The sequence below is a fragment of the Carettochelys insculpta genome, chromosome 8 (genome assembly GCF_033958435.1).
Source record: "Carettochelys insculpta isolate YL-2023 chromosome 8, ASM3395843v1, whole genome shotgun sequence".
NCBI lineage: Eukaryota > Metazoa > Chordata > Testudines > Carettochelyidae > Carettochelys > Carettochelys insculpta.
The window spans coordinates 49,631,196-49,740,545 of record NC_134144.1 but is presented as its reverse complement, the minus strand read 5'-3'; the positions used below and the strand labels follow the sequence as shown (position 1 = coordinate 49,740,545).

Here is a 109,350-nt window from a genome sequence, read left to right as displayed (position 1 = left end):
CTTTTCAAGCTGGCCAAGTACATGTAAAATGAAATAAATAAGTTCCAAGAGAAGGAAATGGATGAACCTTCAAAAGACAGTGAAGAGCAACCAGGCAGTTGTAACGTTATTAATTTGTTGTTTATAATGTACAATTAAAACAGGAAATGAACTGTAAAATTAGAAGGAAGATGATATTGTAACAGGACAGGTATCCAGTTACCATCAGTAAACAGAAGGTGCTGCTGTAATGTAAAATGATTTTTGTTTGTATGTCTGGTTTTAATAGCAACTCAAGGCTGCTACGCATGACTGCTGTGTATGTATGTAACAGAGATTTCTGCTGGTAGTAGCCAAAGCCTCTAAGATGTTTGATTTGTGTAGGTCTATTGGCAGCTGAAATGGCCCTCAGGATAATGTGAAGCTGTGTAAGGCTGCTCCAGGATTGGCCAGAGAGCTGTGTGCTCTGGTCCCAGTGCTTCCTGCCCATGTATGTTCCCTATAACTTATATCATGGTTTCCCAAACTGGGAGGTGTACCAAAATTTCGGGGGGGGGGGCATGAGGCAGCCCAGCCCCTCCCCCATCATTCCCTCCACCCAAAGAAAAAAACTGGCCTTTGCTTCTGGTTTTCAGCCCCCTCCATTTTATGTGGGTAGCCTGGTGCCTCTGCTATAAAAAAGCAGGCAGCTGGGGGAGACCCATGTGGAGCTAGCTGCTTCCTGCAAAGGTGAATGAGTGTGGGTTGGGGGAGAGGAGGAGGATGGGGTTAGCTGGGGGAATGGGGGTGCCTGGCTCCGAGGAGGAGATGGGGGTGAGAGTGGGAGGCTGATGGTGCCTGGCTTAGGAGGAGGGGAGTTGCTCGGGCAGCGGGGCTCAAGGGGCTCAGGCGGGTAGCTTGCAGGGGTTTTGAGGCTTGCATGGCTGGCCCTGGCATCCCGGAGCTCGGGGAGCTCAGGCTGGCGGGCTGGTGGCTGGCCCTGGCGTCACGGGGCATGGGTGGCTGGTGGGAAGGTGGTGGCCCCAGCAGCATGGGGCTTGGGTGGCTGGCCTCGGCAGTGTGGGGCTTGGACTGGCAGGTGGGCGATTAGCCCTGGCAGCATGGGGCTCGGGAGGCTGGCTGGGGTGGCTGGCAGGTGGGCAGCTGGCCCCAGCAGTGTGGGGCTTGGGTGGCTGCTACACGGCTGGTGTGAGTGGCTGGCCCTGGCAATGCAGGGGGAGGTGGGCGGGCAGCTGGCCCTGACAGTGCAGGGCTAAGATGGGAGGCTCTGGCAGCACAGGGCTCAGGCGGGTGGGCAGCTGATGCTGGCAACTCTGGTGGCTGGCACAGGGTTCAGGCAGCTGGACGGCTGGGGCTGCACCAGGCTCCTGCAATGGGCCAAGAAAAACTCTGTACTTATTTTTAATTTTAATTAAAATTTTTATGTCAAGTTTTTGTTTATTTTACATTATGAATTTTATTTTTTGTTAAAAGGTGGGGGGTTGGATGATGGTTAAAAAGAGGTGGGGGTGTAAGGGTTTCTCAAAAATCAAAAGAGGGGCTTGGTTGCAAAAAGTTTGGGAATCACGGCCTTATTGTAATTCGTTGGCAGCTTCTAAGAAGAGTTAGTATTTCTTCCCTATTTAGCACCTAGCTATTTACCCTTAAGCCCCTTAGCATTAGTCAAATGCATCCCCATTAGGTGGAATTTTTGCTAATATTGCTAAAATTCGGGACATCTGGCTTCCATTCTCGGTTCTTCTAGTGGCTGTCTGTACTTCAGTTTCCCCAGCTGAACATAGACATATTTTGTGCATTTTCCAAAGGACCTGGTGATCTCAGGGGTAGGGGGAATGCTATTAGTGTTAAGTCATTTTTATTATGAAAACTCTGAGTTTCATTGCCAAATTCATCTATGATATTTAATAAATTATTTAAGCAGTGTCTTTACCAGCCACAATATCATTATAGCTGCGTCTACACGTGCACGCTACTTCGAAGTAGCGGCACCAACTTCGAAATAGCGCCTGTCGCGTCTACACGCATCGGGCGCTATTTCGAAGTTAACTTCGACGTTAGGCGGCGAGACATCGAAGTTGCTAACCTCATGAGGAGATAGGAATAGCGCCCTACTTCGACGTTCAACGTTGAAGTAGGGACCGTGTAGACGATCCGCGTCCCGCAACATCGAAATTGCTGGGTCCTCCATGGCGGCCATCAGCTGGGGGGTTGAGAGATGCTCTCTCTCCAGCCCCTGCGGGGCTCTATGGTCACCGTGGGCAGCAGCCCTTAGCCCAGGGCTTCTGGCTGCTTCTGCGGCAGCTGGGGATCTATGCTGCAGGCACAGGGTCTGCAACCAGTTGTCAGCTCTGTGTATCTTGTGTTGTTTAGTGCAACTGTGTCTGGGAGGGGCCCTTTAAGGGAGCGGCTTGCTGTTGAGTCCACCCTGTGACCCTGTCTGCAGCTGTGCCTGGCATCCCTATTTCGATGTGTGCTACTTTGACGTGTAGACATTCCCTCGCTGCGCCTATTTCGAAGTCGGGCTGAGCAACGTCGACGTTGAACATCGACGTTGCTGGCCCTGGAGGACGTGTAGACGTTATTCATCGAAATAGACTATTTCGATGTTGCCACATCGAAATAAGCTATTTCGATGTTGGCTGCACGTGTAGACGTAGCCTATGTGTTCTGCTCCAGTCCAATATCAAATTTAAGCAGGTTTGTGATTGGATTGTTCTTTGAAAATCCCTCCAGGAACAACAGTGCTGGTGAGTATCTAGGTAATAACGATGTCTGATGAACTGAAAATTTGCATCAGCCTTTTTGAGAAAATAAAATTAAAAAAATAATAATGTGCACTTCAAGGAGTGGTACATTAAAAATATTTAGAAGTTCCCAAATGAAACACGTTTGCAAAACACATTTTGAAACATTATATTTTAGACAAGCCAATATGAACAATTTTGACATTTACTTTTTTAAACAAAAATATCACAAAATCATGAATTGCTTTGCTTGACTTGAATCTGATTTTTTTTTTTTTTGGTTTTTTGCAAAAAATGGTTTTCAATTTAAAATGTCACCCTTTTCTAGCATGGAACATTTTATCACCCAAGTCAGTACCAAACTAATGTCCCAGACTCTGTCTAGCTTGCCAAGAATTGTCAGCAAAAAATATGCAAATTACTCAATGCATTTGCATATCTCCTGCCAATTGTTGTGTTGGGAGAGGCTTTCCCAATATTTGGCCCACGTACATGGGAGCCAAATGTTGGGACACCGCCCCCCCCCCCCAGCACATCCCTTTTTCCTTGTGCAACAAGGAAGACCGGTATGTTGGCTGAACGCTCCTGATGTGGGAGTTAGTTTAAACATTGCCCCAAGGTGGTGTGACATGGAACTATGATGCTACGCGAAGTCTTTTAGCTGAATTACAAAACAAAGTGCTAATGCTCAAGTTCAGAACCCTATAATACATGCTGTAAAAGTAGTGTTCTAGTCAAATTATAACTTGGATAATTGTAGGCTGCTGAGCTCCATTTCCCCTACGGTTTTAATTGGATAAGAGATATGTCCTCAATCCCTGTCTTAAAATATTGTGTAAAATAGTAGTTGTGCTCTATCTTCAGATTGGAGTATTTCAGTTGTCAGCCTTGGTGACCTTTGCCTATCCCATACTTACTTCAAGATCCTCAGAAGATAGATGCTATACAAATGACCTTGATGGGCAGTTTTTGCTTTAGTAAGCAAAAAATCACTAATTTCTCTGGTCAGAAAGACTGTTTTTGAAATCTGTGTTCAGTTGGTTGAAATGTCTCTAATATGCATCACATTCCTTTTTAAGCAAATATTTTCACTGGCTTCCCTTAAAATTTTGGATAAAATCTGATAGCACAGCTGTGCTTATTTTGCTCTGTTGCAACAGAGAGGTACTGTAGTTTCTTTGCTTAAGAAACTGTCATTTAATACATTCATCAGTTCCATCTTTCTCATAGTCTTGTCTTAAGTGGTTACCAGTTAATACCCTGGAGGATGAAATTACTGCTTATCATAGTCTTGTTATCTTTACTTATCCCTCTCATATCATACCACATTTAATGCTGGCATTTGTAGCCTGATATTTTAAAAAGGCATGTTAGTGTACAATACTAAAAGCCATGAACTCAGAGGAAAATGATGTTAATTAAAAAAAGTTGATGGCTATAATACTTTGTTGTGACAAGCATCTCCCAATAGATGCTTGGGGTGAGGATTTAGGGATATGATGACTAACATTTTTCTAAAAGTATCTACTGTTGGTCAAGATTATTTTTTACTGCATCCTTGAATAGGAAATAAATTTACAGATATTATATGGTCAACAGAAGTGTACTGATTAAAAAAAATCAACATTAATATCTCCTTCCACTCCAGGTTCTCACTGGTTCCCACTGGTGGGGGTCAACATAAGGAAACAAATTTTGAATTTTAAAAAATCTTGAATTTTAAAAGAATTGTTTGGTGAGGCAGGTAGTGAGTGTAGGATAATATAGTAGTCAGAAAATATACACAAGAATGTAAGATAAAATCCTGATTATAGTGGTGGACGTGTTTTAGGGATACAACCATATATTAATAAGAAAAATCTTGAGTCAGAGGACAACATAAGAGGCTCCAGTATAAGGCTGTTGGGGCAGACAGAATAAATTTGGAGATTTCAATGGAGTATGTGACTATGTGTCAGAGAACAATGGGAAGGGAGTGAGGACCTGCAGTTGTTATTGATTGGATGACCCAAACAGTAGGGATGGCTGGATAGCCTGGTCATCACGGAAGCAGAAAGGTTAGGGCATGAGGAAAGGGAAACCTAAATGTGGGGTAGAAAAGTCAAAAGTATTAGTAATATGGGAAAGCATGGCTTAAGGGCAACAACACTTGGATGGAGGAGGATAGCATATTCATGGTATGAGTGAGAGAACCAGATAATTTGTGGTGCTGGAATGGCTGTGGTTAACCTGAATCTCACTTTTAACTCAAATGAACTGAAACTGAAGATACCAGAGTGGTACTGGGTGACATAAGCTTATTGCTGTTATATATCTTAGGTTTACAAAAGCCTGACAAATAACTTACAAATGGCTCTATGTTAAACTTGCTCATGTTCTAATGAGTGATTTGTATTGCAAACACAAAATAACTGGGAGAATTCCATGTACATCAAAGATGAATCATATCACCTGTTTGCCATTAGTATATGCAAACCAGTCACTATGCCTGTGATCTAGAGAATCTCCTTTGGAATTCAGCATCCTAAGGCAAGTAAACTCCCTGCTTCCTTACCTAACTTACAACCCCTCCTGCCATTCTGTATTACAAATCTTTGTTGTATTCATCCAGCAAGAGCTGAGAGATTAGGCTTCTGGAGAAAAGCAACACTTAATAATACAGTTGCAGTAACAGTCTGAGAACTTTAAAGTGTAGCTATCAGTAACCATTGTCCTATATTTGACAGAGAAGATTACAATTAGCTTTTTTAGGTCTTAGTGTTACGAAGAATAGAAAGCATTGGAAGCCAGTTAGGCTAAAGCAACTAATTAAACCCAAACAGAATCAAAAGAAAGCTTTGAAAGTGTCTATTGCTTTATATAGATTAATGAATCCTATGCTTCCCTCTGCATTCAGAAGGGAATGTAATGTATTATGTAGTAAACATAACACTAGGCTTGCGATTTAAGCACTGGACTGGGATCCTGGAGAGCTCTGTTCAGTTCCTGGCTCTGCCACCAATGTTCAGTGAGATATTGGATAAGTGGTTTGGCTATATCTATGCTACAAGCTAGGGGTGTGAATGTTAGTGCTCGTATATGTACTTGCACTAGCTGTCCCCCGAGCAAACTCGGTAAAAATAATAGCGCTGTAGTAGCCTCATGGGCTAGATGCCCTAAGTACAAACCTGCCTGTACTGCATGGGGATGTATTCTGGCTATGGTACTATTGTTAGCATGCTACATCAATGAGAGAGAACACATGTGTACAAGAGCTGGAATTGCACTCATAGCATTGATGTAGCTTTAATCTCTTTGCTTCTCAGGGTATATTAGCACTGGAGCTAGGGGAATAATTTCCAGTTCTAGGAAACCTATGCCCAATAGCACTGATTGAGCTAGTACACTAACAATAGTGAAGTTGTAGTGGAGTGAGCAGCAGGATGGGCTGCCTGCCTAAATACATACCTTGAGTTTCCGATGGGAGCTGAACACTGGTAATGACAAGAAACTGACTCACTTGACTTGCAGGTTGAACAACCCATTCAGACATAAAAGAGGGGGTTAAATACTTTTTTCATTTTTTGGCAAACCAACACAGCAAATACTCTGATAATGAGAAAAATACCCAGCATGTGTGACACAAGAAATCAAATACAATTAGAGGAATTTTCCTGAACAACACCCATTTACTTCATTTACAAGGTTAGGATTAGTCTGTGCATAATGGCTCCCTTTCCTTCACTCTGGCTGATGCCAAGTACCTTTAGCCCCAGGCTCTTTAAAATTCTTCACCAGCTGTCTGACGGTCAAGCAGTGGGGAAGAAACTCACCTGCAGCTTTAAGGACATGCTCAGTTCAGAATTCCCACCCCACCCCCTAACCTCTTTGCCAAACATACAAGTAGGCCCAGGGGTGAGAGAAGCAGAGTTGTCTTTAATGCAGGGCTTTGCAAGCTTGTCTGTGAGGTTCCAATTAGATGTAAAGTTAAAGGAACCCATGGCTCCCTCAGGTTCCACTGGGTGGAGAAAAGCAGGAGTGAACGTCTGCACTTAAGGGAAGATTGACTGGCTGGTGCATGATCTCCTGGGGATCGATTAATGCATCTAGTGGGGATGTCCTAAATCAAACTGTCATGACACTGGCATCAACCTCGATACTCCTGGCAATACCAAGGAGTAAGGGAAGTAGATAAGCTCCCATTGGGTGGACAGCAGCAAAAATTGCTTTTAGATATATCCACTCCAACTACACAATTCTCATAGCTGGATTTGTGCATCTAAAATCAATTTTACCTCCTGGTGAAGACCTGACCTGTGTATAAGTGGGGCAGAAGACATGCGAATGAGGACAAGTGGCCTCTTTGTCTCTTCCTTCCATATCTCTGAGTCCAGAGGGAACACAGACCCATGTTAAGACAGATAAGCAGAGCACCAGAAAGCACATGGGAACATATCTCCTGTGCAGGCCATACTGACACAGGCCAAACAGCAGGTCAGAAATATTTTTGTTAGGAAGTACCAGGTAGCTAGGAAATAACGAAGGAATCAGAAGTCAAACAGCAAACTCTGAGTGTTTAATGAACAAAAATTTAATACATGGGACACAATTCAGCTTCCATTTAAGGCATGAAATGTTGCCAATACATTTTTATACTCTGGCCCTAAGCAGCTAAGTCACTTCTGAAAATGGGATATAAGCTCCTGAGGTCAGTAAAGCCAGATCCTCAAAAGTATTAAGGCCCTTAGCCCCCCACTGAACTCAACAGACATTAGGCTCCCAAATACCTTTGAGGACCTGGACCTTAGGCACAGAAATTCAAAACATGAACATTTTACATATGGTGGATAAACATTGCTACACAACTCTATTGTTTTAATTTGAGAAGCTGTTCAATTAATGTGAGGGGCCTGAGATTTTACTGTTCGCTGGGTCAAGTGCCTGCAAGTGACCATTAGCACAGAATTTCTGTTTCGTGTTTTGCAAGATAACTACGCTTGAAATGCTGTTTCCTCTGGAACTTTTAAATGCACATCAATTACATGAAATTTACTTGACTCTTTCATGTATCTTTTGAAATTTGAGTGAAGAAGAATGTAGCATTAGACACTGAGATTGATAGAGTCCTCGATATACCATAGCAACTCAAAGGCTTTGTGTTTCCTCTTTGGATGTCTTCAATATTCCCATTGTTACTTTAAAGTTGATAAATGCTGAGAGATAAGCAAAAAAATCCAGCTTTCCATTTGCATTATCTGGGGGAAAGATATTGTCTTACATCTTGACAGCTAGACCAAAGCTACTATTTTGATTCATGAATAAAAGTTGAAGAGTGCTACATTAACTGCAAAGAGTATTTATTGGTATATGGCTGTTTTTTAGAAAATAAAATATTTGGGTAGGAGTGGTACCACCTCAGTAGTTTATAACTAGAAATATATGAAATCCCACTCTATAGCATTGAAATGTAACAATGGTTTTATTCATACTGGCCTTGAAGGTCTGAAAATGAGCATGTAAATCGATTGTCCCTTGCTGTTGGAAAAAAAGTCAGGAGTCTCTTCTCTTCTGTATACAGAATGAGATATGGCAAAAAGAAAATTGCTGGAGTATTATTTTGGAGCTACTGAGATAAAAGTCACATCTACTACTGGGCGTAAAGCAAAACAATGAATGTTGGGGTGCTCATAATCTGGTTCCAGAGCTGAATTCTGCAAATTGTGTGTGTGTGTGTGTGTACATATGTTAATGGGCTGAACCAAAACATAGCCCATCTTATCCAGCTAACTGACTTATCAGGCAAATCCATTTTATTTTATTTATAAATAGTCTATTGCCATATTATCTGAGCTTGATGGAATGCTTCTTGGAGTCAGTGGTTAATTTGCCATGGACATCAGTGGTGCAGGATCAGGGCTCAAACTTCAAGATACCACAACCTTGAAACACACACAAACTTTGGTGCAGGATGGCTACTTTTAAATCTGCTACTGAGCGTCAAGGGAGATTGAAATGTTCTACAGGTTTTTGCAGTGCTTTTTTTTCTACACAAGAGGTGGTGGGGGAAGGAAAAGCCCTCGGCTTTTGTATATTACCATTCCTGACATCTGATTTATACCCATTTGTATCCATTTATTCTTTTACAGGGAGTCTGTCCAGTTTGGCCAATGTATATGGCAGAGGAGCATTTCTGGCACAGGATGGCATGTACCATATTAGTACTTCTGCAGGTGAATAAGCCCTTGATGATGTGGTTAGGTCCTATGAGGGTGTCACTGGTGTAGATACGTGGGCAGAGCTGACACCCAGGTTTGTTGCAGGGATTGGTAACTGAGTTAGAGTTACTGTGGTGTGGTGTATAATTGCTGGTGAGAATTCATTTCAGGTTGGTGGGCTGTCTGTAGGTGAGGACTGGCCTGTGTCCCAAGGTCTGTGAGAGTGAAGGATCATTGTCCAGGATGGGTTGTAGAACTGGATCTGAGGGTCCTTTGTGCACGTAAAAAGAGACAATCCAGGTAAAACAGGAGAGGTGTGAGATCAGGCCAGTGGCAGAGCTGAAAGCAAATCGCAGGTCTCTTAATTCCAGTAAACCATACTGCATCTCATGACCCAATCCCACTCTGATTGATGTCAATGCCGTGGGGGTACTGATTTACTAGGAAGTAGGGCTGAGCTATCAGCGGCTGTTAACAGCTGAATGATTGAGTCTGCTAATTGTCCAATGTTCAGGCTTAATCATCTCCAGATTTTTAAAGTATGCCTGATAACATTAATGTCCAAATTCCTGATTGCTGGATGTCCCTAGTGGATGTGGTGGAAGGGTTGCATTCTTCACATACTTGCCAGTGTCTGTCTTGACCCGGACCAAGATACACAACACAGCATAGCAAGATGAGATTGGGGTGTTGCAACAGAACTGGAGTGTCTCTGTAATAATATGTGAACACTGAATACTGGCCTGGTTATTGGGATGTTGGTTTAATTTAATGGTGAACTGTAAAGAATCAAGGACACAGTGCCTCAGGACAGCTCTAGAGAGGGAACAGAGTGGAGTTCACCCAAGTACTGGTGACAGTAGTGCTTGCATGACACGGATGCTACAGAGATGAGGGGCATTTAAGTGCTTGGATTGGTAGATATAGATTTTTACCTGTACTCTCTTGTGTCAGTAAGGAAGCATAAGCAATCTGGGAGCTAATCTGACTCAGCACCATTTGATTAATAGATTTTTTTAACTGTTCAGCCTGAGGTTTTATTTTCAGTTTTGACCAACTTTACCAGATAAACTTTACCAGATAAATGCTTAGAACACAGTTCTTTTTGGCCAGAGCCTCAGCTGCTGCAAATCAGTGTGTTACCCACACAAATTTCTCTATCCTTTCCACGTTTCAGGGATACACACGCCTTTACCCAGTCCCACGGGCTCAAGATGTGATCCTGTTAATTTAAACTCCCACCCTTACCTAAGGCTCAGGGTGTAATTCCCTGCAGCTATGCAGGGTCTGTGCCACTGAAAAAGCCTTACACAGTAATATTCTTATTCTCTATTTATTTACTATTACCAAGAAAGCAGACTACATTGTAAGCACACAGTATCATGCTCACCAAACCTGAAGTCAGGCAGGCAGGCAGGCAGACTTCCCCTGTTGGGATGGACAAAGTCACTCTCTGGATGCTGCTTGCTGTACCTCAGGGTCTTGGGGGGGTGAGTGCTCCTTAAGGTGTTCCTTGTTCCATCCTTCTTCCATTCCTGCCTTTTCCTTCTTAGACCCCAGTTTAAGTTGCGTCCTGTTTAGCTATATGTTGACCAATTATTTTAGTATAATTTTACTAACCAGTCGTAACATACTGTAACAGACTTCCCTAACCAGTCATAACCCACCACCTTAAATGATTTACTCCTAGCGAAATTAGCCATACAGCAGACGGGAGCAATTATAAACCAGAGATTATACAGAAAACAGTGGAAAAGTGAAGACAATCATCATGGAATGGTGATTCCACATCCTCAGCTATTGGTAAGTCATTGCTTGCTAGACAAAATGCTATAAACTAAGTTTTCTTTATCTGGTAACAGTGGGTAGCATTAGGATGTGGTCTTCTTCTTAACAGTTTGATGTGACATATTGTGCTGAAATGTAGACAGGATGTGAGTATGTGACCTGTAGCTTCACAGTGAATGACTGCTGCTCTTTATTCTGGCTGCAGAAGAGTTCGAGGGCTCTAAGTATGGCCATAGAGAAACCATACTGGTTATGCTGTTAAAAGTGGAGCTAAGCAGATTTACACCAGCTATAAATCTGGCCCATTATTTGCATACAATCTAGGACTGTGGTTCTCAACCAGGGTACTTGTACCCCTGGGAGTACACAGAGGTCTTCCAGGGGGTACATCAATTCATCTAGATTGGTGTTTCTCATCCTGGGGTATAAGAATGCATTGGTGGGGGGAGCGGGGGAGGCGGAGTGCAGAGATGGCATTGGGTGTGGCAAGTAGGGCAATTAGAGGTTCCATGTCACAGGGGACCCATCAAAACCAAGTTACATGCTTGTGCCCCAGGCTGTGGGCCTCAGGCTTCAATGTTCATAAGTGAAATGTAAATGCATATATATATATATTCATTCTAATTGATTAGAGTTATAATTTTAGAGTAAATATGAGAGTCAGCATTTTTTCAGTCATAATGGGATGGGACACTTTTGTATTTTTATGTCTGCTGTTGTGAGCAAGTAATTTTTAAGTGAGGTGAAACTAGGAATACACAAGACAAATCCGATTCCTGAAAGGGGAACAGTTGTCTGAAAAGACTGAGAACCACTGCTATACACTGAAATATATGTGCAATAGTTTTCTTCCAAATGAGAAAGTAATAGTATGCGGTGGTACTTTTGTGTTTTTAGGTCCAATTTTTAAGTAGCTTCTAAGAAGGGTGAAAGTTGGGGGTACTCAAGACATATCAAACTCCTGGAAGGGGTACAGTAGTCCGGAAAGGTTGAGAACCACTGATCTAGGAGATTAGTTTTTGTGGAGGGAAGGTTTGGGGTCAAAGTGAAGTTTTAGCAGCACCAGTGACAGAGGCTACCTGAGACACTCTAACCAAACACTTCGGACAGGGAGCAATTGTTCTCTGTGTCCACCAAGGGTGCAACAAGAAGTAATTGGCGTGTAACAATGGAGATTCACGTTAAATGTCAGGAAAAAATTTCCAACTATATGTTAAGCACTTGAATAGGCTCCCATCACTGGAGGTCTTTAAGAACAGGTTGGAGAAAATCTCCCAGGATAATCTAGGCTTACTTGGTTTACTCTTGCTTCTGCACAAGAGGATACTCTAGCAAATCTTCTGAGGTCCCTTCCAAACCTTTCCTTCTGTCATTCTGTGCTTTGGATTGTCAAACCCTTCTCAGGGACTTTTCATAGCTTGATTGTCATAAAGCCCAATGCTGCCCAAGATCACTATTGTACTGTTAGTTTTTTTTCTAATTCCTTTCTTCACAGATCTCTCTACCTTCATTTGCTTTCATACAAAATGACTGAGAGTTTTGGGGTTCAATTCAGACAGTAAGGAGTTTTGTTACCACCTGCCCTGCAACTCTGGATGCCTTAAATATTATGCTGCTGTGGCTTATAGCCCAGAGACCAACAGCAAGCAGACAGCATGCAAGTCACATATTGGCTTCCAGCACCCACTTACTGCTTGCAGGGTGATCCCAGTGTCCCCCAGTCCTGAATTTTGCTCAACCTTAAAAGAGACAGGTACAGCACCTAGTGATTTGGACTGTAGTTAACAGTCACTTCAATTCCATCCAAGCAGAGCAGTGGGTTGGTTTAAATGAAAAGTAAACTGAGATTATTTCATCAAAAAGAGAGAGGTTTTAATGAGTTCAAGTCTAGGGGCTAAAGACTGAGGCCATGGCTACACTGTGTTACATGCTTACACTTCCCTTTTGGAAGGGTCATGTAAATATGGCTGTTTGACAATGCTCACGAGATGCAGATTTCAATATCTCATGCCTCATTAGCATACTCCTGCGGGATCTCGCTTACAAAGTTACAAAAGTAAAAATATGCTTTCTAATGGCTAAGACCTAACATCTCAAGCTACAATCTTTGGTCAAGGTTGTTTCCTCAACAGTCTTCCTTGTCCAGCATCATCTGACTGGTTCTTAGGCAGGGTCCCCTCAGAGTTCATGTCCCTGGTTTTCCTTGTGCCTTCAGCAAAAGAATAGATCAGGAGCTCTCTGCCCCCTCTTTATCCTCCATTAAAACTTTGAAAAGTATCTCTCTCAAAGGTCATTCATCCTGCTTCAAGATGAAAGAAGCCTTCCTAGAGAGTGCAGTCATCATCCCTTGCTGAGATGTTAGGTGATCACTTTTTTCCTCACTGGCTCTCTGGATGGCTTTGTTTGCCTGGCAGGTACTGTGGGTTTTTTTTTGTCTTGGGTCACATCTTCCTCCATTTACACATTTAAGCTGGCAGAACTGCATTCCTTTGTGTGGAACCCTTCTGCTCTAATTTATCAACTCCACTCTACATGCCATGGCTGAAGCATGTTTAAATCAAATTCCAACATATCTATATAATCCTCTATGGGTTGACCACACATAGATCATGCAAGCACATAAATGATGTCATCAGAAAATTAATAAACTCACTATCACAGACACCTTTTAGAGTATATCAATGTGGAGTTGTGGTACCCTGAGCTGGTCCAGCCAGCTGAAGCTCACTTCTGTTTACCAGGAAGACCCTTGGCTTCTGGCACAGTGGGGCTTTTGGGGTCCCAGTGCCATTGGACATTTGCATCCTTGTTACTTTTATGGTTATCTGTGATGCCCAACAGTGTTGCCTCTAATTTTTTTCATCCATAGGCAGAATAAATTTTGTTATGTGCACCAAGGCATGTGTGGATGTGCACCACCAATAGAAATATATGCTGCTAGCAGCTTTGGGGGCTTTGCTAATCAGATGGGCAGCACCTGAATATCTCCTGGATGGCTGCCCAAGTACTCAGCTTTGAGGGAACACAGGTGTCCAAAACAAAACAGTCTTAGTTGTGGTAGCCTGAAATACACAATGCTGCATGTCTTCCATCCACTTCAAGCTGTCCCCAGTCCAGGTTTGACTGCGATAGCCTGTCTAAAAAAACGATTGTTCTCCAGAACCTAGCTCCTTGAACACAAAATATCCAGTTTAATCCTGAGCAGGAAAGCTGAGATAATTTGTCTTTGGCAGGTTGATATTAGCAATTAGTGACATCCAAAGAAGCGTCTGGACTGATTGTGCCTTGCCAGTTTTATAATCTCATGGAACCAATGTTTGGCAAGTGATGTGAACAGTGTCAGGGACAATGGAACAAAGTCTTTCTGGCTTCAGCAAGTTTCCTCCTACACCCTGGTTCTTCCTTTCCCTTTAAATGTCCCAACCAGCTTGGTAGCTGTACCTAGCCTTGGAGACAAGAGGGTCTAGAAATAGGTTTTGAGACATATGTAGGCCCTCTGATGCCTGGTAAACACAGTCAATAAACCTGGTAGGGGTGGGGAAACTCATAATGGTAGAAACACAGGAGGCAGCGAGTTGAGAAATTGCTCCCAGAATGAAAAGGTGACTTTGGTCTTTGGGAAGAGGAACCACCAGGACAAAACATCCTCACACACTGAAAAAATAAACCGCCATGAGATGAATGCTAGAGATTTTAACAACTTGCATCCTACCATCAAGCTCAGCCGTGACTCTTGCACATGAGAAATACATTTCCTGGATAGCACAGTATAAATCACTGATGGCCACATTGACATCACCCTCTACCAGAAACCCACTGACTGCTACACTTACCTACATGCCTCCAGCTTCCATCCAGCTCACACTGCACAATCCATAATTTACTGTCAAGCCTTTAGATACAATCGCATCTGCTCTGATCCTACGGACACAGTAAGAAAACTACAGACCTCTACCAAGCATTGATAAAACTGAATTACCCACCAGGAGGAGTAAAAAAACAAACTGACAGGGCCAGATGAATACCCAGAAGCCAGCTACTTCGAGGTAGGCCCAAGAAGATCAACAATAGAACACCACTTGTCATCACCTATAGCCCCCAATTCAAACCCCTGAAATGCATCATTAAAAATCTACTACCTATTCTGGATCAGGATGCTACACTCCAGAAGTCTCTAGGCGACAGGCCTGTCCTTTCCAACCTCCTAATCTGGGAAATATTCTCACCAGCAATCACAGGCTATACCACAGTAATACGAATCCTGGAACTTTTCCTTGCAACAAACCCCGCTGTCAACTTTGTCCATACATTTATTCTGGGGATACCATCACTGCACCTAACCATGTTAGTTACAAGAGCAAAGGCACATTCTCATGCACTTCCAGCAACATTATATATGCCATTATGTGCCAACAATGCTGTGACACTATGCACATTGGACAGACTGGGCAAAACCTTCCCTAAAGAATAAATGGACACAGAGCAGATATCAAGAAACTCAATACACATAAGCCAGTCAGTGAACACTTCAGTGGAGTGGACCATTCTGTTCAAGACCTGAGAATGTGTGTCCTGGAACACAGAGAATTTAACAACAGATTAGATCGAGAGATCTCTGAGTTAGAGTACATATTCAAATTTGACATATTAACACAGGGTATGAACAGAGACATCAACTACCTCATGGATTACAAGGACTGCTTCCCTTCCTTTAATACTTGTAATTATCTCAGACAGGACAATTAACATCCTCCCACTTCTCACTCCCTTCCTTCTGTCCTATTTGATTTGTTGTTTTTTTATTGCATTTTTTCTCTTTTTTTGTCCTCTGGACTTATAAATGTCAGTCTGTATTGGAAATGAAATTGGTCTGAAGAAGTGGGTCTGTCTCATGAAAGCTCATCACTGAATAAATCATTTTGCTAGTCTTTAAAGTGCTACATTTCTGCTGCTTTGTTTTGTTGGAGTACGGACTAACACAGCTACCTCTCTGTTCCTTTTATTTTGTTGACAATGTTTTGCTATATAAAAGCCTTACAGAATTTGGATAATAAGGGGGATTAGAGAGTAACAGTTCGCATATTACTGCCAAGAGAAGCAAGGCTGCATATTACAGGTGTTTGTTTTATGGATCAGTATCTCTAACTGGAAAACATGTTTGTTTTCTTTAGGACAAAGTAACGCCATCTGAAACTGTGGTGCAGTTTTTGCAAATGGAGCAGTCTATGGGATTCAGGGTACATTGGAAAGTGATCAAATCCTCTGTAACATAGCAAAATTACAGTAATGATGCTTTTCAGTATACAGCATCTTTCTTCTGAAGAGTTAAAAGTTGTTTACACATACTAACTAAGTCTAACGATTCCCCAGTTATGTCCATTTTACAGATGGTTGGGTGTAGGCATTCAAATTAATTTTGCAAGGTCACACCGGCTATGTCTACACTAGTCCAAAACTTCGAAATGGCCATGCAAAGATTGTAACTCTCCTACAGCTTGGGATGTTTGGATCTAGGTTTTTAGCTTAGGCTCACCTCTAGTCACCGTGACTCTGTCTACACTAGTCCAAAACTTCGATTACTAATGATTACTAATGATTAGATTACTAATGAAGCGCTGAAATACATAGTCGGTGCCTCATTAGCACGCGGGCAGCCACGACACCTCAAAATTGCCGTGGTTTACTGCCACACAGCTCATCCAGATGGGGGTCCTTTTTGAAAGGACCCCCACCAACTTCAAAATCCCCCTATTCATATCTGCTCATAGGAATAAGGGGATTTTAAAGTTGGTGGGGTCCTTTCGAAAAGGACCCTTGTCTGGACAAGACGTGGTGGCAAGCCACGGCAATTTTGAAGTGCTGCGGCTGCCCACATGCCAATGAGATGCTGAATATGTATTTCAGTGCTTCATTAGTAATCTTCGAAATGGCCAGTTGCATGGCCATTTCGAAGTTTTGGACTAGTGTAGACAGAGTCACGGTGACTAGAGGTGAGCCTAAGCTAAAAACCTAGATCCAAACATCCCAAGCTGTGGGAGAGTTACCATCTTGATCAAGTCTTTGAGTCTTTGGGCTCAGGTTTAACATGTCAATGGCAGTCAGGAATAGAGAACAGTATCTTGACAGCCAGTACCTGATTTGACCATTAGAAAAGGCTGCTTCATTCAGTACATATGCTATATATGTTTTGGCTAGAAAGTCACAGAGTCAATGGAACAATGCCAATTTGCACCAGCTGAAGATCTGATCCTTTACTTTTCAAGGTATAGGTTTTAATTTTTATGGTCTACTTAACTGTTATTTTATTGGAAAAAATGAATGCAAAAGCAACTAAACCATGATCCTTCTGGATTAACCCCCCTTCTCACAGTGGCCCTCCATAGTACAGTTTGTTTCTTTCATAACTTTATATTGTTTAATGTTATGAACTTAGCACACAGTACTTGTGTATTTCTCTGTGAGCAATTATGGCTTTTGTTTTATATTTAATTTTCCCATTAGAAGGTGATAGCATTTATATTCTCTAGGATATGCTGGTTGTCATCTGTTGTTACTTATGCTGCAGACCTTCTGACCTTTCTGGGTGAGTACACAACTTTTGGCATCAATCCTGTATTCCTTGTGTATAAGGAATAATAAGAGGCTGTCTAATAAGAGGCTGTCTCCCTCTAGTTCTCAGTCCACATACCCTATTAGGCTGTGTGTACACGTGCATTCCTCTTTTGAGACGTATGCAAATGAGGTAAGTCAAAATGCAAATAAGGTGTAGATTTGCATATCTGGCACCTCATTTGCATATGCTTATTTCAAAATAGCTTCTTTTAAAAGACGAAAACCAGTGTAGACACTGCTCTTTTGAAAGCAAACCCCATCTTCAAAAGAATCTTTCTTCCCTTTTTTTATGGGAAGAAGGATTCTTTCGAAGCTAGGGGTTTACTTTTTGAAAGAGCAGTGTCTACACTGGTTTTCTTCTTTGGAAAGAACCTATTTTGAAATAAGAATATGCAAATGAGGGGTCAGATGCAAATCTGCATCTCATTTGCATTTTTGAATTACCTCATTTGCATACCTCTTTCAAAAGAAGACTGCAAAGGTAGACGCAGCCTTAATGAGTCTGCTACAGCAACCAGCTCAGAGTATGGCTACACAGAAAAGTCATTTTGAAATTACAGCCATTATTTCAAAATAATTTTATGAGCATCTACACAATGCAACTGCTATTCTGAAATAATTTTGAAACAGTGGATGGCTTATTTTGATATTGCTAAACCTCATTGTACAAGGAAGAGCGTCTATTCCGAAATAAATATTTAGTAATAGGGGCTGTGTAGACATGGAATAGGGGCTATTTTGAAATAAACTATTCCAGAATAGTTTATTCCGAAATAATTCTGCTGTGCAGATACAGTGTTTCAGTGCTTTCAGGGACTCTACTTTTAAATAGGTTCTATTGTGTGTAGACACACTATTTTGGAATAAGTTTTGCTTATTCTGGGTCTTCCCTGTAGTGTAGATGCATTAGTCTGGAATAGCTTATTTTGGAATAGTAACTCTGAAATAACTTTGCTGTGTAGACATACCCTTAGAGATCTGCTTCCTAATCCAGACAAGTACTTAAGTAGATGTGTAAATGTAAGCCTGTGACTAGTGCCATTGACTTTGGTCCATTTTCTCAAGTATGAGAATGTAAACAGGGACAGAAATCTTTTGGGTATTGTGTTTTTGAACAGTGCCTGGTACATGGCTGACTGACGCCCAGCCTTGTTAACCTGTGTTCTTGTTAATGTACCTTACTTTCCCAATAGCACGAGCTCATTCTGAATTTGGCATTAATGTTTCTTAAATATTGAGTTTGTATGTTACTATACTGTGTGCAGGATCTAACAGCAGTTTAACATAAGAATATAAGAATGGCCATACTGGGTCAGACCAAAGGTCCAGCCAGCCCAGTAGCCTGTCTGCTGACAGTGGCCAGTGCCAGGTGCCCCAGAGGGGGCGGACCGAAGACAACGATTGAGCAATTTGTCTCCTGCCATCCATCTCCAGCCTCTGACAATCAGAGGCCAGGGACACCGTTCCTACCCTTGGCTTCGAGTTTAAACCAGAAAAGTGCTGAAAATAATCTCTAACACAGCCAATGATCGGTATGGTTTGCTGACAGCAGGGCCATTTCTGGTGGGGATAAATTAGTGGAACGGTTTTGGACACTATGGCAAAGAGTATGAAATGAGCTTGAATATACTGGTTTCTTTTGCACTGATGTAATAAATCTTTTCAAACTTTCTGAGGAGATGAGATTTATACCAGTGGTCACTAGAAGGTTAGCAGTATTTCTTTGTGGAACACTGACAATGAGAAGCAGAATAATTCCTAGTGCTTTTACTAATACCATTCATTCAGGGAACAGAAAGCATTCCACATACAATAATTAGCAACTTAATTACCAAACTTTTGCACAGCTCTATGTAAAGGTCCAGATTCCCTTACAGCTACTTTGTACAGCCAGCTGGCTGAAGATTTGCCCAGGAGGTGACCTATTGCATCTCAGTAGCTCTTAGGTCACTTCTCAGCCTAGAGGCCAGGCCTGAAGAAAGTGAATACAGCCAGGGTGTTTCACACATTTGCACTCTCCTGTGGTCAGAAGGCCCATGTGGGACACAGGCAGCTCAGAGTTTAGCTCTTCTTCAGAGAACTGGACCAGTTCCCAGCTGACCCTGCAGTTTGGAATATAACACACTGAGCAACTTGGATATACAGTAAACTCTTTCACATCAGGCATTCTATCATCTGGAATGCTCAAATAACCAGCATTTTAACCATAAGGAAATTTTAGTTACATTTTCCATAAGTACAGTATAATAAAAGTGAATAATAATGTATAATTAAATAATATAATAATAAAATATAATAAAAATAAAACAAATAAATACAGCAAATATAGTAAAAGTTTGCAGTGTACAATGCTATTATTGTTGGTAAATAAAGTACTCTGCATATATTTTTGTTTCTTACTATCTAGTCTTCTCTTTAGTGGTATGCATTGCTAGGTATACCTCTCTATTATTCAGAATATTTGAATATCTGGCAACTTTCTGGTCCTGGAGATGCTGGATATGAAAGAGTTTACTATACCTCACAAGATCATGGCCTTAATGTTTGATGCAGCAGTCTTAGCAGAACCAAAATTCCCACTGAAGAGGGTGTTTTCTGTATGAAAGGGCTATAGGCTACATGCCTTATATACTCTAAAAAAAAACCCTTTTATATTATTTATCCAATTATTGACAAGTCTGATGTAGGTCAACAGCAACAAAGATCTTTTTTTCTGTCACTTTGGTGCATTGCACACATTGTGAAGTGTTGCGTGTGAACCCTGTTGATTAGACTGAGTCATGTTCATGCAGTTTTGTCAGATACGCTATAACATATTTTTTTAAAAAATCCTGAATCATTACATCTCTAACAGACCATTGGAATAGTTTCTGAATAATGAATATACAGTATATATTTTATAACATCTCTGGACAAATTATGTTCCCTGGTTAACGACCTTTATAACTAAGAAATTGATTCCAATGAAATCCGTGGAGCTTTTCTATTTGCGCTGTTTTCTGATTAAAAGCAGGATGACACTTGCTCATGTTTCCTGTCTGGCTTTCTATTTTATGTGCTTAAAAAGGGTGTGGAGTTTGGAACAGTGTATGCTCTCTATGCTGTGTAAAGTTTTGTTTCTGTTCAACTGAAGCAATGACTTACTGCAGCCATTTCCCTATTGCAATAAAACTCACGCTTAAGATTATCAGAGGTTTCCTTCACATGCGCCTTGAAAGCCAAAACTTGTGAGTTCTTTCAGTGACTTGATGACTTTATTCAATCTATATGAAATCACCACTCTCGTAACAATTCAACACCTTTAATGTGGAATGTTGACAGGAAAACTGATTAAAATATGATGCCTTTTTATGTTTCAGAAGAGAGCTGGTTAAGCCACATTGCTTTGATTTTTTTATTTTCTTCGGGTAGGTTCATAACTGAAAACCTAGGTTTCTAGTTTTAGTGTTCAGTTGGCTCCAGAACTGGAAGGTACCAATTTTCCTGTTGTGGTTCAGATGTAGCCAAAATCTTAAAAGGATGCAAGATGCCCAAAATGGAAAATATGTTGTCAGAACAGTTTATCTTCTGAGATGCCCTGTGTCCGTGGGCGAAGATGTAAACCACAAAACTAGCTACCCATAGGTTGTAGGTAATAGACACATCCTGTATAGCTGCCTAAGCAATATGTCAGCAACCAATGAATGATTGTAATAACAATGAATAGCAAGGTAGTAATATTTGGATATGGAGAATTATTCTGTGACATGGTGTGATGCTCTTAAGAAAGGAAGGATTATTGGGGCACAATTCCATGCTCACTGAAGTCAATGAAAGGGCCACACTGACCCAAACATATTGGTAAACGCATGAAGTCATGTGTATTTGCAAATGGATTCTTATATGTAAAAAAAAAAGTATGGCAGATTTCAACAATAACCACAAATTTTGTCTTTCACTGTTCACCCCACCTTGTTCATTTTGACTCTGTTCATGTCCCCTTGCTGTTCTGTTCATGAACCTCTGTGTGAAGGGGATTTGGTTTGTGTAATTGTCTGGGAATGGCTGTTTTTCATTGGAGTACCCTGATCTACATGAGAACATGCTTGAATAAGAATATTCTCTCTGAGCTATTTGTAATGTATTGTTCTGATATTTAAATGTTTCCAGTATCCAGAAAGGGATCAGAAATAGCAATGCCATGTAATATAGTTGACCAATTGAGCACTATGAATAGAAAATAATCACTATGAATATTTTACAAATCATGACAGACTGAAAATTATTATTTTAAGGTATCTGATCAATAGTTTGAAATAATGATTCTATCTGGAGAAATTAGGAGAGGTTAGCAGATGATTCACAAGGAGGAAAAAAAGGACAAAATGCATAACAAATAGTATTCAAAAACACAACAATTTCACCAATTCTATTCCCAGACCATGTCTATTCCCAGGCCAGCCATTCCCAGACCAGTCAAGTCATGCCATGTCTATTCCCAGACCAGACATGTCGTGAGAGATTCCAGCAGTATGAAAGATAGATGCAGATTGTTTATGTAGCTCTATGCATACTGTATCTCTTTGATATGGAGTGGTAGGCCCATTTTGTTCCAACCTAATATATTAGCATAATAACTGTGTTAAATCTGGACTATTCAGCTTTATAATATGAATTACTGAAGACTATCTTCTCTCCTATGAAGTAAAAATTCCGTTTAGCTAATTTAAGAACCATTTAAAGAAGAAAACAAAGATCCAATCTTGGAGTGACATCTCATAATGAGACATTCTCAGCCATTCGAAAGTTTCTCATTAATTTGCACCAAATGCAGATTTTAGACTCACAAAAGGATTTTCTCCCATAGCCCATAATGGTCTCTGCTTTGAGTATACAACATTGTCTCATCCTTTTTGGCATGTTCCCAAAGCAGCTTCATTTGGTAAGCTACAATCAAGAAGAGGAGATATTGTAGGAAGAACAAACTACATTTTTTTCCAGAGGCAATAATGAATCCTCAATGGGATTTCAAAGAAAACCTACACAATCCGCAAATATATTTTTAAACAGCTAAGAATACCAGAGATGTTATGTTGGCATTTTTAATGTCTGAATTTTAAAGATGGTCAAAAGTGTTTTGTTCTTTGTTTTGCCTCTTATCTAAGTAAATTCAGCCCCTTTCATCCCCTACACTAAATATATGGCAACATCACATCAGAGCCCAGGAAAATTGCCAGTGTATTACATTTACTAGCCTGAACAATGACTATATTTCCACTTCAGAAGCATTTTTATCACGTTACCATTCAAGGTCTTCAGATTTTTTTCTCTTATAAGATACTGTAGTATAGAAAGGAGAATGTCAAAAAGAAACTCCATGTTAAAAACAAAGGTGACTTTTTGACAATTTTAAGTATAATAAATGGAAGTCACTTTACAGTAACTGTGTCCACCCAAACAGGAGAGAGACAGAAGAGTGAGCATTTTCTTATAATTAAGTTCCATGCATGAAAGGTGACCAGAAGTATGGCACATCTGATGAAGAGGGAAGTTTACACCTGTTTTAGGACCTGATCTGACATCCACAAAAATCAGTGGGAATAGTTACATTCATTTCAGTAATTTTCTATGGCTATATCTATGTTAGAAGCATCTGTTTACAGATGTTATTGTCTGAAAAGATGTTCCGAGAAAACTTCGGTCAACAGATCACATCTACACATAAAAGTGGACCAATCTTTTAATCCACTCTGTTGACAAAAGGGCTCCCAGAGTGTCTACACAGCTTTTTTGTTGACAGTTTCTGCTGACAAAATGCATTGTGTGTGTAGATGCTGCACAAGTTTTGTTGACAAAACCCCAGTTCTGTCTACAAAATCTCACTAGTGTAGATGTAGCCTTGAAGGGTTAGTCTACACAGCAGCCTTATCCAAAATCAACTATTCTGGAATATCTATTCTGAAATAGCTTAATTTGAAATAATGCTGCTACACACAAAAATGCTATTTTGAAATAGTGTGTCTACACACATAGGCCTCGTCTACACTTGCCCCTGCTTCTGGAAGGAGCATGGTAATGAGCAGATTTGAAGATGCTAATTAGGCATGGATTAAAATATCTCCTTCCTCATCAGCATAACCCCCTGAGATCTCGCTTCAGGAAGCTTCCTTTCCAGAAACAAAGTTACTGCATAGACGGGACTCCTTCAGAAGGACATGGGGTCCTTAGAAAGGAAATTCCCCTTCCAGGAAGAAGACCATTCTGAAGGAAGAAGGATTTCCTTTGGACGGTTCCCCTCTCTTCCGAAGAAGCCCCACCTACACAGCAGCACCTACACTTCCAGAAGTGAGATCTCACGGGGATATGCTAATGAGGCACAGGACATTTTAATCTGTGGCTCATTTGCATCTGCTGATCCACTCATTACCATGCGCGTCCTGGAATGTAGATGCAACCACAAAATAGGGCCATTGGACACTACCCAGGCACTCTGACAAAACACTGTTGCCAGAGGTGCTATTCCTGACTGGGAACAGTGATAATGCTTCTGACTGAACAGCTAAGTTTTATTGACAAACTGTTGACAGAGCGCTTTAGCTGTGTAAACCCTTGGTGAGTTTTGTTGACAAAAGGGCTGTTCTGTTGACAGAAGCTGCCCATGTAGATGTAGCCAGTGAATTTCAGTGTGGGTAGTGTGTCTGAGTGGTCTAAGGCCCTGACTGTAGTTACCAGTCTCTTTGGAGAGATGGGTTCAAATTTCACCATTGCCATACCTAAACAGACCACAAGGTGGATAGAAAGCAGGCCCCAAAGGGGGGTAATCTACAACTCTGCCTGTCTGGTGACTAGTATAGTGGTTAGAACATTGGCTTGCTATACTCAGGGTTGTGAGCCCAATCCTTGGGGAGCCATTTGGGGTAAATAGATGTCAGTGATGGTGCTTGGTACTGCCAAAAGGGTGGGGCACTGGACTAGCTGACTTCACAAGGCTCCTTCCAGTTCTAGGAGATGTGTATCTCCAGCTATTTATATATGTTTTTAATTTTTTAGCATGAAGGGCGTTAAAAAAGTGTAGATTTTCCATTTCAATATTGGCATACATAGCTTTTGATTCTTTATCTTTGCATTCCTGTATCTGTTTACTTGGGACCTGCAACAGTAATCGGAACTGCAGAGCCACAAAAGTCCACACATGCATATGTGTGTTTGTGAGAGAGATAAAGAGCAAGAGCCAAATGAACTAGGATGGCAGTTTTAGCTCCAGGCAAAAAGGGACAAAATTAACGATGAGTTATGCAGGTTATCTTCAACAATAGGAACTTTTAGACCATATCTCACCAACCTGCATTATGTTTATGCCACATGAATCGCAAAGACACAAAAAAAAAGTTCTGATTTTTTTTGCCAGCAAATTTTCAGTTTGTACTGGTAGTATTTGTTGTGCCCTTCCACCTGTACAGTCAGTGGCTACGTCTACACGTGAAGCCAACATCGAAATAGCTTATAGGCTATTTCGATGAGTAACGTCTACACGGCCTCCAGGGCTGGCAACGTCGACGTTCAACATCGACGTTGCACAGCACCACATCGAAATAGGTGTTGCGAGGGAACGTCTACACGCCAAAGTAGCACACATCGAAATAAGGGTGCCAGGCACAGCTGCAGACAGGGTCACAGGGTGGACTCAACAGCAAGCCGCTCCCTTAAAGGGCCCCTCCCAGACACAGTTGCACTAAACAACACGAGATCCACAGAGCCGACAACTGGTTGCAGACCCTGTGCCTGCAGCATGGATCCCCAGCTGCCGCAGCAGCAGCCAGAAGCCCTGGGCTAAGGGCTGCTGCCCACGGTGACCATAGAGCCCCGCAGGGGCTGGAGAGAGAGCATCTCTCAACCCCTCAGCTGATGGCTGCCATGGCGGACCCCGCTATTTCGAAGTTGCAGGACGCGCAACGACTACACGGTCCCTACTTCGACGTTGAACGTTGAAGTAGGGCGCTATTCCTATCCCCTCATGGGGTTAGCGACTTCGACGTCTCGCCGCCTAACGTCGAAGTTAACTTCAAAATAGCGCCCGATGCGTGTAGCCGTGACGGGCGCTATTTCGAAGTTAGTGCCGCTACTTCGAAGAAGCGTGCACGTGCAGACACGGCTAGTGTGTCACAGCTCCCAAGACACTTACCACATGGCATTAAGACAGATGTACTCAGCCGATAGATTGGAACTGATGACATTTTGCTTTCTAAATACCCCTTGTTGTTTCAGCTGTGGTGAAGTGTTTCTATACCTTGGCAAGCTTCTGAAGTGTCCCATAGGTGAGTACATGTGTGTGGTATGGTGAAATGATCCCTCTGTATCCTATAACCACCATTCAGAAGTGTCAGGATCCTTAATTAGTTACAGTTTGTAAAGTGCTTTGACAGTCTCTGAGCAAAGGCACAACAGAAGTTTAAAGTATTATTATTACATTGTCTGTAAAATAATTTTAATGTTGTAACACTACAACATGTCTTAAAGAGGAAAGCTGGGAGAAAGCCTTCTATTATCAGGCTTAAAATCGTTAGGAACTTTCCGATCATGACAAGTGAACACAGCCCTGTATGTTTTCATTTGCACACAGATTCCAGCAAAAGTTCTGTACTCTTGTTGCTCTATCAGGTACAATTCCAGTTTTTCACCAGACTGTAATGAAATGCCACAATGCCTCCAACTAAACTGCTCATTAGTCATCTTATTAGTTTTCACTCTAGTAAACAAACTAATAGTACTACTAGCAGTTAATAATAGGCAGTCAGGCTCTCTTTCATGGCTGTCGTTTTTCCCTTTGCTCTATGCAAGGACTCAACGTGTGGGAAAAGAAAGTAAAAAAACCTCTTTTTATCTGACTAAATATTCTTTTAAATCCTTTACTTCATGGTCAGAATGCTTTTATGGCTGTCATTGATCCAGAAATAAACTTTCTATGAAGCATACTTCTCCCTGCAGGAAGGCTCTCTGACCTGTTTTTTTTTCCCCCCTTTGAAGACGAGTATATGCCTGCAGCATGTTTTTATTGAAATGGAGGTTTCTAGTGACAAAACCTGGGAGCTGAGTAAAATGCATTAGAGGTAGTTTGCTAACATAACACCTCTCATTGGGTATACAGAATACACCAAACCAACTCCTGTCAGAACAGAATGTTCCACCTTGTAAACCAAGCCATGTATTATTAAAACCATATGCAAATGTCTTTAAATAGATGTTGGGTAAGTAACCTTAACAATGGAAAGTGGACCCATAGGCTGCGTCTACACGTGCACGCTACTTCGAAGTAGCAGCGCCAACTTCAAAATAGCGCCCGTCACGGCTACACGTGTTGGGCGCTACTTCGAAGTTGAAATCGACATTAGGCGGCAAGACGTCGAAGTCGCTAACCCCATGAGGGGATGGGAATAGCTCCCTACTTCGAAGTTGAACGTCGAAGTAGGGCACGTGTAGACGATCCGCATCCCACAACATCGAAATAGCGGGGTCCGCCATGGTGGCCATCAGCTGAGGAGTTGAGAGACGCTCTCTCTCCAGCCCCTGCGGGGCTCTATGGTCACCATGTGCAGCAGCCCTTAGCCCAAGGCTTCTGGCTGCTGCTGCTGCAGCTGGGGATCCATGCTGCATGCACAGGGTCTGCAACCAGTTGTCGGCTCTGTGGATCTTATGTTGTTTAGTGCAACTGTGTCTGGGAGGGGCCCTTTAAGGGAGCAGCTTGCTGTTGAGTCCGCCCTGTGACCCTGTCTGCAGCTGTTCCTGGCACTCTTATTTCGATGTGTGCTACTTTGGTGTGTAGACGTTCCCTCGCAGCGCCTATTTCGATGTGGTGCTGCCCAACGTCGAAGTTGAACGTCGACGTTGCCAGCCCTGGAGGACGTGTAGACGTTATTCATCGAAATAGATTATTTCGATGTCGCTACATTGAAATAAGCTATTTCGATGTAGCGTGCAAGTGTAGACATAGCCATAGTTATGCATGCTCTACTGATCAGAGCAGGGACCTGAGAGCTAGAATTCTTGTGTTCTGTTCCTGACTCTATTACATGACCTTGGGCATGTCATTTAGTATCTGTGTGCCTCAATTTACCCCCACGCCCCATAATATTGAGATAATCTTTACCTATAAAGTGTATTGTGAGATATAACTAATCAATGATTTTGAGATTCTTATTATATCATTTAATAAGTACCAACCATTACGAGATTTTTTTTTTGTTTATAAGATTTATATCCTGAGCATCTCAGATTTCTCCCAGAGGAAGACCCAGCACTGGAGAAGGTTGCCAAATAAAAAGTGTATGTTAGACTCAGTGAGGCTGCAAAGTGGAGAGTGAAGGCACTGCTGGCTGTTCGTGGTCAGCAGTTGTTGAATGAGCACTTTTTTGATAGAACATGGATGCCAAAGACTAAAAGGGAGTGTTTTTAATACAAAAAGAGAGACATGGTCCTATTTTCCCCTGGCTCAGTTGTCAGTAATGATTCTTGTTAAGTTTAAATTGAACGGGTTTTGGTTTAGAAACACCCCCATTTTCTATTTAGCACAAGAAAAACCGCATGACAATTTAATTTTTTTTTTTAAAGAAAGATGACTGAACTAAAACTGTGGTATTCTCGAAATAGCTGCTACAGCAGATGGTATATTTATACGTACCTGGACTTAACACATCCATCCACAGGCCCCCTGGGGGAAACTTTTCAATTTTCAAAAGTGCCCTAAATGACTTAGGGAGGGTCCATGCTTAACACGCTGAATTGGTTGTAGCATTTTAATGAAGACATGGCATGCTGATGGGAGATGCTGGAGATGCAGTCCCAACCATAGAGTGCTGTTTACACCAAGGGCTAGGTTGGTATGATTATGTCACTTGGCTATAGATTTTCCACATCCCTAAGAAGTGTAGTTATACAAGAATAACACTGCAGCGTAGAAAAGGTTTTGTCTTCTGAGTCAAACTAAAGCAGTTCACCTTTTAAAAAATGAATATGGGGGAAATTTCCTTTTCCATGTAAAATTTCAGCATTTTTATAACTATTGTTCTGAATTCATCTGGCAACAGACTTTGCGAGGCCCTGGGCAGAGTGGCTCCAGCCACAGAGCGAAGTTATTTCAAATAACTTTGCAAACATCTACCCTACACTACACACATGCTAGTCCTCCAGCTAGCACTTAGCGCTGCCCAGACCGCACAGCCAGAGGCTCCAGCTGCTCCTGTGGTAGCAGCAGTGGCAGCTTAGAGTTCTCGGCCCTTTTAAATTGCTGAGCCCCAGGGCAAAGGTCCCCTTTTTACCCCCTCCCTCTTCAGTCTTCAAAAAGTTGGAATTTTCCTCGCAATACAAATTTGTGGTTTGGCCAACTTGATCTGCTACTTCAAAAATCCCACACTAGGGCAAAGGTGAAAATGTTGGGCATCATTAAGAAGTCTAAGGAATCACATGGCACCTGAGCTGTGGCTTTGAAAATGTTGGTGGCACCTGCCTGGTGGAGCTAGGTACCTAGCTGCCTCTTTAGGCACCTACAAACTCTTTAAAAATCTGTTGATTGGTGCCTTGTCCTCTTTGGCACTTCTGAAAATCTCACAAGGCTCGTTCTTGCATCTTTTGGTTCCTAAATATCTTTGTAATTTTGGCTGTAAAGACTGAGTGTTTTAGAAAATTTTATCCTTTGTCTCTAGCATCTTAGCGCAGCTGGAAGCAAGGGAGAAATTAGTCTCTCACACTGATTTGTTTCTGTGACTTTTTTTCTGGTCTGTAATGTAGTTCAGGTAAATTTTCCTTTATCTTCCAATGTGCTCCTTGGGGCAGATGTGTTTATTTTTGTCTTATGCTGGGCCAAGAACGCTATTTGTGCATAACATATAATAAAGGATTTATATGGTTATGAGTTTTTGTTTTTAGATTGCTTTGAATGTTTCTTACAAGACACTTTTGGAACTATCACATCTGGAAAATACTTGAGAGAACAGAAATACAGCAGATCCCTCACCAATACTGCCAAATTACTCTGATTCCAATATCCAGAGGGGAAAAAAATGGCAGAGACAACACAGCCTATAGGAGATCTGGGGCTCTCCCTATCATCCTATCATACAGCTCCGCACATCTTTTTTTTCACATTCCTCACTTTGTTCCAATTGTTGCTCTACCCCTTGTCTTTGGAATGGTCTCTCCTGCAACCACCATGTTTGTTCTCTTTCAACCCCTGACATAAACTCACTTCTCCTGGGCATTTCTCTTCATTGTATCTTTCCTAAGGTGGTCTGCATCTTACCCTGTGCATGTTGATCTGATCTATCTTAGGCCATGATTGTGAAAACAGATTCACGTGAGTGGATCCGTACTCTTATTGAAGCTAATGTGATCCTGTGTGGTATAAAGAACCTACCTGGAGAACCCTTTCTAGGATGTGAGTCTCAGACCAGGTCTATGCAATTTCAGCTACAACAATACCACCTGGAGGGGTCATTCAATTTTCCAGCCTGGAAGAGCCCTGTGATGTGTTAATTGTTTCCCAAAGTTATTTGTTATGTTAATAATGTCATTTAAAGTCAATGAGCACTTGGGGTGTACAAGGGATATTTGATTAGCTTCTAGGTTTATGATATGACTGCAAAATATTACTAATATTTCCATGCATTCTTTATCCAAAACAATTGAACCTGTATACAATATTTACCTGTAACAGTTTCAGTCCTTTACTCTGGAAGATAATTTCAGGAATTTTCCACTGTTGGTCTTAAATTTCCTCCTGATGTGCTTGCTCAGATTTTTTTAAACATGAATGGTAACAAGATTTCTTAATTTAGCACATGGTGATGGAATCAGGCACTTTAATTCTTTCAGGTTTGTAAGAAACATAGCAGCTGATGGTTGAAGGACATTTTCTTCTATTTTCAGATTTGTCTTTTTATAAAGAGATCTAAAATTCTTGGTCTCCGCACTTCTAAAACACCTTCAAACAATGGGAATTTTGGAAATGTGTTACATGCTATTTAACACATGTTATTTGCATTTCTCTATGTCTGATCTACAGAGGATAAGTCTACTACAGCTTCCAGCTAAAGAACTCAAGGTGACACGTTGGCACCCCGAAAGTCAATGGCAGTCTTGCCATAAACTTCAACAGGTGAGTATTTCATCCTGGTCCTTTTGCACAAGTCATGGAATTTTGTTTTCTTAGAACTGGAGGTCCTGAGGTTCCATTCCTCATAACAAGCCAGGGGATGGTCATCATACATAGAAAGTCAAGATACCCTCAAACACCTTAAATCATCCCTCATCTCTCCACTTGCTGTCTTCTCCAAATCATGACTCAACCGTGCAATCATAATGTTGAGGCTCACCTCTAACTCTGACAAACTCAAGGTTCAAATTCTTCCCAAAAGGTACTGTTGCTCAATATCTGGATCTGAATGTTGAGGTTCTGGCAGATATTTTTATAGTTGGGGCACACATTCAGTAAGAGCTATGCAGATACCTCTGTGTAGAGCTTATCTCCTTTGTCTGACTGACAATAAATTAATTATTTTAATAGAAATTGGGGGTGGGAAAATAATTATCAATATAATCTTTGGGTAGAACCTGTGTTTTTAAATAATCTAGTCATTTGTGCAGATACAGAAGAAGTTGGTCAGACTTTCAGGCTACAACATAAATGCCACTGATTCACAACTGCCTAATATTTGCAGTAGAATACTTGGAAGGAGCAGATTGTTTTACTTAATTAGAGAGGCGAATTATAGTGGATGCTAGAGAAAAGATTTTGGAAGATTTAGAACTGTAAAGAATGTTTCTTCTACTCTCGTCACTATATCTGTGATGTTGATAGAATGGAAAGATTTAGCCCTTGGACTAAAACGTACTTTTATAAACTTTCAATCTGTGGCAGACATAACAAACATTAAAATGACATAAAGGAAAAGGGTTCCATTGATAGATGTTATTCTAAGAGGATTCTGAAATGAGATGCCACTGTGTGGTAAGAGCCAAAAGACACATACAACTATCTTTATAATTTGTACCCAGCCAAATAAATGGCTTTGTTGTGGGGCTCCTACATACTTTGCCACTATAAAGTGAATATTCATGAGTCAGGAGGAGGTCAGTAGCAAATGAGATGGACAAAATGCTTTGAAGTTGAGCATTGAAATAATGGGCAGTGCTGGAAAGGACTTTGAATAGTAGCACATACTGCCCAGAGCCAAACAGAAAACGTTCGTGAAGCCATATGAGAATTGCAGATGAAGTTTGTATTTTTACAAATACAAAGCGGAACTATTTTTGGATCATAAAACACAGATTCGAACCTTTGCTTCTTTTAGGGCTCATCTACACTAGGCCCCTCCTTCGAAGGGGGCATGGAAATGAGCCCAAGCAGTGAACAGCAATGAGGTTCAGTGCTGCAAATGCAGCTCCTCATTAGCATAATTCCTGCCATGCGAACTTCAAGGTTGAAAACTTCCAAGGGCTGGCAAGCCGTGTAGCTGTGGGCACTTCAAAGTACCTGCGTGACTTTTAAGTGTCTTTACTCCCAAACCAGTTTGGGGCATCTACACCAGCAAGCACATTTGAAAGTGTGGTTGAAAGACGGCTGTCTTTTGAAATAACCCGCCGAGCATCTATGCACACTCTGCAATCTTTCAAAAGTAACTTCAAAAGAACGGGGCTGTTCCGTCGATGTTGGCCCTCTGTTCCCGCGCTGGGAGGAGTGCCCTCCCTCAAAAGCTTATTTCGAAAGAGAGCAAGGGTAGATGCTCCGCAGCCCATTATTTCGAAAAAGGGGGTCCTCCCTGGCGTCTTATCAGCTGGCAGGCAGTGGCGCTGCTCACAGGACAAGCAGAGCGCTATGGCTACAGTGTCTGGCTCCCACACAGCGCCAAGCAGGAAGCTGAGAGTGTGCAGGCAGCAGGGATCCCATGCTGCTGCAGAGACTCTTCCCAGATGGAGGGCCCAGCCAGCCTGCCCTGCTCTCTGACACCATGGCCAGCACCCTGGACCCCCAACAATTCCAGGGGCCCCCCAAGGGCACTGCGGAGTCCTCCCAGGAGGGGAGCCAGGCCCCAAAGTGCCAGGCCCATCGTGGACTGAGGCCAAGCTGTGGGACCTCCTCGCCCTCTGGGATGATAAGGAGATCCTGCACCAGCCGGGGATCTGGTGGCGTAACTCCATGGTGTTTGAGGGCCAGTCCAAGGCCTCACTGGCTGGGATCACTCCACCTGCTCCCCGGACCAGGTGAGGTCCAAGGTCAAGGATCTCTGGCAGGGCTACTGCACAGCCCAGGACACTGCTGGGTGGTCAGGGGCAGCACCCACCAACTGCCCCTCCTTTAAGGAACTGGACCGCCTCCTTGTGCCCAAGGAGATAGCACCCCCAGCCATGGGTGCTTGATACAGTGGATCCTGAAACCAAGCTGGAGCTCAAGACAGGGCCCAAGGGGGAGAACTCTCCCAGGCTGGTGGCCAACACCAGGAGCCCACGGAGGCTCCAGGCCATCAGCAATGATGAGGACTCAAGCAAGTAACTTGCCTGAGTTCCTGGAGGGACCCAGAGATACGTGCAATGCATGGTGGTCACTGCGGGGCTGGGGGAGGGGCCACTCAGTCTCACCCTGTGATGACCACAGGCCCCCCCCCACCCCCATGACCATTGGCACCACACGGCTGGGACATCACCGTGGGCTGCCCAGCTGTGGAGGGACCAGGGAGGGCAGAGGGGAGCTCAAGCTTACAGCACCCAGATGGGGAACCCCAGTTTGCAGTCCCCGCAGGGCCCCCGGGACAGGGCCGGAAGGGAGCAGTTCGCAGGGGCCAGCACTTGGCCCGATCCTCTCCCCTCTTCTGTCTCCACAGCTCCAGCAGCTGGCAGCTGGACCAGCCCTGTCACAGTCCCAGAGAGCCCAACCACTGAGAGTGAGGGGGAGTGGCCTGGACCCCAACAGGGGACAGCGTGGGGCCACCACCAGGCTGTCCACCATGGCAGGGAGGAGGAGATGGGGGACACAGCTCACGTGGCAGCTCTGTGGGACCTGACGGGTGTGTTGCGGGAGTGGCTTGCCATAGAGCGGCAGGCCTGGGACCGGGTGGTGACCAATCTGGAAGTCGACCCAGGCCGTGGTCGGCCTCCTGGCCTCAGCAACTGCCCCGTTGCAAGCCACTCCCACACCAGCCCCTCCCACCCTATCCCACTGTACCCCGTGCCCCGTCACCTGCCTGTCTCACCTCCTTCCCCTAACCTCCCCCTGCCCTGATCTCCGTCCCACTCCATCCCCCGAAGCATGCCCCCCACAAGCCCAACCTAACGTCCCTGGTCCCACCCCAATTCCCCACCCCACCCCTCATACAGCTGGCCCACATGTTGCTGGCCAGGACTGGCCAGAAGGAGGCCTCACCCCCCAGCTCCTCCCTGTGCCAACCCCAGCAAGGCCACAGGGACCACTCCTCAGCCAAGCCCCTACCTCCCCATGCTGCTGGCCCCAGCCCAGCCCCAACAGGGCCCCCTGGACATGGGGAGAAGGGGTGGGCGTTGGGATCCCAGCCATCAACCCCCATCACCTGGTACATAGTCACCCCCAGACCCGGTTAGCTGTTCCTCCTCCCTCCTGTAAATAGTTCCCTTGACCATGCAGAGGCAGAAGGTTACATTCAAGTAAACAGTTTATTGTTCGGTTTTTACCCTGTCCCCCCTGTGCATATGTGGGGATGGGGGGGTGGTATGTGGGTGTGCAGGGTGGTGGTGGTGGTGGTGGTGGTGTGTGTGTGTGTGTGTGTGTGTGTGTGTGTGTGTGTGCGTGCGCGCACAGGGTGGGGGTGTCACTGTGACCCCCACTTGAAGGCCTGGTGCAGGGCCTCCCATACCCACAGCATGTCCTGCTGGGCCTGGTGGAATGGGGTGGCAAGGGGACTGTTTGTACCTGTGCCCTGCCTCAGCAGCCCACCCCTGCACAAAGGGCTTGTGCTTCACATCTACCAAGTTGTGCAGGGTGCAGCAGGCCCTGACCACTGCCAGGATGTTGTGGAAGCCCACCTCCAGCCTGGTGTGGAGGCATCTAAAGTGCCCCTTCAGGCAGCCGAATGCCTGTTCAACCGTATTGTGGGCCTGGCTCAGCCGCTCATTAAAATGTCCTGGCTAGGCTGTGTGTGCCCTGTGTATGGCTTCATCAGCCGGACCTGCAGGGGGTAGGCCGTGTCCACCACGATGCAGAGTGGCATTATGGGGTCCCCGCTGGGGAGCTCCCATCAAGGGATGAAGGTCCCCTCAGCCATGTGGCAACCCAGCCCCAACTTCCACAATACTCTAGCATTGTGGGCCCAGCTGGACTAGCCCATGCAGACGTCCTGGAAGTGACCATTGGTATTGACGAGCACCTGCAGACCACGCAGTGGTAGCCCTAGCAGTTTACATAGGCCTCGCTGATGTTTCCTGGGGCCTGGGTGGCGATGTGTGTGCCATCCAGGGCCCTGAAGCAGTTCGGGAAGCCCAACTCCTTGAAGCCCTGGATGGCATCATCCAGGTCCCCGATGTGGATCAGCTGCCTCAGGAGCACTTTGTTGATGGCCCAGATGACCTGCAGGGTGCGGGGGGGATGGGTGCACTCGTGAGTGTGGGATGGGGCGTGGTGTGCCCTCCTGTCCTTGCCCCTTCCCCTGTCCCCTGCAGAGCAGGCCTCCCTGGGGCCCTGCCCCTTGCCCCCTGCATGCCCGCCCATCCCCTCCCCGCCCTGTCCCCAGCAGGGGCTGCCCCCCAAGTCCCCAACAGTGCTTCTTGCATGCTGTGGGGGTGCGACCTGGGCATGGCTTACCTCACTGAGGACAGTCCCGATGGTGGCCCTGCCCACCCCAAACTGGTGGCTGACAGATCAGTGACTGTCTGGAGTGGCCAGTTTCCAAAGGATGATTGCCACCCTTTTCTGGAGTGGAAGCGCCTGCCTCATGCGTGTGTTGTGGTGCTGGAGGACTGGGGCGAGCCAGTGGCACAGCTCCAGGAATGTCCGCTTGGTCATCCTGAAGTTCTGTAGCCACCAGTCATCGTCCCAGTCCTCCAGTGCCAGCTGGTCCCACCAGTTGCTGCTTGTGGGGTTCCAATGCACTATTTCAAGATAGCTCTATGGAATCAGAAATGCTGTTTTGAAATGCATTTTGTGTGCGGTTGTGTTATTTTAAAATAGCCATTGCTGAATATCATTTCCAAATAGGGCTGTCAAGGAGATGTAGCCTAGGAGACACAGCTTTGGGGCAGCAGATGAGTGCCAAAGCCGTGTCTCCTAGAGATCCTCTGCCACCATGGAAACACCATGAGCCTTGGCCCTGGTGCAGTCTGCAAGAACTGGGGAGCTGGTAATTCTAGCTCTGAGGCAGTTTGCCCAGGATCTGGGGAGGCTGAGCTCTCCACAAGAGGCCTTGGAAGAGTATTGAAGTAGAGTGGCAGGGTCACAGAGCTAGGAATGGTTTTCTAATGGAAAACTGAAAATTTTCAGGTAAAACTGTGGATACATTTTGATGACATAAAAAGTGAGTTTTCTGTAAGAAAATTATTTTGACTCAAAATTCCCAACCTCTCCTACTAATTAGTTATTAATATTATTAATATCCAGTCTTAGCAATTTTTTATTTCAGATTGTTGCTTTCACACGCTGTACTGAAGGGGATGTACTCATTCATGTTTGATTCAAGCTGCCTTTCTCCTTAAATATCAGTTTAATTTTTGGTTGCATTTACAAGGCCTTCCAGGGCACTCATTATTTATCTCTCGCCTTCGTGGTAGTGTTGAATGCCACATCTAATTGATTCCAAAATTTTAGGGAATGTTTTAGAAAGAGGAAAAGAAGAGGTGCCCATCTTAATTCTGTGGAGACTCACAATACACTTAAAAATAGTGACACAATGACTGACTTCCTTCCTTGATGGGGTGTGTGTGTGTGTGTGTGTGTGTGTAAGGATGGTGGAGGCTGAAGGGGTTGGGGGAAATATAGGAGATACAGAGTTCCTGCCAGAGGGAGAGGAGGAGGGGAATAATGGAGCATGAGAGGAAAGAACGAATTAGGGCAATGGGAGAAAGGAGGAATGGGGGTTCCCAGAGTCCTCAGAAGGGGATGGGACACATGGGAGACAACTAGAACCTTAAGCATTTGCCATGCAGGGTAGGGTAGGTGCCTGGGGGAGACACACTCAGCCCCTGACACAGAGAAAAGAGTATGGTGGGTGTGGACTGAAAAGGAAATGGGGGGGCACAGAGACCTTGGCATGGGTAGGAGAGGGAAATGGTGACACATAAAAACCCAGGCCACGGGGCCTTGGGTGGTAACCCACATGGCTCACCTGTAAGGCCAGCCCTGCTGGCCCCCAGAGTGACACACTGTGTGACCCTCAGCTCTGTGCAGCCGCTAGCAGTGGGACTGCTTGCAGAGTTGGGTGCCCAGCAAGCAGCTACCTTCCAGCCACCCAACGCTGAAGGCAACATCATCTCATCCATGTTTTCCCCAGGAAATAAGGAAAAAAAGGCCCTGAACGCAGATGTTGATATTTCTGGGTTCAGGATACTTTAGCGTCTAGGTTTTAAAATGAACTCTAAGAGAAAAGCATTTAGATAAAGTTCTCTGCTTGGTTAAGAAAGACTCTCATCCCTGTATTGATTTACAAAGAGCACATGGTGTAAAAGCCTTCAGGAGATGTGTTTGTTACTGGAAAGAAAGCAGATTGTACCTTTGTGAAAGCATCCCTGCTGGATCGGAGACATTAATTTATTCTACTTTAACCTTGAGTTTCTCCATGATTAAACTGACAAATTAGAACCCAAAGGGTTTTGTGATCAGAGAGACCCTTCTAAAAGATGAACTGGGTGAACTCAACGGACATAATATGCCGTGTGCTAAAGGAATATGGAGATGTACTCATGTATCAGATTGTCTAAATCTGAAGAGCATGCTTTATAATTAATACATAGTGTACAGTAAAGCAGAAAACACAGTGTACACATAAAATCTTGTGTATTGCAGTAAAAGAAGTCAGAGCAGCTTATCTTTCAAAGACTGCTTGTTTTCAAGGGCAAAGGTCAGTTAAAATGAAGTAATTTTAGAAGAGCAAAGCACCTCTTTTTATGTTTTTTCAAAATGAACTCTGATATTTTGAGAAATAAATGTATAATTTAAGTAAGATTTTAGTGATGATAAAAATCCAGTTCCCCTTTAGGAATGAAAACACTACAAAGCAGAATTCTACAATGGATTGTCTTGTAGTTTGTCAGAAAAAAGAGCTACGAGTATTTTTACCTCAGTCAAAATATTTCACCTATGTAAAAAAGGTGAGTTACATAAAAACATAGGACAAGAGGTATCTTTCAACAGCCTTGTTAAAACTGCCAGTGAAATACTGAAACATACAATTAGGGCTAACTTGGGTACAAACCACATAAAGAACCTTTGAATATGAGGATTGCGGAGTAAGATTTTAACTCTCAGTTCTTTTGTTTAACTAGATCATTTAAAAAACTGTCCCTTGCCTGACATGGCTTTATATCTACTTACCCCTTCTTTACATGGCACAACAGTTTTTTCTTTTCTCTAACTTAATTTTGTAAATGGGAATTTTTTGGATCTGGTGTAATTTCCCTTTTGGTTGTTTTGCAATTAGAATGACTGTAAAAGTTAATTCAGTATAACATATGTGACTAATAGCTATTTTAATAGAAGTACCGCCCCAACAGGATTTAAAACACACAATTTTTGAAAGAGTGCCAGATTTTAGCCACCGGGCTACAGTAAACGCTTTCATATCCGACATTCTATCATCCATAACTCTCATTAAACCACATTTTAACCATACGTAAATTTTAGTTACATTTTCTGTAAGTACAGTATAGTGAAATTAAATACAAATAAATACAACAAATACAGTATAGGTTTGCAGTGTACAGTTCTACTGTTGTTCCTAAATAAAGTACTCTGCATACATTTTTGTTTGCTTCTTAATAGCTAATCTTGTTTTTCTTTAGTGTCCTGCATTGCTAGGTATCTATTATCCACAAATATTTGAACATCCAGCAATCTCCTGGTCCTGGGGCCTGTCCGATATGAAAGAGTTTAATGTACAAAGTATTTGAGGAGCATCCTGGAGATTTTCAAATATTGCAATGGGTCCCAAAAGACGTCCAAACCTATAAATGCTTCTTTGAAGGGCTATAAAGTTAAGGAAGACATATATGTCCTTTAGTTTAGGGTTTCTTAAACTATGTTCTGCGGATGTTCTGTGGAACACTGGTGTTCTGTGAACAACTTGTGAGCATTTGGAGAAATACACTGGTGATATATATTTTCTGTTATTAAAACCAGCTACAATGTTACTTCTTCAGTACTATGATGCCTCATTAAATTACCTCATTTTCGTTTTGCCCTATATGTTCCTTTTTGTTGTTTTTTGGGGTGTGACAACAATTTTTGGAAGAAAATTTTCATAGATGTTCCACTTAAAACTATTGTTCGGAGTTCCATTGTCTCAGAAAGTTTAAGAAACTCTGCTTCAGTTCATACTGAGAACCCGGGAAAACCAGCTTTCAGGAAAGGGGGGAAGCGAGCTCTCTCCCCTCCATTCTGTCGGCAGAATTCTGCAACTGTTCTCGATCTCCGAGGCTTCATTTCCCAGCCAGCTCGTTCCCTCCGTCCCCGCTTGGCGCTGATCAGTGGTTTCCCTGGCCCGCCCCCTAGGGCTTACATTATGCTACGTTTAGCTCGGCCCGCAGCCGGGGGACCTCTGCGTGGCTCCTGCCGCGCAGTGCCAGAGCGGCAGCGCTCTCCACTTCTTGCGGTAGGGGGCAGCTCGTACTGAGCGTGTGCGAGCACACGGCGCCGCTTTGCTCCCACGGCTGCGGGCGCAGCGGTGCGTGGGACCCAGCAGGCTCCGCCGGACCGTGCTGCCCTGGGCTCGCCTCTAGCCGCACAGGGAAGGGGGCCGCGTGGGGAGCCAGCACGGAAGCGGCTGAAGCAGGAGGCGTGCCGGGGTAAAAGTGGGGCACAGGTGGGGAAATGGGACGCTTGTCCCAGGGATCAGCGAGAACTGCGGTGGCCGGAGGCACCGACGCACAGCTAGCTGGGGGGGCGGGGTCAGGATAGGCTGGGGCTCCGGACACTTGTCTCAGGTTGGAGTAGGGAGATCGGGCGCAGGGTGCTTGGGGCCGCTGTGGGGCGGGGCGGCAGGCTCGTGGCTCGCGGGGGTAATGCTTTGAGATGAGCGGGCTCGGGCAGCTGGGGCGCTTGTCACTGCGGTAAGCGGTTCGGGGAAGGGTTGTTTTAGCTGCAGATTTAGATTGTCTCCTGTTGCGTGCGCGGGGCTCAGCGAGGACAGGGGGTGGCTGGTAGGTTTTCCTTTTGTGCGTGAGGAGGGACTGTTCAGGCCCCGGCGCGCGGAAGGTGGGTGCCCGTCGGAGGGGATGGCAGCCCTACCCCAGGAGCACAGCCAGCTCCTGCAGCTGAGGATGGGCTTGGCAAATGATAAGGACCACGCGGGACTGGCTTTCTGAGCCCCTCCTGCCCGCACAGGCACATGCTAGCCTGGCCAAGCGACTCTATTTCACAGCTGATCGGACAGTCAAGCTAATCGACGAGCCAATTAAAAAGCCCAACTTGTAACTTAGTCGTGCCGTCGGCCTTGTGATTGGCGGAAGGGGCTGGGAGGCTGGTGCCTCGGAAGGCCCCGCGTTCCGAAGCTGGGAGGGCTCTTTCATTGCGCCTAGCCTGAATAGCTACGTTGGGTAGTCGTGGGATGGGGCTGCTGGCTGGAGGGTGGAGTTTGGTGCATTGAGCTGGTGAGTAAAGCTTCTGCCCAGTGTTTAATTGAGCACAAAGGAAAGGAAGTTCAAGTGCAGAGGGTAGGTGCACATGCCGGCTGGGAGGGCCTTGTGGGCATACAGCATCCCAGAGGTTTTCCAAAGCAGCAACAAATACAATCCTTGGGTAATTTATGATCACTTCAGGGTTCGTCTCAGGAGCTGTATTTTTCCTGGGGTGTCTGCTTTTCACACCGCTGTGCAGTAGTGTCAGTGTCATTTGGGAAACTTAAGCGTTGGAAATGTGCCCTCTTCTGTGAAACTTCAGCACCTCTTACAGCTGTTAAAGCACAAATTACTGTAGTTTATGAATATTAGAGCCAAAGAGACTAAATTAATTCCAGTTGAGCATGGATTATGTTGCAAAGATGTCAGTTTGTTTTTTATTTGGTTTTTTTTTTGGCCGGGAGGCTTGAGGAGGGAAGGTATTTTTGCTGCTAAAAACCATGGGTGGCAGATGTGTTGTTGTTAGTCAGCTACAGAAACTATGCACTCTTAAATGTGAGTTTACAATGATTAAGGTAAAAATCCTTTCTAGCTTTAATTCACGTTGCTGTGCAGATTGAACAAAACAAACCATCTGACTTGATACTCACTTTGTGCTTTGTAAACAGATATTGTAGTGAGTGTTTGGTAGAGAAAGCGATGATTTAAAATAGTTGCAGTTCTAAGCTGTTTTCACATGGTCAGCTCTTTAGAAAGCTTATCTTTGGACTCAAGTTGCTGTCTTTGTTCAAAGATGGTTTGTTTGTTTAAATTTAATAAAGCTTTTCAGCCCTCAAGCTCCCCACCCCCTTTTCCTTTTCCAGGAAAGTTCAAACTACACACACGTGTGTGTGTGTGTGTGTGTGTGTGTGTGTATGCATGCATAGATAGGAAATAACTGACAAAACAAACGTGTGGGCTATATGACATCCACACGTTCCTCCACCTACTTTGAACAAATTACCTCTTTTTCCATACAGCCAACTCAAAAAATAGCTAAACTTTGAAATTTTGAATAGAAATGATCCTTAGTGAAAAGCATCTCCACAACAAAATTGGGGGGAAAAAATGGGTTGGCTATTGATAAAGTTAGAATGATTGAAAACTAACTAACTAACGTTTCCCTTAGTCTGAGGGTGAAACCCCTAGCTCTGTTGATTGTCTTTGAAGTCTTACCATTACCACTGACTGCAGTGGAATCAGGATTTATTCCACATGTGTTTATACTTCAGAAGAGACACATTGTGAGTGTTCTTTCAAAAGTGTGCATTTGTCAACATATGTCATAAAGATACAAACTTATGCTCCTTTAAAGACTCTAGGATTAGGTGCCTAAGGCTATCTCTACTCAGTGCCCTGCCCTTGAAATAAGCTATTCAATTTGTGCTATGCAAATTGTGTAGCTTATTTTAGTAGATTTCTAAACAAAGTGCTATTTTCAAGAATCCTTGTACTCCACGGCTACGGTTACACTACAGTGCTCCATTAACAGAAGTCGCCGTTGGGAGAAATTTCCCCACAAAGCTTCTGTCAACAAATTGCGGCCACACAATGAAAGCAGATGGAAACTGCTGTACCCCCATTTGTGGTGAGGTGTACGGGGATGCTGGAATAGCGCATCTGTTATCTTGAAAACGCTTTTAGAGACAATGCATATTGTGTTGCATAGATGTGGGCAGATATTTCAGTATCCTGAAATAGCTCCTGCTGTGTAGACTTAGCCTATGTGCTTTTAGAAAATTCCTATACTTGCCTATTTGGATCTTTTGGTTCCCCACAGTCTTTAAATATCTGTCCCATAGAGGCCCTTTACTACCTTCATGTAGGAAAAAGGCATCTTTTCTTCTTTACAAAATATCAACAGACAGAAATTATATACAGAAATCTTCATTAGTCTGACACTATGATTGCAGTTAAAAAAATTGGTAATGAGCATACTCAAGGAACCTTAACTGTGTCCTTCCTCATTTTCCTGAATATATTATACAGCTTTAAGACTGCATTAATTAGTGAAATTATTTGTATTTAATATATTCCCAGTATGCTGTCTAATGAATGTTTTAGGTAAACACATTTTTTTAAAAAACTCCATTATATTTTGTATTATGTAAATTAAGCAGTTTTCTGGTTGAAATAATAATTTACTCCATATACACTTTGTAGTAGAAATATGTAATTAAAGATCTTTTAAAATTTAATTTACATTATAGTGCAAATGAATCTTTGTGGAATTTGTGTCAAGAACTATTTATGAAAGTCTAAGCAGTTAATTAGTATGTTGGATGCCTATTCAATAAAGAAAACAATGATAGTGGAAACTTTGTATTATGGAGTGCCCTCAGAGACTAGTGATGTGAGTTAATTCTGCAGTGTTAGCAGTGTTTATGGTATTGAATGTGTGAGCTTGAGACCATAATGGTCCTTCATATCTATTTTGATCTGTGCAATAATTGTCGATACAGATGAGTAATTATTGCACAGGATCGAATTGTCGATACAGTTGAGAATATTACAATGATTATTTTTTATTTTAATGGTGTGTTGTGCCAGGATTTATTTAGTAATGCATTCATCCAATACATTAGATGGACTATGAATCAGGTTCTTGTGTATATGTACTGTGAAGCATTGAAAGAGCTCTAAAAATATTAACAATCTTTTTCATTTGATTTAATGAACATTAAATTATTTATAAAATGAGACATCTTAAGACCTGATTTTCTTTCCTTTTAGATAGTAGCAGTTTTGCCACTGCTTTCAAAGAGAGCAAGCTTTAGCTCCTAGTGACTTGAGACCAGATATTCAAAATTAAACATATGCAATTATGTTCATAAATGCATGACTGATTCGTCTATGAATTACAGAAGTTAAGTGTTAGTCTGGTAATCGACTGTTTAACTGTGCACTTCCTCGTTCAACTGACCATTTATTATTAAATTCACCCACAGAGTTACATTTGCATGCATGTTAGACAAGTAACTGTGCATATAATTGAGTGTCTTATTATGAAAAGCAAATCTTTTCATTTTATTTTCAAAAATAGCAAAAGGAATTAGTTTATGGTATGGATTTATGGTCTTCAAACTCTTATATTAAAATGAAGGCCTTTCTGGAATGAGATTGTTGCTGAAAATATATTCCAAAAATATATTTTTGATTATTAAAATATTATTTAAACTGTCCAAATGATTTTTACTGCTTGGGGAAAATATATATAAATTCCTTTCTGAAATGAGACTTCATGTAAAACTGTGGACTGTTACGTTTTTTTTTCTACTAAATTGTACCATGTCTGAAGCAAAAATAGAACAACAATTGATAGTTTCAGTTATAACTGGTAAATATTACTATTATGATGAATGACATAGAACAAAATAAACAACTTGGCTACATCTTCAGAAGAGGTTTTTTTTTTTTTGTTTTTTTTTTTTTTGCCAAAACCAGGCTTTTGCTGGAAAAACCCACGGAGTGTCTACACACATAATGTGCATGGTTGACAAAACCCAGCACATCCGCTGGCAGCATTGTGCTTCTCCACATTCAGGTATAAAATCTTTGTCATCAGTTACAAAAGAAAGCTGTATAGACACTCTGTGGGTCTTTTTGTTGACAGACAGGGCTTCTGGTTCACCAGGCAGCCATGTTTGCTGAGCTTCTGGTTGGCTGTTCTTCTAAGAGAGAGCAGCTGGGCAGGATGGCCGCTCTCAGTTGGCAGAGCAGATTGCTCTTTCATTCCACTTTTGTGCGTGGATGTGATTTGTCGACAGAAATTTTGTCAGAAGATCTCTTCTGACAGTAACTTCTGTCAACAGATTGCTGTGGTGTAGACATAGCTCTTGTCTTTATAATTAATGAACAAAATACTTTGTATTACATTAATTTTACTTTTTGTATGTTTTTGGGTAGAAAATGCTTAATAAAGTATCTTGATAATTCAGCAGTCCTTACGCATGCTAGTAGTCTGTCAACGGGACTATTTATAACCAGTTTTCAGGAATAGGACTTGTATGCCATGATTGCTACATATATGTTTGTTAATGTGACAAATGAGTCTTGTAAAGAGATCATGTGAGCAATTCCACCCCCTCCCATCCCCGGAGTCCCTTTGCATGGTCAAAGTCTCAGTTTAATTTTTATTTTCTGAAGAGAAAAGCTGCCTCCTGGGCACGGTTGGTTCCTCTCTCGTGCGCTTACAAAACCCACTATCGTACAACTCCATGGCTGTGTCTACATTACCACCTTCCTTCGAAATTTTGCGGAGTAAGGGGACTTAGAAGTTGCCCCAGCACTTCGAAGTACAGGTGGGTGCTCCACGGCTAGACGTGTGCCGGTACTTCGAAGTTTAAAACTTCGGAGTTGCCGCAGGGGTGAGGAATTTGCTTATTGAAGTGCTGCCTATGCACGGCAGCACTTCATTAGTAAACTCCGAACAGCCTTATTACCATCCGTCCTTTGAAGGAAGGTGGTAATGTAGACACAGCCCATATCACTTTCGTTGTTGAAATTAATGGCAAATCTTAATATGAATATCATAGGGGTCTCATAAGTTATTGCCACAGTTTCTTCACAACTATATTTTGTCAAGTTCTCAATTTTATTCCTGTAGAAATTATACTTAGCACCTAGATCCTACTGCTTTGGTCGCATTAGAAATAAATGCGGCTGGGCACATGTACAATAAGGCCTGCTTCGCCCCTGTGTTACTCAAATTTTACATCAGTGTAGCTCCATTGAGTTCAGGCCCCTAAAATAAGTTGATTTTTTTTAAATGTACAGTATATATATTTAATGTTACTTATCAGTGTCCAATATATAACAAGCACATTTAAGATAGGACAACTGAAATATTCATGCAGTTTTTCCTGCCTGTCACTCCGTACACAACACTTGTCAGTAGCATTTTAAAAAACACAGGACAGTCAACTGATTAGAAATCATTTGTCCACATGCTATTTCTTGTCAATTGTGTTTGTACATTATGTGCAAGTCGGTTTACAAGTACCAAATAAATTTACACTGCTACTGTTTTTTTAAAGAAGTATGGTACAAGAGTGTTTGTTTTCTATGTCTGTGGGCTAATATTTATTAGGTATGGAACAAAATGAATGTAATACAATGGCAAATCACTTGTGAAAAGCATATCACATTATTCATAAACAGATAAACAGCATATCTTATTACATCTCAGATAAAGTAGAGCATTCAAACATGCTGAAACAATTTCTACACAGACTAGTCATCCAGTCAAACCCTTCCTGGGTTTTGTGAGGCAGAAATTAGTGATTCATTTGTGCTTTTTAAAAACCTATATTTAAACAGGCAGCATGAGGGGGAGCTCTCTGCTTTTTGCTCTGTTTAAAGTATAGGCCATGTTCTTATATGAAATGTGTGACACTTTATTTTTCAGTTAGGCTGATTAGTCAGTCTTACTAAATAATGTGCCACATGATGGCTCTTGACTCTGACATTCTGCCTGTTCTATGAGTTCAGAATTTTCTGTTGATATCAAAGAACATTCTATGCAGTCAGGGAGAGTAGAAAGTTGGAGCTGAAATCCACCACCTCACTCCAAGAAGAGAATTTTGCCATAAAATAGATATAGTTCAATTTTATTTGTTGACAATAGTACAGCTGAGTTGGAATAGACAAAGTTATTCTGCACTTGAGGGCTACGTCTACACGTGAAGCCAACATCGAAATAGCTTATTTCAATGAATAACGTCTACACGTCCTCCAGGGCTGGCAACGTCGATGTTCAACTTCGACGTTGCGCGGCGCCACATCGAAATAGGCGCTGCGAGGGTATGTCCACACGCCAAAGTAGCACACATCGAAATAAGGGTGCCAGGCACAGCTGCAGACAGGGTCACAGGGTGGACTCAACAGCAAGCCGCTCCCTTAAAGGGCCCCTCCCAGACACAGTTGCACTAAACAACACAAGATACACAGAGCTGACAACTGGTTGCAGACCCTGTGCCTGCAGCATGGATCCCCAGCTGCCGCAGCAGCAGCCAGAAGCCCTGGGCTAAGGGCTGCTGCCCACGGTGACCATAGAGCCCCGCAGGGGCTGGAGAGAGAGCATCTCTCAACCCCACAGCTGATGGCCGCCATGGAGGACCCGGCAATTTCGACGTTGCGGGACGCAGATCGTCTACACGGTCCCTACTTCAACGTTGAACGTCGAAGTAGGGCGCTATTCCGATCCCCTCATGAGGTTAGCGACTTCGACGTCTCGCCGCCTAACGTCGAAGTTAACTTCGAAATAGTGCCCGACGCGTGTAGCCATGACGGGCGCTATTTCGAAGTTAGTGCCGCTACTTCGAAGTAGTGTGCACGTGTAGACACAGCTGAGATGTGTCTACATGTGGATGGAAGATATGGTGAGCTGTCTTTGTGTACAATGATTGTATAGTACTTAGCACGATGGGCTACTGGCCCATGATTCGGGCTCTTAAGTGCTACAGTAATACAAATAATAACTAAATAACAATGGTCCTCTTTTGTACAGGAGTCACAATTTCCCATTGAAGAACTTTGCAATAAGTAAAACCTCCTTGTAACTGGTGTTGCAATTTGTGCTTTGTAGGTTTTTGAAACTGTAAAAGATTAATATCCTGCTTCACTAGGAGCAAAGTTTTGCTTTATCTGAATTCACTATAATAGCATTTTTGGTATTAATAGTTGCTTCTATTACAATAGAGCTCAGATGTCTCCGAGCACATCTTCACTACAGAGAAGATGGACGCTGCCGCAGTTGATCTTTCAGAGCTCACTTAGGCTGTGTGTACACTACCACCTTCCTTTGAAGGAAGGATGGTGCTTAGGCGGTTGGGCGTTTACTAATGAAGTGCTGCTGTGCAAGGAGGGGAGGTGCTAATGTTGTTAATGGAGCAGTACACAAAAATTTTATGTCCATACCTTACATAAGCAACTTGGAAGTCCCCTTGCCCTCAAAACTTTGAGGAGTTAGGGGACTTTGAAGTTACCCCGGCACTTTGAAGTCCTGGTGGGTGAGCTGCGGCTAGATGCGTGCCGGTATTTCAAAGTTTAAAACTTTGGAGTTGCCGCGGGAGGGAATTTGCTTAATGAAGTGCTGTCTATGCATGGCAGCACTTCATTAGTAAACTCCCAACACCCTAATTACCATCCTTCCTTCGAAGGAAGGTGGTAGTGTAGACAAGCCCTTAGTGTTTTTGGTAGGGACATAAATCAAACTCGCAGGGTGCCCCTGTTAGTGCTGGTACTACTGATCCTTGCGAGGAGTAAGACCGCCTGTAGAGAAGATGGAGTGGAAGCTCAAATTAAGGTATGTTAATTCCAGCTATGTAATTAACATAGCTGGAGCTGCATATCTGAATTTGACCTTCCCCTTTAGTGCAGACCTGGCCTTAGCTTCCTCACTTGGATAGTTTGCAGTCGGCTGAATTGTAACACTTGGAATATTGAGCGGTAGCCTTGAATTTATCTAAGGAATGGATATAAACTTTTTGTGTACTGCTCAATTAACAACATTAACCCCCTCCCTTCTCCCCCCAAAAAGAGCCAGCTTTCAGTGAATTAAGTTTTCCTTTCAAGTGTGTCCCAGCTTCACAGAAATCATTCTGTATTGTATCTAAATGTGAGGGATCAAATCAGTGTTCCCTCTAATTTTTCCATCTATGGGCCGAATAAACTTTTGTACTCCAAGACGTGTGGATGTGCCCCAGCAATGGAAACACATGCTGCCTACTGTAGGTGGCTGTGGGTGGTCTGCCAGTCAGCTGGCTGCCACCTGAATCTCTACTGAGTGGCTGCCCAAGTGTTTAAAGGAAACACTGGATCAAATTCTGCCCTCTACTATACTCTCCACAGCTGGCTGTCTTGAATGGATTTAGATGAAGTGTAGGTCTTGTCACAATTGGCTGCCTGGCATTCAAGCAGTCAACTACTACTCTTATTATTACTCTTTGCATGCTAAGTTAACTCCAGTAAAAAGAAAAATCTCAGAACATTTGTACTGCATGCGTGTCACCGATTGGCTGCCATGGATGTTGAATGGTGCCCTTCTCTTGGGAATTTGTTAGGTTGGGAAAATGCTGGCAGCATAAATGTTAGGTATTTGCGAAGCAGACCATTTATAAAATGACTTGGGTTTTGTTTTGACAGTGGCATTTCTGAGCTAAGATGTGTAATTAATCGTTGTGCAAATGAAGAGAAATATGTGAACTGGTTAACCAACTGAAAGTTTCAAATCTGGAAACTTGGCTGCACTGAGGTGGAAAGTAGTACAGTGGAAGCTCCCAAAACAGGCATTCTCTCATCCAGCAATATCCACCGTCCAGAAGAACCACGTGTGTTACTTGACCAGAGACACTGGGGTGGGAATTTATTATGGAGAGTCTGGCTGCCTTGGGTAGGGGAGCTCTGCGGGGTTTGTATCTCTGGCCAGAAGCACAGCCAGCCTCCACGGGGCCTGGGATGCACCAAGTGCCTGCAGAGCTGGGGCTGTGCTGATAGCCTGGCTGTGGATGCACCAGGTGCCTGTGGGGCTGCGACTGCGCTGATCTCCACGGGGCCAGAGCCAGCATCCTGCCCTGTGCCAAAGCTGACCAGCAGACTCAGGGGCCATGCCAGCAGCCCAGTGGGGGCTGAGCCAGCGCCACGTGGCCTTGACCATGTCTGCGGCTGGAGACAGCACCCTCAGGGCTTCGACCATGTCTGGCAGGCTGGCCAGGGCTGGAGCAATCTCCACAGCCAGCAGACCTAGGTGGCCATGTCAATGTTAGCCCAGCAGGGACCAAGGTCCAGGAAGGAGGTAAGGGGGCCCTGTGACTGGAGTTGGGAATAGGGGTGGAGGACAAAACAGGAGCTGGCAGCAGACTAGGTGGCCAAAGCAGGGAACCACCCTTCATCCAGCAAATTCCCTTATTTGGGACTAAGCAGGTCCCGAAGTTGCCAGACAAGGGAGATGGAACCTGTATTCTTGAAATCTAAGGCTCATGTAAACTCTGAATTGTCCTGGCTTTTTGCTTTCAGAGGAGAGCAAGCGTGGATTCCCGTGCTCTTTCTTACTTTATCATTTACTAGGTTTGGTTATTGGTGCTTGGAGTACTGTATGGACAGTTGAGAAATGTTCCTTTTCTATTTAAACTGAACTTGCATGCCTCAGTTCTGTTGTTTAGTCTATGAACTGGAACTCGTAAAATAAGCCCTTTGGGTTATGTTAATATATTTGTGTTGTTTTTATTTGCTTAGTGGGATCTAGATAACTTTTGGATGATTGTTCACCTCAAGTCCCATACTTCTAATGCTTCAAAGACTTTTACTGGAAATTGTTGTGCTAACATACCGCAATTCTCTTATTTTCCAGTAATAAATAGTTCATATTGTAATTCTCTCTCATACTCTCTGTGGTTTCTATCTTGCACAATGAAGACTGAATTGAAGTCTATGAGGTTTAGTGCAGGTGAAGGGGTCAGTAAATACAGATCCCTTACAACATTAGGGCCTTTATTTGGAAATAGTGTCTTTTTGCATTTGGCTAATGGAACTGTGGATAATAACATCCATAGAGCTTTCAGCCACCTGAAAATGAGCTGGGGGTGGGGGAATGAAACACCTTTTTTGTGTAAATCCAAGTTTTTCCACACTTTGCGTGGAAAATTTGTGAACACTGAATAGTTTTAATTCCCCAATCAAGTTTTTTTTATAAAACTATATCACATTTACTGCCTGATTTAAAAGAATTTAATTTCAATTTAAAACTAGTTATTGGAAATATTACAAGTGGAATTTCACACTTGATATTTTATTATTGCAGTTCAGATACTTGTGTCTCCTTTATTTTGGCCAATTTTAAATATAACAGCATGTGGAATTTGTCTTAAAATAGCACTCACATGAATAGACCTGCTTGGGTCTCTAAAACTTCTGAAATCTTTGTAATTTTAATTTTACAGTATGTCAGCACATTTCATAGACCTTCTGCCCCATTGAAGTTTATGCCAAAATTTGTATTGACATCAGTGGATCTGGAATTTCATGTATCGTGGCCAGGTGTCTGGTTTTTGACCAGAACACCTAGTTGGGCTAATTGCTCCAGTCAGCACTGGCAGTGTCATTTGCTAGTCTGTGGTAGGTTATCAGTTTGTTTCATTGTGTAAGAGAGGTTTATTTAGATTGGATTTATCATTGATAACTGACTTGTACGAGATGGTATTTTAAAATTTGCTTAATTGCCTAAGAGTCTGATAATTGTTCTATAAATAAAATAGCTGTAGGTTCTGTTTTCCTTAAACAGTGCAAATGGAAGGAGAAGATGGTTTATACATAAGAATGAATGGACTTTCAGGTCTAGCTATTACTTGTTGAGCCTCTTTAGTCTGGCTCTCTCTCTCATCTGGCAATATCCAGGGTCCGGCATAATTTTAGTTAGCGAGATGTTCACTTATCATGGATGCGGGGAAGCTTTCTGTGGTCTGATAAAGTTTTACAACTACCAGTCATGGCTCTGTGTTCTGTGCTGTTACTTGGCTCTAATTTACCCCAAATGTGTTGAAGAGCCTGGTAAGCGGTAGAAGTGATGGTAGTGCTGCTAGACAATATTGACCTACTGTGGTTTGGCAAATTCTCTTGTTTGGCATCGGTCCGGTCCTGAGGGTGTTGGACTAGAAAGGTTCAACCTGTACTAAAATCCATACCTCTCTCTACTGCTATGCTTGATTATACATTATAATAGTTTAAAACTGCTATGAGGTGAATGTTTAAATACATGTACTGTCAAAAGAGATGTTTAACAAACTATAAATCTATAGTGGCTTCTATAAAGCAGCAAAAATTATGCTTTGTATTGTCTGTTTTGATTTGTTTCTTTCTTTTATGGTGAGTTCTGAAGTAGTTATGTGGGGAAAATTTCAAAAGTGTTAACTTTTGTGGTCTTAGAAAATCTTTTCCGTAGAAACTTTTTGTTAGCATAGTCTTCAGAATTAAACAACAGCCAGTGAAGCAGGAATTCATGTGAAAGGAAATTTGCCTATTTAACATTCTTTATTTCCAGCTGGTGTGAATCATTCATAGCAATATTTCTATTCTAAATGTTCATAGTGCTTTCCAGACAACTAAAAAGACTTGGCCCAAAATGATTGCTGGCTGAGGTAATTGAATTTAGTGTGGCATAACAAGCTTACCCAACCTAGTGAATTTGGCTACACTCACCACCCCAAGGAGTTTACAATTGTTAGTGGGATTACTCATGGTTGTAACAAGGTAGTATGTATTTGCAGGGCACAACAGACAATGCTACGTGAGCGGGACAGCTGAGTGCTGTGTAGAGTTTGTTACCTGTTATTTTATATCCCATATTTCATGTTGGTTACTTTTGAACAGCTTTATATGTAAGCTAAGTAACATTATTGGATGGATAATCATTGCAGTGCTGCACAGGCAAAGTACACAAGATACAGATGAGAAAAGAGAATAGATTTTCTGAAAAAGAGAAAACTACAGTATGCTTTTGTGGAAGGCTATGTGCCAACTTCATTTTGATTATATTGGGCTCTGTTCAACTTTAAGAATCCCCCCCATTCTTTTTTTTCCTAATTGACTGGCCTTTATGGCTTTTAAAAGACTTTAAAAGTAGCTTTGTGTACGTTGGAAAAGCTGCAGTGTAATTATGGCAGCTTTCCTAGCTGTTACACTCTTTATTATATATTTAGCCTTCCTGTGCCAAAATTTTTAATCCTGTCAAATATACCATAGTGTATTCTACTGCTTTGAAGGTGCCAATCTGAGCTATTCTGACTCTTGCCTGGGTCTTTCCCTAGAAATAAGGGTTCTGAAATGCAATCTTGTATAATGGCACCAGTAATTATAGATGTTGCACTACACTGCTCATTTGGCACGACTGCGTTGATGTAGCTGTGCTGCTGTAGCGCATCTGGTGAAGACATGCTTTGCCAACAGAAGAACATCTCTTGCCAACATAGTGTGATGTTGACACTGCTCTAAGTCAATGTAATGTAGGTTTCTGAGGGACGTGAAAAAGACATCTCCCAAGTTGCATCAACTTAAGCGGTAGTGTAGGCATGTGATCACACAAGAATCTCAGTTTTTGTATCTAATGGTCTAGCGCATATAGTTGTGAAGAAAAGTTTGAAAGTGTCCATCAGAAAAGACAAAATCCAGAGGGCAAATAAAGTATCCAAAATTGTGTACTGTTTAAAACCTCATCATTTGGTGGAGCCTGACTTAGGGGTTCTGAATATGCTTGGCTTGTAATGCAACTGTTCTTTTCAGTTTTGTTGTGAGATTTTATTTGGTGGAATTTATTATTTATCATAGAGCCCTTTTTTATGTGAGACATGCACCTACTGGGTGTGGTTCACAGTCCTGTGTCAGGGCACTTAGACCACTTACAGAGTGAAAGAATGAGCCTTCTCTACACTCTTAGCTGAGAGCCAGCTAGCTTTTAGTTCGAACTGTAGAGGTTCAGGCACTAAATTCCAGGTTCAAACCTGCCTGTGGGTGGGTACAATAGCACTTACCTTATACAGAAGAATACAGTGAAGCCTATTCAAAGATCACCTGCCTTGAGACTGCCTCAAGTGTATTTTAAAATTAGCATTTTACCAAGCTAATTTAACAATTAAGCAACTGTATTTTTGATGTCACCAGAAGCATCTCAGAACTGATCATAGCTAGATACAGAAGAGTCCTATTTAGTAGGACAGGGGTAGGGTTTTTTTTTTTTCCTTTCTTTTTGTCAAGGCCCAGATTTCTTGGTTAAGGTATAGTCTGTGCTTTGCATTACAGCTTTTATGCTGAAAAACCAAGCAACAGTTAAACAAAGTATGTCCATTTAGATAGTTTTTCCATTAATTTGAGATGGTGACTTGAGTCTAAATATATTATAAATCTTGAACTTCCTGAGGAACAATAAGGGTGCGTCTGCACGGGCACAAATCTTTGAAATAGCTATGCTAATAGCCATTTCGAAGATTACTAATGAGGCGCTGAATTGAATATTCAGTGCCTCATTAGCATTAGGATGCTTCCAGCCATGGCGCTTCGAAAGCTGTTCCCAGCCATGATCGGAATAAGGGGATTTTGAAAGGTGCAGGTCCTTTTGAAAAGGAGCCCCGTGTAGCCACGCTGAGCTGTGCGCTTTCGAAGAGCTGCAGCCGGAAGTGTCCTAATGCTAATGAGGCACTGAATATTCAGTTCAGCACCTCATTAGTAATCTTTGAAATATGGCTGTTTCGAAGATTTGTGCCCGTGTAGACGCAGCCTAAGAGACCCATGTGTCTATATCAGGGTGGGCAAATAGCCAGAGACTGTTTGCCAGGTTAACCTGTGGCAGGCTGCTGGTGCTTTTATCTTCTCATGCCTCTGCATGTATGGTCACTTGAAGCTCCTGTTCGCTGCAGATTGCCATTCCTGGCCAACGGGAGCTTCTGGAAGCAGAATGGAGTGGGACACCACTGCCTGCAACTCCCATTGGCTGGGAATTGTGATCCACAGCCTATGGGAGTGTCAAGTAGCCACGGTCTGCAAGTGGCTAACCCTAGTGAATGGCATCCAGCCCATGGGCTGGTTATTGTCATCTCTGATATGGATGTTACAGGCCAGTTTAGCCTTGTTCCAATGATAATTTTAATCTAGAAGCCAGTATGGTTTAGTAATAACTTAGGATCAGATTCTGATAGTTGTTTATTGAGTTGCAACTCGCTCTCATTTGCTTCCACGAGGATTTATTCAGCACTATTTGTATGTTATGTTATCCAGTGTCTAGAATATGCAAAATTATATTACAAAAATTCCTTTAAAATTTTTTGATTTTAAAAAACTTTTTCTTTTTTCCACTGAAAAAGGCAGAAAAAGTTGGAAAATATAATATACTTTCCCCAGTTCTAAAATAGTAAATGAGAATGAAAAGTGGTGTTCTCCCCTTTCACATACTACTTTTTTCACTTGGGGGAAAAAAAGCAATCAAAAGGGAGAGAATGAAAATAGTGCAAAAACTGAAAAGACGTGACAGTTAAAATTTGAAATTAAATAAAAATGTCCATTCCATGAAATATCCGTTCAAAATGAATCTTTATTTCAACTTTTCCAATTGGAAAATTGAAAATTTTTGTTGAAGTCAACATTTTTCCACAGGAAAAGATAAACTATATTTTTATGGGAATGGGTTTTTCTTCTTTGGTCAAAATGTTTTGACCAATTAATTTTATTGCCAATTGTTTATTAGTAGTTATTATATGAATAATAAATTCATGTTGAATATTTCAGTCTGCAAAGATTAACCATATTTTATTAACCTTAAAAAGAGGTGAGAATGGACTATGATGGCAGATTTTTGGGAAAGAACTGCAATTCAGGCCCTTGTTTGCAATGTGAGACTGCAGCCAGTCATCCCAGTTATTTCAGGATAACAGCTATTCTGCAATAATTTTGCTGTCATCTACATTATGCACCCTCTATTTTGAATTTATTTTATTTAATTTGAAATAGAGGGTGCATTATTTTGCATCATCATTGCAGCAGAAGTAATGCCTATTTCAAAATAACTAGTTTTTTGGGGAGAAGGTTCTTTTGAAAATGGGGTTTGTTTTTGAAGGAACCCTGTCTACATGGCTGTTTTTTGCTTCTGGAAAAGTCTCCTCGGGAAGCTTGATTGTTTGAGAATATGTAAATGAGGTGTAATATATGTAAATCTGCACTTCATTTGCATATTTGATCTCTCACACTTGCATTCTGCTTCTTGTGTGTAGCTGCCCTATTTCGGAATAGCTACTAGAATAGATTATTTCAAAATAGGGCTGTTGTGTAGATGTAGCTTGAGTGATGAGTAATGATTTAATACTGTACAGTAAACTCTTTTATATCTGGCATTCTATTATCAAGAACTCTCAAATAATTGGCATTTTAACCATAACTGAATTTCAGTTACGTCTTCCATAAGTACAGTATAGTGAAAGTAAACGCAAATAAATGCAACAAATATAGTGTAAGTTTACAGTGTGAAATACTACTGTGGTAAGTAAAGTACTGTGCGTACATTCTTCTTCCTTTCTTAATATCTAATTTTGTTTTTCTTTGGTGTCATGTGTTGCTAGGTATACTTCTTTATTATCTAGAATATTTGAATATCTGGCAACCTCCCAGTCCCGGGGTTGCTGGATATGAAAGCATTTACTGTATAAAGTTCAGCATTTTAAACTTTGAAGGCCTGTATCAAATCTTGTTTCATTCATATTCATAATTGACATTGTTGAGGACTTAATTCTTGTTTACTTAGAATGGTTGAGAGTGTTGGCTTTTGTAGTTACAAGTCATAATTGTCTCTTTATCTTAGACCTCCTGTTCATAAGAGACAATAAAATCGTTACACATTCTTTTTTCATTGCTGCTTGCTGTAGTGATCGTGTTTCCTTGGAGCTGTTTCTTTGAACGTTTGTTGATTTATGCTGCCATAAATATGCTTATGGAGGGTGAAAGTATGTCTGTTTTAACAAAAATACAACCTTCCAGTGTGTTAGTATTTTAACCAGGGGCCAGGGGGCATATGCAAAAGTAATACTTCAGAAGTTTCTGCTGCTTTGAAAGATGTTGCCAGTTGGAGAGATACTACCTATTCATGGAGGGGGAATTCCTGGAAATGGCAAAAACAAAGCTGTGTTAATTGTGACTTATACATTGCTAAGGTATACATGTAACTATATGGCCATGTGCAATTTTTTTAAAAATGTGATTAAAAGAACTGAGATTAACAGGATAGATGAATAAAACTGAGATTCCGTCTGGCTTCGTCTGTGGCATGTTTACATCTGTGGCCATTTAAAACTTCTTATTGAAGCAAGTCTGTAGTGGTATACCTGCCATTCTTCATTGCCATTGCATGCTGCTGGGTGACAGGGTAATCCAAGCTTCATTTTATTTATGGCTTCTGATTTACAGCACTTCTGTAGTAAAGCAATATGTAGCTGTGTTGCACTTCTCAAGTTGTGCTTATTACAAACCAGTCATGACAGGGTCAACAACCCTATTTAGACTTAAAAATACTCCATGCTTTTCAGTGTCAAGACTTCTAGTGGCTGAGATCACAGACTATCATGCAGCCCAGTGTTGTCCCATATTTTTCTGTAGTCCCCTGTTGGTCTGTCTGTATTTGTCTTTTCTCTTCCATTTCTGTTGTAAGCTGTTCAGATTGGGAACTGTTCTTTTTGTTCTGTTCTAGCACAGTGGGTGTCTTGGTCCAGCTCTGGGCTCCCAGTGCTATAGTAATATAAATAATAACTGTAATAATAGTACAACAACAGATGATTTTGTTACTGGGGTTCAGAATTAGGAAACGCTTACAGTAACACTCACAAGCACCTTTGGCTAGCTAGTTGAGCACAGGGTGCTCAGCCTGTCTCTCTTGACCTTTACTATTCAGATACCTGTCTCAGAGCAGCAATGGGAGGAGAGCAGAAATGGAGTAATCTTACATGGCTGGAGCAGATAATTTTCTATTGAAGTGAATGCTTTTTTATAGCAAGTGAGGGGGAAGACTGAGGTGAACTAGTTAGTGTTACCACTTTGTGGAGCAACCCACGGTATGTGGCTGGGAATCCTCAGCCTGGAGTTAGTGCTACACTCACCCCTAGTGCTGGCAACTTGATGCAAATGAGCAGCATCGAAAATGCAAAAGGAGCACTCATTTGCATATCTATGTGGCTCATTTGCATATTCGTGGCAGAAATTAAGCAATAAAGACGTGATTTTGCTGGCAAAAAACCCCTTTTGTCGGCAGCTCCTTATCTCTGATTTTTCTAAGGATAAGGGGCTGGTGACAGAGGGGTTTTTTACCACCAGAACCACATCTTCACGGCTTGTTTTCCGCTGTGAATGTGCAAATGGGCCACTCAGATACACAAATGAGTGTCCATTTTGCTTTTTCATGACTGCTCATTTGCATCAAGCTGCTGGCACCAGGGGTGAGTGGAGCACTAGCCTGGGTGTGTAGAAGTTTAAGAGATGAGCAACACAAGTACTTTTTCCCACCTGAGAAATTCCTATTTTTAAACATCTTTATTAACTAAATATATACGTGGTTCTATTTTCTACCTAGTTTTGAAAATGTCTTTTGTTGCGTTAATTGGGATTGTATGGGCTAAGCAGGGTTTGATAAGAACTCTCGTGACTGGCACATGCTCAGGGCTTTGTAAATTAATGAGCTCAGGCTTATTAGTACAGCTTTTGGTACTTTATGCAGCACCAAATTGCTTTAATTACAGGAGTTATAGTTGTGTTTGCTATTGTCTTTTATTCAGACACTTTGAAGCATATAAATATGAAACTTTTAGAGCTGTACCTGGCAGTCAAAACAAGCCTTAATTATCAAGAGTCCAAGGATGATCTTCATTCCAGTCATAGACAACAATTAAGGGAATTCTACTATTAATTTCAATGACAGTTGGATCAGCAGTATATTATTTTTCTATTAATAGTATGCTTATTGTTGTGAACAATCTTAACTCTGGTGCTGAATATAACTTTTGGCTTGTATATAAAGAATTTCCATCTAATATGTTTTGATCTGATAAGTTGTTAGAAGAAGTTCTATATTTATGTGAAAGCATGTTAGTCTTACCTGTGCTTTTAATCTTTAATGAAAAGTAAGTATTTATCTACGGAAAGAGCAGCGGATTGTATAAAATACATTTGTACAAGCATGTTCTGTAGGGTAGATGTTTAGAATAAAGGTTCAGAAACGCTGCGTTCCTCCAATGAATCTTGTCAAATGACAAAAGCTAAATGCTCGTGGAAGAAGCTTTAATTTTCCAAGACAAAAATACATTTTATCCCAAAATTTAAAGTCATCAAAGTAACATGAGCATTTAAAAAAGTTGATGCTCAATTTTTTTTTTTAAATTAATAGAGCCCTGCATAGATCTGGTCTGCAATCCACACAAATGTTCCATGGATATTTGTAGGGCTCTACTTTTTAACTTCCTGGAATTTCCCACATTCTGAAAGAACTCCACCAACTCCATATTCATGCCATTTGGTGGCTCTTCTTTTTAGTACCCTCCATGGACCACCTCCAAACTACTGCATGGATCATCCTCTTAATTTAACCTGCCTTTTCTGCTCCCTCTGTTTGTCTGGCACTAGCTTTCACGCAATTTTGCTACACTTGGTGGGAGCCTTTTCATCTATGGCTTCTTTCATCTGGACCTGTATTTCTGTAGCTCTCTTCCTTGCTGACATCTTTTTACATTTTCAGATAATTATTGAAGCAGTAACTTGTCAGTCTTTTAATTTCTCTCTTTTCTTTAAAACTGTCTGTAGCATTATAAAATATTTTGGGACACACCTTGTCTGAAAGATGCTTTACAAAATGAAGCTGCCACTTATCTTGTCTTATTTATAATGACACTTTGCCTGATGAGGATAAGGAATAAGAATACTGCAAAACAATTCTAAGTAAAGAAACTTTCTTGGCTCTTTTGACTGCCAAAAATATATGGAAGAGGATTCAGAAAAAGCAGAATAAATAATACCTAACTTTGACATTGTGCTTTTCATCAGTACTGCTCAATTGCCTTTACAAAGAAGGCCCATATCATCACTCCTGTTTTATAGCTGAGCCAACTGCTGCCCAGAGGTGACATGACTTGTCCAAAGTCATCAGGGCAGTGGTAGAAATAGGAATAGTACCTGGGACTTATGAGGCCCAAGTTCAAGCTATCCACCGGGTCACGCTGGCTTCCAATGACAATGTGATTTGCTTCTGCTCAGCAGGTCTGTCCCTAGGGGTGTGTGGGACCCAGGACTAGTCAGCCTCCCCACTAGTCTCCTTGACATCCTGCTAATCTGCCCTGCGCCTACCTTCTCATCCCCCTCTCTGCTCACTTGCCTGCATCCTCACCTGAATATCAGGACAAATGGTGTCACAATCGTGTGTTGGTTGGGATGCAGGATGAAGAGCTAAATATTGGGACAGTCTCCATCATTGATAGAAGGGTGGAGGGAGCCCTCAAATCATAGAGGCCAGGGCACCTTACCGAAGGGATGGCATATTATTTAGACAGGCCTCAGTGCTGCTAAGAACTTAATCATATGCTTAACTTTAATACGTGTACATTGTTCCATTGTGGCTGAGCATATGCTTACATGTTTGTTGACTCTGGAATTTATTGCATTCACTCCTTTGTCAGGGGAGGAATAGCCTCTTGGTTAAGGCCTGGGGCTGGGAGCAAAGAGATCTGAGACTTATTCCATAAATTACAGTTTTTTGCATTTTTTTTCTTTTGTGTGCGTGTGTTTGGCCTGCAGCAAGTTCAGCATTGCTGTCTGAATGTTGTAATTTGACAAGGGAATTTGAGAGTACTTTGCATGTCACTGGGTTGAGCTGTGGGAGCTCTGGGGATATCAGAACAGACTGGTAGTGGGAGTGGACAGAACTTAAATGGTTTCTCCTCCTGCAAAACGGATAACATTTATATTCTGCTAGCTTTTGTTTTAATGGGGGTTGCACTTATGTTCAAAAACTACACAATGTGCTGGACTTTGGAAAATGGAAAAAAAAAACCCTGTAAAAATAAATTCCACTGGGTGGTTCATTGTCTTTCATGATTCAGTGGTATGTATTTATCTATCTTTAGCCAGTATAATACTGTAATGATATGCATTGTCCTGAATGAGATTTGTGTGCTGTGCAGGTACAGTTTAAAAGTTGCTAATATATGATAGCAATTTTTGTCTTGAATTAGACAGTTGTAAATTTCTGTTGAACTCAAGGGCCCACTTTTAAATAAAACACTCCTGAGTTTCCAATGTGAAGGAGGAAGCTCATTATCCCTTCAATTCGTATTATAGCTGAAACTGGCAAAGTATCTGAATTTTAACTTCAGGCTCTACGACATCATATATGTGGCATAGCAACATGACTTGAGGCTTTATAGAAATCAGGTCTTCCAAACAATTCATTTACAATTTAAATATGAATATGTTTAATTTCAGGGAATATCAACATTTATTTAAAAGTATCAGATCATGAGTCTTAATATAAAATGGTTAATTGATCACATTTTTTCTTCATTTTTTTTTGCATCTGTAGATCAAGGATGAAATTTTCAAATATGTCTAAGTGACTTGGGAGCTGAAGGCTTTGTCTGTGCTTAAAAGCTTTGCCAATTTCACTATAGTGGAATAGTTAAACTAAGAAATCCCTCCTACTGTAGGTGCAGTTATTTGTGTTTAGAATTGTATTGTTTAAGCTGTCCTGGTAAGTATTTTCATACGAGTGTAATTGCATCTGCAGTAGGGCTTTTACTGGCATGCATGAGCTGGTAGAAAACATCCCCTTAATTAACATAGTTGTGCTGTGAAAACTTTTATGTAGACTGAGCTAAAGTCTCATGGTCAGAAATGACTTAGGCACTTAGGAATGGGTCTACAAAGGGATTTAGGCACCCAACTGCCACTTTAAGCACCTGCACCCAAAATGCAAATCCTCAAAAGCCTGTTCAGCTGTCTCTGGCTAAACCCTAGAGGTGCCTAGGTTTCTTATTTTGCGTGCATGCGTGCGTGCACACGCAAAGTTGCCTAAGACGTAAGGCTGGCACAGGGCTGTGTCTGAACCCTGGCGGGAATCCCAAAATAGGCATTTCCCTTCCTGTGGCTCACTTGTGGGGCCCTGTCTGCTAAGTGTGCGCTGCTCCACTCCTAGGCATTCCCTGCTAGCTTTTTTTAGATAGCTGGTTGCTCAGCCTGCTGAGTTCTGTGACTCTCACTCTTAGGCACTTGTTGGTTCATCCACACCGCTTCCTCCCTCTGCCCACCTCCTGCCCTCCCCTGCAGCAGTGAGTCTGAGCCCATCTCTCCACACCTTACATAGAGAACCTGGGCCACTTAACAGGGCTGCACATTGCATTGGTCAGGTGCCTGAAACTGGGCATTGTTACAGTGCTAAACCTCACTCCCCTTTATGCCTCTAGCTTATAGATTTCTATGTGCAAAAGTCGCTTTTGAAAATTGGGACTCAAGCTGCTTTTGAAAATTTTCTCTTTCAAGCTCTTCTGAATAGTTTTCTTCATGTCTATTTCCTTCTTTAAGGTAGTTTGTTTGCCTGCGTGAGCTCTAGTGGACAATGCTTTGCCATACGAGAGCTGCAGCATCCTACCGTGAGAGACAGGGCCCCCCAAGAGCAGGGCTTGCCAGACCGGTGGTCCTGGGCCCAGGCAAGTGAGGGGTGATCGGTTCCCATCCCTTCCCCAGACACCGAGTTCCACGGCGATTTGCAGAGAGATTTCTCCCCCTTGCAGAAGCTGAGGGACCCAGAAACCGACAGTTCAGTTCTCCAGAGCTGGAGAAGTGGGTCTGTCCCATGAAAGCTCATCACTAATATTGTTAGTCTGGAAGGTGCTACAGGACTGCTTTTTTGTTTTGTGATGATACAGACCAACAGGGTCACCTGTCCGAGACAGTTCAGGGGGAGATCAGACATGTACTGCTTCTCTAATTCATTCTTTTATTACCTGAAGAAAATAAAGAAAAGCTCCGATTTGTACACCAGTGATTCGTGGGAGTTTAAAATCTTCTTCCATTTGAGATGATTCATGCAAACCTCAGGGTAGATTCTGCATACTGGTAACTTTTCTGCCCTTTTAGTATTTTGTCTTAATTTCTCAAACATCTGTTTTTATCCTGAGTAACTATTTGCAGTTTGTATTTTCTTTTACTTGCTTTCACTTCTTTGAATGCAAAGACATTAAAGAGAGTGTCTGACAAATGCCTACTCTGGGGAAACCGGTTTAGGTGTATGTTTGTTTTTTCCATCCTCTTTCTTGTAAACAGTGCAATAGGAGGGAAAACAGACATGCAATCAATCACTTAAAGAGCTGCACAGACTCTTGTCCTCTAATTTCTGATATTTTTAACACTGCCGCTTAGCTTACTAAGGTGTTCAAAGAGATAGGGTCCCCCTTTCTCTACTTGAGTACTGGAACTATATAGCTGGACCTGATACATCTTTGCATCTATATTTTTCTTTAGGTAAATTTGAAGGGAACTCTAGATGCAGGCATTCTGTGTGCAGGAAATTAACTTTGTGTAGAGGGACTGAACAATGTAAATGTCCTATGCACTGCTTAATATGCACTTAAAAGGACTGTCTAGAAAGGACACCCTTTTCCTTAGCAGAGCTGCTCCCCAAGTATAATTTGATTTTTGAGTAATTGTACTGAGTGATTTCCTTCCTTCATCTTTTTAATGCTGCACAGCCGACTCAATGCTGACAGACAAGTAGATCATCAACAGAAGAGCATCCTAAAACTGACTTTATCCTTTCTGATAGTGGAACACTCATTTTTGTGGGCTGCTCCTGCTCCCATTGAAATCAATACGAATTTCTCATGGGCTTAAGTGAAAAATTGTGCCAGCCCTTAGAGGTCATGTTGGCTGCTTCTGGGAACAGGCCAGCAGGGTGAGGTTGAAGCAAGCGGGCAGCCTGCCTTAATGGCAGCCCCACTCCGCCACCAGAGATCACGATTGGCTGTGAGACTTCCTAGGGTTGACCAGTCGATAGCAAACGATGGGCTGGTGACCACTGATTGAGATGCTCCCTGACAGGTATTTGCTTAACCTGCTCTGAAAAAATCTTCACTGATGGAGGTTCCACAGCTCCCCAGGAAGTTTATTCTAGCGTGTATCTACCCTGACCATTAGACAGTTTTTCCTAATGTCCAACCTAAACTGGCCTTGCTGCAATTTAAGTCTGTTGCTGCTTGTCTTATTCTCAGATGTTAAGGAGAAAAAATTTCTTCCTTTTCCTTGTAACAATTCTTGAGGTACTTGAACAGTGTTATGTCCCATCTCCATCTTCTTTTCTCTGGATTAAACAAACCTAACTTTTCAGTCTTCCCTTCTCATAGTTCATGTTTTCCAGACCTCTAATCATTTTTGTTGTTCTTTGGACCTAGCCCAGTTTGTCCATATCTTTCTTGAAATGTGGTGCATAGGTCTGTACACAATACTGTAGTTGAGGCCTAATCAATGTGGATTAGATCAGAAGAATTATTTCTTGTTTCTTGCTTACAATACTCCTGCTAATACATTCTAGAAAAATGTTTGCTTTAAAAGCAACAGTGTCATTTAGCCAGTGATCCGATACCACCCATCTCCACATCCCTTTCTGTAGGTCTCCTCCTTCATCAGTTATTCCCCATTTTGTATGTAATTGATTATTTCTTCCTGCATGGAATACTTTGCATATGTCCTTCATGAACTTCATTGTATTTACTTCAGAATATATAAACAGTTTGTCCATATCACCTGGCATTTTAATTCCGTTTTCCAAAGTACCTGCAGCGTTTCCCAGCTCAGTAGTCTCTGTGCCATTATCAAAATCATTGATGAAGATGTTGAATAGAACCAGTCCCAAAATTCATCCCTGCAGGACCCAATTTGTTATGCCTTTCCAGCGTGACTGTGACTCATTGGTAACTACTCTCTGGGAGTGGTTATCCAACCAGTTATGCACTGACCTGATAATAGATCCATATAGGTTGTATTTCACAAGGTCATGAGAGACTGTATCAGAAGCCTTACTAAAGTCAAAATATACCACATGTACTGCTCCTCCATGATCCACAAAGCTTGTTACACTGTCAAGGAGAACTATGAGGTTGATTGGATATGATTTGTTCTTGTCCTATCTATATTGACTGTTGTTATCTGTGTGTTTGCAAATTGATTGCTTAATTATTTTCTCAATTATTTTTCTGGGCATTGAAGCTCACACAGAGGAACTAGATTCTCTAAAATTAATACAATTAAGTCAGAATATTTAAAAGAGAACTTCACAAATCACATGGGACACGTAAATAATAATAAAGGGACAGTTTCTGCCCTCACACTATTGTGAATTCGGAGTAACTCCAGAGAAGTCAATGAAATTGGAATTACAGCAGTATAGGCAAAGGCAGATTCCATTCCCATGGTAATAAAAGAATCATGATAATATTCTCAGTTAAGTTATACGAGAAACTCTATTTGAAAAGCCTGTTGGAGGGCTCTTGGGAGAGCAATCCGTGTTCAAGCCAACTTGAAAAAAATGACAGATAATGAAACTTTCACTGAACTTTAACCAAGGATTATACTTGGGATCTGTGCTGATGTCCGCACCGTAGAGCGTGAACATCGCTGAACAAGCACAGCGCAGGGAGCCAAAGACAAAACACAGTTCTTTCACACTGCGCTGGGAATGGCTTCAGTGCTCAACGCTCTGGCATGTGGCACTGAGCTGAAGAGAGCAGAGTCACTTTCAGTGTGTTTCAGAAAATGTCTTGGGGTAATTGGTAAATAATTACATAAATTGATTTTATTTATTGCATGACATGTTTCCCAGGCCAATATTGCCTCCCAGCTAGGCTCTTCCTTTCCTGTTGGTCAGTGGCTGTTGCTTCTATGTGCTCTATAGTGGGAATGTTTTGTCCTCACAGCTAAGTGTTCTTCTGAAGGTTTCTCTTGAACGCTCCCATCCTCACACCAGTGTATAAAATATTTCAGGTCAAATCCTAGGACGTACTGAGCACTCAGGAGTCTGACTTTAACGGTGGTTGTAAGTACATCTGCTTTTTGTTTTTTACCATTAGACTTTAACTGCTCACCAGAGTTTTATATTCAAACGCTCTTTTCAATGCAAGTGGGACATGAGATGGATCCAATGGTCAAATAAGAACTATATAGATGATTTCGCAAGGATCAAGCATGTGTGACACTTTTTTGCACATGCGCACACACAGCTCATTTGGCTATTGGCAACAAATAGCTTTAATGCAAAGTTACTGATCATTTGTAAGGGTGACACTTAGCGACTTGAAAAAGTCTTAGGTTCTTTGCTGCTTCTGCTAATATGGACAGGGTGTACTTGCCCTGCCCTGGACAAGGAAAATTGTGTGCTGAGGAAGCCAGGCTCCCTTGCCCCTATGGGGCACGTTCCAGCCAGGGCGCACACACATAAAAGGTGGCAGCTAAGCTAAGTCACAGATGGAGAGAAGGGACACACTGTCAGCTCCTGCTTGAGAGCTGCTGAAGCCCCCCAGTTTGCAGAAGCCAGGCCCACCCAGCTGCCTGAGGGAGAGTAGAGCTGCAGAGAACTGCACAGGCCAAGAAACCAGGGGACCATGGAGATGCCTGGATTTTTTGTGTTAGGAGACAGGGTAGGAAGTAGTCCAGGGGGACTATGCAGTGATCCGATTGTAGAACTGAGCAATAAATCAGTGTGTTTCAGTAGGATCCCTGCTGACAGAGACCCGGGCTGGGACCTGGTAGAATAGGGAGGGCCCAGTTCCTTCTACTCCTGCCACCTCCCCCTTCTGGGGTGAGGGGGCTCATCCTTCCCCACAAAAGCCATTACAATACGCTTACATTGATTCTGGCCACTAGGGTACATGGCCTTATAAGAGAGAGCAGATACATTGACTCTGGTCCTTAGGTCATGAAGCCAGTGAGAAAACTCAGGCATTAGGCCACACAGGCCTGCGAAGGATGGCGGCCATATTGACTCAGACCACTAGGCAAGACAGTCCTGAGGCCAAGGGTTTCACTGGTTTATTGAATTCTACATAATAAATGCATTATACCACAATTGAATTATTTCTGCCAATATTAGCATAGGGATTCTGTGCAGTTGCTGACTCAAATCTGTATGGTTACTTCTGAGTTTGAAAACCTCTGAATTATGGGGGGCTGATTTGCATAATAGTTATGATTATGCATCTAACTATGAGCCAGTCTGCTCTCATTGATTGATTGCCTGCCCTTACAGCTCTCAGACTCCAAGACTTTCTGCAAACATCGAGTAACTTTATAATATGCATAATTCAGTTTTTAAAAGTTCCCCATTTTCCTACTTTTTGAGCTTTCAGTGCTGGTGGGCATCAACTACTTTCCACAATCCCTTCAGCTTTTAAGTAACTAAAGAAAAATCAATTGTGTGTGTGTGTGTGTGTGTGTGTTTTAGCAAGGGCAGAAAGGTGAGACAGTGGAAGTGGCAAGAAGAGGAAGGAGCTGGAACTTTAAAAATTCTTGTAAAAAAGGCATGTAGGTGGTCTGATATGCTTTGTTGAATGAGTGAAGGTGGGTTCCTTGCCCATTCTTCAGTCCTTATCTAGAGTAATTAAGCTTGCAGAACAGGCCTGTTGTTAAAATAAGACCCAATGGATAGAGATAATGAATGGAGGGAGCCAGGGAAAGGTGGAAAAAGAATACCTGTTGTCACTTTGCACCTAAATCTGCTAAGTGTTGGCATTATATTTGTCCTCCAGCTCTTTTGTCCAAATATTTTTGATTTTTGATAGTCCCATATTGTGCTGTGAGTTTCTGAGCAGAATTCATCATCGAGATAACTGATAACTAAAAGCCTGTACCACAGTGTAGCTCATCCTCTGGAACTAATTTACTCAGCTGTTAATGTAGCATTGCATTTTCTTTGGCTCAGAATTTCTTAACAGAATGTTACTTGTGACAGTTCTGGGCTGTTCCTCCAATTGGTTGTCTGAATGATATTCCTGAATTCTGAATACCTCAAGTGTTGACTGCTTTTTATTACTTTGACTTCAGTGGGAGATCTCTGTCTGGGATGCTTGTGGAAATAGACCCCTACATTATATTGTAAATTCCTTGAAATGTTGCCCAGCGTATGGCATTCACATCTTGATATAAATGGTCTATTTGTTATATTTTATAATATCGAGTGTTAACAATAATTCTTTTTGCTACCTATTTTAGTTTGCTCCATAATATCTCTCATCCCCTGCAGGGTTTAAACAGCTGTTAAATTTTAAGTTGTTTTCTAAATGATTTCTGCATAAAGTATTGTGCTGTATGTTTTAGATATGAGAGATTATAATGTTTTACTCTGTGCTAATGAAAGAATGATCAAAAATACCTTACATAATTTTGTTTCAATTAGTACCAAAGATGAAGCAATAATTAAATGTGTAGCCTTTTTTGAGGAAATAAATTGTGATAGAATTTCAGGTCTGTAAAGTTAGATCCATCTGTATTAAAAGGAATGTGACTGTGTAGATTTGCCAAAAACTAATCTGGCTTCTGTTCAACTCCCCAAATAATTTTTTTAAATAATGTGTTTTTGTTAAAGTTCAAATATTGACTTTTTCTGTTCAGTGCATGTTTTATTATATTTAATAGTCTTGGAGACACATTCAGAAGTCCTTAAATTGTTTTAACTGTCCCCCTCTTATAGGGTATGATTTAATTATGCCATCTTCAATTAGATTTGAATTATTTTTCTATTTCATGATCAAGAGTGAGATCCAGAACAGTTCTTTTGGATTCCATTTAAAATTTATCTTATTAATGTTTGGTCTGAAATATCCTTCTCAGTTTGTTAGAATTTCTGATGTCTTCCAATTCACCGTGTAATGTAGAAATTGTACCATATTTGCTAAATGTTGGTAAATTTAGAATACCCTCTTCTAGACTGATAAATGTTTCTTTTAGACCAGGGAATCTGTAGTGGGGGGCTACAAACCCAGCGCTGAGTCACATGAGGTTAAAGGCCAGTACTGCACCCAGGTAGCCCTGCACAGGATGCTCCAACTGGAACAGGGAGTTTGAAAATGGAGCAGCTGGGGGAGAGGAACCCTACCCTGAAGGCTCCTGACAAGGGCACCAGAGAAGCCTCTTTGAGGGAAGGGACATTGCTAAGCCTAGTTGGGGCTGACAATTTGGTTATTTTTCTTTTTCTTTTTACCTTGTCCAGGACTGAAAAGCAGGAGAGAAAAGAGGAAGTTACCCAGGGGCTACATCTACACTAGCCAAAAACTTTGAAATGGCCATGCAAATGGCCATTTCGAAGTTTACTAATGAAGTGCTGAAATACATATTCAGCACCTCATTATCATGCAGGCAGCTGTGGCGCTTCGAAATTGATGCGGCTTGCCGCCACACAGCTCATCCAGACAGGGCTCCTTTTTGAAAGGACCCCGCCTACTTTGAAGTCCCCTTATTTCCATCTGCTCATAGGAATAAGGAGACTTCGAAGTAGGCGGGGTCCTTTCGAAAAGGAGCCCTGTCTGGACGAGCTGCGCGGCGGCAAGCCGCATCAATTTCAAAGTGCTGCAGCTGCCCGCATGCTAATGAGGTGCTGAATATGTATTTCAGTGCTTCATTAGTAAACTTCGAAATGGCCATTTGCATGGCCATTTCAAAGTTTTTGGCTAGTGTAGACAAGGCCAGGGAGTGTAACTCGGGGGGCAGCTGATACTGTTGACTCTCCTAAGGTCCTGGTTAGGAGCCCAGTGCAGGTGAAAGAGCTGGGCTCCCCTACCACTCCCCCACCACAGGAAAGGCTGGAAGCACCTGCATTCTTACCATACCTCCTGACTGAGGGAGGACTAAGCATTGAAAAACTGACCAATATAGGGATGGGAGTGGGATCAGTAAATAGGTTACCTAGTGGTTAATATAATTCACCAAGTACATCATTACATTTAGAGGAGAATGCAGGTGCATAGTGTGTCCCAGGCCTTGTAGTATACTAAGGGCAGGGGTAGGGAAGGAAAAAATTGGAATGGACATTGAGACGTTACTAAAATGGGTTCTCGAGAACCAACAGCAGCAGCAACAGCAGAGTCAACCACTCTAGCAGATCACTGCTGCAATGCAGCAGCTAATTAAGCAGATGACTGACAGCAAGCAAAACCATCAGTGACTCATCCAGCAGATGATACTTAATCTGCAGTAACCAGAAGCCTAACCATGGGAAAGAGACAATCCAAACAAGTGTTGGTTTGCCACCCAGGAAGTCACCTACTTAGTGTGTACTGCTGATACGTGGGGGTGGGCAGCTCTGACTCTCAGTAGACAAAGTGGACTATTCCACAAAGAAACAAATCTGAATTTTTTGAGGATTAGAGAGGTGCTATCAAAGTTTCATCCCAACTGATACTCTTTTTTTTTTTACCATAAAAGTTACTGTACCCAGAAGGCTCAATTAGACCAACATCTGAAACAAGGCATTGGGAGCACTCCAAGAACAAATGACATAGGAGTGGATACCATTCCATCCAGACTTCTTAAAGCTCTTTGTTCTTCAAATAAACGTCGGGTGTTGGACTCAGGATATTATTGTCTTAAGAATCTGAAGGAGGAGAACACTCTCTTCTCTGTCTCAGATGGAAATTGTTCCCACACCAGACTAACTTGGTCACGGAGAAAGAGTACTGGTGGTGAAATCAGCCATTGATGCTCTGTGCTATTGCTTTTGGGGGGCAGCCCTGTGGCCTGATAACTGGCAATGCACCACTCCACTGACAGAACTCATTATGCAGTGGCATCTGTTGCCATAGCCATAAAGATTTCAAGTGGCACGCTGTGTAATCGTGGAAAATAAAAAATGCAGACTTCTTTTTCTCAAGAGTGTGTGTACATGGATTGACTCCAGAAGGACACATCCTGGGTTCTGTGTTGGAGGGTGCAGACTAGGGTATACCATGCCTCCAGCAGCCACAGAGTTCCCGGAGCTCATTGTTACTGGAGCGGTCAGAATTGAGCTGAATCTAGATCAGTCTTGCAGTTTGACACGAGTCAGTTTAAGGTTTTAATTCCATTAATTTACTCTGCTGTAAATCAACTATCCTCCATATGATCTGAATTCAGAGCAACCAAAGAGTCTGGTGCAGGAGGATTTATAGCAAGGATGAATTTGACTGTGTTTTTTCACTATGCAATATGCAGCCTGTACGTACTGCACTTAATGCTTGTTCATCTACATTATAAATGGAATAATTCCCCAAAACAATCACTTGTCAATATCTGCAACAGCACGTCCAGCAGCTTGGATTATGGAGTATATTGATTAAAATGCAGTTGAGCATCAGAACTGCTATTGGCTGGAGGCAGGTCCTGTGGCTCTCTCATTCAGTTTGTCGTCATGGATTCAGGTAGTAAAGAGGAACATGTCACCAAGTGCTTCAGTAGGGAGGTACCTGGGACACCAATCCTCTGCTTCTGGGTTCTGCATCTGTTTGCCTTGGTCTCCAAGCAATCAAAGAGACAGTTCTTTGGAGGCATACTGGCTTTTGCAGTATGCAAGCTTTGACTCAGTGGAAAATACACTCCTTACAGACTTTGTCAAAACAAGTGTGCCATTTTCGAGATCTTTCTCCACCATATATGTTAGTAATGGAAGTCTCAGCTGTGGAAATCTCTGCCAAAGGCTTAGAGGCTGACTACTGCAGCAGCGTGTTGTGCAGTAAGGATAATTTGGTTTTATTAGGAAAATATGCACATGTAGCTCTTCTGCTTTACTGGAGAGTATATGTTCAGATAGATGCCATCGTATAGGCACTGCAGTGATGTAGCTTAAAGGAATGTCTGCTGCAGCACATTCTCTTATGCTTCTGGCATAATCACTCCTGAATGAAGAGCAGCTCAGTCAAAACTTGCTGAAGGTGGTTAGTTGTGAAGAGGTTGTTTTATAACTTTCCATTACAGTGGAGATTATCATTTTTTCTCATGGCCTGCGGGGGGGAGTGGGGGGGGTTGTATTAGTGAAAATGAATTACTCTTGGGGCATGTCTATACCACATCTGGGAGTGAGCCTTCTGCAGGTTTGTGCTGGCAGGGCTCACAAAACTGCTGTAAAAATAGCCATGTAGATGCTGTGGCTCAGGCAGGAACTTGAGTTCACAACCTCTTCCCCCCCCTGCATCCCACGGTTTACATCCTGAGCTGCAACATCTACACAGCTATTTTTAGTGTCCTAACATCAGCCTTGGACATGGGTGGGGAGGCGGACTCCCAGATTCAGTGAACATATAACCTCAAGTTGCTCTTTCAGGAAAGGAAGGTGCCAGATCACCAGGTAAGAAATGGAGCTTAGTGAGGAAACTGTTCAGCAAAAATTGAAATTCTGGATAATGCAGGTTTATTTTTTCTTTAGAAAAGTTGTTTAAATTGTCTACATTCTAACTAGTGAAGTTTACTTGTTCCGTTAAGTGGAGACCTGAAGCACTACTAGCTAGTCAGTTATGATTTGGGCTACCTCTGCTGGAGAGACAGACAGCCTTAGGACAATACATTCTGTGCAGAGCTCTATTAGAAAAGTGTTTTGGATTTGAACTTTCCAGAGCATATAATAGATTCATCCCCTACTGCTGGGAAGATAACATGGTTAATTATGGAAAATATTAAAAACGGGATTCTTCCCAGGGTCTGTTAATGCTTTGGGCTGCAAAGAAAGGACTCGTAAAGATTAAACATTTTAAGGGGAAAAGCTGAATTTCTTTTTAGGTGTAGAGAATGGAGTTCTTATTCAGCTGAGGTTGGTAGGGGGCTGCTCTAATCACAGGGCTCTGGACAGTTCTGAGGTAGGTTTCTCTCAGCTGCTCCTGTTGAACCTGCTCCATTCTGTATGAATGATTAAATATACATTGGGCCAAAGAAAACAGTGATGCTATGGTTCAGTGGTTAAGGTGTAACCCACACAGCTAGGTGTGGTTCACAGTCTCATGCAGTGGCGTCTAGACCACTTACATAGAAGAAGGAATGCATTACCTGTGCAACCTTAGCTGAGTGCCTGTTGGCTTTTAGCTCAAACTGCAGAGGCTCATGTACTAAGCTTCAGAGGTGCCAGGTTCAAGTCTGCCTGTGGGCAGTTATCAGGGCACTCACCTGGGAGATAAGAAATATATTTTCCAGGGAGACTGGGCCAGTGTCTCTCATATCCTGTGTGAGTGCACAGATCGCGGGGCTAAAGATTTAAAGAAGCCTCTCATCACCACCCACCAAGGCAATTTCTGTGGAGTTAGATGTTTGCTGCTGCCATTCTTGAAATAAATGGCTTAGTTGCCTGATTGTAGGACAGAGTTCCTGCTTTAAACAACTAACACTGCTTGGGATTTTAACTTCACGTGAAAGGTGGAACTTACGATACACCACTGCCCTGATCATCTGTTATGGGATAGTTTAGGCAGCTCTTAGCATAGCAAGCAGGCTTTTGTGAATCCCATTCTTTGGTGCCTATATTTAGAACCCTGCAAATTCATAGGTATCTGCGTTTTATAGGCAGGCAGATGTGGATGCAGATATCTGCAGCTCATTTTTGTGGATAGGGAAAACTAGGGCCTATGATAGATGCTTTTATACGAATCTAAAAATATAAAACTGGAGATTGTTTGAACTCATTCTGTAGATAGAAGAAGCTCATGTTGTAGGGCTTAGGTTAAAAATATCCTTTAAAATGCTGCCTATTGACATAATGATTACGTTTCACTGGAGAGAAGATAGTGTGAGAGAAGAGTCGATTACACTTTTTTCCCCAAAGATGTAGGCTTTTAGTTCAATGAACTGCTTTGTAATTAGTCGCAAGGAGACATGATGGTCCACGTTTAGGAGCGTAATTGTGTTTGACTGTTTAATTACACTTGCTTACTGTAATTGAGGCGGGATGGTGGCCCCTTTACAATAGCTGCTATAGCTCCTGTTGATAACTGTGATTCAGTGTAACAAAGCTCATACAACATTCCAGAGGCTAGAATGTTTTTCTTTTCCCAAAGCTAAGATGGGGGAAGAAATTTAGTTGGAGAAAGAAGACTTGAGTTGCTGGAGAAGAGAAACAGAACAAATAAAGGCTGCCATTAAAATCTTTTCTGACCAGTACTGGCTAGGCTGGAGGGAGAGAGGAAAGAAAAGGGATGGTTAGTAGAAAACATGATTGAAAACAGAGAAGGAAAGAAAATCCAGGAGAACAGAGGGAGATGGAAAAGATGAACAGGTGAGATTTTTAGGTGGCTCAAGGAGAGAGTTCTGCTAAGTGACAGGGTAGAAAAGGTGTCTGATAGTGATGGGAGCTGTGAGCCCACGTGTGTAGTGGAAAACACAAAGAGATAGAAATGAAAGAGTGGGCAGATCAGAGTAATGGAGATGTGCCTGTTTTTACATTAACTGTGTGGCCACAGCTGCTTAGCAGGCACCTGCACACAATTGTGGTGGAGTATTGTGCCGTTGCACAGCACTGTGTGAGGTTGGGAGCATGTCAACACAGCACGCATCTGTGTTTATACTGCGCGACTTTTTACTCCATTCATAAAAAAAAGTTTCCAAATACACCCGTGGCAAGAAAAATCCAGCACTGTGAGTCAGCTCCTTGTGACAGCTGTTCTAAGGCTTTAATGAGTTCTCACATGAGGTGGATTATCGTACCGTTTGTAATGAGGCATGGTCTCTTGAGGGTGGAACTGTGTGAAGTATTGTCGGTGCAGAAAGGAATTCTCAGCATTGCCTCAGGGACATAGAAGAAAGAGCCTGTAGTGAATAAATATGATATGAATGCACTGTTAATTATTTATCTTCTAGAAGTCTTGTACAAGATCAGGGCAGGCCTGAGGTAGGCACTACACAAACACTCTCCATCCTATCCCCCTTTGTTTCCCTTGCAGCTTGCCCACCTCTCAGCTGGGTGATTTTAGGCAGCCCGTGGAAAAGTGTATGAAAAAAGTCCCTGTGTAGGCAAGTGTGCACATACTTGCAGTGCATGTGTGCAAGGGATTGTATCTCTGTGTCGGAGATGGGTTTATTGCTGTGTATGTGTATTTCTTTGGCTTTTATTCCTCTTGCTGGCATGTGCACTAAAAACGATGATTTAAAATATGTGTGTATTCATTTCATAACCAGTTTTTAAGAGACAGGCAATGTTAAATGTGTTATTTCTTAAAAAGTGAATGTTGTTGACTAGTAATTGCAGAAGAGTCAATCCATCATCTATTTCTCACCACCTTTGTTTAGATCTGCCGTGTCCATTACCCTCCCCTGTTCACCACACGTGGCAAAAAGGGCAGTGGAGTGTGGCAAAATGCGGCTCAGGAGAGCCACACATGTGGGGCACCCCTCTGGCCATTCTGCGCATGAGCCCCACCAGATGGTGGGAGAAGCGCATGGGGCAGTGGTGGAAGTGGCTCCTCTGGCCCCAGGGGGCTCCAGCTGTGGGGTGTCTTGTGCAGCTCTGGTGAGTAAACTCACGTGAGAGGCTGTGGGTGTGCCTGGCTTGGAGGTGGGGGAGAGAGTGTGTAGGAGGGGTGTCCTGTGGCACACGGTTAAATTTCTTTTGGACATCACTGGTGTAGATATTGTATCAACTCTTTGGTGCAGACTTTCTTTTTATGTGAATGTCCAGCACCTACCTGGTTTGGAGCCCTGATCTTAGTCGGGGTCTCTAGGCATGAAACAGGAGAAGCCTCTGTCAACAGAAATCACTGTTGGAAGGGGTTTCCCTGCAAAACTTCTGTCAACAGATTGCGTCTACAAATAAAAGCAGATCAAAAGAGCAATCTGCTCTGTTGACAGAAAGCAGCCAGACTGCCCAGCCCTCTCTCGGTAGAATGGCTGACCGGAAGCTCTGCAAAGAGGGCTGCCTGGTGAACAGGAAGCTCTGCCTGTCAATAAAAGGGCCCTGGAGCATCTACATGGCTATTTGTCAACAGAACACTGTTGAGAGAGGCATTATACCTTAATGGGGAGAGGCAGAACACGGAGGGTGGATCTGCCAGGTTTTTGTTGACAAAATGTCGATGAAGAGAATTTTGCAGGTAGATGCTCCCCACTTTTTCTTGGCAAAAAACAGTTTTGCTGGGAAAAGCCTTTCATGTAGATGTAGCCTAATTGTAATAATAAGTAATGCGGCAGTTTATATGTGTTAGTGCTTGCTAGCGATGGACACAAGTCCATGTATGTATCCGCATGTAGGTGTGGAGTCAGTTTTTACAGATTTAATTTTATAGGTATCTGGACGGATGCATTTCTGTGGTTGTGCTCTATGGATTTGAAGTTGGTCTTCAGGAGTGGGCCATTACCATACCCTATCACTGCTGTGGCCTAGTGGACCAGACGTTGGTTTCTAAAGCCACCAGAGATTATGTGGTCACATCCCGTCTGGTATGAAGATGTCCATGCTGCTATGATAATATGTGGTCCTAATTCCATACATAAAGGTATAATAATGTTAGTGAAACACCACCCCCCAACTCCAGCAAAAGTTTAAAAAAAAATTGGAGCTGGTTACAAAAATGGGTATTGGGGAGGAAAAAAAATCATGAAAACCTTTTGTGGGAATTTCATTTTTTAAAAATTATACTTTTGATTCTTTTTCTGCCAATTCTAGTATCCAGTAGCAAATAAAACCTGAACATAGCACAGTGCATCTGTTCAAAGAATAAATCTGCCTGTTTGGGCCTTGCAGTGAAAATGAGCACACGAGCAAAGGTGGGGGAGCAGAAGCAAGAGAGGGAGAGGCCATGGAGCGAGAGGGGGAAGAGCTGCAGCAGTGCATGGGGAAGTGTCTTTGGTTTTTTGGAATTAGAAAATTAGCAACTGCAGCTGCTTTAGTAACTGGGCCTGCAAATTCACTTTCATTGTAAACTAAACAAGCAACTGTAATTGAAAGTTCATAACGTGTAGGTTGTACCTCCCCCGTCTGGCACCCTAGGAACCTGAGTGGTCCTAAACGAGGGAATTTGCTGGACAAGGGGAGGTCAGGCCCTCCTGGCTGCCCTGCAGAGGTGGCCGCCAGCCTTCTGGCCAGGCTCCTTTCCTGGACGCCACAGACTTCACTCCTGCAGGGCTCCCCACTGGGGGTGCCAGGCTCCCCTGCCCTGGCTGGGTACCCTGCTGCTGCAGGGCTCCCTGCCCCACCTGGGCTCCCTGCCAGCCCTTCACTGTGGGGTTCCCCGAACTCAGCTGGGTTCTGTGTGGTGGGGGTCTCTGACTTTCCATGGGGCTATCCCTGAGGCTTCCCAGAGCGGGCTGCCAGCAGGGCTCCTCTGCATCCCAGTAGCTGGAGCTCTCTCGTCCAGGTGCTCTGTGGTCCTGCTGGACAAGGGATGTTGCTGGAGGATAGAATGCCAGATGAGAGAGTTTCAGCCTGTACTTTGCAATAACAAATTATACTTGGGAAAGGTGGAAAAGATTTAAAAACATAGGAAAACAAAAACTATAAGTTAGTCCAAGCAAATGCGGAAAAATCAGCAGAATTCAATGATGATACTACTTCTGCCAGGTCTGTTAAGTGGCTAACAGGAGAGAGGGCTTGGGTTGGGTTTGGGTTGGGTTTTTCAGCAGCAAGTTTGCAAGCTGCGTTTTCTGTTTTGTGCTGTTCTTTTCTCTCCTGTTCGTGTTTTATTTTGTCTTTTGAAAAATGGGATCAGATTACAACAACAACAAAAACAATTCCAACCAATTTCAACTAACTGTTCTTTGCCACAAAGGCTGCATCTACATTTTCATGCCTCTTTTGAAAGAGGCATGCAAATGAGGGAAATTGAAAATGCAAATGAGGTATTAATTTGCATACATGACACTATTTGCATATTCTAATTTCGAAAGAGCTTCTTTCAAAGGAAGAAAGCCAATGTAGACACTGCTCTTTCTAAAGTAAACCCCATCTTTGAAAGAATCCTTCTTCCCATTAAATAACACTGGCTTTCTTCTTTCGAAAGAAGCTCTTTCAAAATTAGAATATGCAAATGAGGTGCCAAATATGCCAATGTATGTCTCATTTGCATTTCCCATTTACCTCATTGACATATCTCTTTCGAAAGAGGAATGCAAGTGTAGACGCACCCTCAGTGTTTCTTCCTGAAATATCCCTGCAGCCTGAAGGAGAGAAAACGCAGTAGTTAAAATAAAACCTTACTTTACATTTCAAGTGCTTTGTTCTTCCTTTTTTTCTGTATCTTTAATAAAAGGTTAAAAAGATTTTAAAATTATTTGCCAAGGTATTAAGAAGGCTGAAATCTCTGCATACCAAACCTCATTTAACACTGTTTATTTCGGGATAGTAACAGAGGCTTATGTGGAGATACACATCTCATAGGGCTAGAAGGGACCTCAGGAGGTCATCAAGTCCAGTCCCTTCCCCTCTTGGCAGAAACAAGCATCATCTTTTTTATTTTTATTTTTTTTTAAATCTGTTTGCCCCAGAATCCTAAATGGCCTCCTCAAAGTTCGAGCTCACAACCCTGGGTTTAGCAAGCCAATGCTCAAACCACTTGTTAATACCTTTGACTCTTTGGGGCTATTTATTTCATCTGAATTAATACAGCTCTTGCCATTTGTGTATATCTTCTCTAATGTTGATGAAGAGATTCTCTGTTGTACTATTGGTATGCTGGATGGAAAATCTAGATTTTATTATCTTGAGATAGCGCTGTTAAGATTTTTATTTTTCCATACGCTGTCAGGATAAAAACTTATAGATATTTTTGGTAGTTTGAGCAATGGGAAACTCCTCCTGAGAGTTTGTTTGGATTAGAAGATAGGCCAGGGAAAATTGAAAGAGCATATTGAGTAGGAAAAGACACACCTGCTTAATACTGGTTTTTTTTCAGACTGTTGGGAAAACAATTAAAACTATGGCATAAATCATTTTTCTCCTACCAGTAATGCATTCACCAAAATTCACTGCTATTTTAACAGTGTAAAAATTATCAGCAGAAGACAGCTAGTGTATATGTGACTGAGAATTAGAGTCAGGGACAGGATAGATAAAATGTGAGAGCCAGTGCAGTTTCTGAAAATTACATGTTTAATTATTGGCACTGGCTCTACGTGAAAAAGTCTATAATACTATTTCTATTAAGTATATCCTCATTCTATTGTCTCCAGTGTTGGTGATAGTGAAGACAACATGTGGATGCCTTAATGAAATCTGACTAATGAGCAGTTGGATTGTTGCTTGGTGAATTTCAATAGCTCTGTGTCAAAGAAAAAGGTCTCGGGGGTAGGGGGTGGGGGTGCAGAGATCCTGCTGTATAACTCTAGTGGTGATGTGTTTCTGTAAGAAGGGTGCTGCTGTGTTAAGGCTGGAAGGATTAGGAGTTAGCTAGGATTTCTGTGTCAGTGTCCCAAGTCGTTTTATAAACGGAACAAACCATGTGATCTAAACACTATAAAACCATTTCCCCTAATTACAGACCTGAAGAAGAGCGCTTTGTAAGCTTGAAAGCTTCTCTCTCTCTTTTACCAGCGGAAGTTGATCTAGTAAAAGGTATTACCTCACCCCCTTGTTGCTCCTCTAACTACAATCAGATACCAATTTCAGGCCGCTCAGTGCCATTTTCTATTATATCAGTTTGGGAGCACAGATTTTATTGCCCACAAGAGGCAACAGAAACTTGTCAGGGAGGAAGTTATGTAAAAGTAAAAGAAACGGCTGTGTATTCCAAAGAGTAAAATTGTTGTACTAGTAATCTAAAACAACCGGGGCCTCTAAGTTAACAAGAAGAGGCATTTGGAAAATTGTTTCTCTTTTAGACAACATTTTGATTGTTGTTGACAAAATGTAATTTGAAAAGGTTTGGGTCAAAAGTCTGTCAGTTTTTTGCCTGAAAACTTTTTTGCTTTTGGGGTTTTTTCACTGAAAAGTCAAAGTTTTCCCTGAAAAAGCAGCAAGTATTTTTTCTCAGCAATATAGTAAAATCTCCACTATTCCATGAAAAACAGTTTTGATAAATTTTTCAATCAATACCATTAAGAATGCGTAATATACAGTATGCTTTGTGCATTTTCTGTATAAATGCCCATATCTGTGTCTGTAAATGAAAGTGGGTAGAACAGAAAACAGGTTGAATAATGTTTGTGGAATATAGTTGATGAATTCCACTGGCTTGTGTTGAAAAATTACTTCAAAAGTTTTTTTTGAATATTGTCCCCCTGGTTGCAGCAAAAAGTGTTTGTTGAAATATTTTTCAACAAATTTCACGTCTAACATACATGTGCATGTATTGTAACTATATGAAAGAGCATATTAAGCTATTTATTTAGTTAGTAGGTTTACAATACCTTGCCATGTAAATAGGAGGAGCATGTTTATCTATGCCTGTGTGTGTACACACACTTTCTAAGTTTTTACAATAGGCAAGAAATTCTCAGATGTCTGCAAGTGCCCATCAAATGGTCTGTGAATAGTTCCCTCTAAGGTGCACACCTGGGCAGCCGCACATGAGAATGAATGCTTACCCACCTAACTAGTGAATTGCAGGCATGGCTCCATTGATTAGATGCCTGGATCCTGCACACTCATATGTAAGCTGAGGTGGTGGCAGTGGGGGAAATAGAGAGTACATGAGGGCAGTGGAGTGAGAAGAGGGGACGGGGAACTTGGGATGTGCAGGGATGTGGCAGTCAGAGAAAGAGGTGACTCCCCAGTTCCAGGGCTGCTGGGCTGCGGCTGTTAGGGAGAGACAGACCTCCTTCCCAGTGCCAGCTGTGTGGCTGCTGTAGTGAGGGGGAGACCCCTACTGATGTTAAAATGTGAGTTGTGTGCCTTTATTTGTAGAACAGACAGCATTCATTATTACATTTTTTTTTTTTTACATAGCACTGTTATCCAAAGTGCTTTATAATAATTAGCTAAAGGTGTCAACAACATTTGGAAAGATCAAGAAGTGATCCAACAAGACCCTCAGCAATTTTCAGGTGATCTGCTGAAACATGTTGGAGAACCACTGCAGTAGGCATTGTATTTCTGTGCATTATATTTGATTAAATCAGCTGAGGGTAGCAAGAATGTTATTAACATGCCCATTGTAAATAGGGGTAATTATACAAAGTGACTAATATTTTGATTTATAGGCACTTACTTATTCAGAGAACATCCTGATCCAAAATACGGGTCATACTGTGCTTTTTCCCCCTCTGTTCTGTTTGGGTATTCTTGCGTTTGACTATGGAATATGGAGTTTTCTTTTAATTCATCTATTATAATGAAATTCCTCTCAAACAGAAGTGGAGAATGCTAATAGTTGCGTATCTAGCTTCAGCACATCGATTCTTGCTTCAAGTCAACAGATTAAGAGGAATGTTCACAGATAAAAATAAGGAATTATAAGTAGCACAATTACCATAGTTTCCAGAACTTAAGTATCCTGGACATTCATCTGAAAATTATCACAAGATTTTGACAGTTTTTGACTCATTCGGTCAGTTTGTTACTAGCAGCTAACCTGGGACATCTCCCATATCTTTGTTTTTTGGTTTTGGTTTTTTTTTAAACTTTGGTTTAGCAGCAAAGAAACTTTTGCTTATGTATGCATTTTTTGTATAGCTGGTACGAAATGTCTGTAAACTGTTAGATCATGTATAGCCCCTTTCTTTGACCTTTTTTTCTTTTCTTTTCTTTTCTTTTTTTTTGGGTTCTGTAAAATCAATTGCTTTTGGTACATATGAATCACTTATATTTTACTATGTCACAATACTTTCTTAAAACAAATGAGGCTTCATATTTGTAAAAGTGTGTTTTCTGATTGTATTTGTGCGGTTTTTTCCCTTAAACATTAAATATATCTTTAAAAGTGAAGAATATCTGTTCATTACTCTAGGGCTATGTCTGTACTAGAGAGCTTTGTAGACACTGGGGTTTTGTAGACAAAATTTGCAGAGCATCTACACGCAAAATGTGTTTTGTCAAAAGAAACTGTTGACAAAAAAGCTGTGTAGACACTCCAGGGGCCCTTTTATCAACAAAGCAGATCAAAAGACCTGTCCGCTTTTATGTATAGACAGATTGGTTGACAGAAGTTTTGCAGGAACATCTCTTCTGACAATAATTTCTGTAGACAGATGCTTCTAGGGTAGCTGTAGCCTGGGAGTATGCGCATAAACAAGTTTTTAGATGGAAATAATGATTTTTCCTTTTGCAAATTATACTAAGGGTAGGGTGTATAAGAGAGAGAGACTGTGGACAGCCAGTTAGATGTGGAGTGAATTAACGTGGCCTAAATAATTGCTAGCTGTTATACTAAGTTTTGTATGTTAGTGTATTTGTGAAAACAAACGAACAAAAACCAACCAACCAAAAAAAAGAAAAAAAACAAACAGAAATTGTTTGCCTATGTGATATAGCTATTTTGGAATGTTAGCAATCACCTCGTAGTTAAGGTTGCCACTGTATTTCCATTATAATTTTGTTAGTACTTGGTATTTGTAAGGTTTGTGTGCCTGGTACTGGCTTTTGGGCTATGTTGTAGGAGAACACTATCACAGCTCTGCCTCAGAATACTTCCAGACTCTGTTTCCTCTTCTTTCCCCTGACATTCATTGCTTGGCCAGGCCAGTTGTCGTTTCTTACTCAGCTTGTGTTTGTATGCAGTTGGACATTCTCTTTTCTTTGATTTTTCTTTGTCTCAGACTGATATACCAATGCCAGTAGCTAGTCAGGTAGGGCCTGATTCTTCATGATACATGTGAATAGTTGCCAAGTTATGCATGTGCTTGGGTACCTAACTAAATCAGGGCTTCAGCTGGCAGTGCAAGGGACTGTGCTGTTCCAGACCACCCCAAGGGCTTGTCTACACTGTCCCCTTAAAAGCATCAGCAAACGGTCTAGCCACGGGCTCTTCGAAGTACCCGCACAACTTGGGAGTAAGGGAACTTTCAAGTTGTGTGAGTACTTTGAAGTGCCTGTGGCTAGACTGCTTGCTGGCGCTTTGAAGTTAGCAACTTTGAAGTTTGCACGGTGAGAATTATGCTAATGAGGTGTTGCATATGCAGCGCAGCACCTCATTGCTATTCTCCAATTGGGCTCGTTTACATGCCCCCTTCATTTCTCTTTTTCACGTAACTGTGAGGGGGCTTATTTTATTTCCCTTCTGCTTGTAATTGTGGCTTGGGTTAGACACGTTTGTGGACTAAAATAAAGGGAATTTGCCGTTTCCTTCTCAGCATTAGAGCAACAAAGGTTAATGCATCACATAGTCCTGTTATCTGCTTTCCCTATTGTTATGGATTGATGCCATTTTAATAAAAAGGCTGTTTCCAAATCTGAGTCTATCAGAACGTCAGAGCCCCTGATATTCATCTGAATGCCTATCCTGTGCACACCCCTGGTGACCATCACCGTCAGTCTGAGAAACAGAACTAGAACTAGACTGTTGATCAATTAAAAATGTCAAAATTTATAAATTGCTTAGAAAAAGTCTGTATACGGTATGAAGTGTATACACTTCTCTACCTTTAGAGCAGTACATATCTTGAAGGGTTTCATATATGAATTTGGATCCTTTTTGTTTCTCCTTTTAAGAAAAAAGTCAGTGGTGAAGGGTGAGTTGAGAGTGTTTCTGCTTAATCCACTTATAACAGTATCGGGGTTGCCCATACACTCTGGGGCTGACAGCTGAGGATTTGTTAGCCCAGGATATTATTATGGGCAAGTTAAAAGTGGTTAGACTGCAATGTGCTGCTCTTGGCCCCCTCACACTAAATTCTGATTTGACATTCTAGTCCTTATGCGGGTCCATCTCTCTGTCCACAGCAAACACGGCTACCTCAGCTTCTGCCTCCTCCACACGTGGCCAATCCTGTCTTCTTAGTGTTTTCTTCCCTTTGCTTTGCTTTGCTTTTTGAAAGGGTCTCTTTCCTTATTAAGAGAAACTATCATACCGTTATTGGACATCCCAGATTCCCTCCTCTCTCTTCAAACCAATCAGATTGCAGAGAGCTCTGCATCGAAGCCCATAGGCTCTTAAATAAAGTTAAGAGATTCTCCTCTTCTGCCTTCTCATTTTAATTTGAGCCTCGATGTGAGGGAGACATATCAAACAAAGTGAAACTGAAACAGAGGTTTCCTTTGTCCTGGTGAATGTTGAAGTACAAGTGTGCCCTCTGCACTAAAATTAGGTTGTAATGAATGGTAGTAAGCACATGTAGAGATACAGATCTTGAACTTTGGTGGCGTGTTCAGGTACTGAGCAAGGAGACGACTCATAGCAATATTAGGGCTGCCAGGTGCCTGGTTTTCAACCAGACTGCGTGGTCAAAAGGAGACCCTGTGGCTTTGATCAGCACTGCTGACTGGGCCCTTAAAAGGCCAGTCGATGGTGCTGTGAGGCTAAGGCAGACTAGTCCCGGCATGTCCTGGCTCTGCTGCTTCCCTGAAGCAGCCAACAGGTCCAGCCCGTAAGCGGGGGGCTCAGGTGGCTCCACGTGCTGCCCCCACCCTGAGCTCTGGCTGTGTACTCCCATTGGCTGGGAACTGTGGCCAATGGGAGCTGCAGGGTCAGTGCCAGTGGGGGAGCGCAATGTGCAGAGCCTCTTGCACCACCTCCCTGCCGAGGAGTCAGATCTGCTGGCTGCTTCTTAGGGTGCAGTGTGAGCCAGGATGGGCAGGGAGGCTGCCTGAGGCCTGCTGTGCTGCTGAGTGGGAGATGCCTGGTAGGACCAAGCCCCAAACCCCTGTCCTGATTTCCCCACCTCCCTGTAATTCAGAGCCCGCTGCTGCATGCCAAATCCCTCATTTAGGCCCCCACCCCCACCCCAGAACCCATACCTCCCCCCCACGCTCCAACCCCCGCCTCAGCCTGCAGCCGCCTCCTGCACTCTGAACCCCACAGCCCCAGCCTGGATCCCACTCCTGCACCCTAAGCCCCTCATCCATGGCCCCACACCAGAGCTTGCACCTTCTCCTACACCCTGATCCCCAGTCCAGAGCCCCTTCCCACACCCTCAACCCCTCATTCTGGCCCCACCCCAGCGCCCATGCCCGCAGTCAGAGCCTCACCCTCTCCTGCACCCAACCACCTTTCCCACTCCAGTGAAAGTGAGTCGGGATGGTGACGAGTGAGACACTGAGGGAGGAGGATTGTTATAATCAGGGGTGTAGCCTTGGGAAAGGGGCAGGGTAGGGGAATAGCTTTGGGGAAGGGGTGGGGCAAGGTGTTCGGTTTTGTGCACGTAGAAAGTTGGCAGCCTTAAGTAAAATGGTTACATTTGAAGCATGGACTTAAATATTCCAGAGTACTCCTGCATTTGGGCTGCCTCCTCCGCAGAAGAAACAAGTGCTCCTGAGGCTGCAGAAATTAGTTTCCTTCCTTTAGGGATCCCCAAAAGGGGAACTATGCTGTCTTTTAAATGTAATATTAATAGAGAGAGACTCATTACAGTAGAACAAAAATAAGGTCTCAGAGTGCTCCAGAGAAAAATATTAAATCAACTTACTTAGTACCTAAGCATCACCAAAGCTTCGGTAACCCCTTTTAGGACTAGGAAGAAACTAGAATCTTGTATCTCATTCTGCTCCATATAATCTCTATGGTATGTGCTCTGTAGGAAAAATGAGGCAGTGGAGAAGGAATGCCAATGCTGAAACGACTCTTTAGGGACCATAGTTTAGACCACCCGTTGCTCCTTGTCACCGTGCTCTTAACACATGCACTGCATTTGCTGATAATATGCCATAGTATGCAATGAAGTGCTCAGCAGTCTAAATAAACAGCTTCACCCATCCTGTTTCCTCCATAGAAACGTAGGTAGGGGAGATAGGGCAATGGAAAGCTCAATTGAATTGAAAGGTGTGAAAAATCTGTTTCACAGTCCATGTTATGCAGAATCATTGACTTAAAAATAAATCTAGAGAACTTCTTGCTCACTCGAGAATAAATCTGGAGTAAAACTGAGGTGGGATGAGAATCAGGCTGTGTTTGTACAGTTCGATTTAGAGACACTACTTATCACATAGGCACAATGTTCAAAGACACTATCAAACAAAAAGGCCACGTTTACACTAGCTCCTTTTGGCAGGGGCATGGTAATGAGCGAGTTGGGAAGATGCTAATGATCTACTGTCATGAATATGCATATGAATATGCAACACCTCATTAGCATAATGGCAGCAGCATGTGATTTGATTTAGGAAGAAGTGGCTTTCGAAGACTGGGGGAGTCCTTTCAAAAGGCCCCCATCTACACAGGTGGCACACAATTCAAAAGCTTTCAAATCCATTGTGCCTGCCATTATGCTAATGAGGCACTGCATATTCATGGCAGCACTTCATTAGCATCTTCCCAACTCGCTCATAACCATGTCCTTTCCAAAAGGAAGGCTAGTGTCGATGTACCCAAACTGTTTGCCATTCAAATGAAAGGTATTTGGATTGTGTTTGGAATGCTATGCAGTAGACAATTCACTATAAACATGGGGCAGCAAATATATTGTGATGACCGTTAAATGTGTATAACTTAAGCCTAAAGCCACGATCTTGACGCCTGTGAATAGAAGATCCATGGCTCTTTCCACAAGGCCTTTTTTGATTAAAATGTGAGATTATTTACCTTTTCCCATAATACAAGAACTAGGGGACACCAAATGAAATTGATGGGTAGTGGGTTCAAAACTAATAAAAGGAAATTTTTCTTCACACAGCGCACAGTCAACCTGTGGAACTCCTTGCCCGAGGCGGCTGTGAAGGCCAGGACTCTATTAGGGTTTAAAAAAGAGCTTGATAAATTTTTGCAGGTCAGGTCCATAAATGGCTATTAGCCAGGGATAAAGTATGGTGCCCTAGCCTTCATAACAAGGGCAGGAGATGGATGGCAGGAGATAAATCACTTGTCTTCTGTTCTCCTTCTCTGGGGCGCCTGGCATTGGCCACCGTCGGCAGATGGGATGCTGGGCTTGATGGACCTTTGGTCTGACCCAGTATGGCCATTCTTATGTTCTTATGTTCTTATGTTCTTATGCCCAAAAAGATCCAACCAACTTCCCTCGGTTAACATTCTGTCCACTTAAATTTGCTCTGTGTTGTGCCAGTGTGCTATAACTGAGCAACTACAAGCCAGAGCCTCTGGGCTCTAATGCCGGCTTCACCACTGACTTGCACTGTGACAGTAAATGCAAACCCTGTGTCTCATTTGGCTTCAAACCAAAACCTTGCTTTTCCTAGCCTTTCTGATTTGCATTGCTCTACTTGGCTGTGTCTACACTAGCCCCGTTTACTAATGAAGCGCTGAAATGCATATTCAGCGCTTCATTAGCATGCGGGTGGCCGCGGCACTTCGAAATTGAGCTGATGGGAATAAGGGGACTTCGAAGTAGGCAGGATCCTTTTGAAAAGGAGCCCTGTTGGGATGAGCAGCGCGGCAGCGAGGCGTGTCAATTTCGAAGTGCTGCGGCCGCCTGCATGCTAATGAAGCGCTGAATATGCATTTCAGCGCTTCATTAGTAAACTTAGAAATGGCCATTTGCGTGGCCATTTCGAAGTTTGAGGCTAGTGTAGACATAGCCCTTTTGTGTTGGACACAGGCTTTGTGCTAAACTGTTATGTTGTGGCTGCTGTGAGCCCTGTGCTCCCCTTTGTTCTGCACCATGAAGGGGAGCAAAAGAGAAAGAGATGAGAACTGACATGTGGAAGGGTAATTAATGGGGACCCCACCATCTGCTCCTTACTTGAAGCTCACAGAATACTTCCAGGTGGGTACTGCTCAGCTGGGAATCTAGGGTGAGGCATTTTGGAGCACAGGGGAGCAGCCAATCTACACATGATGTTCCCTGAAGGACGCAGGAGATTTAGTTCAGCAGTTTTTCCATAACTACTTCCTGCTACAGGAGCATGGCTGAGGCGAATGCAGGACTGGCAGAAGGACCTAAGGGTATCATAGATTTTAACATAACTATGCTGCCAGAGTACAATGTGGAGCGTCCCTCTCTCACATCAGATACTGTAAGATCAATGTGTTTAACTCCTCAACAGCCAGTGTATCTGTGAAATTTCCAGGTCATGCATCCCTCTGAGGCCTGAAACATCCCTTGCTTGAGGGGTGTGTGGCATTCCTCAGAAAGTGTGTGTTCCTTCTTGTGGAGTTCTCTGAGCACTTCCCCCAGCCCAGGGTTTTTTTTCTGAAGGAGATTCATGAAACGTGTATGAGATCCCAGTCCCGCAGTTGGATTCTTTTCTAGAGTAAGAGTTGAAGCGTCATGCCCATAATTAAATTTTGAGAAGCGTTGTGGGCTCTGATTGGACTAAAAGTGATGTATAAAAATAAATACCTGAGTCTTACACTATATGGGGACTTCTCGAAATGAATAAGTCAGTGCCCATTGGTGTCTGATGACTCTCTCACTATTTTCTTCCATCTTTTCCTGTCCAGTGCGAAGTGGCTTAGTTTCTGTAGACTAGCTCCATGCCAATCTGCTATATCATCTACACATTCTCTGTGGGGGTTGCCTCTCTTATTCAAACCATCCATTATGCTGAATACCAGGGCCTTGGTTTTTCACTTGTCGTTCATTCTGCAAATATGCCCAAATAGCTGTAACTTGCATTGTGTAACCTTCTGCCATGGGTTCTCTTTCAGCTGTGTCTTCCTATATAATTCCTCATTAGTGGCCAAATAAGTCAGTAGTGCAAAGAGGAAAGAAGTCTGACTTAAGGCAGTAGCCGAGGATTCCCCTGTCCCAGGGAAATTCTCATCAGTCGTGCTGGCTGTGTCTAGCTCAGGCACAGCTCCCTCTTAGCCCTCAGCCCAAACTGGCCTACCCCCATGCCATTCTCTTTACCTTTATCAAAGGATTATTCATGCCGGGAAAATGAATGATGACGATACAGTCCTTTTGTCCTGGCCAGCAGCTTGGCTCCTACTCTGTTCTGATTTTTAAACTACCGTGGTATTGGAGTGCTTCCAGGACAGCACTAAATGATGAGCCTAACATCTGTCTTGTATAGAGTGTTCTTTTTCTCATTCTCTCTCCAAGGGGAGAATTCTGTGTGCAGTTCTTTGGGAGCCCCTATCCATTAGCACAAACTGGAGTAAGCCCAAGTCTGCTCTAGCTTGCACCGGGCTAGTTTGGTTCAAGGAGTGGAAGCTTGTACAGCAGTGATGTACATCCCCTCTGCAGGCCTCCCAAGTGCCACTCTAGGCGTACGTGGGGATCTAGACCATTAAATTTTGAATAACAGGGCTCCAGGCATAGTTTTAACAAACATGGAAATTTACTTTGAGCTTTTCCAGTGACTGAGTATTAGCTGATTAGCACTGAAAGTGAGAATATTGCCAAAAGAGGCAGAGCTGTTTTCCTGCCTGATAATGACCTGCTCGTGCTTCAAGGCCACTGCAAAGGAGAGAGTGAGATAGGGACAGAGGCTGTAAGTCAACAAAGCACTGAAGCATGTCAAAGGGACTTGAGCACTTGTTTAGTGACTCTGCTGAATTGTGGCTAGGATCACTGAGAAGCCACTCTTGTGACCAAGTTCCCAACAGTACTTCATAGGGAGAAAAGCAGCAATGACCTGTGTCTGTGTTTTTAGTGAGAGGGTAGGATTTGGGGAAGAGCTGTGTTTGTATATGATAGTATATTACTGGTGACTGCAAGAGCTTAATGTCAGTCCCTTTACATTGACCTGTAAAGCCTTTCTGGTTCCCAAGAACAGGTATATAAAGAGAAGCTGCTCCAATGTGCCTTAGACCACACACGGCTCACAAGAATCTTGTATTGAATTTCCTCTCTCGGTTTCTTATTGTCTAACTCTGGCACTTTTCCAATGGTCTCTAAGAAGAGAACTAGTTAGATCTCATTATTACTTAGAAGTGATAAATATCACACTAGGATTTTTCAGGGAACTTCTTCTCATAGGTCGATTGTAACCCTGTTAAAAAAATAAGGGTCCTGTGGTATTTTTCTAGGCAACCTGAATTTGCCTTTTTGTAGTGTTGCAGAAGTCAGAGGCTTGGATGGTTATCCCGCTGCTTACTCAGAGCAAAACTCTCTGCCACGTCTGCTTTAAAGCTTGCTGACCCCACTAGAATCAGTGCAGTTGAAATTCTCAACTCCTGGCTCAAAATTTTGTGCAAGTCCAGTGCGGTCAGGACTCACCCCCACAGCTGCTTCTAGCAGAGCACAGCTTTGAGGAGCTCCATGTGTCTCAGATGAGAGAAGAGTTTGGAGGGCTGGGGCAGACTAAAGGAGGAGGCAGAGGTGGTAGATCTACAGCTATTGGGGAGGAGGGCCCTAAGTTGCGAGTAGAATTCCTTGCTGGCCCTCCAGACTTCCCCAGTGACCAGCTTGGTTATGGGTCTGTGTGCTGAGATGAGGATTCACCCTTGGATTGGTCATCCAGACAGCAGTTGTACTATTCTCACTTTTCTTTTTCTTCTTTGTATTATAGGTGCCTTTTTCTGCCAGTTATAAAGAGAACTTGCTCTCAAGAAATCCGGATGAGTGAGGCCCCTCTCTGCAATGGAATCCTGGCCTACCCTGGCCTGGGTTCTGCTACTTAGCCTGATCGCTGACTGTCTGAAAGCAGTTCAACCTAGAGATTTTACAGTGAAAGATATTATCTACCTTCATCCCTCAAGTAAGATTCATTTCATGTGCTTAAAATAGGATGTTACTGTGCCAAGACTTAGATGGGGGAAAGAACCCTGACTCAGACAGGAGAAACATCGTGCAGTTCGAGCTAAGAAGTGCAGCATTTTCTAAATTTAGCCTCTGCGCTAAGGAAAACAAGTTATGAAAATAGAAAGGCAATGTGTCTTATGTGAGTGCACACAATTTACTTTGTGTCAGAAGAATATTTTTGTTTGTTTACATAACGACAAACAGTTAAATGCTAAAACCGCCTGTGCTATTGAAATGCTATAATTATACTTATCTGGTCTGGTCTGCTTTTTCGGGGACGTTCTAGGTCACCTGGTTCAATGTATCTTAAGCCTTGATCCTACTCTGGGGTTCAGATGAAAGTTCTGCAATAACAGCACTGAACAGCTGGTAGGATGGATGAACCGGGTATTTTGGTACTGACAGTCTAGTACAGTGAAGGGAGAAATTGGGACTGGTGCTAATAAGATGGCAGAAACACTTTGGCTAGTGCATGTTGTGAGGCACTCAGCAGTTGGCCTTGAGATACTGGTTTTTTGTAAACTTGGAACATATTTTTCTAGCAGTATCTGATCATGCCTGTTTCTGCTCTCCAGGTCTTCAATTGGCCGCTCTTATGCACACGCAAGTCTCAAGTAACTCATTTCTTTTTAGTAGTGAAAATGGCTGCTCCACACCTCATTAGCATTCATTGTCCATGTTGTGGTCCCTCTCTCTGGCCCTGACACATCCATTTTATCCTCCGCTCACCATGTCTCCATTCAGTGTGGGAACAGAGGTTTGCTTATTTTGCTGAACATCTCTCTGTGTTATAACGAAGACTGTGTGAAAGCCTCCCGAACTAAAATGTGGAGTAAATACAAGTGCCAGATGCTAGGCGTGGGTTCTCAGGTTTTCGTTCAGCAGTGCTCAACAGGCTGCAAGGTCTAGGCCATAAGTACCCAGAATCTGGCAAAGGGGATTAATGGGAAACTTGCTTATAATGGAAATCTGGCCTCAGTGCTTTTTGTATTTGCATAATGTATTTTGAATTAACTTATTTTGAATGTGGTCCATCCACCGAAATAAGCAGCTACTTCAAAGTTTCCGCTACCCATCGTACGACAGAGGACCGTGCTCTAAGTACCGCTGTTATTTCAAGCGTGGTGTTTAGCCATGGAATTGCTATTTTGGTGTACATTTGTATCCTGAAATAGCAACTATGCTGTAGCCATTGCCTCAGTGTTTTTGATCATGCTCTCGGTCTCTGAGCTCTCTATTAAGAGCTCTCTGCCAACTGCAGTGCTGGTTGCGATGGACTGATTTTTTTTTTTAAATTGTTTGGTGGTGTGGGCACCTGTCCACTAGGAAATGGTTTTAAGATTGCTAAGTTATTTCAGAAGGGCAGAGAACAGCTGTCAGATGGCGCTGAGTTTGTTACCACTGACCAAGCCACACTGAAAGCATTCAGCTAGAGCTGAAAGACTGTGATCCCTACAAAATCCTCCACCCCTAGTTTGGTAATTTTCTGAGTTTCTGATGTTTTGATTGATAAAATGGGGTGAAGCTCATAAAGAATGAGATTTTTTGAACTTTTTTCCTGGATTTTGGCATTGATTTGAAGCTGCTTCCCTTCTGCCAACATGATTTAAATCCATTTTTCTCAAGGACAAGTTATAAAAATGAGGAGCCAGATTCTCAAGTGATGTCAATGGCATAGACTTGGGAAAGCCAGTAGAGCTAAACCAGTTTATGCCAGTGAAAGGACTGTTCCAATGTCAGCCTAGCTAAAGGGAAGCCTGTGTATTAGGAACTAGAGGTGGCTGAAATTCCCAAACATTGTCAGGTTTCTGTTGATCAAAAGTTGAATTTTAAACAGAAACTATTATTCAGAGGTGGGAAAAGTACCCCCAAAAGTTACTTGAATAAAAGTGCGGCTGCTTTCATTTCTGCATACCCGAGTACAATCAAGACTTGATGTACGTGTGGGTGGGTGGGTGGGTGTACACTTTACTCAAGTAGTTTTCCAGAGTGACATGTACTTAAGTACATGCCCCCTTCTCCCAAAAGCAGCTGTATTTTTGCTCATGTAACTTTTGGGGTACTTTTTCCACCTCTTCTATAATTCATCATTATTTTTTTTTCCACCCACTTCCTTTCAGGGACAGAAGGCAGCTAGACTGGCACTACAGGCTGCTCAATTTAGGGCTTAGTTGTGCAGATCTTACTTATTGTGGTGAGCAATTATTTAGTCATTGTGGGATTATTCATTTAAGTGCTCACCCACATGAACAAAGGTTGCATAAGCAGGTCCTTAAGGCATTTAATTTAATTACCAATATAAGAGGCTGCATGTATTTTATTCATTAATTTCAGTCTTGTAACTTTTTTTTCATTCTTCCAGCTCTGTGTTCCTTTTTCATCTTTTTCCCTCTCTGCACTTTTTTCAACCCTCTGCTAAAAGGAATCTGATGATGTCCACTGTTCTAGTGGTTTTGAAATTAGGCAGAGTGTCTTTTAGGAATGTACAAACAAACATCATTGGTTGAGAAATGTAGCCTTTTATTTAGTGTCTGCTGAGCATAGACGAAACCTCTACAGTAGTCTTGCAAAGAAAGCTGGTTCAAAGTGAATCATTGCTGACCAGGTGAGTTAATGGGTGGATAATATTACAGGCAGTTACGGGGCACTGTGAAGTTGTTTTTTTTTCCCTTTAGAATCACCCTTTCCTGAGGGACTGAAGCCTTATGTCCTGAAACGCCAGCCTACTGAACTTATTAAATTCTGTGATCAAGAGCCAAATGAGATTTACTCACAGCTGTGGCAACAACTGTTTGAAACTTTATTTTGATGCAGTAGCACTTTGAAGAGAAAGGAACATATGATGCATCTCAGGAACCTCCACAATCTCTCCTTTTTTGTTCATGGGTTTTATAAGATATACTATTAGTTAATGATTTTATCACAAGAAGCAATGCTCACACGCATGCATCTAACTGCACAGCTCTCTTGTCTAGAAGCTATTTCTAGAGAATCCTTTATGTCTTTTGATACCCACAGGAGTTCTTTCCTTTTTTACTATATAAAATAAAACCCCTAATCTCTGGACTGTTGTCATGAGATGAATGTTTTGGGATGCTGGCCTGAAGACAGCCGTAAAAAAGAGTTGGGCATACTTTTGTGCTGTCATTTGGGTTGTTTACCAAAATTGAATTTAAAAATCCTGTGGTAGGCAGATTGATCTATTGAATATAGAGGGGAAAATCTGTATTTTGTCACCATCTCTGCTGATAGAAATTAGCTTGTGTTTTAATTTCAGAAGCTTACATCTGGTCAGGTTCCATATATTGCCTTGAGTCCAATAAAATCAAAGTTTAACACAGCACTTTGCAAAGGAGTGAAATACTGATTCTTAAACACTCTGCTTCCAACATATGCATAACTCAGCCTTACAGAACTGTCGAGAAAATTTTGTAGTCCATGCACAAAATCTATTCAGCTGCTATTCTAATCTTTATGAAGGTAAGGAAGAAAAAAGAGTAATGTTTTATTTGCCCACTAAAGAAAGCTCCTTGCTCCCTTGCGTAGGCAGGTAAAATTTTGCAAGTTTGGCAAAGCTGGTGAAATTCACCATTTTGCAAAGGATTTAGTGCGAGTCTGTCTGAAAGCACTTAGGTCTTAAGAAAGATGGGCCTTCGGAGATGCATACCAATTCCCTACAGGCTGGTATTCAAAGGACATTTAAGATCCAGGCACCAGCCACAGATTAATTCAGAACCCCAAACACCTCTGTGTGAGGTGTGCATTCACTGGTACGCTAGTCTTTGAACTGGAACAGTGGCTATATAGGTGTGGTACTGAATCTTACTTGGTTCCTAGAAATGAGATGGAGTGGAAAATTAATTTTAGTATGTTCATTTTATTGCCACACACAGTGCCGTGGGTTTTGTGCCAATTGGATATTTCACTTATTGTTTTGATTAGTTTTTAGCCTTTGTACTAAAAGATGACGCCATTGGGAAAAATCCATTTACTTTGATTCCTTTTGGATGTGTTGCAGAAGTCTTGCCAAGAGAGCACTTTCACATTTGGCTAATTAAAAAAGCATATTATTGATAGCTGGAGGTTCAGCAAATTGATGTTCTCTTTCCATTTGGGCTATTAATCAACATTCAAAAGTGTGAATTTATTTCCTCTGAGACAGATTTCAGATGTATGTAATCCAGCTGGTATTTTATTAACAGCAGGGATGGATGCTGCTGTGAAATAACATGTGCTATAGGGAAAGAGCAAGTAGAACTGTGGGGCTGGATCCCTTACCTCTTATCCAGATGAAATGCCTCTTGAATCATCTCTGGGTAATTTTCCTTGGTAATGACTGTTTCGCTGGACTCTCATAATTATATATAAATGCTCTTCCTGTATTAGAGAATTTTAAAATCCAGAACAATTTATGATGGCATTTAGGCACACCTAAATAGTTGTAAAAACGTTTTTTAAAAGAGTAGTACCATGATACCTTTAGAAAGCCTGTTACAGACAGACTAAATTATGAGTTTTTAAATGAATCTTGTTTACATTTTTCAGCCACACCATATCCTGGTGGATTTAAATGCTTCACCTGTGAAAAGGCAGCAGACAATTATGAATGCAACCGATGGGCTCCAGATATCTATTGTCCAAAAGGTAAATTAGCTCCATACTATCTGTTTAAATTTAAACTATGTTAAGGAAATTTATCAGTATTTCCATTTAAATGATAACATGCACAAGCATCCGATACCCATTACTGGAGGTATTTAAGAACAGGTTGGACAAACATATCAAGGTCTAGGTATGAATGACCTCTTGAGGTCCCTTCTAGTCTTACATTTCAATGCTCCTATGATTTTCATTATTCTCCAAGTGTCTTTGAATTCAGGTAGCGGGTAGTCAGCCCTCCAGCTCTCAATTACTGTAAGATTGGTGGATTACACAAATGATCCATCTAACCTGCATACTTCCCTTGCAGTAGATGGGTTTAGAGCTTTAATCTACTCCCATATTCTTCCATAGCTGAAACAGAAATAAAGTTGCTTTGAGACTTAGGCTGACCCATATGCAAGTCACTTACAAAAATGGGAGTGGTGTGATGTGTTCACCCGACACCAGCCCTGACAGGGTTATGATGGAGCAAATGGGGTCAATTAACCTTATAGGCCACACTTGGTAGAGAGTCCGGCATGACTGGAAATGGCTGATGATTGATAAAGCCCGACTTGGGGTGAAACTAGTTGAGGTATAAAATGATGAAATTATCAGCAGATAGAGGCTGAATTGTGGGAGCTGTCAGTCACTCTCTGGGCTTGAGGAGGAGGGGAAAAGGAGGAAACAAAACTATGTCTATGCTACAGCTGTAAGGTCTCCAGTGTTGCTGCTCTATTCCAGCAGGAGAGAGCTCTTCTGCCAGCATAGTTGAAGTGCCTCTAACAAGCAGTGCTATCTATGCTGGCAAGAGAGCATCTTCATCCAACATAGCTACGTGTGCATGGGTGCTTTTGTTGGCAAAACTTATATTGGTGAGGAGTGTCTTCTTTCACACCCCGACTGACAAAAGGTTTGCCAACAAAAGTGCTAGCGTAGACAAAGCCCGGGGGGAAAGAGAAGCCTTGGGAGCCTCACTCTGAGGGAACAGTCCGTGTAGAAACGTGGTGAAGAAAGCCTCTTGGAGGTGGAATAGTAAGCAACCCAGGGAAAGAGCAGCAAGGTTAGAGATTGTGCAGCTCACAGCTGGAGCCTGAAGTAGTGGATGGATCTGGGTACCAGGGGAAGTGGCAGAGGACCTGGCCTTGGACTGGGATATTTGCTGGTATGGCATGAAATGTAACAGAATTCTGTTTGGAGAATATGGAAATACTTATTGATTTGCAAATGAGAAACTTCTGTATTCTGTTGCATTCCCTTAGAACACCAGGAAGTAACACTGAAAAACCCACAAAAACATTGAGAGGAAAAGTTTGGTTTTATACAGGGAAAAAGAACTAATTTTGAGTTATTGTGGGGAGAGGGGATGTTATCATTCACCAGATTGTGTAAAATGTGAGATCTTTGTGCGTAATTCTACTCACAATGGCAAAACTCCCATATACGATTAACTAATATAAATTTGAATCAAACTTAGAACTGTGGCCAGGCAGGAGAAATGATTTCCTAGTTAGAGATGGTTGTTAGAATCTTGTATCAAAGGTGTGCTCTACCTTTTGGAAAACTGTTTGTTTACAAAAAAAAAGTCTTGCCTGATGTATAACTGTTCCTACTGACCTAGCATTGAGCCCAGCACAGAACCCCAGATCTGAATACTTCTGAAATTTTGAAGTGTTTGAAATTCTGACAGGGATCCAAATTCTGGGGATGCCCTTCTCTGCTTTTCACCTCTTCATTCATTTTTCCTCTTCCATGCTCTCTGTCTTCTAATTTTCTCAATCAATTGCTTCCTGCTTTTCATCTTTCATTTCTTGTCTACACTGAAATCTTTTAGACAATATCCCCTTCGTGCTCCATTTGTTTCTCTATTTGTTACACTTTCTCATTTTGTCTTATCTTTCTGCGTGTTGGGAGAAAATCTTCTAGCCTTGATGGGGCTGTGTAGTCACGTAGTTCGCCTTCCTAGAATGGGGAGCGGAGAGTGTGCTGTGAAGAGATTGAAGGGGATCGTGTACTACAAGCAGTGCTCCCGGGTGCCTTTCTCCTTAGCGCTGTCAGGAAAAGGATGGGCATGGGCAGTTGACCAAAACTATATATCTACTAGCCAAGCATATCCTGCCCATATATAGGAGAAGATCAAGGGTAGCCACTATTATAGTCCAGCCACCGCAGCATAGGTGTGTGAGTATGCTCCCCATTGCTGCTGGGTACCCGCACTGGTGTACATCTTCCTCAAAACCCATACAAGTTCCTTTGATGAAGTCCTTTTGTATGATCCAAATTTGGCCCTATCAGAGTTACTCATGGAAACTGTTTGAAATAAAGGAACAGCAGAGAGAAGTTGACAGTGGTCAGGAAATAGTGCTGACTGACCCTTTGGACTGAATCTACAGACCTCAAGATGGGAGCAGTTGACAGTTTTGGAAAGAAGCCTTCACCTAGCCAGTTCTTTTCAATGGGTACTTAATATATAGTTAATAGTGTCCTTTAGTGTTCTCATGCAGTATGCTATGAATTATGTACCTATTTACGGTGGTGACTGTCCCATTGCAAATGCCTTTTGTAGTCAGTGTTTTTCATGCAGCCCAGAAACCAAAAGACAATAGTCCCATTAGCAAAGACCAGCCATCCTGTATCTCTAGACTAAACCAAAGAACTGCAGGAAATTCTTTTGAATTTAATTTGTTTTCTTTTGAAATTAAATTCTCATAACTTCAGTAACAGTGAAAGATCAGAACAACTTGTGTTAAATGATGGCTTGTGTAGCAGTTCCTATCCTGTTTTGTCAAGAATAAACATCATTTTAAATAATTGACAATAATGATAGAGGCTAAAAACTGGGTGCAAGACTGTAAGACATACAACAGTGATTGCAACGCTTCCATTTAATAAAATAAATTTCCAGCTTCAAAGGGTCATTGATTTAGACATTAAAGGGAAGCCAATAGCTAAGCAATGCCAATTGCTTTCTTTTGCTCTTTTTGGAAATCATGTTTCCAGTGATTCTCTTTATGTCATTAATCAGACTCATGCAGACAAGCTTTTGATGGTATTTGTGTGCACTACTATTGCCATTCTACCTTGCATTAAAGCTCATTTGTTTTATCTACTTGTAAAAATGCCTGGTTTCTCTTATATTTCACCACAGCAGGATCACAATGTATTTTCAAAATATGGGATTTTGGAGCCTGGAATTGACCAGGTGGAAATTCTAACCCATCTTTTTATTTTTAGAACAAAGAACCCCAAATCTGCTTAGAATGGAGTTATCAGATAGCATTTTGCTCACATAGCATGGAGCATTTAGTCCTAAAACTATCAAGGTACACTGGGAACAGTGCACTTTGTAGCTGGACGTTAGCCTGAACCAGGCTCAGATTCACTGTATGCCTTACTTGATTTATCTTCAGTGGCTGAGACAAGTCCTTGTGTGCCACCTTTCCACAGTGGCATTCTTCAAAATGAATGCAAAATAATACCAAGACAGCATGGTGTTACTTTGGTGTTGGGCAGAAATGAATGCAACATATTCTGTCTTACAGCTCTGTCTCTTTAAAATGTTCCCACCCTACAGGTGATTTCCTCTGCATTCTTGTGAGAAATGGCTCTCCTTTTCTGCAGAATAAGTGGAATTTTAAAGGCCAAGAACCAGAGTTGTTTTTGTTCTTGGCAGAAGGAAAGAGTTGTATTCATGAGCGCTTGCTAGCAGAAATGACCATTATAACTTGCACTGGATTTTGCCATCTATGACCATGGATTTTGGAACAGATGCAAAGGGAAGTCTGAGAGATGGAACAAAGCAGAACAATTCACAACAGACAATTAAAAAAGAAAAACAAAAAACCAAGGGTAGCATTTCTTGTTTTGGTGAGAGAGAGAAACATTAATACTGCTGTCACTCAGTACTGATTTTAAACCGGAGTAAATTGGTCCTGATTCTCTTCTAACACTGTTGTAATTTAGCAGTAATTCACCTGGAGTCAGTTGAGTTACACTGGTATAACTAAAACAATCAGTGCCATTGACTTAAATGAGCTATTCTGGATTTATACCAGAATCAGTCTGATAGTTATCAGTTCACAGTGTAAGGAAAGTCCAGGTGTGATCTGTATTGGTTCCTTTTGGATGCAAAATCAGTGTTTGGGTTTTGCTTTTTTATCTCCATCTTGCCATCAAATATATTTCAAAATAAATGTATTTTTTAACAAACTGAATGAAGACAAAATAATTTGATGCCACAGTTCTGGTAAATAGGCCTCAAAATTTACCCTGTCATTGAAAACTGACCCTTTGGGCAGTTCTGAAGACCTGAAGTTTTTTATTCATTCTGTAGGTTGGTGATTTTTATCTTTGGATGTTAAAGAAGTACAGTTGTATCACCATCTGCTCTGCAGTTATCTGAACCTTTCCTGGGCTGCTTGTATTTAGTGATACTGAAAGATAAGAAAATTCCTGGTATTCCATTTTAAAGAGAGAGAGAAAGATAAAGAGCAAACATAAAGAGTTTTGTCTTAGTCAAACAGATATTTTTTAAAAAAATCGTTCATAGAAGCATAAATTCAAGAGTTAGTGTGGAAACACACTTCTGCATAACTAAAATTTAGTGTAGTAGACTGTTAAAACATAAATGAACCTTTGGAATGATCATGACTGACTTGACAGCATTTGTCATTGTACATTAACTTGCTCTCCCTTCTGGGTATACCCATCTCAAGCACAACATGTTAGTTACCTAGTTCTGTTATGACCCTGTATTTCTGATATTCAGTTCCTAAATGGCTACTGAGTAGAGCTGGACAACTGATTTAAACTATTAAGTAAATAGGCGTCATGTGAAGCAGCCTCATGGATATGACTGTCAGCTCCCATATACGTGTTACAGCTAATAAAACTTAAGTTAAAGGCATGGTAAAATTTGGAAGTCAAGCGCTCAAAAGTTAAGAAACATAAAGGTTGACTTGCAGTTCAGCCCTTTCTCTTCCTATTCAAACCTCGAAGGTTCCTGCCTTCCTTTCCTTCTGCTACTGTCCACCACATACAACCCCAACTCTGGCTTCCTCTTCTGCCCCCATCCAGTACCCCTCCAGTACCACACCTCCAACTCACTTCTCCTCTATACTCATTCAACTCCCATTCATTCTGGATCTTGTTCCTCTATTCCTCTTCTCCTAGCCTATCCCTACTCAGGTTCTTTCACTCTCTCCCAAGACAGCTTTGGTGTGACCAGCACCATAGCATATTAACAGCTGGAAGGAGCAATTGAAAGGAGAAGTTTGCTCCACGCTTGAGGATACAGGATGCTCAGTGTCTGTGTGGGGATAGACATGTCCAATCCTAGTTGCTCAGAGGAACTGCGAGGGGTTTGAGAATTCTCCACTGGAGATGGAGTCTTTGGAGAACTTGCTATCAAACTCTAACAAGTGTCTATTAAGCATGTGTAAACTGAGGTTTTTCAGGGGATAATCTGATGAAATTTAGGTTAATTTTCATGGTGATGGCAAGTGACAGCATAGAGGCTGGTGGACGTTCTTCAACAAGGACAAAGCTATGTATTTTCTCTAGCCTTAATTCTCTGAAGTGGCTGGGGCTGAACCATTTTTGTGGAAACTTTAAAAAAAAAATCTGAGGACAACATTCATCCTGGGAAATTGTAGCCTAAATTGTTTAAGTAGGCAAAATTGTAAGTAATGGAGAAATGTTGGGGAACCTTAACTATACGTGTGTCTACCAACTCCATCTTTAATAACTGAAACTCTATTTAAAGAGACACTTTTATATTGAATATATTTTCAGGTAATTTTTGCACAACTTAAAATTTGGGTCATATTTAATCTGATATTGTCCTCCCCTGGGTATTAGAGATGATCTTATAAGTAAGCCAGCTATCTAGGAGAAAAGGCAAACTGTGTTCTGTTCTAGGTTGTCATAGTTCCCACAATGCTTTGGACAGTTTAGCACCCAAGAGATGATGCTGAGATAAAGGATACTAAACCAAAGTATTGAAGCATACGTAATGGAATTAACTTTATATAGTATGCAGTCCCAGGAACCCATTTGCTCACCTGTAACACTCTGAGCTTCAGTTTACCAAGCTCTCACCTCCCCAAGGTACTAACTGTAAGGTAGATTTAGCTGTTCCACTTTTACCCTCATCACAGATCTGGGCTGCCTCTTGTCCTCTGTCTAAACCCAAGATACGCATTCCTCATATCGGATGTGATCCTGGCACTCACCCTGCCCTGGGAAGACAGACATTCTGTAACAGAAGGCTAAAGCGCAAAAAGCAAATTACTTAAGTTCCTTGTCAGTGGTTTTGAATGCATGACTCTTTTGAATCCAGGGGGAAAAGACTTTTATTTTGAATGGTAAGAGCATCTTCACTAATGCATGGAAGCTGGCATGTAGATGGAAACTGCACTAGTTAGGCGTCAGTTGGATTACTGCGTCCAGTTCTGGGCACCACGTTTTAGGAAAGATGTGAAGAAATTGGAGAAGGTCCAGAGGAAAGCAAGTACAATGATTAAAGAACTAGAAAATATGACCTATGAGAGACATTAAAAAGAATTGGGTTTGTTTAGTTTGGAAAAGAGAAGGGCTGAGAGGGGACATGATCACAGTTTCCATGTACCTAAAAGAGTGTTACAAGGAAGAGGGAGAAAAACTACTCTCCTTAGCCCCTGGTGATAGGACAAGAAGTAATGGGCTTAAACTGCAGCCAGGGAAGTTTAGATAGGAAATTTTTCCTAAATGTCCAAATTGTCAGAGTGGGTAAGTACTGGAACAATTTGCTTAGGGAGGTTGTAGAATCATCATTACTGGAGATATTTAAGACTAGGTTGGATAATATCTAACAGGGATTATATAGATGGTGCTTGGCTCTTCTGTGAGCGCAGGGGACTGCACTTGAGGTCACTTCCATTAGTCTGTGATGCTATGACATGCAAGCATTGCAATGATTCTGCAACTACTCAGTTGTGCAAGGTTCTGAGCATCTCTCGGAAAATGTCAAGTATTCTCAGTTGTCACCCAGACACATTGGTCCAGATCCTCAAAGGATATGTAGGCACCTAGTTCCTACTGATTTTAATAGGAGGAATTGGCCTTCAGTATCTTGCAGTACTTAAACACAGTTTGTTTCTTAATAAGGAGCTGATTGCCCAGGCTACAGAGCCCCTGAACTCACTGACATCAGCAGGATTTCAGGGTGAACGTCACCTTATAAGAGATGATCATGACATATGAAAGAGAAGGGTAGGTCTTGCATGACATAAAAATGTGCATAAGTCACATTGTCTAGAATATTATCCAAGAAAAGATGTGAAATATTGTCCCTTATCCAGCATCTTCAGCTCAAAGTAAGTGTGAATCACAATGAAACCCCTGTTAAAAAGAGCCATTGGAGGCATTATATTGTGGTGTCTGCTAGAAACACGGAATTGTAAACAGGTTTCCTTTGATATGTACTTGGGGCAAACTTCAGCCCAGTGCAGAGAGGTAGCACAGGCTCTGTGCAAGAGATAAGGTTTATCTGAGGCGTAAGTGTTTTCTGTGTAGGCCATGTTCTGCAACCTTATTACAAAAGGATTTTACTCAAGAATCCCAGTCCTGTGAGGTGCTTAGTCCTAAATCCTCAAAGGTGTGAAATGCTGACTAACTCCCATTGGCTATGTCTGCACTAGCCAACAACTTCGAAATTGCCATGCAAATGGCCATTTTGAAGTTTACTAATGAAGCGCTGAAATACATATTCAGCGCCTCATTAACAGACGGGTGGCCGCGGCGCTTCGAAATTGACGCAGCTCTTGCAGACGGGGCTCCTTTTCGAAAGGACCCCGGCTACTTCGAAGTCCCCTTATTCCTATGACCAGATAGGAGTAAGGGGACTTTGAAGTAGGCGGGGTCCTTTCGAAAAGGAGCTCCATCTGGATGAGCTGCGTGGCGGTGAGCTGCATCAATTTCGAAGTGCCATGGCTGCCCACATGCTAATGAGGCTCTGAATAAGTATTTCAGCGCTTCATTAGTAAACTTCATAATGGGCATTTGCATGGTCATTTTGAAGTTTTTGGCTAGTGTAGACACGGCCATTGATTTCAGTAAGATTTAGGTGCCTAGATATCTTATGAAGATCTGGACCCCTGAGTGCTTTCAAGTCCAGTTACTTTCAGTGGGAGTAGAGTGTGTTCAACATCTGTTAAAATTAGGCTCAACCTCTTAGGAGCTGGAAAATCTATTAAGTCTTGTGTTTGCTTTTTCTTCAGTCTACTATGACTACAATCTGTTACATCACCTTCAGAGGTCTGAAGTGCTCAAGTTTGTTTGTCATCGGAATCGCCACCCTCATTCAGAGCTGGACACACTTCTCACAAACATCTGGTGGTTTTATTGCCTATGTTAACTAATAATATGTTAGTTCAATAATCCTTGTCTTTGTAGTTGATGAATGCCCATAAAATCAAAAGTTTAGAGACTCTCTGTTCCTGTTAACAGCTGCAGAAGAACATCCATGTTAATTTAATTATGCATTTTTCCCCCTCAGGAAAGAATGCCGGATATTCATCACTACCTAGCAAGAAGAGCATAAAAATGAGGAAACGTTCTTTTCTGTATTTTTCCATATTATATTGTACTGCCAGCGTCTTGCAGAAACAGGAAATCAGAGTCGGTGCCTTCCTGTTCCCTTTGTCAATGAAGACAATTGTATCATTCACACAGTGGTTTAGATTTCTAGAGCAGTTTAAAAACATTAGCTACTTCAGCATTTTCCAAAGGTTGGGGCATAACTTCCTGGGGGAGTTGAATACAAAGGACTGGCCAAGGGAAGGGAGGCGCAGCAGGTGTATAAATTAAGATGTGATAGTGTTTAGCCCCCAATGGAAATAATGAAGGGTGTTATTGGTTTCATTTTCAGATTGAACCATTTTGGTTTGGCACCCTCGGGACCTGACTGGTGCCAGATGAGAGAGTTTGCCGGACAATGGGAGGTCAATATTGTCTAGCAGTATTACCATTATTTCTACTGCTTACTGGTCTCTTAGTAGACATTTGGGGTAAATTACAACTAAATAACGGCACAGAACACACAGAACCAGGGCTGTTGGCTGTAAACAAACTTTATGGGTCCACATGATAAAAACTTGGCCACACTCATGATAAATGATTGTCCAGCTAACTAAAATCATGCTGGATTATGGAGTTTGCAGGACGAGAGAGTGCCAGATTAGAGAGGTTCAACCTATATTAGAAGGGGCCTCAGCTTTCTAAACTTCAAGAAATACTGAGCTAGTTAGTATTCACAATTACCCTGTATGGTGGGGAAGTGTTTTAATCATCGTTTTATTATGAGGAAATGGAAGTATTGTGATACTAAGTGACTTGCCCAAGAATACACAGTTATCCAGTGGTAGAGGGAGGAATAGCATGCAGGCATTCCTGATCACCTGTTCAGTTCTCTATTTAGCATATGGACTATGAGAAGGATGACTAACATTTGCAATGATCACAATCCTAGGGAAGCAGTAACAGAGAGTAAGCCGTGCTAGTCTATACACTATCAAAACAAAAAGCAGTCAAGTAGTAGTAATCCTAGGGAAGGAAACCCTCCACACCAAGTTAGTGGAATAGAGAATCTTTTAAACTCACATTGATGTTAATGGGTATGAAAGATCAGGTTTAGGAACAAAATGCGTATGGTGAATTCCTACAACAGTCATGAACTAAACAGTATTTTAGCTATGGTTGCTATGAACTAGGGATCGTCCTGAGCCATTGACTTTTCAACCTGGGTCTGTAGTGGGATGGTCAGAGTTTGGAGGTCTCTTTGCTTCATCCATGATATTTGGATCCATGTCTAGAGATGGATCAAAACTTGGAAAGTTTTAGAGATGTTTAAGATCTAAGGCTGTGTATAAGAGCTTACAGCACTAGTGTATATGTCTTTACCATTTGATATAGGGTAGGAATAGGATGTATTTTTTCTACCTTTTTGTTTACAATTACTTTCTTTACTCAGTGATTTCTTCCGTATTTCCAGAATATGATCACAACTGCTCCATGAACTATGACTTATACGTGGGATTTGTTCAAACCCCAAAATGCTTTTCCCTCTCATTCTAGGGACAAGATACTGCTACACTCAACACACGTTGGGAGCTAGTGGAGAGAGTATATCTGTCACCAAGCGCTGTGTGCCACTACAGGATTGTTTGTCTACTGGATGCATGGATTCGACATATGAAGGACACAAGGTTAGAAGGAAAACCTATCTGTGTTGGTACAAACCTCACAGAAATATTGTCCTGTTAGTTGTAAGTCTGACATACAACAAGTGGAACATTATCACTAAAATTGTGTTGTCTCTGGCTACGACTACACTAGAAGCACCTGTTGACGGTAGCGTCTTGTCGGCAGAATGGTTGACCAGAAGCTCTGCAAACAGGGCTGTCTGGTGAACCGGAAGCCCTCTCTGTCGACAGAAGCGTCGACACTTAATTTTCTATCAATAGAGCGTTATTCCTCAAATTTTTGAGACAAACGCAGCGTTCTAGCCCTTTCTGTTGACAAAACTCTCTAATGTAGTAATACACAGCCTCTGTATCTGATCATTCTTTGCTATATTCATGTTGCTTTGCTTCATACAATGAAATAATCCTTTCAGATAAGATAAAAAGAATTATAGGCTAATTCCTGCTCCCACTGAAGTTAGCAATTTAAGAGAATCTGATCTGTATTAAATAATGGGAGCATATAATTTGGTGAACTCTGCAGCAATAGGCAAGATCTGCAAACATTGCCCTTAGAAATACAGGAGCAAACACTGAAGTCTTTAATCAGCTTTTATTAGTGACAAAACTGTCCATAAAGGAAATTTTGTCTGACTGAAAACTGGTGGTAACTGATGAAGGATTTGGACCAGTATGTATAGACACTGATTGCAAGGTGGAAAAAACCTCACACAAGACAGAGTAACATTATGTTACCCTCTTGAGGAATTAAAATTATGGGTCTACAAGATGAAAGACAGAAATATAGCTAAACGTTTTCGATAGTATCTTAAAGACCCACTGGTGCTGCAGGGAAGATAACAATTCTAATGAATTTTCCTTATACACTTTGTGCTTTTCTATTCCAGTGCTTTTAAATGAGTGGGGATGTTGTACAAAATGTTTTTTCGAGTAGCCCTACCAATGTAAGGGCACTCACCAGTCTATAGTCATTTACTGACTTTTTTATACTAAGCTGGATAAAATACTAGGAGTAAACATTCCATACCTGAGCTGGACCCTCTAATTTATCAGGCATGGGTTATTTTAAAATAGCTGTTCTATTGGAAAAATAAGTCAGATTTCAAACTCCTAACACATTGCAAAGCTAGGTTCCTGTAGCATAATCCTATGGGTAACCAACCAGTCTCTGTTTTCGGTAATATTCCAGCAGTTTAGGAGCCATAGCATTCCCTCTTGTCTGGGCCAAATGAAACTCTGAAGTTTTCCGACACATTATCTTGTGACAAGGATAAAAGAAGCAGAGTCTCGGCCCCTATTCACAAGGGTCTCAAGTGATCCGGTTGAACTGTTTCTGGCCTCCCACTTCTCTTTTGGCCCATGACTACTGTTTCGGCAAGAACCAGGTTTTTATATGCTGGTGACCAAGAACCCATTCCTGCGGCCCCCCAAAAATGGGGAAAAATGAGAATATTAATGTTGACTGGATAAGTTTTCCCAAATGACATCAAATATTGATACCTCATGCAGTTGCTCCAGGAAGGAATTCTCTGCTCTGTTTGTGAGGAGAAGTAAGGTAGTGTGGCCTTGACAAGGGTTCCACTTACTTTTACCTGGTGCCTGGCCAGCTTAGTGGCTGATGCCTGTGAGGTGAAGTCCATCCCTCTACCTCCCTCACACCCAACTCCCTTGATCTTGGTGGCATGCTACTCCTCTGTCCCCTGCGTGAAGTTCCTGGTTAGTCCTACATGCCCTTGCGTAGTAATACGGGACCACAGCACAATCCTGCCTGAAATGTTCACTTGCAGTGATGTCTGCTATGTCTATATCAGTCACTGGCACCAACTTTATGCTCCATTTTTTTAACAAGGGATATTGGACAGGAATCAACACCTCCTGAAATATTCTTGTTGTGTTTCCATGAGAGGACACTTGTGCTGTGGGCTTTGCAGAGGAGTTAAAAATCCCATATACTCATTTCTACCTACTATCCTATGCCAGCATTCAGTAATTCTAGGACATAACCAGATGGTATACCTTAAACTGTACCATTTCCCATCTACACTTCCAGCATTCAGGCCAGTTAAGCTGTGTCGTGTCTGAATGTGACCAGTTTGGTCACATTTAAAATCTTTTATCGCTAACTGTTGTGAAACTGAACCTCTAATTCACTCTACCATTGAACTGTTTGTAACTGAAGTGAATTACCTTGGTAATTAAATTCTAAGACTGTGGCTCCTTCAAGACCAAAATGCAAGGTAAACTTTAAACATGGGAATGGGAGCAGCCCCACTGAAATTGCATTTACTTTACTCACCTTGTAAGTCTTATTAAGGCTGCCAGAATGATGTAGAGAGTCCTTAATACAAAAGAGAATTCAGGCCTTTGAATAGTATTTATTCCCAAAAGACTGTTTACATAGAACGCATACCTTGGTGTATTTAATTCTCTGGTATTTTATTAGCCTAAATACCAGGTGATGGGCACTGAAAGGCCTAGATAAATACAGGATTAATTTCTGAAACTCATGCTACATATATCATGGACTCTGCTGTAAGCATATGGCCAAAACTGGGATAACAGTTTTTTAAATGACTTACTGCTGTAGTACCCAGAGGCACTGAGACCTCATTCGGGGTGAGTGAAGTCTCTGTTCTACAGCCTCAGCTGAGAGCCAGCTGGCCTTTAGCTCATGTGGTAGAGTGCAGGGCTTTAGACCCTATGCTTGCAGGTTCTATCCCTGGGGCCAGCAAGCTGGGTCTGTCAGCGTTACACTGTGGAAAAAGGTAAAAGCTTTTAAACTGAATGCTACAGCCCTCCCTGTGCCTGATATCACTGTCAGGGCCATGCACCTGTCCGAAACAACTCTCCATGACTATGCGACCCTGTGCCGGGTCCCAATTTTCTGTTCTTAACACTATCCAAAACAAATTCAGTGTATCTAGGGCTACATCTACACTACAGTGATCTCTTGACAGAAGAAGTGACTGTCAGAAGAGTTTGTCTGGCAAAACTTCTGTTGACAGATCGTGTCCACACACAAAAGCAGATCAAAAGAGCAATCCACTCTGTCGACAAAGTGGCCAGACTGCCCTGTCGCTCTCGCCACAGAACATCCAACCAGAAGCTCAGCAAACAGGGCTGCCGGGTGAACCGGTATCTCTGTCTGTCAACGGAGGGTCCCCCGGAGTGTCTACGCAGCTTTCTTGTTGAGAGAAATTTTTGACAACGGCATTGTTTCTCATTGCAGAGAGGCAGAGCGCTGTCAGCAGAAGTTCCAAGTTTTGTTGACAGATCGTCTACAAAATGCATTTTGTGTGTAGCTGCTCTGTGAGTTTGTCGCTAGTGTAGATGTAGCCCAGGCCGTTCCAGAATAAGGAGGGGGTGACTGCAACTATATGGTTATTTTTATTGAATTAATCCCTAGGAGCCCCTATGGAGATTGTGACACCATTGTGCCAGGCACTGTACAATCATAAATCCCCTGCACCTAAGATCTTAGACAAAGAGTAGGGCAGGGATATAACATACAAGCAGAATGGTTAATGTGTGGTTTGTCAACACCATGATAAATCCACTCATTAGTTAACACTGAGGTACCGAGATATCTTTGAAAGTAGAATAACTGGTTATTGACCAGGTGTTTGTTTGTTTTTTGTTTTTTCTAGATCTGCACTTCCTGCTGTGAAGGAAATATTTGCAATATGCCATTACCCAGAAATGCAACTGATGCAATATTTGCAACGACATCCCCTATAAATCAGACAAAAAGACTTTCCCAACATTTATCAATAATAACATCATGTCTCCTATTGGTATTTACTTCATAACGATGTCACAAGGTGCTATTTGTATAACTGGAAAAGCTTAACTAGATGAAAACCTGAGTGTCTGTGTATGTTCTAAATTGTAATATTTCAACATTTTTTTGTGCTAATTTTGGTTATTACTCCACCTAAGTGTTCCTGAAGGGGAGAATAATCCCAGTTGCTTTCGCCTTCTAGTTTGAACAGAAACATTTGAAATCTTTTCAAAGCTAATGATTCACACCTATATACTGGTGCATAGAATATTCTGGAAACTTGTCTTTTGTGAAGTAATATTTGTTAAAATATAGTCTACAGCTATAGAATTATGTAATATGCTTATTTAGCGCTCTCGTGCAAGGCGGTATTTGTTTGCTGATTTCAAACAGAATTTGATTATAATATCAATTTTTGGCACCTTCTGATTTGTTTAGAAACCTTAAGATAGCTAATCTAACCATTCAGCTCTAGATGCCTGTTTTCTTTTTTTCGTACACTACAAACTTCCAGTGGCTGTGCTGCTTCTCTCACTTACAATGATATAAAGCAGAAGTAATTCCACGGCAGTCAAATGGAGTTACACAAGTATAAAAGTAGCACTGAAGGAAAACTGGGTCCAGTGGGAGACTGGGAACAGGCTCCAGCGGCTCAGATACCTTTTCTGAAGCAGCCCATCAACAGAGATTTTTTTTTTTCTTTGCTGCATGAGAACCTGTGGGGCTGCAGGGAGAAACTTTCACATCTGTGTTTTACAATGTTTGGATCTGGGGCTGAGCATGGTCTTGTAAATACGCCTCAATTCTGTAAAGAATGACATCATACTCCATTTTGTAAATCAAGCCTGATGTATTCTAAAGAATTTGGTCTTTAAAGCTATATTGACCGATACATGGGCTCAACTACAATGAGCCAGCTTTAATCTAAGAAGGGAAACACATATAAAAAGCTGTTTGAAAGCCTCTCATGGAATATGGATGCACGACAAAGCAACGCTGCTCATAGTGCTACCTTGTCTATTTTTTTTCTTTACAGTTAGGTCCTTTAAGGTGCTTAAGACTGGGTCTAATTTATCAAAGCATTTAAACATGTGGTTAACATTAAGCACATAAGCAGTCCTTCTAAAGTCGGTGGGTTTTAGAACAGCAACATAGACATACCCCAGCCTGAGTTTATGTATACAAGTCCCAGTGAATGAGAATAAGATATAACTTGCTTGAAGTCAACTTTTATGACAATATTTTATATATAATTGAAGATCAGTTTTTTTTAAACTCGCACGAGATTACTGCTACATTAAGGACTGATGCAGCTATGTTCCCATTCTCTGAATTTTTATTGAATTATACATACCAAAAAACTGCAGGACTACGCCAGAGGTTTTAAATTCAAAAGTATATGCCAACATGTATAA

The 109,350-nt window shown here is 42.1% G+C and overlaps 1 protein-coding gene across 1 annotated transcript; it reads left to right on the top strand.

Moving 5' to 3' along the window:
* Window positions 1-40,085: 40,085 nt before the first annotated feature.
* LYPD6 (LY6/PLAUR domain containing 6) lies at window positions 40,086-109,084 on the top strand. The gene is made up of 5 exons (XM_075001629.1): window positions 40,086-40,108; window positions 89,040-89,228; window positions 93,818-93,916; window positions 104,027-104,157; window positions 107,802-109,084. Exons 2-5 carry the CDS (start codon window positions 89,111-89,113, stop codon window positions 107,961-107,963), a joined length of 510 nt encoding a protein of 169 aa, XP_074857730.1. The 5' UTR covers window positions 40,086-40,108; window positions 89,040-89,110; the 3' UTR covers window positions 107,964-109,084.
* Window positions 109,085-109,350: the final 266 nt, after the last annotated feature.

Coding starts and splice junctions, on each gene's coding strand:
- LYPD6 (XM_075001629.1), top strand. CDS start 89,111: ATGGAATCCTGGCCTACCCTGGCCTGGGTTCTGCTACTTAGCCTGATC. Junction 89,229..93,817: donor TATCTACCTTCATCCCTCAA/GTAAGATTCATT, acceptor TACATTTTTCAG/CCACACCATATCCTGGTGGA. Junction 93,917..104,026: donor AGATATCTATTGTCCAAAAG/GTAAATTAGCTC, acceptor CTCTCATTCTAG/GGACAAGATACTGCTACACT.